The following is a 123,230-nucleotide window of genomic DNA, read 5'->3' as shown; positions in this document are numbered from 1 at the left end:
TTAGTTATTATTTCTAGGATTTCTAGGTAATTTCCTAGAGTTTACCTAGTAGCTTTTAGGTTCCTTCTTCCGTAAGGAGCCTTAATAAGTTAAGGGTAACTTCCTTAAGGGAAGTAAATATCGTTATAGGTACCTAGATTATCGACTATAGGGTATCCTATAATAAATACCTAGGGTAAAAGAATTAACTAACGTCCTTATTAGTTTCCCGCGGTATTTAAGTAGGAGTCGCGCTAATAAGGAATCGTAGTAAAGTTATATAGATTTCTAAGGTTAGTATATAGAATAACTTATCTTTTATCTAGAACGTAACCTAGTATAACTAATACTAAGGGCGCGAGGCGGCTAAGCTAAGAGTAAAATACTACTAAGACTAAGGGCGCTAGGTAGCTAAACTAAGGCAATAAATAAGTAAGGCTAAGGGCGTAGTATAGCTAAGCTAGGGAAAACTAATTATAACTAAGGGCGCTTTATAGCTAAGCTAGTAATAAAATAAATAAGGCCGGGGATATAATAAGGCTAACTTAGTAACTAACTATCTTATATTATAGGGGTAAGGGTAGGGCGGGGGATCTCCTCCTTAGCTTCTTCCTTTATTAGTTCCTTAAGGAGTACTAGTATATTAGCTAGGGCATCCTATATATTAGAGGCTTTATAGATAAGCACGCTATAAGCGTTATTTAGGGCCGGTTCTACTAAGAGTATTATAGCTAGTCTATCGTAAGAGGCTAGAATTTAGTTATAGATTACTACTACTAGTACCTATATAGTTAGGCCTAGGTTCTAGAATCCGCCTAGGTACGCGTTAGTAAACTTCTAGTTTAATAAGTTAAAATAGGCTATTATATTAGCTATATAAGGGCGGGCCGCGGCTAGCGTATATAAGGGGCTAACGCGGGCGGCTCTTTAGTATACTATAGCGAGCTTAGGTAAGTTATCTAGGAGGTAGGCGGCGAAAGTAAACTAATAAATAAAGCTAGCGGGTACTATAATAAGGGCGGCGTATTAGCTAAGTAAGAGGTCGGCGTTAGCCTCCTTATAGATAGCGGCGAATAGATTTACTTAGATTACGGCTACGTTTAGGGCTCTATAAACTAGCGCTTCTAACCTAGAGTAGACGATACCTATATAGCCGTCTATATCGCCTAGGTTATAGTAGTATACTATAAAAGGTATAATAAGGAATAGTTTAGGCTTTTCTCGGCTTAAAACCTAGAAAGGGTTAAGCTTCTATTAAACTAGTATTAGGGCCTATTTCTTAGCGAATAAGTTAGCCCGCTTAGAGGGAGTAAAGGGCAGGGCTATAGCGGCGGCGAGTAAGTATCTAGTAAATAGGTTCCTTAATAGCTCGTCGAATATAAGGTCTACTATACTAGATCCTCTAGTCTTAGCCGGGGTACGCTTAAAGGTCTCTTTAAACTTATAAGTTCTTAGTATACTAAAGGCCTCGCGCTCCTTTATAGTAGCGGCCTTAAATATCTTTAGATAGGTAAGGAGGTATTTTATACTAGTAATAGTAGTAACGATCTTAAGTATCTTAGCGTCTATAAAGGCTACCTATTTAAATAGGAGCTTATTAACGACGTCGGCTAAGATAGTAGCGATTTACGCGGTTCTAAAGGCGCTAGTTATTATCTTAGTTTTATTAAGGAAGATAGCTCTATTTAAGTTATATAGCGATAGGGGAAGAAGCTTATCTTTATTAGATAACGGGGTAAACTACTTATACGCGTTTCGGGGGGTACTAAGGGTTTTCCTTATAATGCCTAAAACTAAAAGTAGTAAGTCGCTAAACGAATTACTAAAGCTTAATAGTAATAGGGTATAGTCGTCGAAGTAAATATATAACGGAGTACTAAGAATAAGGCAATAGGAAGCGCCGACTTACTATAGTTAAATAGTTAATATTGCGTTTCTATTAGTTTAGGTAGTTATAAGAGTTATTGTGGGTAGGCACCTGCGGCAGCTGCTGCAATGAGACGGTACTAGGGTTAACCTGATGTTGTATTCGTCTTGATTCTCTATCTAAGGAGGCAGAGGCCAGCGTGGAGAAAGGGGGCACGCTGCCCTCAGCCGCACACGTGACCGTACGGGTCACGTGCCAACCATGGTTGGTCACACCACTAGATAGATACATTCCTACACAGGCAACTCTTCTTTTGCTGTGAGAAGCACAGCAACACCTTGAACAGGTCTAAAGGATAGTAGCGTTAAGGCCGTGAAGGAATGTGCCGTGAGGGCGTGTGTCATTATTGCCAAAAGTGGGTCCGACGTCTTGTTCTTAGCTGTAGATATCTGGGAAGAAGTGAAGGGTCTTCCTGATAGGAGCAATCATTTGATCATAGGTATAAGGAGCGGTTAGGAACGTTGTACGTATCCTTCGACTCGAATTGTCAGACTATTGGTATCGATGAAGCGTTCCAGGGCTCGGTTTGGTGATGCTTTCGTCATTGCATCTGCTGGGTTGTCTGCGCCGTTGATCCAACGAATATCTGTTATCTCTCTTCTCGTATGACTGGCGAAGGGCCATGATATCAATCATCAATCGTTTTCCTTCGTCGTACCGAGCTTGACTAGGCATTCGTAGAGAGTACGAATCCGTACAGACGATGAGAGGGATAGGAGGAAGGTTGAGTCGTTCCGTAATTATCTTCATAGTCATCGCAAGGGAGATGCCTATGTCGAATCCGTTGGCCATACCGTAGATCTCTGATGCTAGGACGCTACGGGTAACACGTTTGCACTTTGTTGAACTCCAGTGTACGATGTTACCACTAATCTCGAACTGTTTTTCTTTGTGGTTTGTCTCGTTAACGAGGGTAATGACGAATCCTAGTTGGGAGGATAAGTCCTTGTTGTTTGCGAAAGAACCATCGGTGAAAACCATCAGCTTTGCAGTAGCTAGATCAATTGGTTTGTACGTGAGGCCACGTAGTTGGTGATCCATTTGCCATTGCAGTCGCTTGTTCAAAATTGCGTAATCTTTATCCTCAGGGGTCTGTACTTGGGCGGCGACTGAAACATCGAAAAAGCTTCCGGTTGAGCAATTGAAGCAATGTATGAGGCTCGCGCTCGTTCCTCAACGTAGCGCTGGTGACGATCAATTGCTTTAGGGTCAATGGTGGTCATTTTGCTGCTTGTCCCTTCTGTTGAAGTAAAGGATCCTTTCTTAAGGGGTTATTATTCAGCAACGTCAGTCTTGCACCATTAAAGTCAACCGTTGTTCCGTATGTGATGTCAGTCTTGGGCTTGGAACGAAATTCTGCCTTTGTAGCTCTTCTTCTTCACGGGTAGAAAAGTTGTTCGTTCCAAGGATGAGGGTGTCATCAGTTTGCATTCAACAATACCGAGCGTGTCAGGGCCAGTATTCGAAATCAGTAGGCAGGAGTCATAGGTGGAGGTAGACATATCCAGCTTTTCGAGGTGATGCTGCTGATATGTGCGGAACCAATGGACTCCGGCTTCTGCGATACCGTACAGGGCTTAATAACACGAATAATTGTTCCGTTAGGGTATTTGCCTTGTAGTTCCGTGGGCAAATACGTAAGAATGGTCGGAAAGCTTGGTCTGGGATTGCGGGTATGCCTGAGTGATATCACGGAGAGAGGGTTATGCCGTAGTTTTGAAGAAGTCCGGGGCAATAGCGAGGATGAGTCTCTGGCTAACGCGTTGAATTGTCGGAGATTGCGTCAGGAGGGTGGTCTTCTCAAAGTCGTTATGTCCTTGAATAACAAGTCGAGACTTTTCGTAGGGCTTAGTGTTGATTCCTTTGACTTCACGAACCATTCGAGGCGAAAGATTCTATAGTTTCCATGAGTCATTTGATCGTATCGTTCAAATTGGAATACACCGCGGCCAACGAGGTCAGTAATCTCTTTGTTATCGGATTCTTCGAAGGGTCACCAGGAGAGGTGATTATGCCATCAGACCGTAGCTTGGGAAAGAGCTTGTGCATCTTCCTCCTTTTGGGTCAAGCTCTGGTCTACGGCAGGCCATCATGATCAAATCCTTTGGCTTGTTCTTTGATCCTGGTGGGCGTCCTCTCTTGCGGGGCGGGGTTCGGGTCGGGCAGGCAGGTCCGTTAGGGTCTTAACGGGGTCTTGAGCCGGTTGTTCATTAAGATCTGAACGAATGCCTGAGGGTCTGTGTCGTGTGTAGGGTCGGAAAGAGTGGTATCATCACGCAGATACGGTTGTACAAGGGTCGATCGAAAGACTTGGGGCCGTTGACTGTGTCAATGGTGATGTTATGGCTATCAATCGATGCAATCTTGAAGGGTCCTTGCCAACCGTCTTTCTCTCCAAACGCGAACTTCACTTTGCAGCGGGAGGATAGCACTTCTGTCGTGCTCGGGCCGTTGCGTGCATGGAGGGCATCCTTAACTCGTCTTTCTGCCGAGAGTTGGCGGAGCATTTTCATCGCTTTCTGCATAGCTTCCGATCTTTTGAGGGTGGAAGCGGAAGGGGCGAGTCTGTAGATACGCGGTATGCGCCGAAAACAAGCAACGTAGGCACAAGACCGTCAGGTCCTGCCGTATCATTGATTGCTTTAACAGCCATTTGAAGGACTGTTTCGGCGGAAGTGGTGTGGCCAATCTCAGCATGGAGGATGTTAAAGGCGCGTCGGAGGGTGCGTGATAGCGTTCAATCTTTCCAATGGACCAATGCGTCTCAACAGGTACTTGAGAGCATTTGATTCCCATAATCTTTGCTTCGTTCCGGAATTCGAGAGAAGCAAAGTTAGTTCCTGCATCATGACGGAGGGTATCAGGAGGTCCAAGATACGTGTCGATCCAGAGGGCTCGGAGGGTCTCCCATGTATCTTTAGCTGACATTGACGGTAAAAATCTGGCTCCTTGGAAAGCAGTAGCTGAGTCCACAACGTGTAGAACAGGGCGTTGTGGTGTTCCTAGGTGCATCACATCAACGATGATTTCGTAGTTGAACTCTTGATCATCGTTAAGGGTGAACTTGAAGCGGCGTGGGGCTTGTGAGTGCATTTGACAGTGGTGACAGAACTTAGAGATAGTCTCTAATGTGTCTATCGAGACGTCACTGTGCCCGGCTTGCTTCAAGAGGTGATGGAGCCTAGGGACTGCTGGGTGTCCAAAGCGTCGGTGAAGTGTACGAATCTCTGTTTCCGTAAGAAACGAGATGGACTCTTCATCTTTCGTAAGGAAGAACCAGGGATGTCCCCATTTGCGTACGACTGGAATGCTTGTAGGGCGATTAGTACAATGATTAGTACAATTGATGGTATCTGTGATGTTGTTGAAATAGATACCAAGCCGGTCCATATCAGCAAGGCAGAGCAAAAGGGAGTTGGGGTTTGAAGGACGTGGAACGTGATCCTTCCGAGGGTGTGTTAAGGGCGACTGTGCCGAGGAGTGGATGGCGTCGCTGTTGCCGAATTTGATGGAGGCCTGGCCGGATGTGGAGCTGTCGAGAGCTACAGAAGGGTCTTCTCGTTGTAGGGCGATGTACTGAGAGTATCCTGCTGTGGAAAATGTTGCTGCACCTGTGTCGATCATGATACCTTGGAATCTATCCCTTGAATAGCGATCTTCAATAATAAATTGCGAGGCTGGAACAACGGTTTGATCCGTCTGATAGACGTCTTCTCCTGTGATCAAATGATTGAATGCCTGTTGACAGAGCATTTGGCTTGCTTGCCATTGTTCCGGGTGATCGTTGGTGCTATTGTCATGTTCTTCCCATGTATCTTCAGTGTCATCAAAGCTGCTCATCTCATGACCTTCGTAGTCTAGAATATAGCCTCCGATGTCCGTGAGTTGTACACCTATGAAGTGGCATTGAGTGATATGTTGGTCCTTGGCCTTTTGTCGTTCATCCGTAGAGTGTTTAGTTGACCAACAGCCTTCTTGTCCACAAACAAAACACTTCTTTGTCCAGTTGCGGTTATTGTAGCTAGGATTGTAGTTACTACGGCTTTGAGGCCGGTAGTTTCCACGGTTGTAGCTTTGTCCGTATCCGCGGCTGGGTCGTTGACCTGAATATCCGTATCTGCCTCGAGAGCGGTTGTTATTGTATCGACGGTCGAGGTAGTACTGATGGCGTGGATCGTTATGATCGAATGATCCAGCAAAGTCAAGGAAATTGAGAAGTTGTTATGAGGGCAAGATGGGTTTCAACGGATGCACGAAGATCTGCAGAAGGTGCTCGACGTTATCGGCGGGTTTGAAAGAGCGTATTGGAGTTCGGGTACTCCACGGCATGCTTTCATAAGCGTTGTACGCAGTAGAAGGTCTCCTGCGTACTCCCTGCCAAGGGCTCGTTGGCAGAGCTGAAGCTTATCAAAGAGGGTTTGAAGCACTTCGTGGGGGGTCTTCGAAGCATCTTGGGCACGGATGGAGTTAAAGGTTATTGTTGTCCAGTCAGTATGGTAGTGGACATGGTTGACTTCCGTGTCAAAGTGTTGTTTGAAGATATCATACGCTTGTCGGAACGTCGTAGCCCATGTGATCTTATCAAGATAGAATCTTTGGGCTCTTCCATCAAGGATCCGGGGAAAGAGTGCGTGAAATTGTGACGGTTTCACTTGGATATGAGCAGTTGCTTAAGAAGAGGCGGAGCTTATCATCAAGGAGATCGTACGGCTCTCCTGTGTAGTTCCGATCTTTGTTCCAGGTCTTCATAAACTTCTGCTGGATGTCGCTATCGACGATAGCGTTCGGGATGTTATCCGGGGGGAGTTTCATGTATTCTCCAAAGGTTGCAGGGCCGGATAAGTGTTCGGGGATGGGGTTGGTGACGGGTTGGACGAGATCGGGGTTCTGGAAGCGGTAGGAAGTCGGATGAATAGTAAGAGAGGTCGGAGCAGGTTTATCTTGGATAGTCGGAGCAGGAGTAGGTGCGTTAGGAGGGCTCGTTAGGGTCTTAATAGGTTGTGGTTCGTTAAGACCTTGATGAGGTGCTGCTAAGGGCGTAACTGATGGTGAAGGAGGTTGAGACGGATGGGGATTAGTGGAAGCATTTGATCCTAGTAATGCTGTCTGCCTCCTGAAGGCAGCAGTCCTCTCATCAAACACCATCTCCGTAAACTCCTGCTCTGGCCAGGTTTGTGGGTTCTCGATAGTTTGTAATATGAGAAATTGTGTTGCGAATTTCCCCTTTGTGAACCTGTGTAGATACCTCTTTTCCTTAGTAGTTTCCTGAGGGCTCTCTTGTATTCATTCGGGGCGCGGTCCCATGTGTCTTCGGTCCATTCTTCAAAATGCTGTTGGAAGTAACCAAGGAGGTCGTATCCTTGATCACTGCCAGATTGAACGATGAATATGAACTTTGCCACATATGTCGTTACTGCGATCTTGTCCTTTTCGTCGTGTGTGATATCGTTGTCCCAAAGGTCGATATTAATTTGTCGGAATGCGGATGCTTGGATGTCTAGTGCCTGCATCTGGTCGCATATTTCTTCGAGCTGGGCTTCTGGGGACATAGCTCGGGCGGTCAGGGCTATCGTGATCAAATGAATGAGACGATGTGGGGTTCGTATTGGTCTCTTCGTATACGAGTTGTCGCTAATAGGAGGTCGAGCGTCGCGTACTAAGTAGGTCGTTCGCGGCCAGACTGAACTGACGGGGATCTTGCTACTTAACGTCAAGGGTCGAACGTTCTTACTAGTTGTTTGCGATGTGGTCGCCTGTCGATTCCGGTGCTCACGGCTAGGCAAACTAGCGGGCGATCGTAATCAACAGTTGGAAGGACTCTCGCGCGGCTGGGCAAACCAGCGGGAGATTCCTTGTTCTTAGCACAAATAACCTTCTTCTGAGCGCTACTCAGGGCCACAGTAAAGTGACGCGGACTATAGCACCTTCGAAGGTTGAGAATTTGTCTCTTCTACTTAGCTGTCTGTGACGGGCGTGGGCCGGTCACTGATCAGTGTGGGTAGGCACCTGCGGCAGCTGCTGCAATGAGACGGTACTAGGGTTAACCTGATGTTGTATTCGTCTTGATTCTCTATCTAAGGAGGCAGAGGCCAGCGTGGAGAAAGGGGGCACGCTGCCCTCAGCCGCACACGTGACCGTACGGGTCACGTGCCAACCATGGTTGGTCACACCACTAGATAGATACATTCCTACAGTTATAGTAATAATATAATAAGTAGCGATACTATAAGGTATAAAGAAGTATAGCTAGTTACGTTCGTATAAATTATAGGCTTTAGCTAGGGGAAGAGATAAAGAGGCATAGTATATACTATTTTCTATTAAGCCCGCGTTAAGATTATACCCTTCTTTAGTAAGGAGGTCGCGGTAGTTAGTATATATACTATAATTATCCCGTTTCTACTTAGTAAATATAGCTATATTAGACTTAAGGTTATAAAGGAGCTCTGCCTTATTCCTATATAATTAAACTACTTAGCGGAATCCCTTAAGGCTTAAGCGCGGCGGTCGGCGGTAGATTTAGTTAAAGAAATACTACTAAAATACTAGGTCCTTACTACGATACTTATAGCCTTAGATAGTAAGAACTATAAATATAGGTATAAGAGGAGCGCGGTTTAATATAGAAAAGGGAGCGTAAAAGGATAGGGAAATTAAGTTCTTAAAATAAAAATAAATATAGGTACTAAAATATAAAATTAAGTTACTATTCGCCGCGGGCGGCCTATTAATACTTATTAGCTAGTTAACCTATCCTTAGACTTTTAAGAGAACGAATAGTAATAGTATATACTATATACCGTTATTTCTCCCTTAGCTATAGTAGCTTATACTATTATATAATACGCGCGTAGAGCTTTTAAGTATAGGTAATACAACCTTATAATACTCCTTAATATATAGTAAACTCTTTAATAAGGTCTTTAGCGACGATATCCTTAGTAGCTACCTAGGAATTATAGCTACTTAGCTAGCCTTTTTAACTAATAAGGTATTCTATATAAGCGGTCCCTTAGCTATATCTATAAGTTCTAAAGTTAAGGATTCTTTCGACTTCCTAGTAGTTAGTATTAAGTTCTAAGCTAGGTTAAGCGTTTAGTCGTTTAGCTAGCTATAGCTATATAACGGAAATAACGTCGTAGATATTTAAGGATCTAGCTAAGTTAAGACGGTAGGCTAGATAGCCGATCCGTTTAAGGACTTTAAACGGTCTTATATAGCGTTCCTTTAACTTTACTACCTATTTATTAGCTACGCTATATCCTTTCCTTAGCTAGAGCTATACTTAGTCTCTAGGCTTAAACTCTAGTACTTAGTACTTTACGTTATACTGCTTTTTTATTCCTACTTAGGCTAGAGCGATCGAGATCTAAGCTTAGTCCTAGAGTATCTCCCTATCTATTTATAAGGGGCTTTTTCTAAGGTATCGCTTACTATTATTTATCTATATCCTAGTTAGTAGCTCGCTTAAAGAGGTACTAATTACTAAGGAGTAAGAGTTATTAAGGGTAAATTAAAGTAGTAGTAACGCGTTAACCTATCGACGGGATAGGAAGTTAGTCGTAAAGAACTAAAGCGTAGTTTTAACTACTTAATTATATCGTTCCGATAAGCCGTTAGTTTAAGGATACTAAGCTATAGATACTAATAACTTAGACTTATACGCTATCTATAGTCCTTTTTAAAACGCTAAAAAGAACTTAGGGTCTTAGTTAGAGATAATCTAAGCGGGAATCCTTTAATTATAGTATATTAACTTAGTAAATAATACCTTAGCTTAGTCTTTTATAATAAACTAATTATAGCCTAAGATAAGGAGCTTTATTTTCGAGAACTTATTAGTTACCGTTAGTAGTATATTATAGTAGACCCTAATAAGTAGTATTTATAAAGTTCGGTCTATAAGGACGTTTAAGAGTCTTATAATAAAATCTATAACGATTATATAAAAAGGTAAGGCTAGGGAAGTAATTAAAACTAACTTACTAAGGGCTTTTAACCGGTCGGTTTAGTTCCTATAGTAAGCGTTATACTTATCAATAAAGCTATTAATAAGTTTCTTAAGGCTAGTAATAGCGAACGTAGAAGATAACTCCTTTTATATCCTTTACTATTTAAGGTAAAATTTACGCGCGTAGTTATTAGCGATAATATCCTTAGTATAAATAATAAGGATATAAAGCTAATAATAACCTTTAGACTTAACTAAGTAAAGTAACCTATTCCGTTAAATAAATAAGAGACCGACCTAGGACTTATTGTTTCTAAGCTACTTTAATATACCGGCCTACCTAGGTTCTTCTACGTATACGTCTTAGATCTTTTAGCGTAGGTTAGGTTAGATAAAGGATTTTATAACTATATATATATATTTAACTAGCGCTTTATCTTCCTAAACGCGGTCTAATTCCCTAGGTTTATATTTCCTAGGTATTATAAATAGTAGTCGAGATAGTATATTAGTAAGGATATTTATAGTTCTAGGAATATAGTAGACCTCTAAGAGAAACTAGCTAAGGTACTATAAAGCGAGTATAAGCTAATTATTAGTCTTTATACTAATAGTAAATAGTAATATTTACTTTAAGATTACGTTTATAGTAGCGTAGTTAATTAATATAACGACCTTTAGTAGTAAGGTAGAGATAATATATAACTAAAGCTTCCGATATACCTAGGAAAGATAAGCGACTTTAAGTTTAGTAGGCTAATATCTAGGCTCTTTATTAGTTAAGCGTTTACTAAGGTAAAAGATTAGCTAGATATTTATCTAAGGTAGGGTCCTTCTTAGGTTTTAGTCTACCCTTAGTATAAGGTAGAAGGCTACTACTATAAAGCCTAGCTCGCGGCTAGCGTCGATTTATAAGAATAATAGCTATTATAGGTCGAAATAATATAGCCGCGTTAGTTCTATAAAAGCGTTTATAATATCTTAGAAGGCCTATTCCTTTACTAAGGAAGGTTAGTATATTACCTTAAAGGTATATTTATTCCTTAACGATTCTTTAAGTAGCGCTTAACTATCTTATACTTCCTTAAGTATCGCTATTTTCTAAACCTAGAGCGCCTTTACCCTCTAAGAGAAGTAGGCTACTAAGTACTATAGCTAGTTAACTAAGCCAAGCTACTTTTTTAGTACTTATAAGGTATTTAGAAACTCTATATCCTATAATACCTATACTTATTCTTTAGTATTTATTAGGCTAATACTATTAACTTAAAATCTTAATAGTTTTATAAATAGGTAGCCTAAGAATAATTTTAATCTAGCTAAGGCTAGGTTATAGTCTATAAAGAGTTAAAAGATAGCCTAGAGGTAATAAATATAGTCGTCTTTTATATCTAAGTATATTACGATATTATTAATATACCTAGAGGAATATTCTATATATTCTTAAAGGATTTAGTCTATAAATCTTTAGATATATATAAGTAAGTTCTTATATCCTATTAGGGCTACCGTTAGTCGTTCTAAGCCTTTATAGCTAATTACTATAAACCTTTCCCGATACTCCTTATAGATAAGGAACTAATAGAAGAAAGACTAAGCGTCTATAGCGGAAATAAAGCGTTTCCCTTATAGCTTCTAGATTATATCTCCTTAAAGTAGTATTAGGTAAGCGTCTAAGATAGCTATACTATTAAGAGTATATAGGTCTATTACTATTCGGCCTTTTTAGTTACTATATATAGTTTTCTAGACTATAAATATAAGGTAAGTAAACGGGGTTACCTTTATAACTTATTTTATACGCCCCTTTTAGTATAGGTCCTTATAAGTTTAGTCGATTAGTACCTTATCCTTCTAGCTAAGTAGGTAAGCCCTAAACGCTAGTTTATATAAGTACTAATTTTCTATTAGCGGAATATATATATAGTAGTCTAAGTAGACCTTAATAGTACCTTAGTCCTTCTATAAAGTTAGGAAGGAGGCGATTATATATTAGATCTTTTTTATAAATATAGGGTCTTAATTATAGATTTTAACGTCCTTTAAAGTAGTTATTTCTAAGAGGCTATAGTCTTATAAAATCTTAATCTTATAGTTTAGAGTCTATCTATATATCTATAAAGGGAGTTCCCCTTTAATAGACTTAGGGCTCCCTTCTTTTAGGGTTTCTACTAATAGGTTAGTAACTTAGTATAGGTCGCTATATTCTATAGTCTTTTATATAGCTAGCTCTTTAGTTAGAGTTACCCTAGCTAGGGTTTCCTTAGGTAAGTCGATCTATAAAAACTATATTTTATCGCTAAGGTCTACTAGTATTCCTAAGTATTATCCTTTCTTAAATCTAACGCGGCGAGCGGTAGTATTAACCGCCGTAACTAGAGTTATACCTTAGATTAAGTTATAGGCTAATAATAAGTCTCTTAGAAAAAATACTAAGTTACGATCCCTTAGTACGTCCTTAATCTACGCTAGTAAGTATTCTATCCTATATATAAGAACGTTAACGTCGGCTTAGTATATAACCTAATAATAGATCGCGTAGCCCTATTAAGTCGAGCGAGCTATAACTATTAAGTTGCCGTATAAGCTAATAGATATTATTCCCTTAGAATTTAAGATATTAACTTTATTTAGTACTAAGAAATCTTATTTAAGTAATAATCCTATAGATAGGGTTTAGACTACCTAGGCGCTAATAGTAAATTATCTAACCTTAAATCCTATTTCTTTTTTCCCTAGGATATTAATTATTAAGGTCGCTTAACCCTTAGTTTAGCTTTTCCTTATACTAAATAGTAAGACCTACTAAGTTATATCGAGGGTTATATTATTAAAGTAGTTAAGCTAGTCTTCCTTAATTATAAAGTAGGCTATACTAAAGTCTATATATACGTTTAATAGCTAGTTTAAGCCTTTAGTTCTAAAGATAGATATCTAAGCGTATATAAACTAGGACGGCTTTAATAGATCTAATATTTCGGTTTATAGCGCCGCTCTTATAGTTAGCTAGTTCCTTAGTATTCTAAGTAAACGGCTCGGTCTTATAGGTTCTACTTTTATTATATTAGGAATAAATAGGATCTTATCTTTTATTTCTTTAGTTTCTTCTCTTATATCGGCGGTAATATTACTATCTTCTAGCCCTTTATCCTAGGTAAATAGGATCTAGTTTTATATTTCCTAGGAAAGATAGATCCCGCCCTAGTCGTTAGTTAGTACCGCTTAAAGCTAATAAGTAAGGTTAATAATAATTAGGTTTTCTTAAAAGCCCTCCTTTAGTTTCGAATTATAAGGCTATAGTCCGGTTTAAGGACTAGTTAACTAGTTTATTACTAGGCCTATATCTACCTAGTATAGATTATTCTATCTTAATATAGTTATTATATTTCCTTTCTATTAAAATAATCCTTATTCCTAGGGTTTCTAACTAGTTAGTTTAGCTATAGATAGGGTAGAGTTTACTATAGTCTTATTCTTAGTTTCGTATAACCCGCCTTATATACGTCCTTTTACTATATTACTTATCTTTCCTTATAACCCTACTATTAGCTTAGTTTTTAACTATAAGATAAGTTACTTATAGTTATTAATCTAAGTGTCGAATAATTCTAAACTAATAGGTCGGCGGAATAATTCTTATAGTAATACGTTTAGTTATTAATAGACTAGTATAGTAAGGTGCTCTTTTAAGTATAGTACTACTTTTACTTTTTAGCGGAGCTTTAATATCTATTTATAAAAGTTAGCTCTATTTATAATATTTAAGGTAGTAAATTATTTTATTTATAACGATCTTAAAGCTACTTTTAGCTAGATAGCGAAGCGTTTTTATAGTTTAGTATACTAGGCGGTATATCCTTAGTCTAAGGTATAAAGTATAGCTTAGTCGGATTCGCTAAGATCGCTAGAATACTATTCGATAGCGGTTCCGCGGAGTAAGCTAGGGATTAGTATCGCTAGTTTATTAGCGTATTCTAGTCCGCGGATAGCTACCTATTTTAAGGAATCGATAAATCGATTAACGCTTCTATATATAATCGTTTTCTTAGTTTCTTTAAGGACGTTAAACGTTATATTAAAGGGGCTAGCGGGGTTAAACTTCCTTATATCTTTTAGTTTAATATATACTAAGGGTGCTTAAGGAGGGTTTATAGTAGTATTATCCTTAGTTTCTCTTACTATAGCTTTTACTAGTAGTCTTATAAGAGCTTCTTCTATAATTAGACTTACTAGCTAGTTTACTAAGGTTATTATTACGAACGTACTGCTAAGGGTAGTATTATTTAAAGGTTCTTTCTTATTTTATTCGTTATAGTTTAACGAACTTCTTAGCGAACTTCTAGGGCTTTATTCTTTTAATAAAGGTAGTTAAGGTAAGGTAAGGGAAGCTATACTATACCGATTTCTATACGGCTCTATTACTTATAGCTAATATTACCTTATTATTAAAACGTATTCTAGGTTATTAATTCGTTCTTATAGGCCTTAACGATTAGCTAGGTAGGCTAATAAGTTATATTATAAAAGTTCCGCTCTTAATTCCTCTAAGCGTTATTCTTACTACTAAGGTAAGCGATCTAGCTATCTTTTATTTTTATAGGTACTTAATAGGAAATATCCTAGAAATAAGTATCTTTCTAACCGCTAATAAAAGCTCTATAATACTTAAGCTTTAATATATTAAAGTTCTACCTCTATCTAAAGTTCCCTAAGTATTTCTTTTATAAAAAGAAATTAAGAAGCTAGTATTTATTAGTACGCGAGTAGGAGCTTTCTTCTTAAAAAGATATTAGGGTTTATAGGTCGAGGTTAACTTATTCCTTTCCTTATTCTTTATCTTCTATTTTACTAGATATAGACTTTAGGAGAATAAATAGTTAAGGGAATTAGAATTACTACTATTTATTATATACTAGTCCCTTAGTATAAGGCTAGTATATTAACCTTACTATTTACCTAGATCTAGTATAAGTCTAATAAGTAATTAAATAGACTAGCTACTATATATAATTAAACGTATTATATAGACTAGCTACTATACGTTATTACGCGCGTTAAATATAGACTAGCTACTAGTCTTATAAGTTAAAGTAAGAGTAATAATAACTATCTATATTCTTCTTTACCCGCCTAAGATCTAGCGGGTTCTTTATCCTTTATATATACTATAGCGAGCGTAAGACCTTACTTAAGGCTTAAACTAAGTAATATCTTAACCTTATAATTATATAATAGTAGTATAGCGTATTAACGGTATTTCTTAGTATTTTCCCTAAGTAAGTATAAGTATTTCTCTATAATTTCCCTACTATATTCTTATAGTAACTTCTTAAGGAAATATTAGTATAGTCCTTAAGGAACTATTATTACTTAGGAAATTATAGTATATTCCTTATATAATATATCCTTAAGGGAAATCTCCGTAAAATATCTATATAATCCGCTTAGTTATTATTTCTAAGATTTCTAGGTAATTTCCTAGAGTTTACCCGGTAGCTTCTAGGTTCCTTCTTCCGCGGGGAGCCTTAATAAGTTAGGGGTAACTTCCTTAAGGGAAGTAGATATCGTTATAGGTACCTAGATTATCGACTATAGGGTGTCCCGTAATACTCTTACTATTATACCCTTTAAAATAAGCTACCTTTACCTACTAAAGTAAATAAGTTCTATTTTTAAGGGGTTAAAGTAGACTCCTTAGTCCTTAGCTTATTTAAATAGGTTAGTAGCTATCGCTTCTAGCTACTAAACGTTCTTCTTAGCCGAGGTTAACGTTAAAGAGATACTAAAGTTATCTATATAGGATAGCTAGTACCCCTTAGCCGCTAGTATCCCCCTTATATATAAGAGGAATAAAATAAAGCTAATAAAAGACCCTTAAGGCACCCTTATTACTAGGTCTATAAAGGCCTAGATTTACCCCTTAAAGGCTAGCTAGATCTTCTATTATAGGATAAAAATTACGTACTATATTACGTAATATATTACGTAATATCTTTCCCTTAGGTAGATTATCTAGCTAAGAGAAGGAGAGATTCTCTTCTTTTCTCCCTCTTAATCTAACTATAGTCGCTCTTTAGCTACGTTTTCCTTATATCTCGTACCGTCTCCCTTTATATCTCTCTTTCTTCTACCTCGAGCCCCTTACCTAGGCCGACTTATTCCGCCCTACCTAGCTATTATATAATATCTTCCTTTTAGTAAGAAGTAGTCTACCTAGCTTATAAGGGCCTTAGGGAGGTTTAAGTCCCTTAGGACCCTTATAAGCTATTCCTTCGATATAAAATTAAAGGCGCCCTTTATATTTAATAAGAGGGTATTAATAATAGCTTTCTTATTAAACTCTTACTTCTTTTAAATATAGTATAGAAGGAGGAAGGCTATATCTATAGCTAACCGCTATTTTTATCCCCTTAGCTATATAGGGTTTAAAAGCCCGGCTTTATTAGCTAAATAGCTTAGCTAGTTTAATAGTAGCTACGGTATACACCTAAAGACATACCTACGCTAACGGTAATAGCAGCAGCTAGATACCGAAGGACGAGGGGGTCTAAGGGGAACGAAGGAAAAGAGAAAGCACTAAGTAGGGCAAGGCAAAGGCAAAGAGGGCTAAAAAAAGGGTATATTAGCAAAAGAGGATATAAAAGAAGATAAAAGGAAGAAGATAATAAAAGAAGATAATGCTAATAATATCTACTAGCTAAGGAGGAAAAAAGACCTCTTTTATAGACCGAATTTTCCCTCCTTCTTCCTTAGATAAATAAGGGCTAAGGGATTATCTAATTAAGAAGAGGGCTAGCTAGAGACTCTACTAAGGATCCTACTAAGGACCCTACTAAGGACTCTACTACGCGGGCTATATATATTCCTTAGGGTATAGATGCCCCCGTTAAACTAGGTAGCGTATAGCTTTTTAAGGAGCTTTCCTAAGTAGTTAAGTAGACTTATTACCCTATAAGCCTTAAGGATAGTATATTCTTACTTATTTTACTTAGGAAGTATAATTTCTATAGCTTCCTTCTACGCCTTAAGGTAGTATCCTTAGTTAAATAGGGCTTTATAGGCTTTATTAAAGACTATAAGGATAGCTTTATATATATATTAGATAGGGAGGAAGCTAAGGGAGTCCGGGCTAAGGGCTTTCCTATTAAAAGAGCTAAAAATAGCCTTCTTAATCTTAGGGTTCTTTAGCTTTAGCTAGTCCTACTTAGCCGTGCCCTTACTACTTATATAGCCTAGAGGCTCTTCTTTTTCTAGGCTCTAAAGGGGGCTAGGGGGGGGCTAGGGCTAGGGTCTAGGGTTAGAAAAAAGGTCGTTAGGAAGGCCTTATATATTTCTATAAAAGTATTAACTTTTACCTCTATCCTTTCTTTTTTATATAAGATACTAAGAAGGGTAGGGTTAGCTTTAGCTTTAGTATAAGAAAAGGCTATAAAGATATTCTTTCCTACTACTTCTATTAAGAAGCTCTCTTAGTATTGCTTTTTAGTAGCCTTAATAGTATACTTAAAGCTATTTTAGGCCTTTATAAAGCTCTTTTAGCTCTCCTTATCCTAGGCTAGCCTATAAGCCCATTAGGCTAAGCTTAGGGCTTTCTAAAAGAAGGTTAGCTCGTCGGTCTACTAGGGCTTAGATCCTTTATAAGGCCTCTTTTTTAGTATCGCTACGTTTAAGGCCTCTATAAGGGTTCTTATTAAAAGGGAAGCTATCCCTTTTAAGTCGTTTCTTTTTATAGCCCTCTCTATAGATATAAGGAGGCCCTATTCCTTCTTAGCTAAGTATTCTAAAAAGACCTTTTAGTTTACTTTCCTATAGTTATAGGTAGTAGGCCTAGCTAGTTATAAGGAACGGTGTTTTCCTATTATAAAAAAAGTAGCTATAATATACTCTCCTAATTATATAAGCTAATAAGTAGTATATTAATTATAGGTAAAATCTTATTTTATAAAGTAAGAATCGCTTATTCTTTTTTATATTATTATATATTAAACGGGTTACCTATTATTATATAATTAGGAATTAAAGGAATAGAGCTAGCTTAAAATACTAGCTAAGACCTCTAAAAAATACCTATATAACTAACCTCCTTTAAACACGAATATTAATAGAACTAAGACACCTTTAGCTATACTCGAGGTATTACTAAATTCCTTAGTCTTAGGGCTATACGGCAGCCTAAATCTAGTTCTGAAAGGTTCTTTTATTTAGCTATAATTATCTATATAAGGCAGTATATCTACTAGTAGATAGAGATAGAATTATTAAAAACTTTGATACCTCTTCTATATACTAATATACTACTAATAAATCCCGTTAAAAATCCTACCCTATATTCCTTCTTCCCTTCTATTATATAGTCCTACGTAATTCCTTAATTTCCTAAAATTCCGCTATTACTTATATACCTTTAGACTAGTAAGAGCCTATTAAGGCCCCTTAAGCTAGCTTTAAAAGCTATAAGCTTATAGTCTAAGCTTATAGCCTCTAGGAAGTAAAAGTTAGCTTAGGTTAGCTACTTAAAGGGGCTATAAAAAGTAAGGTCTATAACTAAGGCCCTTTTTAAGCCTCTCCTTTAATAGGTGCCTTCTATAGCTACCTTAAGGTCTATTAGTAAGGAAGCTTTATAGTAGTCGAGCTAGCTAATAAAAGCTTCTACTTTATAAGCCTTAAAGGGTTCTATAAAAGGGTTCTAATAAGGGTAGTATAAGTTAAAGTCCTTTATTAGTAAGAAGGGCTACTATAGGAGTTAAGCTATTAGTAGTAGCCTTTTTATTATAAGGGGCCCTTACTAGCCTTAGCTAGCTAAGGCCCCTTTAATATCTTTTTTATTATATAGGTTAATAAAGGTAAACGGCTCGGTACCTTTTACCCTTATAGCCTATATATTAGGGTTATAAAAGAGGTCGAAGCTAAGGCTAGCTTCTATCTAAGCTTCCTTCCTCTTATAAGCTATAACCCTAGGCCTCCTAGTAAGCTTAGGAAAGTTAGTAGAAAGGATAAAGGTTATAATATTATAGGCTAGATACTATATAAGGATATAGCTATTATCGATCTTATAGAGGTAGGGCTCTTATAATAAGATAAGGTCCGCTCTTATTTCTAAGGCTTACTTTAAGATCGATAGGTTTACTATTTCTTACTTATTAGTATTATACTATATAATATTATTAAGGTTATAGTTAGGCCTAGGGGGCCTAAGGGGCCTCGGGGGCCTTATAAGTATAAGGGGGCTAAGGCTATTAAGTATTAGTTATTCCCTTATAGACTCCGTATTATACTTTATTAGTTATAAGGTACTCTCCCTTATAATTATAGTATTAGACCTTAAAGTAAGACCCGCTATAGCTAGCCTTATAGCTAGGGTAGTTATAGTCCTTAGTTAAGTACTTTTCTAGGTAAAAGGCATACCTAATAAGCTGCCGGTAGGTCCGGGGGTTATAGCTAAAGGAAAGGCACCTATAGTACTATATACGTATAGTATATTCCTTATAAGCCTTAACTTAAATTTATAGACCTACTATATAAAGGCTTTTTATTTTAGTATTCGGCCCCTATAGCCTCCGAAGGGCCTATAAAGACGACGGATCCTACCTTCTACGTTAGGCCTAGGGTGCCTAGCTACCTAAGCTGCCCTAGGATATCGATCCTACTAAAAGTCTTAGCTTCTACGGCGAAGATATTAAGGATAGGGGTCTCTAAGAGGTTAGGGACGCTCCGGGCTACTAGCTTAGTCTAGCTAGTAGGAAGGTCGGCTAATTTAATAGGTAGCCTCTTAAGGTATAGGGACTACTTATCACGCTACTTTAGAAGCTTCTTTACTATATAAGAGGCCTTTATTATTATAACTATATAACCTCTATTTAAAGTTAATAGAGCTAATATAGCTAGTTTCCCTATGTTACGGCCAGGCACATACGAGCCTTGACGGCTATAAAGATGTATTGGCACTATGAACAAAGACTCAAAGCTAAGGAGCAAGAAAGGAAGACTAGACTACACGACCGAGCGGGCCCTTATATAGACACGAGGTCGCGCGTGGGCACGTGATGCTGCTTGGGCACGTGACACTGGTGAGGTTCTGCGCTGGCGGCTCTACGCTGGCGCCCAGGGTCGTGACACCCTATAGCCTTATTAAGCTCGTTGCGAAGAGTAATAGGGCTAATAGTCGGCGTTAGCAATCCCTTCTTTAGCTTTAGGATAAGTTAGAAGTCCTCCTTTACGTTCCTCTTAGCTAGGGCCTTAGCCGGGGCCTTAGCCGGAGCCTTAGCCGGGGCCTTAGCCGGGGCCTTAGGCGCCTTCTTTACGGCAACCTTAGCCCACGAGCTCGCTTCGAGGCTTCCTTAGGTGGCCTTAGGCTGCTGGGCGGCCTTAGGCTGGTGTAGGGGCTGTTGCGGGGGCTGTTGGCGGTCCGGGGTCCTTATAGCTGCGAGCGGCCAAGGCTAACCACGAGTGCTCGCTCCGGGTTGAGATTCGAGACTTCAAAACAACGCCACGTCCAGACCATGCTCTGCAGTCACCGGCACATGGCCGTCTGAGCATCTCCGTCCCTTTCTTAACAGCCACCACCGTCCCTCGGGCTCGCATCTGCGCGCCTGTCGGCGGCCTCATGTTCTCGCCGCAGAGACCTCCCACCATAACCGTCGATCCCGCTGTCAGTCTATCCAGCGACCGTGAGCGCCGACAAGTACCATCTCACACATGCCGCAGGACGGCTCCCAGGGTACTCCTGACGCCGAGAACAATGTTGCCCAACCTTTGACAGAGCACAACTCCCCGCAAGAGCGTGCCTGCGTGTCCCCGGCAGCTTTCGTCCAAGACCCTGCCGGCGCCGCCGTATTCTCGCCGTCCTCCTACGGCGGCTCGACGGCCACCGGCATGACGCCAGACGCCTCCACTGTCGAGAGATCCCGCGCGGCATCCCTGAACACCACGCTGTCGAGCATCCCCAGCCATGAGAACCTAGCCGGCGCCCGGCAGGACGACATGTCCAGCGGATTTCCGTTCTTGCCCGAGATCCTAGCGGACATGGTTAGCTCCAAGAGCATGGCCGATCTGGAAGCTGTGGGCGGGCCTGCCGGCCTATCTCGCGGCCTACGGACGGATCTTGATGCCGGCTTGGGCTCGGGCGAGTCGCGGCCCAACGACGTTATCGGCTCGGCGCCGCAGGCTAACGACGTGTGCGATGTGCTCAAGGCCAGAAAGGCCGTGTTCGGGACGAACCGGATCCCGGACAAGAAACTGAGGGGCATATTCGATCTCATGATCCTGGCGCTAAGCGACAGGGTGCTAATACTGCTTTCCGTTGTTGCCGCCATCTCGCTGTCCGTGGGTATGTACCAGTCCTTTGGCCAGCCGCATGCACCGGGGCAGCCGCGCGTCGAGTGGGTAGATGGAGTCACCATCATGGCGGCCGTCATGATTGTCGTCGTCACCGGTGCCGCGAACGACTACCAGAAAGAACGGCAGTTTGCTCGGCTAAACAAGAAGGTAGGGCAGCATTCAGTTTACGACTCGGTTGTTGCTTATATCTAACTTACATCGTGAAGCAAAGTGCTAACCTACTTTAGAAAGAGCAGCGGGCGGTAGTAGCGATTCGCTCCGGCAAGCCTACTGAGATTTCGGTATTTGACATCCTCGCAGGGGACGTTCTCCAGCTGAACCCTGGCGACCTCGTTCCGGCGGACGGGATCCTGATAGCGGGACACGCCATTCACGCCGACGAATCTTCCATGACCGGCGAATCCGAGCAGATCAAGAAGACGCCGGCGGCAAAGGCCCTGACGGACCTAAGGAAGGGCAGGGACGCCAACGGTCTCGACCCGTTTATCATCTCGGGGAGCAAGATCTTAGAAGGGACCGGCACTTACCTGGTAACCGCCGTTGGCATAAACAGCACCCGTGGCAGGCTTCATCTAAGTTTATCGGAGCGGCCAGATGCCACACCGTTGCAAGAGAAGCTAAGCGGCGTGGCAGACAAGATCGCGATAAGCGGAGTGGCTGTTGCCACAGTTTTGTTCCTGGTCCTCACTATCAAGCTTATTTTCACCATTCCAACAAGCGATAGCTCGCCTTTCGAGCTATTGCAGACGTTTCTCCGCATCTTCATCGTCTCAATCACCATTGTCGTCATCGCGGTCCCTGAAGGGTTGCCGCTGGCTGTCACGCTGGCGCTGTCCATTGCGGTCACGCGAATGCTCAAGGACAATAACCTCGTGAGGATTCTTGCAGCGTGTGAGACCATGGGGAACGCTACGACTGTGTGCTGCGACAAGACGGGGACGCTCACGATGAACAAGATGAGGGTCACGCGGGGGGTTCTCGGCGTGAACAGCCGGTTCTCTGACGAGGGGGATCAAGGACCGAGCGGCCGGCCGCTACAGAACACGGCCGCTTCCGAACACGACGCCCTCCTGGGCGGAGCGCTGCCGGTCGCTGCTTCGGATGGCGAAGTCTCGTCGGCTGCGAAGTTGTGTTCGTCACTTGCGCCAGATGTGCGCGACGCCATGCTGAAATCCATCGCCATCAATTCCACCGCCTTCGAAGGGGACGAAGACGGGAGCATCGCTTTCATCGGCTCTAAGACGGAGGCCAGTCTGCTTCTGTTTGCCAAGGACTGGCTTGGCATGCAGCCACTTCAGCAGGAGCGCGCAAACGCTGAGGTGGTGGAGGTTTACCCGTTCGATTCCACCAGAAAATGCATGGCCACTGTGACGAGGCTCCCGGACAGCAAGTACCGCATATACGTGAAGGGAGCGCCGGAAGTGCTCCTGGAGTATTGCAGTCGGGTCATACCCCAGGCTGCATCTCCGCTGGGGCAAGGCGTCAGCTTGACCGAGGAGCGGCGCGATGTACTGCTAGGAACCATCGGAGAGTACGCCTCCCATTCGTTACGAGTCCTCGGGTTCGCATACAAAGACACATCTTGTTGGCCGCCCTTTGGATATCCACCAGACGGCGTCCCAGTCGAGCAGATCCTGGCCGACATGACGTTGCTGGGGGTGCTGGGCATTCAGGATTCGCTGAGACCAGGGGTCGCAGATGCCGTTGCCAGATGCCAGGGCGCCGGCGTGTTCGTGAGGATGGTGACGGGCGACAATGTTCGGACGGCCCGGGCAATTGCGAGTCAATGTGGAATTCTGACCGACCATGGCATCGTTCTTGAAGGCCCAGCGTTCAGACAACTCTCGGACACAGAGATGGATCGAATCCTGTCGCGTCTTCAAGTGCTAGCCAGATCAAGCCCGGAAGACAAACAGTTGCTGGTGAAGCGTTTGAAGGAACTCGGCGAAACCGTGGCCGTGACTGGCGATGGCACCAACGATGGGCCGGCCTTGAGGGCTGCCGACGTCGGGTTTTCGATGGGACTCTCCGGGACTGATATTGCTAAAGAGGCCTCATCGATAGTCTTGATGGATGACAACTTCTCCTCCATTGTCAAGGTGATCGAATGGGGACGCACTGTCAATGATGCGGTCAAGAAGTTTCTGAACGCAAGTCTGCTTTGTGCGGGACATGACAAAACCGAAACTAACGAAACGAAACTTGTAGTTCCAACTCACCGTGAACATCACAGCAGTCACAGTTACCTTTGTGTCTGCCATCATCAGTGATAAAGAGGAGTCCATCTTAACACCAGTTCAATTGCTGTGGGTTAATCTTATCATGGATACTTTCGCTGCTCTGGCTCTGGCGACAGACCTACCAAGCGCAACCGTTCTCGAAAGAAAGCCCGAAAGAAAATCCGCACCATTAATATCTACAACCGGATGGAAGTTGATTATCGGCCAATCGGTATATCAGCTTGTCGTTATTCTGTTCTTGAACCTCGGAGGTGCTCGGAGTCTTGGGTTGATACGGCCAGAGGAGATGGAAACGCTGGAAACACTGATCTTCAACGCTTACGTCTGGATGCAGTTTTTTAATCTCTACAAGTAGGTTGCTGGATATCTCATCTACAGATCAGTACAAGTTGACTCTTGAACAGCAATCGCCGCCTCGACAATAAGTTCAACGTCTTCCAAGGTATTACGATGAACCCGTATTTTATCGCCATTATTGTGGCTATTGCTGCGGGTCAGTTTCTCATCATAACCTTTGGCGGAAGTGCTCTCTCGGCAACACAGCTTTCCGCCAAGGAATGGGCCATATCGCTTATCCTTGGCGTCCTTTGCATGCCTGTGGCGATGGTTCTGCGCTTAATTCCGGATGAGTCGATCAAACGCCTCTTTGACCGCAAGCGACATGGAAGAAGTGATACGCCGCAGGGAGATCGAACGGCTGCACCTACAGACGAGATCCAATGGCCGATGGCTCTGAGGCGTGTTCGCTGTGAACTTCTTACAATCAGGCAACCTCGTAGCTCGAGACTACAGCGCCTGCGATCCGAGATTGGCGACCGGGCAATCTCGGGGGTATGCGGAGGGCTGCGCCGGGATGGTGCAGAGGCGGACGAGAGAGCCCCCCTACTACAAAGGCACACGGGGGGTCAGCATCGATCTCGGCAGAGCTCCGTGTGTGGGCCGGCTGTCATTATGGCAGGACTGGTAGCGGGTGGTGTGGCGGGCTGGCCAGATGAGGATGCCGGTATGTTGCCGACTGGTGTGAGTTTGTTAGACGGCGACGAACAATCTCAATGTTGAGAGCGGCGTGATTGGACCCAAGCAAATGTGTATCGGCTACATTCGCAACTACCCGTGCCGCATCCGTCTTGTATTTGCAACTCGCGAGCTCACACCACTGAAAGGTGATGCTCATCACCAACATCACCACACCATGGCGATGACCAGAATTTCGACCCCCCGATTCAGCATCCCTACTTCTCAACCCATCCCACAATGCCGTGGCTGGCTGAAATAGGAGCACGTATTCAAGACGCTCTTAGACACATTGACGATTTTCCTGTTGCCATAGTGGGTGGCTACGGTGGCGCGAGATTCGGTCTAACACGTGGTCGACTGTGACACCGTCTTTCTCGCAGGGGCTGAAAATGAAAGGCAAGAGTAACCATGTTCATTCTCGTCTGTCTAAAACGACAGTAAAAAGTTTTTCTTCTTACAGTCCTGTGGCTGCCTTGATGCTAAAAAGTCGTTGTATAACGCCATCTACGAGATTGAATTCACAGGGTGCATTAGTATTATAGCGCGCCAGCTTCCCTTTAGTGGCTTATATCTAGATAAAATGCGAAAGTGACGTTTTGCTTCCTTATAACTTGTTACTCACCGCATGTCCCGAGGGAATAAAAATGCAGCACATTCAACAAACGTAAATCTCGATCGCTGAAAGTCGTAACGGATAACTTAAACGCCGTGTGCAAGGAGATGCTCAGAAAATACAGCGTGGGGATAACATCACGGGAGGCGGCATGCGATATCACGATCCAAGGTCAAGCGATCCCCCGAGGGAGGGCCATCAAGGTGGCAACATTCGGCACCAGCGTAGACGCTATGCTCCGGGGTGACGATGCCGGCGAGTTCAAGCCCGAGCGCTGGCTGGTAGCCGAAAAGGAGTGTCCTGCAGATACGGAAAAGCGGGCGAGCGGCGGTGCTACCAGCATCTACGCCTCTATACCCTTCATGCACAGGCCGCAGAGTTGCATGGCAGTTCGCTTCGCGCAGGCTGAGCTTGCGTGTCTGCTGGCGACGTGGTTTGGCCGTCTGGAGTTTACGCTACATGACAAGAGTTTGATGGATGAGAGGAATCTGCCGAGAACTGCGCTGCAGACAAGCTTTGAAGTGTGCGTTAAAGTAATGGAGGGGTGGTAAAGTTGAGCTGTGAGGCAGTGGCTCTCTTCCACTACTTGAAGTTATCTTATATTAGAGACGTCAAGGCAATTTCTAGTATCGTATCCTGCTTTCCTTGTTGTGACGATTGGTCAGAGACACAGCTCCAGGGACTTCATGTAGACCCGCTTAGAGGTTAATCCTTGAATCGTCATCCCATAGATCCCGGTTTTGCTTCATGGGTTGCACTCAATGTATTCCTTCATAACAGCGGCTACTCTCTTCTTCGGTGCAATAGTCGATGTGATGTGCAATGCGCCGCAGTGTACGGATTAGTCCGCCCGCTGAGCTCATGCACAGGAACCAACTTGTGGCGACCTATAGATGCCGTGGGGGTTTCTGAAGGATATTTTGAGCCTTGTCCACGGCTCTAACAGGTAACATGATATCGGCTTCAGAAGTTTCTGGCCTGCCATTTATATGAAATGTATATATATTCGCCCCGAGAGGAAGAGTCTCGAAGCGGTCCCGTTTCCACGTTCGAGCTATTCATTTCGCCATACGGATAACTTGGTAGTTTGCTTTACCTGATTAACGAGATCCGCCCCTTACCCCAGTCTCCCCTGAATATCTAACTGAGGCTGTCTAGGCAGCAGGGCGCCCCATAAAGAAGTGGGCTTTGACATGATATAGTCCTTGTACGTAGTTTGCTTTATCCCAACGGACGCCCAGGCCGTTGTCACAGGCCGACTTGATTTTTTGAGATAAATACTACGGTAGTGTCACAATCAACAGAGGGCATGTCTCGTATGGATCACAAAAAAGGACGCGGTGTGGAGAATGGTGGGCGGACAGTTACAGTATCTCTTCCTTTACAAATGTACAGTACGCATTAGATGTGTGCGGAATTTGCTTGTTCATCAGTTGTTCAGACGGTTCTATTTTCCTGGGTCAGGTTATCTATACGAAAGAGAAAGCGTCAGTCTCATCATGTCCCTCCCTACTTGTCCTGGGGACAAAGTTGCGTCTCGGCTTGCGCCTCCTCGCCCTCACACTCACCGCGGTTGGCTCCTCGATAAGAGCAAAGTTCTTGCGCAACCGTCCGTCCGTCCTGCTTTACTCAATCCCTTCCACATTGTCCAACTTGAGAGTAAGACCACGGCAACAATCCAAGACGGCATCATCGTTGACGGGCTGACACCACCATTGACCCATCCATACATACACACATAGAGCATCGGGCGTCAAGACCTCACCTTCCAGCAACCAATGTCCCACGACTCCCAGCCACGGCCTCGCCCTACGCTCTCTCGCTTCCTCGACAAGCGCGTGGCGAGATCACCCCCCGGACCTCCCTCCTCGATGGCAGTAGGCTACGCCTTTCCCCCACAGCCCGACGTATTGAGCTTGAAAAAGGTGCCACAACCCCCAGGGCACCGCCCGCCACACTTGAACTCGTTGGTGACGGTCGGCACAGGTGTTGGGCATCCTCGCCGACAGCTGAGCGTCGAGACGATCACGCACATAGGCCGGACGCACGTCGAGCACGCGCTCGTCGACGTCACTGTCGGACACGCATTCACCGGCTTCGTCGGTGGCACCGTCACGTACGACGTCGACGCGCAACCCGCGGGGCATCGCTTCTCGCCACACGCGTACGCTGTTGTCGACGTCGCCGCCGGCCACGGGCAGTTGTCGCGCGACGAAATGGTCTCGTACGCCAGACACTCCTTGACCGCGCACGTCGAGCACACTTCGGCCGTCGACTTCACTGTCGGGCAGGGCGGATGGCCGCCACCCTCGGCTGCCTGCGCTACCAAGGAGCTTCTGCCATCCTCGGCTCGTCAGCAACGAGAACGCATCAAGGGTCTCCAACGGCCAAGGGCGATTGATGGAGAAAAGGGGCGCAGGAATCCAGAGTCCTTACCCAACGAGAGCCGACAGGAGAGCCGTGGCGAGGACGCGCATCCTGGCCAGTGAAGTGGGCAAGGGTCGAGCTCGATTGTCAACACCCTATTCGGCGTATCGCGAGGACACGTCGCTGTATTTCAGACGGAGGGAAACGAGTGGGAGGACGTGGACTCCTTTTAAGACAAACGCTTCCGGCGGTGTGGGAAATCTGATGCGCCCTAAATGTCTGGAGCGAGACAGCCCCTTTCTTCTCTCCGACCTCTCACCTGCTTCAGCTCTCTTACCAACAAGCACATTCCGAGCCAGGAGCATGATTCAGACAGCCCATAGGCAATACGTCAGAGGCGGCGCATGCAGGGCTACCATCTTCAGGGCCGGTTGATCGACTGCATCGTCCACGGCCTTGGTCACCGCCGAGCGAGCAACTTCAGCCGCATCCATCGACTCGCCCCACCGTGAGTCGGCTCAGCTTGCAACCGCGCTCTGGCTTGGGGCAATAAATAGTTCGCTGATATTGACAAGGTGCCAAGCCGCGCTCTGGATAGCGGACGCCCACACTTTCACCGTGCGTTATTGGCGGCTTGCGCCAAGACCACGTCAAGGCGCCGTGTAATCTTTGAGCCGTCGAACTCCCACCTGGAACTCACCTCACAGATTGGTGTAGGCTTGGTAGGTTGCCACGTTGATGTGGCACATAACTTGCTGCAGCTGTGCTTCATCGTTTGTTGATACAGCTTGCCGACGTATCGGTCTACCTCACATGCTCTTCTGCTAATGAAACCCTAAAGAATGTCGTGGGGAGGGAACTCTAACGCTATAGAAGTCATCTACTTTCTAAATATTTACTGTAAATACTCGGTCGAGAAGTATACGGGCCAAAAATGAAGCATGTCATCAAACAACAAGTCATAAACCTTATAAAAATGAATGTCTGTCTGAGAACCTAATATAAGCTAAGGCCAGTATAAATACTAGGGAGTCACTTATCGGTTTTCTCTTTGCTCCTAGCCTTTAATATGCATAAGTATACCTCTATAGTTGGAAGATCTCTTCCTCCCTCTGGGCTTCCACGGAGTAGCAGCTGGACATCCTTATAGCAAATTGTCTTGAAATTAGCTTCTTTTAAGTAATTTTTTATATATAATCTATCTGTGGGAATTGTAGTAATCCATTGTACCCATCTAGATAGGTCACGTGCGCTCTCACGTGTGCAGTTGAGGATAGCGGAGGACACATAGCTAGCTCCGTGCCCTTTGCCCCCTCTTCCCCCTTTCTAGAACAGACATCAACGATTACACATACCATTGCGATTTGCACGCAGGCCTGTAGAGACCTACCGACACTGATCAGTGGTCGACTTGGTCGATCACAGACAGCTAGGAAGAAGAGACAAATCGCTAACCTTCAAGATCGGCTGCAAGGCATCGGTTGAGGAAGGTTATTTGTGCTAAGTGGCTATCTCAGGCTGCCAGGCATCTGGGAGAACCTACCAAGCTATTAATCGGCTGCAAGGCATCGATTAGTAGTGCGACCACATCGCCTAGCGACTTCTATTATCGGCTGCAAGGCATCGATCAACAGTTGTTACTAGACCCGACAAAGACGTATTTCGACAGCCAGATACGACTCCATCGTCTCATTCACTTGATCAACGATGACCCCGACCGACCGAGCTACGACTCCGAACGAGAGCGCTCAGCTCGAACAATTGAGCGAACGGATGCAAGGACTAGCTATCCAGACATCCGTATTCGATAAAGTTGATGTTACCCTTTGGGGACAAGACATCAAACCTGACGAGGAAGATGAGATCGCAGTTACGACGTACGCCGCTAGGTTCATGTCCAATGCCCAATTCGAACGCCTAGAAGGAGACGACATCCTTGACCACTTCCAACAACACTTCGAAGGCTGGAACCAAGACATATGGAACCGGGTACATATGGACTACAAGAGAGCCCTTAGATTACTTCTAAGGAGACGTGGCATCTATACAGGACGGAAAAATGGCCCTTTTGCACCCCAATTCATCATGTTGCAAACTGTGGAGGACCGACCTGCATGGCCAGAACGAGAGTACATGGAGATGGATTTTGACATTGGGACGACCGCTTATAAGTTACGAGCAACAGGATCAAATGCCTAACTTCTCCCCGAGAACCCCAATCGCCACCGGTAGCAACACCCCGTTACAGTCTTAACGAACAACAGCCCATTAAGACCTTAACGAAGCCACCTGCCCAGGAACCCATCACTGAGGCACTACCGATAACAACATCACCTCCCACGACTTCCGCTCTGACCCAAGATGCACCTAACTTGAACTCTCGTACAGCCCATCCGACAACCCACCGCTTCAAGCACCCCGAACTCGTCCAATCCGCCCAAAACCCCCCACCTAAACCTCCGTCCGAGCATATGCATCTCGACGCATATACAAAACTTCCCCCGGATGATACCCCGAATGCCACTGTTGACGCAGATACCCAATATATGTTCATGAAGCTCTGGGATAAGGACCAGAACTACACAGGAGAGCCGTACGACCTCCTCGATGAGAAACTCCGAATCTTCATGAGTATCTGCTACAACATCCAAGTGAAACCGTCACAATTTCACGCCCTTTTCCCCCGAATCCTCGCTGGAAGAGCACAAACGTTCTACATTAACAAGATCGAATGGACTACCACGTTTAGGAAGGCATACGACAGCATCAAACAACACTTTGACACGGAAGTTAACCATGTCCATTACTATACAGATTGGACCACAACCACTTTCAACTCGATTCGTGCCCAAGATGCTTCCAAATCCTCCACGAAGTCCTTCAACTACTCTTCGATAAGCTACAACTCTGTCAGAGAGCCCTTGGCCCTGACTACGCAGGAAACATTCCACTGCGTACTACGCTTATCATCGCATGCCGTGGTGTACCCGAACTTGAACACGCCCTCTTCAAACCTGCAGCAAAGATCGAGACCTCTTTGCAGATCTACGATCTTCCGTTGAGACCCACCTTGCCCGACAGACAAACCCTCAGTACTTGCAAAGCCCTGACGGATCATTTGGACCAACGAATCCGAACAATCAGTACTACCTCGATCGCCGATACCATAACAACCGCGTACGAGGAAGATACGGATACTCAGGACAACGACCCAATCGCGGATATGGACAAGGCTACAACCGTGGAAGCTACAGGCCCTCAAGCCATAGCAACTACACCCCTAGCCACACCAATCGCAATTGGACCAAAAAGTGCTTTGTTTGTGGACAAGAAGGTTGCTGGTCAACCAAACACTCTGCAGAAGAACGACAAGAGGCCAAGGACCAATATGTCGCACATTGTCAATTCACAGGCATACAACCTCCAAACTTCATAGCCTATCTTATAGACTACGAAGGTCATGAGCTTGATGAACTCACTACCGACGACATATGGGAAGAACCTGACAATGGCACCAACAATCACCCTAGACAATGGAGAAGTCTACCGGACGGATCAAACCATTGTTCCCGCCTAGCAATTCGTCATTGAAGATCAATATTCAGTGGACAATTTCCCAGGCATCATGATTGACACAGGTGCAGCAAAAGTCTCTACAGCCGGTCACTCTCAGTACATTGCTCTACAACGAGAAGACCCTCTGTAGCCCTAGACAGCTCAACCTCCGGCCAGGCTACCATCACATTTGGACACGGCGAAGCCACTCACGATTGGTTCCATCGCCCTCAAAACACCAGTCGGAAGGATCACGTTCCACATCCTTCAGACCCCTACCCAGGAAGAAGAAGAACCCCAGACCGGCATGAAACCCCGCACCCCACAGAGAGGACGCCTGCCCGGATCAAAGAACAAGCCCCAGCCTGCAGCACACGGAGCCTCGAGGACCGGCCGGCACACAAGAGCAAATAACAATATGTGCCTGTAGTCCCTAGAGGAGCCATATGCCCACAAAGAAGAAAAGCTCGAGGAAGCACAATTTCGAGCCAAGCCAAAGACCTCGATGACCACAAGTACAACGGTTGACTCAACGCATTTGATTAGCACCAGCGCTACGTTCAAGCATCAGCGCTACGTTCAAGGTATACACAATCAAACAGTTCCTGTCACCGACAAGTCTTCCAAATCTTCTTCGACTGTTCACCTCTTTGACCCCAATACACTCTTTTCCCTCTTTTCATTATGGCCCCACTTTTTGGGCCTGTTGACATTTTGCCACCACTGCAGCTGGTCTCTCCCTCTCTTTCCCTGCTCGTTACAGCGATTGCAACCACAAAAGAAAAGTTGCCAGTGTGGGAATTGTAGTAATCCATTGTACCCATCTAGATAGGTCACGTGCGCTCTCACGTGTGCAGTTGAGGATAGCGGAGGACACATAGCTAGCTCCGTGCCCTTTGCCCCCTCTTCCCCCTTTCTAGAACAGACATCAACGATTACACATACCATTGCGATTTGCACGCAGGCCTGTGTAGAGACCTACCGACACTATCTAAACTACTTTAATTTCACAATCAAGGCAATACTTATCAGTAGCTTTCTTATTAAGTCGCTTGCATGCAAGTACTTCAGGATAGATAGCTATGTATCCTTGAAGTAAAATCAAGAAGGCTAGCTATAAATGATCAGGCCCTGGAGTAATCATCTCGAGAGGGTTCCTAATAGGGTATGGCAAGTTTTCGAATCGGGGGGCTTGCCCTTAGCAAAAGTAATTACATCTAGCAAGGAAGCTAGATACACCATACAGACTTTTGAAATTCCACTTTGTTACAGCACGAGTATGCCATTCACGGCCACGGGCCCTCCCTAACCTGACCCCATAAGCACACAACGTCCATCGCTGCTGCACTGTAGCACGATAAGACCTCGAACAAAACGTTTCGAAATACAAGGCGCTGCCGGCTCGCGAGATGGGAAGTATTGTGACGGATACCGACCCTTCTGCTGCCCTTTTCGACTGGGCGCGGTTCCTGTGAGAGATGCGGTGGCGGCGCTCGTCTTGGGCGGCGGCGACCGAGGCCATTATCGGCTCAGTCGCTCGGGGCAATGGATGTGCGAGCGCCCATACCTACTGTACTCGTCTCGGTATGTCCTGTACATACGACAATAACCAGGGGATAGATGTCTATGAAGGCGGAACGCATTGTATATTAAGCTGCCCAAACCCCCTTTCACCTTTCTACCACTCTGGCAACCATGGTCCCTTATAGGCCGCTGCACTCGTCCGGGTCCTCGTCGTCATCTAGGGACTGGCCTCGAAGTCTTTCCGCCTTAATTTCGTCCAATGTATTGAAAATAGTTCGGTTATTAAAGCCACTAAGGTCCAGAAGAATTTTTACTTTCTCGTTCAGAAATAAGCCCTTAAAGGAGGTAAATGCGTGGAGGAGGTCCTATTATATCGGTTAGATGAGTGTGTGCATCCTAGAATGCTCTCAAGTGTAGCTTACCCATCTTGTGGCCACTCTACCACCAGTGGTACATCGCAGGATGATATCAGCCCGTTGTGTCTCTGCAGCAGCATCTAGCATTGGATTAATGCCTCCTGAATATGCCTTTGGTCTCCAGCCAAGGTGCGTTGGAAGCTTCTCGTGCACGAAAACCGACTCGATGTATTTGAGTTCTGCGCCATTCTCATCACCTAAAGCAAGCATAATTCTGGCGGCCTCTATGGCACCGTGAGTGGCAGCGGACTCGTCGTAGGGGAGTCCTACGTCCCTGACTCGGGCGGCCCTTGCTCTCCCGAAGCAGTTGGCGTCTATTATTTCCCTCTTCCCCTTCTTACACTTTTCCATTGCGTCAAGCGCGACGTCCCAGGGTCGTTGCTGGAAGAGGGAGGTAGAAGGAGGCGGCGCAAAAGGGAAGGGTGGCGATATGATGTCCTCGCGTGACAAACTTCGGGTATGCTGGATTTGCCATGTACTTCTGTCGACGTCATGCAATAAAAATCTAGAGGCTGCTGGGAGATCGGCACTCCGTAGGCCATTCAAGACAATAAAGGCGCATATTTCGGGGGACAATCCAAAGCCGCGGAAGCATGCTATTACTGCACTTCTTGCAGTAATCCCTATTCCAGAACTCGGTAGATATCCCTCATTTGCAAGCGTGTTTAGCCCCGGGCACGCGCTGCGCGCTGCGTATATACTTGGTCAGTATTTACTCGCTGTTGGGGGAGAAAACCTTACAGACAACAAATCTCTTGGCAGGCTGTTCATCGTGGTTGCCGCTATTAGGGAGAGAATCCGATTTAGCAGAGACTGGTAAGAAAAAGGCAAAAAACCAAAGCAAAAATGCAGAAGTAGTTTGAGATTTCATCTTGGAACTTTAATAGCAAGACTTGACAAGTTTATTAAACTTCAATCCTAGCTTGCTTGCTCTATTACAGCCAAGCTATTAGGTGGTCTGGACCAGCAGATATTTATATATTTATATCAACAGACTAAGATGGAACACGCTCTGTACTTGTCATATGACAGCGTTGTGCACCATACGTGCATACTTGGTGTCTCGAGCCCCAGGCAGTACCTATCTCCGAAAACGCGAATACCGAACGGCGGCTGGACTATTTACCATTTCGGGGGGGCGAGTGGTTCAATGATAAATCTTCTCTAGTATAGAACTTTAGATTCCTGCTACTAGCTTCAACCCAGCAGAATAGAGGAGCTAGCACGGAATCACCCACCCCCCTGTTGCTCAGTCAAACAAATGACACTAACATCACTAAAAGCCTGAATTTTGAACCACTCAGATTCCAATGAAAAATAAATATAAAGGCATAAAATCTGGTGGTGTGCTGAAGCGGCTTAGGTATCTTCACTTCAATCGCCAAAGCTGTCTCCGTCTCTGATTCCACCTCCTCTGTCAAAATTGTATCCACCACAATAGTCTTCTTTAGACTCCCAATTTCAGGGACAACTCCAGTGGCCGCCAGAGCTTCGGCAAGACTTATTAAAGTGTCTATTGGGGTTAAGGATGGCTCTTCTCTTTCGTCCACTCCTTAGCCTATCTACTTCTTCCTCCAGCCTGGCAATTTTACTGCCATTCTCTGCCAGCGACTATTCTCAGGTAACCTAGCCTTGTGCTAATTTGGCGTGTTGCCTCTGAGTTGCAGGTGTTTTGTTCTTGCCAAGGTCACGAATACGGCTGGAGGCCATGAGAACAGTAAGATGGAAGATATCAACAACACATCGCAAGTGTACTAGAGTGATTAAAGAAAGAAGCTAGTTAATCGAGACAATTGTTGGCCAATCCGAGCAACCGAGGCTGCAGGGTTCCATGCAGCGCCGTGGTTTCAATGTCTAAGGATACGGAGGGAGGGTGTTTCATCACGCCCCCAAGCGCGACTACCGCAGAAACTCACAAAATCCGACCTGTCTCGGCAGCCTATAGGCGGGGGCCCCACATATAGGGCCACCTTCAGCTGCCTACTGAAAGTAGAGCAGTCTAGTCCTGCCTAACACTCCTAGTAGGCTTGCCTGATATAAACCCGAGCAGGGCTTGCTAGGGCGATTCTAGACAGTCAAGTAGTCAGTACATGCTCTGTGGCAGGGCTGTCCGTGAGCCCTGCACCTCCCCAGACCGTCAAGACAGGTCGGGTTTCGTGATGTTGATAGATGACCGGTCCCGACGGATACGTCGTAATGCCATACCAATACCTTCTCGTCATGAAGAGACACGTCATATCGCATCGTATGACAAAGCCCCTTCTCCACTAATCATATATGCTACCAGTTTAGGCTGGCTGCATATCTATGCAAAGATCGTCCATCGTGTTGCGTGACACGCTCTCGCGTCTCGATACCCTGCATAACGGCCCAGCACCATGACATAGCAAGAGATTCCCTTCTCAGGTGTGCACCTGGGGCCTCTCCCCAACCCACCCAACCTCTGCTACAGTCTACATCTCTTGACCCGAAGACCGGAACTGGGGCCATCTCAAACGCCGAAGAGTGGACCACGTACGACGACATGACCGACGCCAGTTGGGCGGCAGCGGGAAACACAGCTTGTCTGTTCCAGATACTCAGTGCAGACTTGCCAGAGGCCCATACAAGGCAATGCGTCGCTGTTCCGGTTTATGATCGTGCCGTCACCGAGCTTTGCCTGGAGCAAGGAGTTAGTCCCGTGCAGCCGCTGCAAGTAACATGGGGTGTAGTGCTTCCATCCTATATTGGCACTGGCAAGCCGTGGTTTCTATACTAAGATGACGACGCTTCTTCAATGCTACGTATTGTTGACTCTATACTTCTCTTAACTTGTTAGAGGACTTTCTTAATATTTTGACCCTAGGCAAAGGAGTTACTGGCTTGATTAGCCTTTTAATTAATAACTCGAGTCGTCGATTAAATACAGATAAAGTATGATAATATTCGTCTGGAATCCCAAGTGCCAATTGCTTTATAGACTCTTTACAGTTTAGTATAAAAATTGAGGTATATGGACTCAGTAATGATTTGGGTTTCTTGCTGCAATGAAAAACATCCGTTCTCTCGGATAATCAAGCAATTAGCCTAGGGCGGGCACCTTGTCTTACACATCTCATCCTAAATCATCAGGGGCCTATCCTTTTTAGGTTCATAATCCTATCTTCTTATTCTATTACTGACTAGTTGACGGCATAGAGTCAAAAGACTTTAGAGACAGTTAATCACTGCATTTATATTCTAGTTGAGCGTAATAGTTGACCTAACCCTTTAATCACCCTTCATCAGAGCCCTCGCATCCTCAAATTCCTTACACATGCCTATCATCAGCCTTTGTCTAAGCCCGCCAATACCCGCTAGCTCGTCTTGTACTTGAAGGCTCAGCTGGAATGTTTCGCATCCAACACAAGGGTTATAGATGTTCTGGAACTATATCATGTATGACACACTCTAAGGGAAGTGGCATCATATGTGCCACATTGCCTCGCAGGGCTGACGCAATGACTTTGTGCGTTTGGGATATTTGCCAAGCTTAATCGAGCTAGCCCAGGTGGAGGAAGCTTTATATCGGAAGAAAGCGGTTCCTTTTTTCCTTTCAACTCATATCAATACCCATCTTTGAGTTTCTCCCTCAAGATGTGGCCTATACCCTGTCCGCATAGAATGAACGGATTAGACCATGAATTAGTTAAATTAAGAGCCAGCTCAGTCCAACACCCCTAACCATTGTCCACAGCGACGTATGTTTCATCGCGGCTCCTACCGGGCTCTACGTGACATGCATAACCGATGGTGCATTTTATAACGGCATATTGTTGATCATCATGGACCTTTCGAGCGTGGTGATTGGGGCTGTCTGTGCAAAGAACACCCGCTGTGCTACACCCCCTGCTTGCATAGGTCTGTTGATGCTACTAGACATTTCGTCTCTGTCTAGCCCAGGGTTTGCCCTCCTCTTCTATTCAAAGCTCTTGTATGTCTTTAGTCCGCGGACCACTAGCCAGAAGATAGGCTGCTCGGCGATCCCGTTGATTATCCATGTCGTCGTCCAGGCGGGTACGCCCGAATTGAGCCTGCGGGACCTCTGACGACTAGAAGAGACGACCATGGCCTCTTTGATGACGCCTTATGATGCTGTTTGCGTAGTGCCTTGGCTCCTCAGTCGCTATTCACCAGTTGACGAAACAAACATCTTCCCGTTCTGTAGTTGCCAGGGCCTTTGATCAAGATTATCGAGTAAGTAGTGGCCGGAAACGTTCATACACGAGAACCAAACCATCGGGTAATGTGGTCTCTTGGAGTGTTGGGGGCCGTTTACAACAAAACTATCCCGAATGTTCCCCCTCGGAAATGGCGTAGACAGCCACACTTCCCCCTTTGTACTTTTAGAGACCTCATCAACGTTATGGAGGTGGGAATCTAGGCCCCAGATGCCTGCTTCGACTTTTCCAGGTTGCCAAGCGCTCTCACGACTAGAGGCCAAAGCTTGAGATCCGTCGCCTTGCTGTCTATAAACTCGTTGACCTTTGTGATCTTCTCTCCCGTCTCGTCCATGGTTAGCATAAAGACGAACTCTCCGACGTAGTCCCACTGCTCTTTGGTGACCTCCTCATAGTCCTTTAGCTCCTCTCGAAACTGTGGCCGGCCCGTGGTCCATACGACGACCACTAGACATAAAAGTAAGCGAGGACTCTTGTTGAAGAACGACCACAGAAGAGAATGTCGCACAGGGCCCCCGCCGCATTCGATAATCCTGGTCGGGATCAGATACTTACTGTTGGAACTCTCGCTTTCGATATACTTGATTACATTTAGAGGGTACCCCGTCATTACCCTCTTCATATTCTCCTTGAACTCGATAAATCCTGCTTTATCGAACGCCTGCAGCTTATCAATCGACCGTGAAGGCGATATTTCGAAAACCAAGCTGTCTGCAAGCAGAGAGTGCAGCATCTCATTGTCGTGCGTGGCGTAATGCTCCACGAACTTCCTCGCACTTTGCATACGCTTCGAGTCCATCGTGAAAGTTCTGTCTTGGAGTGTGAAGCGGTAAGCTTGCAACTTTTAGCAGAATAACGTTTTTCAATGTTTGAGTCGAGCCTAAAAGAAATGTGAAGAGCCTCCCGGATTTGACGTGCCACGTATTGTAAATGTGGTCAAGCTTGAGGCTCTGCTGTCTTCGAAGTGTGCAGGCGAGGGGCTACATAAGAGCCCTGAGTGGGATTGATCTGGCATATTAATCGTTAATCAGAGGAGACCTTAAATTTGAGCAAATTAAATCCCAACTAGCCCTCCTTCCATTTGGAGCTCGGCGTCGCAGGGGGGATGTTTAAATGATTAAATCGTAACTTGGTATCAGGCATGTAGATTATACCTCTGGTCATCCGGTCAGCCAACGCCTATATCAGCTTTATGATATTCATCAGGTTGGCATATAAGAAAGGAGAGGGAAGACCTCTGGCTAAGATCTCCAAGGGCGTCTTCTCCATCCCTTAGACGGCTACTAGGATATTTGTCCTTTCTACCCTTCCATCAGCCGGCTACCCTGACTTCGATTACCAATTTCTCATCTTGCCTCTAACAGCAGTTGATGTTGGGGATGCTTTACGTTCCTCCTACTGTGCTGCAAGCAACGCATGGGCCAGAATCTCCTGCCTGCTCCGAGCTGCTTTTTGTTGGCCTGACATTCGTACTGTGCAGCTGTACCTCCCTGCATGCGCTCCGATTAACTGCAGGAGTGTACTGTAGGACCGCATGAGCCATGTCAAAGAACGTCGCTACTATCAGCTGCATCTCCTCGGAGTGCGTTAGCTGCATGTTGGGTGTCGGCGCACCTCCCAATCATGCCAGCAAGCGAGTCCTAGGGTGTGCCCGGTGTGACGCATGCTTATCCCCCCTGCTTCGCCACGGCCCCCGTGCCTCGTACTCTTGTACGTACATAGTTCCAACGCTTGTCTCTGGGGCCGAAGACGAATCGACAGACCTTGTGGATCCTCACTGTTGGGTAGGCCAACTTGCAAACGGTCCTACTCCGGGAACCTGCATTGTCCCACCGGCGAGGTAATACTACGTACAACAGGATGGGGGTGCATCTGCATCGAGTTTCCCCGTGCTGACCTTCCCAGCTGAGCTTCCTTTGGATGGGTTTCCGAACAGAAGCTCCAGGAAAAAGGGCACGGCGCGTCATTTCCCTCGCATTTTCGCAGAGGGGCGACCTGGGTGTACCTGCGTTCTATTCTTAGCCTTTGGGAGCCATGGTGAGGTCGTGGGAGCTGGAAAGCCTTTGTCTTTCCCTTGTGAGACTGGCCGCACGAGAGGGCCCTTACAGGGCCTTTGGAAGGATTATCATGGGTCTCACTATGACAACCATCCCCCTTGCCCAGTGTTTTGAGTCCAACCTCTCAAATCTAGCTACGAAGGTCCAAGACTTTCGTTAAGGTGAAAATATCAGCTGCGATCTACAAGGGTGTCTCCGTCATGATAAAACGTCGTCTTCTCCAAAACTGATCAAGCTTACCTGTTCCTACTCTTGCCGTTTAAATCTTGTAGAAACAATTGCCAGCTTATTTTATTTTTCTGATCGGGGAGGTGAGATGATGCTGGTAAAGTTCCTGGTCCTTCTCGTGGCGGGAGGTTTAGCAGCGTGAGCATTTCTCTTTACCATTCGTTTCAGGCGTATGTATATATGAAGAAGCTAACAAACTAGCGAAAGTGAGAATGGCACAGCCTCGGTGCTTCAAAGAGCTTGCAAAGCGGCGCAAGACTCCCTTGGAGCTGATCAAGTGGACACATCGCCTTTGAACCAAACCATTGTCGAAGACAATTGGCAAGCCAGCCTCCCCTGTATCCCTGTTGAGAATCCAAGACAGACTCAGGCTAACATGGAGCAGGTCGTTGTCATGTTTGGCTGAGCCGTACTGTATCATTCTCCCTCGCAATGCAAGGGCCATTTCGACCGCTATCCAAATCATCGCCTACTTCAATGCCTCTTTTGCCGTCCGCGCCGGGGGCCACTCGCCCAATCCGGGCTGGTCAAGCGTTGACAAGGGAGGGATCTTGGTCGACCTGCAGTACATGAACAAAGTCTCCCTCACAAGCGACAGTAACGTAGCCAGTGTCGGTCCTGGGGCACGATGGGGCGACGTAATGAAGGTAGTGAACAAGCGGAACGTATCCGTTGTCGGAACACGTGCCCCTGACGTGGGTGTTGGAGGATCTCTTCTAGGAGGTACGGCTGAAGATACTCTAAAGAGCTCCGCTTGGGAGATTCGGGAGGCTCCCTTAAGCTAATCGACGAATCCAACATAGGGGGATATTTTTACCTGTCCGGATACGGTCTCGCGACAGATAACGTGAAAAGCTTCGAGGTACGAGAACGAAAACCTTTATATCAATGCCAACTGACCTGACTGATAGATCGTCCTGTCGAGTGGGAAAATAGCAAATGCTAATGCACATGAAAATGACGATCTTTTCTGGGCCCTTAAAGGAGGAGGGCCGAATTTTGGGATCGTGACGCGATATGACCTCAACACCATTCCCGTCAACAAGATATGGTACAAAGTATTGTCCTATCCGACTGATCAGGCCATGAACGTTCTCGATGCCGTTGCGAAGTGGCAGCTTGAGGGGGGCTCTTCCGACCCCAAAGGGAATATAATTTTCTACATCGGATTGGATTCGATTTTGCTTGGTCTTGTCTACGCAGAGCCACTGGCTGGGCAGCCAAGCTGTTTTGCTTCGTTCAACAAGCTGGCGCCAGTCACAGTTGCTGTTCCGGCTACCAATGGGACCTTTACTTCCCTCAATGTCATCGCTGAGTCGAGCGTATCGAATGCAACCATACGGTAGGTTCTCCCGTCGTCAGGCTTCCAGTCCCCGGCCATGTCTAACGAATTCTTCCGCAGCCATGACTACAGGGGTGTCAGCTCGCTCGTCGACGCGCAGCTATACAAAGACGTCTACAAGTTCTGGCTAGAGAAGGCCAAAGCAGTCTACAACACCACGGGGTCCAAGCAAACTTTCGCGATACAGCACGTCCCCAGCAGTATCGCCGAGCACGGGGCTAGACAAGGTGGCAACCCGATGGGTATCCCGCAGCAGACACATCAATGTAAGTTGTGCCCGCTGGTGGAAATGGCTCCGAGTTCGTCTGGCCCTGTTCTAGTGCAGTTATTAATTGTTAATGCCATGTCGCCAGGGTGGACGACGCTCGTCGACTGGACTGACGAATCAGCGGATGGTCTTGTTCGATCCGTTGCCATCGAGACCACGGCGTACTGGCAACGGCTCTCGCAGGAGCGAGGGCTTGACGTCTCCTACATCTATATGAATGATGCTGCGCGAGATCAAGACCCGATCGCTACATACGGAGGCGCGAACGTCCAGACACTGAAGGAAATTGCAGCAAAGTACGACCCGGGCCAAGTTTTCCAGCGATTGCAGAACGATGGGTTTCTACTATACAAAGTCCGGACTTGAATACTCAGCGACTGGCTATGACCTGCAGGCAGTATTATATAAAGGAGGGCAAGGTCCTAGGGCACCTACTGTACACTCTTGTATGGCCAGGGCGGCGGTTCGGATGTCATGCTTCCCACGAATCCATCGAAGTTGGCCATCTTTCATCTACAAGGTGGTTGGCCATCTTTCATCTACAAGGTGTCGGGCCAACTCATCATCGATAATCACCTCCACTAGAGTAGAGTGCATTTGCCGACACAGGCCTTATATAAATTTGCCCATATTCACTGCCCGTCTCACGATGCATATTTAGTCGTGTGAAAAGCATCCGTCTCGGAGTGATCCGCCAGCATCTCTGCGTGCGAGTGGCACAACATGCCAGCGGTACCGTGCCTCACAGACTCAAGTTGAGCATGTACAGTAAGTTACTTCGTACAGTGCTGCATCACCCGAAGTGGAGATGCGAGCTGTCAGACAGTTTAACGCCAGGACACTCTTGCCATCATCACACTGCATGACCCAATCATATGCCGGTGGGAGTGCGTTGTAGATCGCACGCAAAGGTAGAGACAAATGACAATGCGTTGGCCCCCCCGGAGTGCAACATGGGGGCCCAGCCACAATTTAGTCGCGTCATACTCGGCCCATGTCTTGCCGTTTCACGGCCAACAGATTCAGCGTCAGCTCATGTGTTGGCTGGGCATGAGCGAGCAGAGACTTCCTCTCGAGAAACTGCAAAGGACCAAGACACCGCTTGAGCAATAGAACAGGCTTCGAACTCACCAACTCTCCCCCCTCTCAACCCCCTGGGTGCATACATAATGGCGACGGAATTTGACGTCACGCCTGAGAAGCAGTCAAGCATGCTCCATTTCTGGCATGAACAGATCACCTTCAAGCCTGTGGAAGTACGCGATGTCAGTCTGCAAGGAAAGACGGCTATCGTGACCGGTGCAAATACCGGAGTCGGATTCCAGACTTGCCGGCAGCTCCTTGACCTGGGACTCAGCAAGCTTGTTCTTGGCGTGCGAAACGAGCAAAAGGGCAGGGACGCCGCCGCCAAGCTGTCTCTGGGCCGGGATCTTGCCAAGGACGCCATCGAGGTTTGGCTACTGGACCACTCTTCGTACGAGTCGGTCATCGCCTTTGCCGAACGAACTAGGAGCCTTGAGCGCTTGGATTTGATGAATCTCAACGTCGGTTTCGCTCCCACAAAGCGCGTCTTTAACGAGAACACGGGCCACGATGAGGTCATTCAGGTCAACTACCTATCAAATGCATTACTGGCGATCCTACTGCTCCCGGTCGCCAAGGAGAAGCGGGCAAACCAATCACAGCCGAGTCGCATTACCTTGACGTCCTCCGAGGTCTCGGGTTGGACGAAGTTTAAGGAGAGAACCACACCGGGGCCTTTGCTCGCTACCCTCGACAAGAAAGAGGGCGAAGTGAGCATGGCGGACCGCATGTTTGTGTCAAAACTACTCGGCCAGTTCTTTCTCGCCAAGCTCGCAGCCGAGGTTGCACCCTCCGTCGCTATCATCAATGGGGCTTCGCCAGGAGCTTGCCATGACACCGAATTTAATCGTGACTTCGACAAGACGTTTCTAGGCGCAATCTATAAGACGTTTCTGAAGCGCGCTGCCAATTCGTCTGCTATCGGTGCCCGTATGATGACGGATGCCATTGTGCACCATGGCGAGGAAACCCATGGACAATTCCTCTCATTTCAAAAAATCGTGCCGTAAGTGTCTCAACATCTCCCGTTTGTTGTTCTGGACGTTCGAGAGTGATGGCTAATCAGAAACTTTACAGAATGTCCCCCTTCCTCTATACAGAGGAAGGGAAGAAAATCTCGGAGCAGCTGTGGAAGGAGACGATGGCTGAGCTCTCCTTTGCCAGGGTTGAGGATATTCTGAAGACGCTGAAAGAGTGAGAACTGGAACGAGGCGGCACTGCTTGTGCTTGCAGCCTGTACGTCTAAACGAGTGTGGAATAATGCGCCAGGTCCGATCATGATAGAGAAAACTGGCTGTTTCCCCATCATGTAGCAATCTGCCATGGATGTCAACAAGCTAGGCTGTCTTTGAACGATCTGCGAATCGCCTCTGAAAGATACATGATTCCATTTCCTCACAAGCCAACTCCCAGTCGGTTGAAAATTTGTGATAGAAAGGCTGATATCCAAGTAAGCCTCCCAGCCACCTGCCTATGACGATGCCCGCGAGCTGGGATAGTGTGCGGCCAAAGGGTAGCCATGCTGGTGGTGCGAGATACGTCCCCCCTGCATCAAATGTCTGCAATGGTGAGCTGTCATCTGCACACGGCGTTTTGAGGGACTCACACTCAGGATTTGTACGAGATCGAATTTCCCATTGTTCAGTAGCACCTCCTCCTGGTACTTGTACCAGTTCTCAAAGAACAAGGTGTTGAGCTTGAATGCTTGCTGAGAGACTCTATCGGCCGAGAGCAGAAATCTGACGACGTGGCCGTCTTGCTCCGGTTCGAGAGGGTAGGTAGAGTGGTTTTCCCATGCCTTTACGGTGAAAGGGGGACTGTCCTTGGTGAGTGTATATTGGCGTCCTCCGCACTCGACGATTGCTTTCCCCTCGATGACCTGAATATATTCATCTTGGCTCACATGAAAGTGAGACGGAGGCTTTCGATTGAAAAACTTTTCACCCTTGACAAGATCGAGGGTGACTTGGAAAGCAAACTCTCGCTCCGGGTGATGGATCACCCTAGTGCTGACAGCCCCATTCAGACTTGGTGAAGTCAGCTGCTGCCAAGCCCGCAGAATGCTCCTGTGGCAGATGCAGAGAAATGACTGACAAGGTGATGATCTGGTCGTAATCCGAGAACTCCATGTTTGTGGCCACCGCTGTTGTAGCAACCACGGGCCGATCCCAATCGACTGTTGTGGCGTTTGCTGTCAGGCGAAACCCTGCCAGTGCTGATAGATGGCTGGACCGAGAGGGAGCTGCTTGTTCACATACACAGCGACAAGGTCGAGGCTTCGATTCTGGTAAAACATGCGTTGGCAAGCGGGGCTCGGCTGCAAGTAGGACTTTAATAGCCGTGATTGGGACCAGACATCCTGTGAGAAACACAGCCTGGACGGTCCTCCTCTGACCCTCATGCATTAGTGGAAGCGTAACGTGGTACTTGTATTCCCACCTGCAATGCGGAAAAAGCAGTCTCTGCCTTGGGCATAGCAAGCGGCGACGGATCCGGGATAACTGTGATGAAAGCAACTTATTCATTAACTTGATATAGCCGATTCACGCCACGAGAGCTTAATCCTGCATCATGTATTCCGATACTAGGCCACATGCAATCGACAGACCAACGTACCAAAACCCGATTGAGAACCACCACCAGCAGCTCGCTCCATTCTGAAGCTCGACCTTGGCAATCATGGTGCCGAGGGAGAACAGGGAGCCGGCAACCGCGATGGAATAAAACAAGACTCCCATCTCCGCCAACCTTGCGTACGAAACAAGAGCAGCGCTCATCAGAAACAGAAGAAACCAGAGCACGAGTTTGGCCCGGACTTGAGTCTTGAGCAGCACAGCGATGGACTTGACTCCAACTCGTACGTCATCTTTGAGGTCCTGATATGCATAGATCGTGTCGTAGATGATTGTCCACAAGACCGAGGCGACGACCAGACAAAGAGTAGCTGCGTCCGTCCACGGCCTCTCGAGACCTGCTGCTGCGCTGCCAACTATGATCCCCCACGCAAGACAAAAGCCGAGGACCAACTGGGGAAAGTAGGTGTGTAGTTTTGCCCAGGGGTAGTACACAGTCCCTATGATGGTCGGAATCGTCGCAATTCCGGTCTCAGGTCTGAGGACCAGGAGGAAGGTGGCAGCCCCGGCTGCCTGCGAAATAGTGAAAAGAAATGCAGCTCTGCGCGAAATGGCACCTCTCGCGATGGGCCGGTTTTTCGACCGAACCACTTGCTTGTCGATAGGCGCATCGATAAGGTCGTTCCAGGAGTGGGCAGCGTTGGAGAAGAAGAAGCTGCCGCCGAAAAGCAGGGCTCCTGTGCGCACGAGGTCGGAAACCAAGGTCCCTTGGGGCAGCCTGTGTGCCGCGTGCAGGACACCAAACAAGTGAGGGAAGTAGATCAGGAAGAGTGCGGCCGGCGGGCTGAGACGTGCGAGCTGAATGAAAGGAATCCATGATGTAGGGAGACGCTCGATCCAGCCATGAATGTGAGAACCCCCATATTGCTTGGAAAGGGCATCATCGGCCTTGCTGCTGCCAGTGGATGTCATGGGAGAAGATGCCTTCGTCGATATTTCGACTGGGTCGAAACAAAACCTTGACGTCTACCCGGTGTAAATATAAAAGAAACTGACTGCAGTCAACAACATGAAAATGAATGGCGCCATAATTAGATTATGTTCTTCTGTAGTGATCAGGCATAACCGAATCGGACAGACTCGGGGTGAGTTATCGAGGTCGATGCCTGGCTGGAGAGACCCTTGAACGTAAGACTCGATCTAGCCTGACGGCGCCGTGTATCTAACGATTTTCTTCCTACAAAAAGTCCTTGGAATACCTACCTAGGTGTGCTGGGTAAGCAGGGGCTTCGGAACGAATGACGAAGCACCAATTCCACGTCTCATGGCACAGTACGACTCATATGTTGCAGGGTATTTATATAATGGGCAAGGTAATAAGACGTCAATGAAAACTCGCATTAGGCTACAAGTACCCTAAATATTGTCATCTTACCAGAAGGGGGTACACAGAGTTTTATACCTACTGGGTGTTCGCCGCAAGAATGCCTTGGAACAAGTCGATTTCTTTAGGCTTGTGAGCAGTATTAATGTATGATGGGAAGCTTGAACTGTCAAAGAGTATGAGAAACGCGAATTTTAGAAACACTACAAATTCAAGCAAAAATAAGTGCGATTAGAGGTAGGGGTTTCTTGCTTGCCTTCGGCGTCTTCTCCCCTTGCCGCATCTGCCGTGCTTACTTTCTACGGTCTCGTATTTCAGTTCCCGTTATTGACCTAAACAGGGTGATCCCAAGCATTATAGTAGTCCGTTGACTGTTCCACACACATCCAGGCAGACTCCTTTACTACTCCGTTCTCCAGAAACGGCTGCTGTACCAAGCTGTGGCCGCGACGGACTAGAGGATAATCCCACAATCCCTTTATCGGACTACGTCATGGTAGGCTGCCTGTTCAGTTCCTGATGTCGACGGTTGCCTGCGGTATGGTGGCATTTGATAAGATGCGCCTTGTCCCCCACTATCCTTGTGCCCACTGATTTTTGAGGACGAACCAAGTAGTTGGAAGAAGCGCCTCCATAACGGATGGAGGGCGGGCATAGATCCAAATACGATGATGAACATGGTCTCAATGCCGTCTAATCCAAGCCTTTCAAGTCAGCTATCCAGGCGACCAAATGGAGACAAGAGATTGAGGTGAGACGGGGCACGTGGACTTGTGCGAATGGGTGGACGAAACCTCTCACGAGGGTAAGCCTGCCTTTGCCGGTTTGCTGGGGAAAGAAAGGGAAGCGCGGGTTTGGGCACGTACACCAAATGAGGCTATCATAGATGCCCCCAGTAATGTCATTCATATCCAGGAGGCTGACGTGAACCATTTTCACGGTTCCTGCCACGCCGGTGATGATGGTTAGCCCCAGCAGAACGATGACCATGATCCTCCTCCGCAAGGGCATTCGTAAACCCCATATGACGGCCATGGGGAGAACGGAGAGGAAGTAATCGGCAAAGACCAGAATGGCGTTGGTGCCGTCGTTGAAAGGGTTAGTCTTGGATCGGGGCAGGCAAGTAGCCGTTGCAGCGAGTTCGTAGTCCCATTGTGCGCGCGGATTACCGCACCGGAAGAGGCTGAGGAAGATGTCGGTAACGGAGAAGAGGGTCATGAGGCCCAGGAGGACCAATATCGCATATCGCTTCCATGGGGATGTATTGCCTATGATGCGTAGGATGGTTATGCCTATGGCGACTTTCCCAAGCCAGGTGGTGGCGATGGCAATGGCGAGAAAGATGACCACCAGTTGGAGCTGATATTGCTGGGTTTCTATACTCAAATCCTGAAAATGCAGAGTCATGCCATCCTGGGCGCCGAGCTGAACTGCACAACCCAGTCAGATGGAACAGAGGGACTTGTTGGAAACACCAGACAAACATACTGATGACACCACTAGCAAGGAATAAAACCTAGTGTGAAAAGAGTCAACTCGATGCCGCAGGGAAATGCCCGTGAACACGCACCCAGGACGTCAGCATCAGGCCGTCGTCGAGACCGATGCCCCGCGGGTAGAAGCGGGCCCAGAAACGCAGAACGACGAAGACAAAGGCAATCACAATCTGGGTCCATATTGCGGCTTCCAGTGCAGGCCCCCGATCGACTGGCGCGGAAGAAGACATTTCTGGAAGAAAAGGACGTTACAGGCAGGCGGCCCGGGCTTGCCCAAGACGCAGTAATGCGCCTGACCGGGCGGGAGCAGGCGTCGGGAGGCCGCAAATGATTATTCAGTCTGATAGTTTGTGTTGATAACTTGATATAAGGTCGCAAGGAACGTTGGATGGCAGGCGGAGTTCGACGCTCCAGATTACCGCCGTTTCGACGACCGTGTAATTAGCCGTGCCCCAGATGCACTCTCACCTTTAACCACCCAAATGACCCCCATGTTACAGTGGCTCGAGAGGATGACTGCATGCATCGGACCGAGAGGCGTACGTCGTACGTGTCTGTAGTGCCATCACTGCTGAGGCTATGCATACACACATGATGGATGCTGAGAGACAGTTACACAGTGTGAGCCAAACCGACATGAAGGCTGCACAGGTATCCTCATTGATCCAATGAGACATGTTCGTTCATACCTTACTGTACCCCGTACCTCTCTTCCGTTTCTTCTCGGAGTGTCTTAGCCATGCAGAGGTGCTTGTTCAGGGCTAGTTTGCCTTGGCAGGGCGAATCCTTCCGTCCCAGCTCAGGCCGCTGGAGCATCCGGGACGGAGAGGCCCGTCGTCAGATCTCAGGCTCCGTATTCCAAAAATATGAACCAGTGGACTTAAATGAAGAAATAGGGCCCCTATGGTCAGACCGGGTGCGGCGGTGCTTCCTCGACCAATAGCCCTCGGCCCAAGTTGTCTCTGTTTTCCGCCCTCTTCTTACGGCCATGGTTGGACTAGGCTTGCGTGCAGCTGTATGGAGCTCCCTGTTGCTCAACGTCTGGCCCAGTTTCATCCTCAGCAGTGACACTGCCGCTCTGAATGCGACCATCCAAGCTACATGTCAGCAGCTGCGGAGTGATCTCGGTGCTGGCATCATCACCCTGCCCTCCGATGCCAATTACACCCGTCTGGTGCGTGAGCCCTGGTCAGCAACTACCCGTTGATCTTGGTGTGGGGCCACAGCAGCCCAACTAAGTGTCTTCGCCACTTAGTTGGCCCAAAAAATCCGGCACAGCCCAAAAAATCCGGCACAGCAGGGTCCTCAATTTGGGGTGCAAAATCAAGGAAATTCTACGCTTCGCTTCATGGTGCCGTCAATGCGACTTCAAATAGCTAAAATATACATGTGATCAATAGCTGCGGATCACCTAAAGACGCAAGTAACAACGAAAAGTGAAAAAATCACGTCTTTGGGCCTATTTAGGAGCTGCCGCCTTCCAGTCGAAGAGATAGGAAGACCGCGTTTGTGAGTCCAAATAGACGTATTATGTAGTAATTTCGCCTGTTGTGCGTCTCTGAGAGCTATTTTATCCATACCTGTGTTCCTGGAGCGTCTGCTGTATCTTGTTGGACGATCGGGTGCGCGGTCGAGGGCATGGTGTATCGACTACCGCTTCAACCGCTGCTAACGGCGGCGATGAGGGTATATTCTCTTGCGTGTCGAGTAAATTGTCCTCGTCTTCATCGTCGGCGCCATCCTCACTATGTTTGTCAAGATCGAGGCCTGTGAAATAGACGGTATCGTCACTGCCGGGCAACGACGACATATCTGTAAGTGGGCGAGGTCGGGTCGCTGCGCGCCCTGACATCTCTGGCGGAGTTATTTCTCTTCGTGGTATCATAGAAAAGGATTCCTTGGATGGCTCTTTGAGCTCCCGCATGAGGGTATCGCAACTTTGCTCCAGAGTGTAGAACTCAACGTCTCGTCCCGTAAACTCTAGCCAGGGCTTAAAGTTCAATGTCTTGACTCTGCCATTGACTAACTGCTTCTTCCCGACTTTATAGTCTTCGGATCTTCTGCATCTCTCCACGAACTCGTTTAAGATGCATCCTTATCTCCTGGCGCGTTTGAAGCCGGGTTTGCTTTGCCTGGAGCTCCTCATACTCCCGGGTGATGTCGGCCATGCTGGAGCTCGTGATAAACTCTCCGCGCGGCCTGACAATCTTGCCTCTCTTCATTCGATTCGCATACGCCTGGGTTCGGCTATTCTTATCGCTGACTATGCCCTGGGAATGTGACGCCATCGCGATAGACTCGGTGTTCACTTTCGCAAGAACCCGCAAGTTTTCTCGTGATGGCGAGCTCATGAGGGGCCCATACCGTTGCCGGATATCATTGAGGGCATCCGCGGCGACTTGGAAACGCGTCTCCGAGGGTAGGAGCGAGGCGTATGCAGGATTGATCGGCTGCTGTTGTCGTAGCTGCTCGTGGAGGATCTTGGTGATCACCGGCGCTGGGTCGACAGGAAAGAGGCCTGTTTTTCAAATGCCGCCATAATGTTATGGCGCGTGAAGCCAGCCTCATATACGTCCTGAAAAGCTGTGAGGAAGTTGACCCGCGAAAATGATATGTTGCCTTCTGCGAGCGACTTCGAAGCGCTTTCTGATGTGCTGACTTTAGTGGCTGGAATACCCCAACATCAAGCGGCTGCATGAGGTGGGTGGAATGTGGAGGAAAATAGCAATGATGATATCAAACTTGATACAATACTCAGCAAAGTCAAGGGTGGTATGCCCTGTAAAGCCATCCACAACAAGCAATCGGTAGATCTTCTCGTCGTCAGGCCGTTGGTTTGGCGGCGCCTCCACGCGACTCATCCCCATGTTGGGGCGCCGAAGATGCTCGTCACAGCCGAACCACTCTTCCAGCGAATTTCCTGACTGTTTTGCTTGCGCTGACGATGCCCAAGACCAGCAGTTGAAATGCCTTGCCCACTCAAGGTGTATCTCTGCGTTGGAAAAGCCAGTTGGCGACTGGGCAAACCGTACGCCTGTCATGATGTCGATGCCGGCCCAGTTGGTGGTAGGGTAATGTTGGAAAACAAGCCAGGGTGGAAGAGAGTCCCCCACTGCGTTAACTGAGGCAATTACCGTGCAGGATTCTCGGTTTGCTGGGTCTAAAACTCGGGGCCGGGTGCTCTTGACTCTAGTGGTGCGCGTGATGAGAACTTGGATGCGTTCTCGCAGGCACCCAATGCGTATTCCGGCCTCGTCTTCATTCCAGATCTCTGAACTGCCAATACGGTAGCTGGTGATGATTTCTCGAAGCTTTGAGTAGAAAAATTCGACTTCTTCTACCCCGTGGGCTTCAAAGGACTTCCGGGCTCGTTCAACTGCTTTGAGATACGTCTTCGCGATCGCAGGATGACTTCCACGCCAATTGTCAAGCCAACTTGACGAGACCGGGCGGGCATTGGGATCTCGACGCATTCTTATTGCATTTGCAACAGCTTCAAGTTGCTCTCGTGGCGGGCATGCCGGTGCGTTCCATCCACTGTACATACGCAACAAGGGCGTCGTCTTCGTCCTCCGTCAGCGCCAATGGACGCCCTGGAGCACGGAAAAGGGGTTTCTTATGAAATTAATGGCTCTCTTTACGGATGAGCTCTTCACATTGTAACGGATGGCCGCATCTCGCACGGAAAGAGGCGTTCTTTTGGTGTTGTTGAGCGACGAACATCGGCTCTGGGGTCGCGACGAGACGCCAGAACGGCTTTTGCTGCCTCCAGGGTAGCCATGTTATCTGTCATAATGTATTCCGGCAAAAAGATACGTAAATAAAGTCAAGTTGCGCGAGAAAACGCGGTTGAGATGCATAGGGTTGACGTTTTGGAGGTGGGCTGCTGTGCCGGATTTTTTGGGCTGTGCCGGATTTTTTGGGCCAACTAAGTGGCGAAGACACTTAGTTGGGCTGCTGTGGCCCCACACCAAGATCAACGGGTACCTGGAAAGACGCTTTCTGTGTAGCAACACCGCAGAGCACCTCGGACACGCAGAAGCTCGTTAGTGTTTTAGTTGCAAACGATGTTCCCTTTGCCGTCCGCTCAGGAGGCCATTCTCCTAATCCATACGATGCGAACATCAACATTGGAGTTGTTATTGCAACGGACAACCTCAGCCACGTCAAGTACGACACAGCTACAGGCCTTGCTACATTTGGTCCGGGGCTCCGATGGGATGCAGTCTACTCCGCTCTGGACCCGTACAACGTGAGCCTTGTCGGCGGCCGTGTCATGGAAGTCGGCGTAGGTGGTCTCATGCTCGGGGGTGGTCTCTCCTACTTGTCCGACTTGTATGGACTAGCGTGCGACAACGTAGTCAGCTTTGCGGTGAGATTTCGATGTTCCCTGCGACAATACTCGAGCTTCAAGCGCTAAGATATCATCCTGCATAGGTGGTCTTGGCGAACGGGAGCGCTGTTCAAGCTACATACAGTCAACACCCTGAACTATTCTGGGCTCTCAAAGGCGGCTCAAACAATTTCGGTAGGCAGTACCGGTGCCCAACATCCGTCATGATAAGAGGCTGATTCAAAGCACTTCAAGGCATCGTCACCGAGTTCACAGCCAAGACATTTCCCATCTCCCAGGCTTGGGGCGGTATGCAAGTGTTTTCCCTCGACCACGCATCGGATGTGCTTGGGGCTCTGTATGAGTACCAAGAAGCCGAAAACAAGGACCTCTATGCCAACTGCATCATCAACGTCCTGCCGATCAATTCCACTCTCTTTCTGACTTTGATCTACCTGAAGCCCGTGGAGAAGCCCAAAGCCTTCGCGCCATTCTACGATTTGACGCCCTTGCTTGACAAAACGGGATTCTACACTTTGCACGAGCTTATGGCCATGTTTCCCGTCGGCAACGTTCCCAGGTGGACATGGTACGAAAACAGCTTGGAACCGAACAAGGGCCTCTACAAGGACATCGGCCGTGCCTTGACGGCCACCAACGATTCTGATATAAAACGGATAGCAGGATTCCCGTCTGGGACACTGGTCGCCGCTTTGCAGCCCATTGACAAGAACGTCGCCTTGGCCGGTGAGGAGCGAGGCGGTAATCCCCTGGGAATAGAAGCCAAAAACCAGTTATGGTTCTCGGTGAATGTAGGCTGGGACGGCCAAGAACACGACGCTGCGGCGTCCGCCGCTATTGAGTCCCTCAATTTCAAGATGGAGAGCTTGATTAAGGAAGCTGACGCTGGTGTGGACTATGTGTTCATGAATGACGCTAATTCCAAGCAAGCAGTGATCAAGTCATACGGCGGAAAGAACGTGCAACGTCTGCGGGATATACAGAGGGTTTATGATCCGGATCAGGTCTTCCAGAAGTTGGTTCGAGGAGGTCAGAAAATACCTTTCTCCAAGAATTCAGGGAGAGGAAAGGGGTTGGAGCCGAGGCGTACACGAACAGCGAGCATATACCTGTAACATAATGATACTGTCAAGTTGAAAAAAATACCGCTACACTAGAAGAAAAAGGGGCACACCCTGTGGACGAGTTATTAACGCGTATTACCAGACTCTTTCCGTTGTGACAGCTACATGTACGGCCGAATAAAGCTCCATGGCTTCCAGTGCCTTCATGAAGTCTCGCCGAGTGCAGTCGCCACCTAATGTACGCAGGGCGATGGAGAACGACTTCCCCTCTGTTGAATAAAACAATCATTCCATTCCACGTTAAGGCACAGGCGAGGAGGCCTTTCCCAATAGGCACAACGGCACGAAGGTCAGTATTTTCTCAACGTACTAAACACCCGTACCAATGCCTGGTAAAGGGGAGAAGAGAAATATGGCATTCACTTAGTGGTGGATATAAATGTGAAAGACGGAATTTTGGTGCCCGACAGGGGTCTGAATGAGGAAATCTTCCAAGGCATTAACGGAATATTCTCATCGCCCGAGGAGCTTTGGTCCCGTGCTTGCATCGCGGCGGTGTGGAAGACTGGGAATTTTTCGTGCAATGAACCGGAACGCGGAGCAAGTCCATCATACGCGTTAATGCGCTGAACAAGGCTGCTGCTTTACGTATCTTAAACCTAGCACGCATGCCCATGGTGCTTCTGAATAATCTCTCTCTTCTCAGAAAAGGCTATGTCCGAACTCAAGGCCAGTACCATCGCTCGACGGAATCGCCGTCCTAGTGACGAGGGCCTTTAGTCCTTGCCAACCCCTTTTATCAAGAGCACACGGCAGACACCTAGTCATGAATTGCGACGGCTGCTTTCTCCGCTAGCTCGACTTATAGCTGAGCCGTCTTTATAGCTCCAGTTCACTCGCGGCGTCTGCGCAGCCCATTGTATCTGGTCTCATTCTGAGCATCTCGCACGACCTCAGCAAAACGCACTTCTCGTCTCCGGGCCCCGCATATCGGTCGTGTTCCAGCCAAGAGTGGTCCCACCTTCAATCCTCACAATATGTGCCGGGGGAGACTTGAGGGTCTGCGAAAGCCATCTGTAAGGCGGCATGCCAGGTTAAACGAAGTAGGTTTTGCGCAGCCCGCAGAGCTTCGCTCAGTTTTTCAGGAAAGAACTCACGGGGCCGGTGGAATCTAGATCTGTGTACGAGGCGTTGAGCCTTGGCGGTACGACCATGTCGGTGTTTGGCCTATTGGAAGGCATAGTAAGGAGGGAATCCATAAGAGGCATTGTTCGATATGCCGGTAGATACGATGGGACTCGGGTCGCGGAATAATGCATCATAAAGAGGGGAAGAGGCTGTTTAATAATATGTAACCTTGGGTCGTTAATGTTGGGAGACAGTACGTCCATGCATTGTTCCATCTTTGGATCGCGCAGACGAGGCTTCTGAATTCGAATGCTACCAGACAAGATCCTTTTGGTCGTTAGTAGGGAACGACAGACCTTACGTTTCCGAGAATCAGTTGCACAACTCAGCAACAACAATGCTGCCCAGGCCATGCACAGTAAGCGGGACGGCATTGAGCGCACATTGAGCAAAGACTGTGAAATGCCCTGAAACAACAGCCACAGCGTCTTAAAGAAAATTGGCTCCGTGGTCAGACTGGAGATCTGGTAAAGCTGGTATGACTATAGTTAAAGACCATGCTGAATTAAATGCCTGCAGCATTCGGTTCTAGAAGCGCCCCTTAACTGGGCTTTGCATTCAGCTTTGATTTTCAGGCTGCCAGCTAGTAACGTCTTTGCTTGACGGAGACAGCCCAAGATGATGCTGGCGAAGCGTTTCTTGGTCTGTTTATGTCCCTGTTTGCTTCACGCTGAGACTCAGTCTTGGCATCTTTGTATCCATTTCCACACGTCATGGCGATAAGGACGCGAACTCCCCCAAGAACGTAAACGTCGCCAACCGAGGGCACTTTAAAAAGGTCGGATCCCTTAAAAGACATTGCCCATGGAGCACAAGAGCGTGTCGACATCGTTGTTTCCACCGCGGGAGAGGCCCTCCGCTGCTTGCACGTCACCCACGATGAGGATCAACGCTATCCCAACATTGGCCATCGTGTCCTTGTATTAAAGTGGCTCGCCGATGACGAGAGCAGTCCACCAATTTAAGCGGCCTGAGCCCTGGGGCTGAATCTACCGGGCCAGTACTACCAGCGGTCTTGAAGGTTTAGAATACAACTTTAGTTAGCTACGTTGAGGAACTAGATTTTACAGATAACTGCGTTTCAGAAGCTACAACCCGGAAGAGAAGCCAGTGGTCATAAACAGCGGCCGTTGAGCCAGGACGCTAACGTCGCGCCGGGGCGCTAATGTGACCCAAACACTTGACATATCCATCGTCCTGAACCGTCATCAAGTCATCCAGCTTGATGGATGCGTCCTTGGCAAACGGATCCTTGTCGTTCCTGCAGACGCACCATAGCTTAGAGTGATCGCCCGAGCCCTCGGGGTTGAAGAAGCAGCCATGACAATCCTTTTGGAATTGTCCCCTGTGCGTCGTGGATCAGCTTTACGAGCCCCAGGGGGAGGGGGAGGAAAGCGTACTTGTCCGCGGGAATCAAGGCTCCGTTATCGTAACGCAGACAAAGATCCAAAGCCTCCTGGGTCCTCTTCTCGTTGCCGGCCTTGTCCTTGCAGGTACCGACGAGGAGGCGATCTTCCTTGATTTCCCACTATGCTGCTGTCAGCAATCGACTAGAACAAGAGAGTTGGGCGGGCGTGCACAACATACATCTTTGCACCGTTGGGTGTAGTTGGCACCGCCATGGCCACTTGTGACAAAGTCTCTGTTGTTGGCCATGGCGGCAAAGAGGAGCGTCTTGTGCTCAGCATAGGCCGTGCCCTTGGGATGAAATGACCGTAATAAGTTGAAGGGCGCGCCCATGGCAGTCACGGGGTCTTCTTGAGCCTTGCGGACCGCGAGCTGCAGGTCTTGCAAGCTCGGGAACTTGCTGGCGCCCTCCCATTCCCACGGGGGCGACGACTCCAATGCCTGGGCGGTGCTGTGATTTTTGCCGGGGAAGACAAAGTCGAGGAGCTGCTGGGCGGGGCTCGCGTTGCCGGACGAGTAAGCATTGTGAGGGTCGCCAGGGCCTTCCGAGGGCGTGTTGACGTGGGCATACGAGGACCAGAACCACGTGTCGTAGTCGACCATTTCCTGGTTAGTGTGGCCCGGCTCGCAGTAACGATGGCCTTTGTACGCGTCCTCGAGGCCGTCAACAAAGATGACGCCCATTGGCTCCAGCTCCTTGGCGGCGGCCTTGATGAGTTCGTTGACCTTTGTGGTCAGGCCATTAAGCTGCCGTCGGAGCTGCGTGGTGAGCTTGGGTTCGCTCCAGGACCAGTAGTTCCACGATATCTCGTCGCATTCCGGGTTGACGTCGTTGAAAAAGGTGACGTAGCTCAGGACGTAGACTTGGAAGCCCTCTCGCGGGTTGGCGCCTCCGGCCTGTCGTCCCGCGTGGGCCACCTCGTACAAGGCGTAGTTGATCTTGTCGCGAAGAGAGCCGTCGTCAATGTCCTTTTGGAGGGCCCCCAGCGTGGTTTGACAGTCCTTTGGAAACCAGCCTCGGTAGATGCAAGCGTTCAAGATGCTATGTTTGGGCGCCAACGTTAACAATCGGCCTACAAGACAAGATGGCACGGGGTAAAGGGGATGGGGAGAGACGCACTCGGACAGCATGGCATCGTTGCCTCCAATGGTGACGAAGGCAACCTGGGGCTTCCCAAAAGGCTGGCCACGGGGCAGTTCCTGGTTATTCTCCTTGTAATCCCCCTGCTTCAGCTGCTCGCTGACGAGCTGGACTGAGGTATCACCAGTGTAGGCCGGGAAGCTGAAGCGCGGGAGCGCCTCGTCGCCGTTGATAAAGGCCCAACTGTCCTTGTCGGTGGACATTTGCATCGGGTAGGATCGCTTACCCCGGACGGCGTCCCCGGCCAAGATTTCGTTGTTGCCGTTGCATCCGGTGCCGGCCGTATAGGAGTCACCGACGGCAATGAACTCTTCGACCCGCTGGGCTGGCCGCGAGTAGGGGGCAAAGCTGGGCGAGCTCAGCTCGGCAGAGATGGAGCGGGCTGCTGCGCCAAAGTCGAAGCCAGGAGAAATGTCCGGACTCGACCTGGAGGCGACGGCGGCAAGGCCTATCAGGAGTAATAAGACTCTGAGCAACATGCTGGGGTAAAACGAATGATTTGATATTAACAATGGAAGCTCAGTGAGTGAAAGCTGGTTATGACGAGACGACTGGAGTAAACAGGCACAAAGACGGAGACTTTAAATGACAACTCGCCCGTCTTTACCAGGAGGTTGAGCTGCATCCGCCGTCTTCCTCTTCATCTCCGAGGCTGGGGGCTCTGTGTTTCCGACGCATCGTTGGACACCATGTGAGGATGGCGACGGCCTAGGTGGACCCGGAGCCATGCAGTTGGGCTGACGACCGTGAGTAAGTTGCAGACGCGCTTCCCCTTAATATCAGTCAACCTGAGTGTGGCTTACTCGGATCCTAGAGGAGGGAAGGATGGCGAGGGCTCGTGGGGGCGGGATGAGCCCCCTCTCCCCACCCGCACCCGTGATTCTGTTCTAAGTTTTCATCTCGACCTGGGGTTCGTCGCCAACTCCTCATTTGATCCTCAACGCACCCACGCTATCTCTCTTCAAGGAAATTCATTCATGATGAGACCCCTTGTCTTGCAGATACTGACTCTAGCCGCCCCCCTAGCCGAATCCCGTTCCATCGTCCAACTACAGCAACCTCTAGCAATCATGGCCGAGCCGGTCAAGGTTCCGGGGCATAACAATGCCACCTACGGCCCGGTGCCCAAGAAAGACCAGCTGCTCCACGTCGAGTTCGTCGAGATGGCCCCGTCGCCCGTCCCCGTGTACGATCCACCACCCCTTGGACAGCATAAGCCGACGGCTGGGCTAACATGGTCGTCAGCGATCAAATCTTCTTCCTTTACCTGCGCGGCGTCATGCCTCCATCCGACAAGGACCTCGGCACGGCAAAGTTGAGCATCACCCTCTCCGTCGTCTTGCCGGACGGCCAGCACGAGGACCCCAAGACGTACACGGTGCCCCTTTGCACTACCGCCTTTGGCGACGCCGCCCACCTTTCCATCCGCAATGCCACGGGCGCATACGTGGACCATCTTGGCGGCGGGACCAACGACATCCTCGTCGATTGCGCCATCCCGAGCGTCTTCCTGCAGACAGGCACCTGGACCTTTGAGACCGTGGCGAGCCTAGACGATGGAACGTGTTTGTTTGCAATGTCGCTTACGCAATGGTTGGAGGGGCGGCTCAATCATTGAACCGTGACTTCGAAGTTCAGGGGTCTGGACTAGTCGTAGCAGGCTGAAGGGGAGAGAGGTCTTGAGGGTTTCGGTCACGCATTGTGGTGCGCTCGAGGGAGAGCGAGTTGCAAGCCCGGGAGAGGAGGACACCACACAACTGCCTTGATAGTTGATATGAGACGACGAGACTGCAGTCGCATAAGATCTGGCGAGAGAATCAAGCAAATGGCTGAGCGATGGAGAGGCAGGGAGCCAGTGGGACAGGCCAGAGCAAAGTTTATGCGCTGGGCGATACATCGTTGCAGTATAATTCCAAATTCTACCCATGGCGATATTTACGGGCGGTGGAAGAAAGGTCAGCCACGATGGTGGAGAGATTATGATTATTCATTGCTATAATAGTCTACTTACTTGGCCCAACACCCTTTGCTATAAAGGTTATAAGTATATATAAAAAAGGGGAATAAAATTAACTAAGCGATAGCGTTATTAATTATCTATATATAAAAAGGTTTAGTTGAGTAACTAAATAACTAACTAAGGGCTAGCCCTTTATGGGCAGTAAGGCAAAATGCGGCAGTAGGATAAGGAAAGCTACGTCAAGAGAGTATAAGAGGTAGCAAGAAGCAAAACGCCATAGCAAGATATAGGTAAAGGTAGGTAAAGGTAAGTACTAAATAGAGTCGCTCTTTTTTCCTGCCGCTATTTTCTCTTTTCTACCATTTTGCCTACCTCTCTGCCTACCCATCTGCCTGCCTCTTATCTCCTGCATCTATATATGCGATTTGCCCTAAATTGGGTGTTAGGCTATTGGCCATTTGCCTAAATTGAGTTTTGGCCCTTTTTGCTTGCCTTGTCTAATGTGCCGCTATAGTCCCCCCTTGAAACAGTTAAATTGCAGGCATATAATGCTCACCCTTCGGGTTGGCTATTTAGCTATTAGGCCCTTGCTTTAACAAACTTAACCGGTGTTCGAAGTATTTCAGACCTTTCGCTCCTTAAGTCAAGGCAAGGCAAAGCATAACTAATTCTAACTGATTATATAAGGTTTTTAATAGACTATTTAGAGGCTAGGATTTGCCGTCAGAAACTCTTGTAAGAGGCACGTAATATAATTATTTTAGATCAAGTTCCTCAAGGCATTGCAGTCTATCTTTCGGTCTTGTGATTCTCTTCTCTTCCATTCACTCTAACGTCTTCCCTTGTGTCCTTTTTCTGATGCGGCACGGAAGCGGATGCGCAAGACCCCTGACGCCCAACCCATCCCTTTCCTTGTTGAACGACAGGGAGTTACTATAAAACTCGACGTCAAACTCGTTGGCCAGAAGAGCCCAGGTAAATATCATAAGAGACTTTGCAAAGACTCTGCCTGGACAGATGATGCGACCACCTGCAGAGAAGCGGGTTAGCGACGTAATATTACGAAGACTCATGTCGACTCCCACCTCCATATGGAAACCACGATCCTTCGAGACCGCGCGTCGAAATGAACGGCTTCCCGTCCTTGGACCTCACGGGATCCGGCAGGTTCATCGACTTTCTGCACTCGGAGCGAATGGGCCCGCTCGAGCTATCACCTGGGTCGACACAAAACCGCTCGGCCCAAAAGGTCTCGACGGGGTAGTTCCCATTCTTGGTATTCCAGAACTCGGTGTCCATGTGCGAGAGACCCGAGTTCAACACGCCAAGGGAGTTTTTAGGGAGAAGCCAGCGGCCTAGAGAAGCGTCCTCGTGGGGTGAAGTCACCGTAGCGTACACAATGATATATAGGCGCAGCGTCTCGGCGTACACCGAGGAAAGAAGCGGCTCCTTGGTCAGCTCCTTGATGTCCAATTCGGCAAACGAGCGAGACCCGAGGTGCTTGTCGACGGCATTGCGGATGCGAACGAGCAGCTCGGGGTCCTTGAAGATGTGGAAGGCCGACAAAGTAGCCGAAGGTATCGCATTCGCAACGGCACTGTCGTCGATTACTTGTCAGGACTGAAGTTGACACAAAACAACGGAAAGACTTACGCCCAAGCCAACCCGAGATCTAGCCTCGCCATAGCATCGTCGTCCTGCTTCTCCACCTGAAGTATGGTTTTCTGTCGGTCTCTCATCATGGCCGATCCCCAGACGGAGTCCCCGTCGGCGTCTTGTTCCAGCTTCGACTCGTCAGAATGCTGCCGGGCGTATTGGTACCAGCTCATGATCTGCTCGACCAGCCGCTGCCGATTCCTGTGTGCTCCGGGCATGACCCAGGACGGTAATCCTCTTGCAAACTTTGGCAATTTGGAGTCGAACCCCCACAGGCTATCGACGAAGCCTGGGTTGAGATCAAGCATCTTAGGTCCAAAGATTGCCTCGATGACGGACTCTCCGCCGAGACTCTTGAGGAGCTTGGCGAAGTCGTCCATCTCGGTCCAATCCTCTGTCACCTGCAGGTCGTGTATGCGCCGGGACACGCCCTTCATGTAGCTGTCCATAAGGGCATCCAACCCCGGGCCGCTTAGGCCGCGAGCCAGGCTGTCGTGTATGATGTAGTGAAGGCGATTGTGGGAGGCAATCTTGCTGTCAGGGTGAGGCTGTGGAAACGGGCCCGAGTCATCGATCCGCAGGGCCGACATTAACTGCTCTCGCGCCCCAAAGAGGAACTTCATGCTATACATGTACAAGAATATCGAGCTGGACAGGGACGGCTGTTTCCACAGCCTCTCGACTGTCTGGCGGTCTTGGAACACGTACGCGGTATATCCCATGATTGATACCCTCGCCGATGTCAGACTACCTGCGTACAATCTATTGGGGCGACTCACACGTTAGAATCTCAACAGCCTTGGCAAATCTCACCAAATGAAGAGCTTCGCGAACGTGGGCCAGCGCAACTTACGCTACCCGGCGGAGAGTACCGTGAGTATCCCACAATAGCGGCATTGCAGCTCCCACGAAAGGGAGGAGAGAAGGGTACTGCGGCGGCAGCTGTGCCTGCCCATGTTTGCAGTCTCTATGAACCTGGTGGTAGCGAAGCCAGGCAAATAAATAATGGCCCAGGACGAGCACTGCGACAACAAGTCCAGCAGCCGAGAGAGGCCGCGCCTGTGTGACGTGGGTGAAATAGGGGACCCATGCTGCGTCCTCTGGAAAGCTGGTCAAGACATCCATCGGGCCCAGGCTCATACGTGCCGAAGTTCTGCCACATATCAAGCCCAGGGCGACCTCAAAGCTGGAGATTCTGCAGGTGACAGGCTACTTATGTATATCTCTCGAGCTTTTCACCCCTTCGTGTGCTTACGGGCTACATGACCTGTTTCCTTGGCGATACTGCCTTCCTCTTTCGACCATTTCCTGGCAGATGTCATGAAAGGAGCGGCATCGCTTCCTTACTCGGTTGATAAGGAACAACGAGATGTTGCCGGGGATTGCATGCGTTCAGTGCTTACCACAGTAGTGTTGCGGCGGGGAGGTGGTCGGTAGGCACTATCAGCACCCTCACGGTCCCTCTAATGAGGAGGACGAGACCAGGGGGAAGACAAGGAACAGGCCCCACGATGGAGAATCACACACACCAAATGGCCCCATCCCGACAGGCGGCATAAGATCCAACATATGCACAACCAGGTCAAGCAGGCACAAAAGGCCTAGCAACTAATATTGGCAAGGATCTCGGACTGAGAAACACTGGAGCCCGTCGTTATCCTCTCCACCTGGCGGCTCCCAGCGACCTCATAAGTTCATGTCATCCAATCTGCGTGACCCGCCTGCTTGATACGGCGACATCGTCGCGGTCCGAGGACGAGGAGATGGATTCAAGCTCTCGAGAGTCGGCCTTGGGCGACTGGCTTCATGGGAGACAGGCCCGGAAGCGATTGTTAGTGGGTGTCTCGCTGCGCGACCTCGACGTATACGGGTTCGTCTCGTCGACGACACGGCAGGCGACAGTTCTCTCATACGCACTTGCGCTGCCGAGACTCGTCGTGAAGCTCTTCTCTCGCTCGAAGGGGCGAGTGCAAATTCTACGCGGCATCGATGGCGTGGTGAACAGCGGCGAGATGCTCCTCGTGCTGGGTCGGCCCGGCAGCGGATGCACTTCGCTCCTCAAGGCCCTTGCCGGGGACACCCACGGGATCTCGATCGGCCCCGGGAGCATCGTCAACTACCATGGTGAGGTGTCTCGACGCCGGAAACGATTCGGCCGGTCTCAGGGTCGACTGACCGCGTCACAGGCATCTCGCACCGACAAATGCACGCCGACTTCAAGGGGGAAAGCATCTATCTGGCCGAGCTCGACGTCCACTTGCCCGAGCTGACAGTCGAGCAAACGCTCATCTTTGCTGCCTTGACTCGAGAACAGGGCGCTGATCGGCAGTCCGTCTCTCGCATAACAGGGCGTCGTGTGGCCCAGATGCTGGATCTAGGCAACACCCTCGACACGCGGGTAGGCAGCACAACGACACGCGGAGTCAGCGGAGGCGAGAAGCGAAGGACCAGCATCGCCGAGGCCATTGTCGGCGGCGCATCGCTGCAGTGCTGGGACAACAGCACGCGCGGGCTCGACAGCGCCACGGCCCAGCGCGTTGTCGGGCTGCTGCGAGAGTCTACGACTGTTTTGAAGACGACGGTGGCCATGAGCGTCTACCAGGCGTCCGAGATCATGTATAAGGTGAGCATGTTCCCCGGGTAGAGGCCCGATCTGATACAGCCGCGCTTATGCCTCGGTTTCTGGATAGAGCTTCGACAAGGTCACGGTCCTGTATCAGGGGCGGCAAATCTACTTTGGCCCTGTGCAGTCGGCGCCCGACTACTTCTGCTCTCTCGGCTTCGTGAGACCTGATCGCGCAACGACGCCCGACTTCTTGACCTCTCTGACGAATCCCTCGGAGCGGATCGCGCGACCGGGCTTCGAGCATCGAGTGCCGAGATCGCCGGACGACTTTGCGACTGCTTGGAAGCGGAGCGCGCAGGCCAAAGCGCTCCATGCCGAGATTGATGCGTTTGAGGCGGCTTATCCAATACTGGAGACAGATGAGAAGCTCAGGTCCGTCAATAGCCCGTGTCATTGGCGGTAACGGCAAGACTGTCAACACTAACATGACGGGCTTCAGCCGTCGAACCTCGACCTACGCCATCTCACTGCACCTTCAGGTCCTGGTCTGTCTCGGGAGAGGCTTCCAGAGGCTTCGCAATGACCCAGCTGCCGCCATCTCGCTCGCTGCAGCCAACGCCGTCCTCGCCCTGCTTCTGGGCAGTGTCTTCTACAAGCTGCCCGTCACCGCCGACAGCATGGACAGACGGTCCGTCATCATCTTCTTCTCTCTCATGCTGACGGCATTCACCCCGGCATTTGAGGTAAGTGGCCTCGTCCCTCAGGCGCGGAAGCACCAGCCTGACCCTCTGGCCGCAAGGTCCTTGCCATCTGGGCGCAACGACCAATCGTGGAAAAGCATAGTCGTTACGCCCTCTATCATCCCTCGGCAGACGCGGTTGCTTCCATGATCTGCGACTTGCCGAGCAAGCTTGCGACGGCGGCGCTGTTCCAAACCACAATCTACTTTATAACCAACCTCCGACAGACACCTGCTGCGTTCTTCACCTGGCTCCTCTTCAACTTTGTCCTTATGCTGGCCATGTCTGTGTGGTTTCGCTTGCTAGGATCTATTGCCAGGAAAAGGGAGCACACCATGGCTCCGTCCGGCATCATCATCCTGCTCTGTGTGATCTACATTGGCTTCGTTGTTCCCGTGCCCTACATGGTCGGTTGGCTGGCTTGGTTCCGACGCGTGAACCCCATCGCCTACGCCTACGAGAGCTTGATGATCAACGAAGTACTGCGTCTGCTCTCGACTTCGAGATTCCCGCTGACAAGGGCAGTTTCGCAATCGCCAGTTTCCCTGCTCGTCCACGATTCCCACCGGCCCGGCCTACACGGCTGAGGGTCTAGACGGCAAAGTTTGCCCACACATTGGGGCCGTGGCCAGGCAGGATTTCATTGAGGGCTCGGCGTACCTGTTGGACAAGTACCGTTATGAGCCGGGTCATCTATGGAGGTAAGATCTCTGAGCGACCAGTCCTGTTGGCCCCCTATCTCCTGGCTAAGCGGTAGCTCAGGAACCTCGGGATCCTTCTTGGCATGGTCGGCATTGTATGTGCTTTACACTTGGCTGCAGCCGAGTACATCCCGGCGCAGAGATCCAAAGGTGACCTGCTCCGCTTCCGGAGCGGACAGGTCCGGGAAAAGAAGGGTTCGGACCTGGAAACCAACTCGGCGGTCACATTTGCGCAGGACCTTGGAAGTGGAATAGGTCAGGATTCGCGGGGGGAGGGCAATGCTTCAGACAAGGCCATCCGGAAGCCTTTATCTGTCTTCCACTGGACCAACCTGTGCTACGACGTCAAGATACCTCAAGGCACGAAGAGGATCCTCAACGGCATAGACGGATGGGTGAAGCCGGGAACCTTGACGGCCCTGATGGTACGTCCTGATCACTGATCACAGCCTGCTGCTCCACTCTCTTGCTGACATGGTTTCAGGGCGTGACAGGCGCCGGCAAGACCACCTTGCTCGATGTGCTGGCGCATCGAGGCGCGTCTGGAGCGGCGAGCGGCCAAGTCTACATCGACAGCCACTTGCGAGACGCGAGCTTCCAGCGAAAAATAGGCTACGTCCAGCAGGAAGACATCCACGTCCCTACCTCGACGGTGCGCGAGGCACTGGAGTTTAGCGCCCTGCTGCGGCAGACGGGCAGTTGTGCGGCGAAGAAGCGCGAGTACGTGGACAGAGTCATTGACGTCCTGGACATGGCCGCGTATGCCGACGCTGTTGTCGGAGTTGCCGGTGACGGTCGATGCCCCCATTCACTATGTTGGCTGTTTCTCGAGGATAGGAAGCTGACTTTGCTGTAGGTCTCAACATCGAGCAGCGTAAACGGTTGACGATTGGTGTCGAGCTGGTGGCCAAGCCCGAGCTACTCCTATTCTTGGGTGAGGACTACGGCTCATATCTGCCGTCAACTTGGGCATGCTAACGGGTGGTTTGACAGATGAGCCAACGTCCGGCATGGACAGTCAGACGGCGTGGTCCATATGTACGCTCCTTCGTAAGCTCGCAGACAGCGGGCAATCTGTTCTCTGCACCATCCACCAGCCGTCGGCGCAACTCTTCTGCATGTTTGATCGGCTGCTTCTCTTGGACAGTCGAGGAGAAACCATCTACTTTGGTGACATTGGGCTGGATGCCTCGTCGGTGCTTGGCTACTTTGAGAGCCACGGTGCGCCCAAGTGTCCGCCGGACGCCAACCCGGCTGAGTGGGTGCTGGAAGTCACCGGCAGCGACGAGCCAGGCAAGGGGAAGGAGAGTTGGTCTCAAAAGTGGCAGTCGAGCCCACAGAAACTAGAAGTTGTCCAACATCTTTCAGGGCTACGAGCTGTGGCAAATACATCAGAGGTTGCGAGGACCCATGCAGACGAGTACGCCGCCTCCTGGTTCCGGCAACTGGCCGCTGTGTCGACGAGGCTGTTCCAGGAATACTGGAGAGACCCGGCGTACTTGTCTACCAAGGTGGCTCTCTGTGCAGGCATGGTGGGTGCCGTTGCTCGACGCAACGCCACGACGACTCAGCTAACCCGCGTTGCAGGCCCTTCTCAACGGCCTCTCGTTCCAGAACACGCGCCTCGACATCCAAGGGCTCACCAACGTGCTCTTCTCCATATTCCTGGTCTCGCAGCTCTTCGCCACGCTGAACCAACAGATCATCCTCCGCTTCGCTGACGGCATGGCACTGTACGAGGCGCGAGAGAGGCGCTCCAAGTCGTACTCGTGGAGCGTCTTCGTCGCCGCCAACCTCGCGGTCGAGATCGTCTGGCAGACCGTGGCCGCCGTGCTGGTGTTTACCGCCTGGTACTATCCGACGGGCCTCTGGCGGAACGGCGACACGGCTTTCGGCACAGCTGACCGGGGGGCTCTGTCTTTTGTCCTGGTCTGGCTGTTTTGTCTCTGGGTCACGACTCTTTCGCAGGCTCTTGCCTCGGGGATCAAGCATCCGGAGGTGGCTATCCAGATATCGACGCTCTGCTACTGGTTTTCCCTTGTCTTCTGCGGGTAAGCTGTGTTCCAACTACGCTGCTTGGCTGGTTATTCGTTCCGTCATCCCAGTCCAGAGCAGCAGCAGACTGACGCGGTCTCACAGCGTCCTGGCTACGCCGTCCAGCCTCCCCGGCTTCTGGCTATTCATGAACCGCGCCTCGCCGCTCACTTACTTTGTCGACGGCCTCGCCATCGCCGGTTTGGCCAACGCCCAAGTCACCTGCTCGGCGGTCGAGATGCTACACATTGAGCTCCCCTCTTCCTCCAAGCTCAGCGGCACCTGCGGGGATTACCTGGGCCCATATATTCGAGCAGCCGGTGGCTACCTGTCCGACCCGGGGGCGACGCGGGACTGCCAGTACTGTCGGATCAACGACGCCAACTCGTTTCTGCGGGCTCTCGATATCGAAACGGACGGCAACCCGTGGCGGAATGCTGGCTTCTTGGCCGTCTATGTTGTGTTTGACGCGGTGGCCGTGTTTGCGCTGTATTGGCTGGTTAGGGTGTTGCCGCGCTAGAGGAGCTGATGTTGGTGATGCTTGCGCTTGAAGTCGGCAACGAGGCAGTCGAGGCCTCTGATTGGCGTCTTAATCACGGGTAACGAGCTCAAACCCATGTACCCTGAGAGGAGTGTGTATGTGCGGAGAACTTGCACTGGCGATGAGACAAGGTTTAACAATAGCACAGCATTGTGATTCGTAACTCGACCTGTCCATTCCACACCTATTTGGACGCTGCTCGTCTGTGTCAAGCCGGACAAACTCCTGCTACGGCAGGCATTGGAGACTAAAGCGCCCAAACCTTGCAACCCCTGCATGTGTGCATCGGCGGCCAGTCAGTTTCTGGCAAGATCGGTCTCGGCTGCAGCCGGTGCCAGTTTTGGTCCTGCATTTACTTTAATTAGCTACTTGCTGGACCACATGGTGGCCCGGGAAGCTGACAGCAGCCGGATGATGTACCCGGACGTGTCAGCAGAACACACCATCTTATGACAAGGTCAAGGAGGCTGACCAGTCAAGCAATAGACAAAAGCGGAGTGCGACCGGCCATAACTCTCATATGCTCTTACGGGTATAGCATGATAGCAAACGGTCCCGGCTTGCTGTAGTTTGCTTACGGGGAGGCCAAGCATCACTACCCAACGCCTCCCGTGGTTCTAGAGCCGCTGCGATGCAACCAACCGATGGCATGCAAATATTGGGGGCGGCCTATGGACTGTTACTGTTGCTGTTGCTGTTGTGTTCGGCTGAAGAGACTTGTCACGATCAAGTCTTGATCACAGCCGGTCGAAACCGACGCTCTCTAAACACATTTACTCCCCTTCTTCCCCTCCTCTCTTCTCATCTTCCATGGCCCGTCATGACAGGGTCGAATCATGAAAAGTCACCCGGCACCATCCTTCTAACAGGCGCCAATGGCAGCCTTGGCAGCGCCATCGTGTCCAGCATCGTCTCGACGCCCGAGCTCGCTGCCCATCATGGCCTCTACACGGTGCGCGACGCCGAAGCCGCCCCGGCGCTGCGCTCAGCCCTCGGTGCCGCCCCCCGGCATTGCCATGACGTAAAGTCTCTGGACCTTGCCGACCTTGCCGCCGTGCGCCGGACCGCCGCCGCCATCAACGCCCGGGTGGCCTCGGGCGATATTCCGCGCATCCGCGCCCTCATCCTCAACGCGGGCTATCTCGAGTTCACCACGCAGGCCTGGACCGACGATGGCTTCGACATGAGTTTCGCCTCAAATTACCTCGGCCACTGGCTTCTCACGCTGCTGCTGTTGCAGAGCATGGACGCCGAAGCTGGGCGGGTGGTTGTTATTGGAAGCGAATCTCACGAGTGAGGGCACCCCCAGCTTATATCTTTTCTCAGACTCCTTGAGTCTTAAACAGGAACTTCCTACTAACCTCTTCTTGCCCTGAGCTAGTCCCTACAATGCCAAGAGCAAGGCGGCCTTCAGCCACGACAGGTGGACCTTGTTCATGCACGACACCACCGAGCACATTGCCAAGGGCACCTGGAGTTGCACCAGTGAGGATCCGACACACCACTGCGGCTTCCGGCGCTACGGCGCATCAAAGTTCTGCCAAGTCATGATGATGTTTGTTCCGCCGCGACCGACTCTTCCCCCTTTTCTGCCGTCTCGAGCGAATGCTGACGGGAACTCATTGCAGAGGCGAGCTCCAGCGCCGGCTTGACGCCGATGCCGCCCTCGGCAACATTTGTGTCCTCGGCGTAGACCCAGGTTCCATGCCCGGGAACCTAACGCGCCGAGGCCCCTGGATCATCCGCGTCCTCCTCTTCCAGCTCATCATGCCCTGGATGGCGCCCCTGTTGGCGTGGCTGCGGCCCAACGGCCCGCTCCGCACAGTCAAGCGGGCGGCGCCGGATATCCTCGCGGCCGCCTTTGCCTCGGTTCCTCCGCTGGGTGAGCGACCCAAGGGACTGTATCTGTACGGCTCCCGGCTTGAGGAGACGACGGCCGAGGCCAAGGACCTGGGGAAGCGGGAGGTGCTCTGGCGGGATACGGTGGGCTATACGCAGCTACAAGAGGGCGAAACGGCTCTGCGAAACTGGCAGTGATGAGCGCCCGGAATGACTTGAGCGAGCTCGCCGACTTTTGAATGGACGTCTTGACATGCATCTACTTCTCGTCTTCAGATGTACTACAGGTGAAAAGAGTACCCGACGCCAGTATAAAGCCTGGCTATGTCGTAATGGCTCGGTTAATCATGCTTTACGACTGTGCTGACTCGGGTTCTTATACCTACCACGGCAATATTGGCCATGAAGACCAATTCTACTCTTCCTACGATCCAGTAAAGCCACAAATGATCCATATTAATAGACGAAGAGATCTCGACTGTTTCAAGCTTTTTTTTTTTTTACTTTCCTCGAGACCCAAGCGAGAAATAAAGGGACAGATCATGAGACAATCTAGTTGTGTTTAAGTGAAGAAAGAATGCAAGAGGGCACAATACAAAGCAGCCCCCCCCCCACCTTCCCCCCCTTCATACCGAACTACTGTCAGATTGAGGGCGTGACTTTTGCGTCACCTCTGTGCTCCGCAGGATGCCAAACTTGCCGACCTGGGACTCGGGGAATCCATCTCCATGACCTCTGGAGCACACGGTAGTCTGCGACTTGACGAGGGCCGTCTCGCTAAGCTCATAGTACAGGCGCTGACGCGGGGGGGACCCAATCGTCGCCAACTCCTTTTTGGGAGACGACGCCTTGGAGTTGCTGGGCGAGAACCCGCTGTTGCCGTTGGGGCGCAGCTTGGAGCGCAGAGAGCGGAAGAGAACCAAGTCGGAGACGTGGATCCGGAGGAAGCTGGCAAACGCTGGCATTGCACCGACGACGATGGCCACGTTATTCTCGATGAGTCTGGGCAGTCGATGGTCAGTGACGCCGTACTTAATATCCCTTATAGTCGAAAGGGTCGACAAGCCTGTTGGTTCTCTGGTGGCAGACAGCACTTACACGGCAATCGAGGTACACGCCTGGTTCCAAGTCGTGTCGTCAATGCGGAGGAGTTTGGTACGGTAGACGAGGGCCACGACGCTGGCAATGACGGCACTATACAGCGGACAGAGCACTGTTAGCTAGAATAGTACAAGGAAGTTGCTATTCTCCTTCGTATATATGGAAAACATCAAAACAGAGCGGCTTAACTTGCATCAAGGCGGTGCCAAAGAGACTAATGAGCTGGAGCCGCTTCGATCGGCTCATTTTCAACTTCACAAGAATAGGCAGGGGGAGGATAAAGATGTAAATATCCATGCAGATGGCAATGGAGCCCTGGACGACGCCGTACACTGACTCGCGCAGTGGAAGCTCGCTGGCAAACAACGACTCCCAGGTGTGGCCGGGCCGCGGGGCCCCAAAGTAGGCGGCAATGGCCACAGAGGTCAGGTATGTGCCGGCCGCGATGAAGAGGCCGACGTAGACGGCGAAGCGCATGGGCCGGTGGATGGAAAAGAACTGTAGATACATGAGGAAGATGGCGGCTTTGGCGAAGAAGACGGCGGGGCCGAAAATGGTCATCTGGGCGAAGAGGAACTGCGTGGACGAACCGGCTTAGGCTCGACTTCTCTCTTTTGGCAGAGCAAAGAACGACGCGTCTTACCTTCATGTACTCGGCGTTGAACCAGCAGGCGGGCACATCCCACTGGTGGCGCTGATATCTTCCAACTGAATGCCCCCACGGCCGGTTAACGAGCGAAACGAGGAACAGCAAGGGATTGCCTTACACGCCACAGTCAAGACGGTGAAGCCAATTATTAGGACGGTTCCGACCACGGCAAAGTCTGTAGATGATTCTCGTTGGCATCGACACACGTATCCAGTCTCCGTCCCACATCTAAGAGGGCAGGCGACTCACAATCGGCCGCGTGTAGCTTTCGAAAGTTGACAAAGACGCGGATCGTCGTGAATAGCAGCGACAGGGCCGTCATGGCGACGCCCACGGCGGTGACGGCCGACTGCAGCGACTCCGGGTCGAGAAAGTTTGCCGAATGGCCGTCGGGAGGCGTCTGCGCGGGGACCTTGCAGAGGTCCAGTCCGCCGAGGCCGTCCATCTTCCTGGTCTTTGTTTCGGTCTTGGCTGTCAACAAGCTGATGAGAAGATTCGAGGTCAGAAAGCGCCAAGAGCGCATCAAATTATCAGAACGGCTACGAGCTCTTGGAGTCAGAAATGTGAGACCGGCATCAAGAACCGACGACGTTCAAGGCCCTATTCGATGGCCAGAGGGGTGCCGTATCCCCACGCTTTCCGTACGGGGAAGCACGCCTCGTGCCATAGTTGATCCATTGGCGTACATTTGGGTTGCAGTATCCGTACTCCGTATGCAGCTTACTTGCAGGACACGACCAGGTATGTTGTCGGGCCCCCAAGGTCCACTGGCCGATCCCCTGCTGGACGAGGCCTTTCCGTGATGAAGTGTGTACGAGTCAAATAAAAAACCCCGGGGTCCGTCGAGTGCTGTCGTCTGTGGGGACGATGCCAGGCCTGTCAGTAAGCTTGTAGATGCCTCGGAGCCGAAAGACGGCCCGGTTGGCATAACGGGCCTTGAAATGTAACCTGAGCCCGTCGCCAGTGGCGTGACGTTGTCAACGACGTCTCCCCGAAACTTCAGAGGCCTTGCACATTGAGATCCAATCTCTCACGCCCATTGCCCTCGTATTCCTTTTTCCGCCTCATCGCCACTGGCTTCAGCGACAATGTCAGCAGAAGCTGTCGCCGGAAACGTCGACTTGGCGCTTAGGGCGTTTCTCCTGGTGTCCCGAGAGCACGTCATTCTAGTCCGAGCAATCGCGGTCCTTTTCGTCCCCTGGATCTGTTGGCGATGCTGGATGTTCATCGTCTATCCGCTTCTCCATCCACAAAACCCCAGACAGCTACCATATTGGATTCCAAGTCAGTCGACATCCATACCATTTGAATTTGACGCCTCTGACCCTTGGACGTCTTCACAGTCGTTGGTGAGTCCATCCTTGACGCCAAAGCTGTCTGATTGCTGAACCTGACACGTGCCTCACGCCTCAGGGCATGGGTTTGCCTTTTTCAAGAATTCTCCTGCGGTTCTTGGCAGAGCTGAGTAGGATGATTCTTTCTACCCAAATCGACGCGCAGGCCGAATGAGCTAAGCGGTGAACAGTGAGCACTTTGGAGGTAGTAAGGAGCTATATTCTCTCTGCCTCTTTGGAGAGACTATATATGTCGTCACGGACCCAAGACATACCGTCGAGGTAGGCAGTCCTGCATCTCTTTGTAGTGCATTCGCCCGTGCAAAAGTCGTTGCGCTCAAGGAGAGGAGACCCGGGAGCACTTGACTCAGCATCTGTCTCGACCGCATCATCAACAGGCACGCCTCAAAAATTCTTCACAAACTCGTACTGACTGGTCTCCTAAAGGTGTATAAAAACACAAAGAACTTGACGTTTGAAGAATTCGTCATCGGCATCCTCAAGCAAACAGGCATGAGTAAGGCGGGAATTCAAAGCGTATACAACCCTCTCCCAGAGACCAAGCCCGGCTTCCCGAACCCCAACGGAGACCCCCTCTCTGTCCTGGTCCGGCAGATTCACATGCACCAGGCGTACCCAGGCGAGAATCTGGACATTCTGGACAGTCACTTCGTCGCCTGGTTCGATGGGCACTTTCGCTTCCCGGCCATCCAGAAGACGTGTGCGACCTATGCTTTCCCCAGGGGCGAGAGCGAACTCCAGGTGCCGCTCTGGAAGTTTTGCTCCGAGATCCAGGTCCAAGCAGCCGGAGAGTGTTACTTTGGGGACACGCTCAGTAAAGTTCAGCCAGACTTTGCCGGGACCTTTCTGGAATTCGACGACCTTTGTTGGCAGATTCTATACCAATATCCCAGCTTTCTCACGGGAAAGCTGAACGCGGCACTAAAGAAGATGCAGCGAGCACTCCAGAAATACTTTGAAATTCCTCAAAGTCAGCGACGTGGCCAGCTCTGGCAGGTTAATACCATGGAAGACGAACTCCGGGCTATAGGAGTCTTGGAGAAAGACATTGGCATCCTGTTCTTCAACATCTTCTGGGGGTTAGTGTTGAGCTTTACCAACTTCTCCCTATTCTCTTCTCGTCGGACATTGACAACAATGCCCCTTAAAGCCAGCTAACGACGTTTCCCTACAGCATCAACACAAATTCGCGCAAGACGGCGTTTTGGATCCTCAGCTACCTGCTCCACCATCCATCCGAGATGGATGCTGTGCGGGAGGAGACGGCCAACGCCTTTCGGGGGGACCAGCTCGTCCATCTCGAGTACCTGTACGAACAGTGCCCCCGGCTCAACAACATCTGGCACGAGACACTGCGTGTGTATTCACACGCCGTCTCGGCCCGGTCCATCAAGAAGGACACGGTTATTGGCGGAAAGCTGCTACGCGAGGGCCGCCGCGTCATGATTCCCTTCCGTATGCTCCACATGGATGAGTCCGTCTGGGGTGACGACGTGGGCGCCTTCCGCCCCGCCCGGTTCGCCGGCAAGACGGCAGAGCTGACCAAGAGCCCGAGCTGGAGGCCGTTTGGCGGCGGCAAGTCGTTGTGCTCCGGGCGCTACGTGGCCAAGCACCTGACCTTCATGTTTACGGCCATGGCGCTGCGCCGGTTTGACATGGCCCGAGTAGGAGATGGGCCCTTTCCCGAGGGGGATATTGGCAAGCCTGCACTAGGGATGATGTCCATTAAGAAAGACCAAGACTACACCATTAGGCTCTCGGCAAGACAAGACGAAGCAGTGCATTAGACAACCTTATGCACAGCCTCACAGGCATGCTCACGGGACCCCTATCGTCCTCCGCAGTTAGGGTGGTGAAACACGGTTGGGCTGCATTCTCTCCGATATGACGGCCAGGTACGCGACACAGGCTTGCATGTGCGTAAAAGGCTTGGTCACACTCGGTGCTAATACCTCAGCGCCGATATAAGACATGCGCGCGTTGACTTCAGGCGAGACTGTACTCTATCCATAAGCCAGCTACCAGCAGCAGATCTTCGCTCGTCCCAGATTGATTGGACTTTGCCGCCCTCAGGCATAAGGTAGATGCAATGTTTTCTTATACGAGATCAGCTCTCTTTTCTGTTCGAAGCTTATTGGTTAAGGGAACAGGTTGATAATCAAAATCATGGCTTAGAAGCGAATTTACAGACATGCATTCCCCTTCTGCATCGTGAAGTCCCGAGTGGAAGCTGCGGCAGGAGACCTACTCCAGAGTCTAGACAGAGACAGTTCTTTTGCTAGTCTGACAACGTAACCCCATCGTAGAAAGACAAAGGGCCTCCGGAGTATATTTGTATGCATTACCACGGTGCAAGTTCCGAACAGTTCTCATGCATTTGTTGACGGAGGTGTATCACTCTGAAGTACGTCGTCCGGATACGGAAGCGATAGCAAGCCACACTCTATGCACACCGGAGACAGTAGGGATCATAAAGCTGCTTAGTGCCTAGGTTACCTATCGAGATGTGCCACGTCTTTATGGCGCATTCAGAGATGAGCGGGGTGTAAAGCCCAGCTAATGTCTTACCCAGCTGCATCGCATACAGGGGGTCAGGGGCGCTGCGGTGAGAGTTATAGGACTAGTACCAACGCAGGCGTGGCATTACAGTTTGGCAAGTATAAAATATTGACAGCGACATGCAATCGCGTAAAAAGTTGAACAGTCTAATTATAACCCAACAGTTCTTCTCAATTTTGCAACCACCCATCATACTAAAAGTCATGTTACCGTCGCTGGCTCTCTGCATCAGCTCCCTTTGCCTGCTTGTATTCGCCAGCGAGCATTGCCATTATGACAGCAACTGCTCAGTCGGGTACGTCTGTAACAAAAACACGTGCGAAAATGGATGCTACGATGATTCGGGGTGTCGCTCCGGCCAAATTTGCCAAAGTAGCCGCTGCATTGTAGGGTGTCGCGCAAACAGAGATTGCGAGTCTGGGGAAGCATGCAGTCGAAATAAGTGCCTACTATCTTGCTCACCTGGCCTGAGTTGGAAGTTTTATAAGCTCGCAAAATGTACCAGCGATATTATCGGCCCCGGTTGTATCCCCGAAAAAAAGAAGGATACCGTGGGCTACGATTTGACGTACGACTTGCTGGTCTCGGTACGGGGGCAGCGGCCTACAAGGGAGGGCAATACGAACCTTCTCGGCTTCAAATTTCCCGGTGGCAACGGCGACCTATACGGCACGGGAAAAACTAATGTCGAATATAGTGTCATAACAAACTATGGTTACTTTCACCCTAAAGTCACGGGCAGCTATACGTTCTTATTCCAGCATGTCGACGAAGAAGCCTATTTCTGGATTGGGGAGAAGGCGAAGGCCGGATATACTAAGGCAAATGCTGACGTCCGGGCCCTAAACAAGGGAGCCGATAATTCTATTAACCGGCACTTCACATTTGCAGCCGAAGCGGGTTCCTATTACCCATTCAGGCTGTATTTTTTTAATGGTCCAGCCTGGGCTACCATGCAAGTGCAGTTCACAGATCCATATGGGCAAAAAATCGCTTTCTATGACGAACATGATGATAAAAGGGTGCCGATTACCGACGACCATTTTTGTCAAGGCGCCTTTACCTCGTTCAGTGCGCAGAGCCCCGGTCTCGACCCGTCTGTTGAAGGGGCTGGGCAAGGTGGGTACTTTCCCACTGGGGAGCTCTAGAGCTCCCCAAGCTCTCCTTCCATGTTATGTCTGGTGGTTTCCCTTATCTGCCTGTCTTGGACAGCATGTGGTTGTATGGATCTTGTTAATGTCAAGTCGCTCGCTCATACAGAAAGTCAACATTATCGCTGCCTAGCAAGCAGCAGCATCTCCATCATGTATTTAACTCAGCTCAATCCCGCTCCTTTATATAGAAAATCAAGAACCGCCCATTGCCTGATTCATTAGGGATCTTCGGCCCGATCATTGCCGGCCGTGGTTGGTCAAAGCCTACGGCCCGACTCGTTACCAAGGCGGCCCCACATGACGTGGTCCTTTCAAGCCGCAACACCGCCCTTCACATCATAGTTTCTTTCTCTCCTCTTCAGCGTGGCAATAAACAACATTGCCCCTCGCAACCTTCGAAGTGCCTGTGAGTGCAGCCAAGTGGAGGCGTTATTGGTATAGTTTACAAGTCTTCGTCCTGCTTGCACTTATGAACCAAGCCCCACGATTTATCGGCGGCCACCACAGACAATGTTCCCTTCCAACAGTAGACTTCTGGTTCATCAACCCAAATTCATCTGTCAGAAGATTTCAGGCCTAAAGAGCCTCATGCTAGGCGCCGTAATCTAATTACAAGCCCCCTTCACTGTTATGGCCGCCTCTTCACCCATATCGGCTATAACAGTAACAACTATAAAAGAGAATCATTAGCCCGTTTATAACTAAAGCCTCTAGGAGGACCAGGATTCACATACCGAGTTCCTTGCCTTTATTAAACTGTGATTGGACAGACTCGCCCAACTCACCCGTAGGGAGCTTAACATCGTCCTTGGTGTTGCCGGCATCATCCATCGGGCTGATAAAACCTCCGTCTATACCAATCTTCAATTATGCTAGTGAGAAACTAATATATACCCTGTCAGTGTTACCTACCAACTAGAATTCTATGCGTTTAACGATAGGGACTTCCATGTTATGGATCGAGGGACTTATATCCCCGTACTTCTTGCCTATAAAGTCGGTCGTTGTAAATTCCCCGCCGCCCTGCACCGCCTTCCGCTTTTAGGCAAACCCCTTCCCTATTTAGCCCTTGCTATATACGGGGTTGCTATAAGAACACCTATACTCCCTCCCTCCTTCCGCTCGATTCTCCTTTTCTTCCTCTCTTACTCTCTTACCGTTATCCCTATCGGCTGGCAATATCTAATATATAGCCCCCTCCTTTATCTAACTCTACTCCGCTTATACGACCCCCTTGACTCTTACTATATAGTGCGCAGCGTATTATTACGTCTTCTCGGCTAACTTTTCGAAACTAAGCCTAAAACATAAAAAAAGTATACGCCTAGAACCCTCGAGAATAGTATATTACGCCCCCCTAAGTGCAGCCTCGCGTAGCTACTAGCGGGTGCGTAATATACTACCGAAGTTTATAAATTAAGCGAGGTTTTCCCCTATATAAGTAGAAAACTCTTCCCCGTCCTCGCTAACTAAGGGTATATACCCCCGCTAACGGGACCTAGCCTAGACCCGACCTAGGACCCTAGCCTAGGCCTAAGGAGGGCCCCTTTAACCCCCCCCCCCCCAACCTAAGGGCCGAAATAAGTACCTTAGAGGCTAGGGCTTACTTAGAAGAAGATTTAGAAGGCTAACGCCTTTTAAAGACCTTAAAAGAAAGGCCTAAGACCTAAGACTAGGACTTAGAGGATATTAAGATAGAAGATAATACCTAGCTTATATTAAAAACTAGCCTCTTTAAGCCTAGTCTAGCCTTACTTTAAGCTAGCAGTTATAAGAGTCTAAGCGTTACTTAGATAGTTAATAAGTATAGTTAATTAATAAGCTAGGTAGCTTAGTTAATTCGCTACCTTTTATTATATATATATAATATATTATATATAGTAAAGGTAGGTAGTATTATAACTATAGTATAAGGGAATATATATTATAGTACGATTAGTTAGGTAGTAGAGATAGCTAGAGGTAAGTAATAAGATAATTATAATAAGATATCCTTTTACTCTAAAAACTTTAACTTTAAATTTCGTAACTTTATAATCTATAAGTATACTATATCTAGAAACGCTAGCTATTAAGAGGGATTTTTTAATCTTACTACTAGCGATATAAAAAAATTTAGGGTAAATATTAATAAGATTACTAATAAACTTAGAGATATACTTACTAAAAGCTAAGATAACCTTATATTACGACCACGGCTAGCGGGCCGTAGGAGAGCCGGCCACGTTTACGTAATAAGGCGGCTCGGAATAATAGTTAGGACGAGAAGTTACTTAGGCTTAGCTTACCTAGAGCGTACGTAAGCTAAGTAAGCCTTATATAGATAGATTACTACTTAGGAGCATAGCTTATAAGTAAGCTATAGTAAGCTACGAAGGGGATCACGGCTAGAACCATAATCTAAGGACAGTCTCTATAGGTATATATAGCTACCTACTTTTACTCCTTTAAATAGATAGCTCTCTAGCTTTTAATATATTATAGATCTTTATTACGATTTTATCTTTAATTCTAATTACCTAGTTATAGTCTATAGTTTACGACCTCTAACTTATTACTAACGTAATATACTTATTATTACTTAGACCACGCCCTATTATATCTACTAATATAAACCCCTTAATAGGTTTATCCCTTAGGAATAATACCGGTCGTTATACCTTATAAGAAGACTCTACTAACTATGACTCTTACTTATTAGTAAATTTAACGGTAAAAACGTAACTAAATTCCTTAAGAAGTTTAAATAAGAAATATATATTAACTATATCTATAATAAAGATAAAATAAACTAGCTTAAAGTTTATATCTCCTTTATATAAGCCCTTACTATTAAAATTCTTATAGACGGACTTACTTAAGAAGATATAAAGAAGAGACTCTTTTAATACTACTACGTATATAATATTAAATAACTAGAAACTACTAACGACCGCTTAAACTATTATAATACTAAAAAGCCTAAGACTATTATAGAAGTTATAAAATAGCTTAGTCTCTACTTATACCTATAGTATAAGGTATAACCTAACGGCTAAGAAGAATCTATAGTCTAGTTATACTTTATTTATTATATAATACTAAAGGAACTTATTATTAATATTATAAAGAGAAATAAGAAGATATTTAAAGTTATCTTAAAACTCTTATATAAAAGCCTTATCTATATAATTAATAACTACTTAGTACCTTACTAAGACGTTAAGCGATAAGATATAGTATCTAAAGTCTATAATTAAAAGCTTAAGAACCTAAAGAAAGACTAGCTTTTTAGGGAAATTAATAAAGTAAAAGAGGAAGCTAAATCTAATAAGGGTAAAGAAAAACTTCCTAAAGAGTTAAAGAAAATAGATAAGAAACCTAGATAGCCTATAAAGGAGATCTTAGACCTAATAAAAGCCTTTAAAGATATAAAGATTAACCTTACTCGCTAGTAAGAGTAGATATTTAACTAGCTTAATAAGGAATAAAAACGCGTTAGTAATAAAGGCTACTCTTTAAGTTATAGATAAGAAGGTAGTATAAATACTATTAGATTTTACTACCTATTTAATTAATATATATAGTTTTAGGTTAATACTTTTAACCGGCCTAAGAGATACTTTTATTATAGTAAAGAAGGATACTACCTTAATAAGTATAAGGTATACTCTTAGGATTATAAGATTGGATTTATAATATATAAAGTAGTAAATAAGACTCTTTACGTTAAAAGAAAAGATAATAAAAGCGTAATTCCCTTAGTACTTACTAATAAGTTTTCTTAAATAAGTATATATATTTAAAGGCTTATTATATACTAAGTAAATATATAGCTAAACTCCATTATATTACTACTTATAAAATAAGTTAAAGCTATAGTTATACTATCTTACTTAAATTAAGCTATTAGTAAAAGAAAATCTAGTTTCCTAGACTAGTTTTAAAGATATAAAAGCTTATATAAATAAAAGCTAAGGAATTTAAAAGTAAGCGATATAAGAAAAGAAGTAAATTATAATTATAGATAATATATAATAAAGCGATATATATAATTAGATAATCTATATAACTATAATAGGGATTAATACTTATAAAGGGAAAAGATAAAGAGTTAAAGAGGATATAAAGGAAATTAAGATAATAAGAATAGTAAAAACTAGCTTAAAGATTATCCCTATATACTATAAGTATAGAGTAGATCTAGATAAGAAGTTTAATAGACTTATAGATAAAATCGTTAGAGAAATTATATATAAAAGAATACTAATCCTGTGGGAATGTAGCATATAGCTATAGTAGGATTGTAAGGGAGGTGCGCACACACGCACACGTGACCCTTAGCGTCACGTGTATGGACCTCGGGGATCCGTGTATAAAGGGCACGTAGTGTGCCCCCTCATTCCCTTTCCTCCCTGATCAGTGATCGATTTGGTCGATCACAGATTGGCAAGGAAGAAGAGATAGAACGCAACCTTCGAAAGCCCAACTACCATATTCCTAGCGATATTGCCCTGGTTGGACCTAGAGGAGGTTTCTATGCTAAGATCAAGGACTCTACGATTACCCGGACCCGGCAACCAACTAGCTCCCGGTAGGCCATTGATAGATCCTTCCAACTTCACTTAACGGTTACATTAAGTGTAAGTGCGTCCACAACGCCGATTCGACAACTACGTGACAGCCCTCACGATTCGACAACTACGTGACAACCCTCACAATGACAAGCACGACCCCAACCCCGAACCCCGCCTCTACGAGGAACGACGCCTTCCTCGACCAAGTAAGGGAATTGGTCCAAAATCTCACGATCCCAAAGACCCAATATCAGGATATCGATCCGACCCGATGGGAGGATGAGATCACGCCACAAGAGGAAGATAGAATAGCTGTTATGACATATACCGCACGATTTATGTCAGAATGCGAGGAGAACGTACACCTTCATGGCACTAATATCCTTGAATTCTTCCAGGATCACTTCCAACAGTGGACCGAGGCAACGTGGAGAAAGATGCCAAAGGAATTTCGAAGGAGCTACGTTACCTTTTAAAGAGACGTGGTATCTATACAGGAGAAAAGGGTGACCACATCATCCCACAGCTCGTCTTCCTACAGACGATCGATAACCCACCAGCCTGGCCCGACAACGAATTCATGGTAACCCAATTCGATAAAGGAACGGAGGCCTATACAAGAAAAGAGAGACGACTAACGCAGAACCCTCCCACCTCCAACACGGCGGAGCCATCCACGCCGTTAGCCCCTATTCCGACGCTCCCTGCTCCTCCCGCTACGACAATTGCGGAACCGCCCACAACGACTGCTACGCTTCCCCAACGAACAATACATCCTACAAGCTATCAGTTCCAGCAACAGAGCATCGTTCTAGCAGAACCCTCTTCTCCACATCCCTCGAAGCGTACACAACGCTTCCCGGCCGACATCCCGAACGACATCGTCGATGCCGACACACAACAGAAATTCACCAAGATCTGGGACAAAGAGAAGAACTATACGGGGGAACCCTATGACCTTCTCGATGATAAGCTACGCATCTTTATGAGTATCTGTTATAACATTCAGGTCAAGCCGGACCAATTCCACGCTCTTTTCCCTCGAATCCTTACTGGCCGAGCCCAAACGTACTACATTGACCACGTTAACTGGACCTCAACGTTCCGCAAGGCATACGATAGCATCAAGCAACATTTCGATACGGAAGTTAACCACGTTCACTACTATACTGAATGGACGACTATTTCCTTTAACAAGCTCCGTGCCGATAATGCTACGAAATCCCTACACGAGGTTCTTCAGCTACTCCTTGATAAGCTACAGTTATGCCAACGAGCTCTTGGCAACGCGTATGCAGGAAACGTTCCACTGCGTACAACGCTTATTAATGCATGCCGCGGTGTTCCTGAACTTGAATACGCTTTATTCAAGCCCGCCGAAGGAATCGAGCCCTTTGCAGATCTTCGCTCTTCCGTTGAGACCCATCTTGCACGCGGAATAGCGCCTCGTTATCTTCAAGGAGGCCCTCAATACCATCAAGACCTCGAGGAACCATCTGATCATATGGATCCCAATGACCACTACTATCTCGATCGAAGATACAACAACAATCGCGGAAGATTTGGTCAGAAGGGGTATAGAAGGTATAGAGGCAACGCTCAACGAGGCAGCTACAACGCTCCACGGGGAATCTTCAATAGTCAACGCTTTAACCGCCCACAAGGCCGTTACGGCCACAACCACCCGTGGAATAAGAAGTGCTTCGTCTGCAATAAGGAAGGATGTTGGTCTACAAAGCACACTGCCGAGGAACGTCAAAGATCCCGAGACCAATACGTCGCCCACTGTCACTTCATAGGGATTACCCCTCCCCAGGACCTTACAGCCTACGTTCTTGACTTTGAAGGTCACGAGATGGATGCCCACGATGATGCTAACGACCCCTGGGACGAGGACGACAATGAAGATAATGACAACAACCCAGAACAGTGGCACACAAGCCAAATGCTCTGCCAGCAAGCCTTCAACCATCTGATCACAGGGGAAGACGTGTATAGCACCTCTCAAAACAACGCTACACCTGCTTCCCAATTCATGATAGAGGAGCGCTACTCAAGACTCCGATTCCAGGGCATCATAATTGACACAGGCGCCGCGAAGGTTTCCACAGCTGGCTACGACCAATGCATCGCTCTACAACGAGCAGACCCTGCTATAACGCTCGATAAGACTACAGCAGGCCAAGCTTCTATCAAATTCGGCAACGGCGAAGCCATTCTATCCCTCGGCTCTATCGCCCTTAAAACACCTCTCGGAAGGATCACATTCCATATCCTCAAGACCCTACTCCTTCCTCCTCTCTCTCGCTGATATGGATCGCCTAGGCATCTATTTCAACAACCTTACAGACACTATTGTCGGACGAACAACCCTCCCGGTTATCCGCAAATGGGGACATCCTTGGTTCCTCCTACCTAAGACCAACGAGGCCGCTATCGCATTCCTCACGGAGAGCGAGATCCGCACTCTTCATCGTCGATTCGGGCACCCAGCGGTCCCAAGACTTCACAACCTCCTACGGCAAGCTGGCCACAACGATGTGACGATAGATATCCTAGAGAACATCTCGAGATTCTGTCATCACTGTCAAATGCACTCTCAAGCTCCAAGACGCTTCAAATTCACCTAAAGGATGACCAGGAATTCAACTACGAAATCGTCGCTGATGTGCTCTACCTTGGAACCCCTCAACGCCCCGTCTTGCACGTGGTAGATACAGCAACAGCGTTCCAAGCAGCCAGGTTCCTCCTATCGATGTCAGCAAAGGATACGTGGGAAGCCCTCCGAGCCCTCTGGATAGACACATATCTCGGACCCCCTGATACTATCAAGCACGACGCAGGGACCAATTTTGCCTCCCTAGAGTTCCGTAACGAGGCAAAGCTTATGGGGATAACCTGCAAGCAAGTCCTGTGGAAGCACATTGGTCCGTTGGAAAGGTTGAAAGATATCATGCCCCTCTCCGCCGTGCGTTTGAGATCCTCCACGCAGAAATCGGGACCTTCACATCCCCGAATCGATCCTTCAAATGGCTATCAAAGCCATCAACGACACAACAGGGCCAAATGGCATTGTCCCTACGCTCCTAGTCTTTGGCGCCTACCCTCGAATGGCGTTAGATTCGCCCCTTCTGCTACGACCCTGAAAGGGCTGCCGCAGCCCAGAAAGCGATGAAAATGCTTCGTCAGCTCTCAGCAGAGCGGCAAGTGCAGGGCGCCTTACACAAAGAACGGACCATCATCAACAGGCGTTATACTATCGCTCCCACTGCAAAGCGAGGTCCGAGTGTGGAGAGAAAAGCTCGGCTGGCAAGGCCCTTTTAAGATTAGTGCAATTGATGGCTCCAATGTCACAATTGATACTATCAACGGACCCCAGACCTTCCGTTCCACCCTTGTGCAGCCTTATTTCCGCGACGAGACGACGATCCCTGCCCCCGCTGCTGCTGCTGCGGATGATTCTGACATTCCTGTTTCTGATCCTGCGAGCGATTCTGTTCCTGTTTCTGCCCCTGCCCAGCTCGTGGTCCAAGGGCACAACGACCAAGAGAAAACCACCCTATTGACGCAATCCCCGACAATTCAACGCGTCAGTCAACGGCTTATTTCTGCTATCTCCCCAGACCTCCTTTCTCACGGCATGACCCTCTCTTCGTGACATCACACAAGCGTATCCCCAGGCGCAGACCGAACTATTCCGCACCATTCTCACGCATCTTCCCGCCGAATTAGAAGGAAGATACCGGAAGGAACAATCATTCGCGTTATTAAGCCCCTATACGGAATTGCGGAGGCCGGAGTCCATTGGTTTCGAACCTATCACGGGCATCATGTCGATAACCTCGACATGTCCACATCAACCTACGACCTATGCTTCCTAATTACGAATAAGGGACCTGATAACTTTGGGATTGTGGGAATGCAGACTGACGATACCCTTATGCTTGGCACACAACGTTTTTCCGCGCTAGAGGAAGCGGAACTCGTAAAGGCACAATTTCGGGCAAAGCCGAAGACAACGATGACCCCGGGTACTAGCATTGACTTCAACGGTGCAAAGATAACCCTCCAAGACACCACTTTCCACAACGCTCTACTGCTTCAACAAAAGGGTCAAGCAGCCAAGATCGAACCCATCGACATCAAGGCATACGATCGAGCCCAACAGTACGTGGAACAGCGTGCCCGTGGCGCGTATGTGGCTTCAATCTGTCAACCAGAGGCCTCATTCGACATCTCTATTGCTGCCCAGGTCCAAACCCCTACGGAAGAGGATTGCACGACCCTCAACAAGCGGCTTCAATGGCAGAAAGACCACCAGCAGCGAGGCCTAACGTATATCCTATTGACCTCGCCAATGCCAAGCTTATCGTCTTTACCGACGGTTCCTTTGCGAACAATAAGGACCTATCGTCACAGCTAGGCTTCGTCATTGCCTAGTCAATGAGACCGAGACCGCACGTACCAAAGACCAATTCGGGATCAAGGGCAATGTCCTCCATTGGAGCTCAACGAAGTGTAAGAGGGTCACCCGAAGCGTGCTAGCATCAGAGATCTACGGCATGGTCAACGGATTCGATATTGGGATATCACTAGCAACGACGATACGGAAGATCACAGACCGCCTCAATCTTCCCCCTCTCCCCCTAATCGTTTGCGCCGACTCGTTTCTCGCTCTTCGAGTGCCTCGTTAATCTAGGCACAACGAAGGAGAAGCGATTGATGATAGATATCATGGCCTACGTCAATCCTACGAAAGGCGTGAGATCACAGAAATCCGCTGGATTAACGGCGCAGACAACCCAGCAGATGCTATGACAAAGGCATCGCCTAACCGCGCCCTCGAACGCCTCGTCGATACGAATAGCCTTACGATTAGGATAGAAGGATCAGTCGAACGCCCTCCCGCTAGCTGCCGCTCGAACCGTCACTCTTTTCGCACCCTTGCGGTTGCTGCTACGCTCCCGCACCTGCTGCTACTGCTGCGATTGCAGCGATAAAAGAAGATTTGCCAGTGTGGGAATGTAGCATATAGCTATAGTAGGATTGTAAGGGAGGTGCGCACACGCACACGTGACCCTTAGCGTCACGTGTATGGACCTCGGGGATCCGTGTATAAAGGGCACGTAGTGTGCCCCCTCATTCCCTTTCCTCCCTTCCTAGCAAGACATCTTGAATACAACCCATTGCGTTACTGCAGTACAGACCTCCCGACAAATCCCTTTAAATTACTTAATTAACTTTATTCCCTAACTAAGTAAGAGACTTAGTATAAGATATATAAATATAGCCTAAGGTATAGAAAATACTAAATTCTAGACCTTAAAGAAAGTAAAGAGTAATATAAGACCTTATAAAGCTATAATAACGGTTATAAAAGTAGCTAAAGATAATATAAAGAGTAGTTTCCTCCTCCTTAAATATTTATAAGGAAAACTTATAGTAGCTTTAGTATAAGTTAAAGAATAAGATAAAGAATACTAAGTTAAACCGATTAAGCTTACTTACCTTACTTATAAAGAATTAGATTATAAGTGCCTTAAAGTCTAATAAGCACTAAAGGAAGTTAGTTTTATAACTAATATAATTAGCGTAATATAACTAGCTTAAGGACTATTTAATTAATAAACTTTAAAGGTAAGAAGACTAAGGAAAGATAAATTTATTATATAGGAAGTAGTACTCTTAATAAGATACTAAGAGATAACTTTAAAGGACCTTATAGCGATTCTTATAATATATATAAATACGGTCCTTATACCCTTCTACTCGCTTAAGTATATATAAGACCTACCTTATATTTAAGTATAGCTTAGTAGCTAGAAAGCTAAAGTTCTAAGCGCCTTAATCGATACTAAGTTTAAAGGAAACCTTATTACTAAAAGATATATAAACGTATATAGGCTTAAAATCCTATTAATAAGAGTATTAATAACGGTATATACTAGGTCCCTTATAAATATAGTTAAGGAGGTAAAGACTAATCTTTATCTAAGTATAGCCTAGATATTAATCTATCTTTATATTACGCTAGATAGAGTCTTAGTCCCTTTTATCCTAAGTATACTATTTATTAAAGCCGCGCGTATATTATTTAATTATTTCCTAAGAAATAGTAAGATATAAGTTAAATATTAGATCGGTACTATCTAGGTAGTTACGCTAGTAGTAAGAGCTATTAAATAAGAGCTTCTAGATAAGGTTAATATAATAAAATCCTTTTAGACTATAACCTTAATAGTTAATAAAGATATATATAAAAGACTAAAGCTTAAGGAGACTATATAGGAAATAGCTACCTAGCTCCTAAGAAATAATTTTTAGGCTTTAGTAATAAAAGTTAAAGAAGATAATCTAAGAGCTACCTAATAATTATAAAGAGAACCCCTTATAGATACCTTAATAGCTAAGATTATCCTATTAAAAGGTAAGATCCTTAGTTATAAAGGGGGCGCTAACTAAGTCCTTAACCTAGCCTACGTTAGTATAAATAAGCCCTTAATAGTACTAGTATAATAGTAATTAATTATAGATAAAGGAGAGAAAGCGATTCTAGCTATTAGATCTAAAATAATAAAAGAGATTATTAAAGTTATAGTTATAAAGGCTATAAGAGAATTTAAGAAAAATATTATTAAAGCTAGAAAGAAGTTTAGAAAGATTTAAAAGGTTAAAGTTAAGATAGGGAGGAAATAACCTATTAGATTATATAATCTAAGAGTTAATAATCTCTTTAAAAGAAAAGCAAATAAGATTAACCCTATTAATAATACTTTATTAGACGGCTTAACGCTAAAAGAGGACCCTAACTAAAAGAAGACTAAATAGAATACCGTTAAAGATAAGATATAGCTTAGATACTACCTAGAATACTTAATAGGAAAATTCTTAAGTATATAGAAAGGAAAGCGGCTAATATAAAAGAGACTTAAAGTAGTTTATAAATAATTTAAGGGCTTTCTTATAAAAGTAAAAATCTAGATCTTCGATAGTATTCTATTTAATAAAGGAAGTAGCGTTATCCTAAGACTTTATAGAAAAAGGTAAAGTCGACCTAGCTATAGCCCCCCTATAAGTTATTAGGATAATAGAATATAAAGTATAGTAAGTAGCCTTAATCTTAATCTTAAAAGTAATAAAGTAGAAAGTTATTGATATCCTTAAAATTAAACTAAAAATAAGAGTCCTTATAGAAGGGTATAGGCCCTATAAAAACCCCTTTTTTCTAGTAGTAAAGAAAGATAAAGGACTATGCTTAATTAATTCCGCTATATATATAAATACTATTATAATAAGAGATATAAACCTACTACTAAATATAAATAAGTTTAGCGACTACTTTTTAATATATAAGATCCTTTCCCTCTTAGACCTTTTTTAAGCTATAATTAAATCCCTCTTAATATAAAAAGCTATAACTTAACGATATTCGCGATACCTATTAGCCTCTTATATATATATATACTCCCTTAAGGGGCTATAAGCTTAGTCGGCTAATTTATAAGGATAATATAAAGAATCTTATAAGACCTTATACTAAATATTTATAGGAATTTCCTCGATAATATAAGTATTAAGGGGCCCGATATAACGTATAATAATAAAGAGGTAGCGCTAAGAGTATAGAGATTTATCTTTAAATACCTTATTAACCTTAATAAAGTCCTAGTTAATATTAAACTCTTTAATTATATAATTATAAGGGCTAAATCGAAATTCTAATAGTAAGTAATTAAAGTTATTAGTTATATTTATAAAATAAATAAAAAGTGCCTTATAAAAGCTAAAGTTATTAAAATTAAGGAATAGATAAGATACTATTAAATCTAGATTAGATAGTTTACTATTTTAGTAAAACCCCTTATAGACCTACTAAAGAAAGAAGTCTATTAGGAATAAAGAGACGAATAAGTAAAAGTAATAGCTACCCTTAATAAAGCTATTATTAATCTAGTCTTTTTAGTATCCCTTAACGTTAGCTTAAGAAGAGGAGATATTATTTTAATATATAATACTAGTTTACTTAGCTAGGGGGCAGTCTTAATATAAATCGTCGATAGAAAGAGGCGCCTTATAAGGTTTAAAAGTAAAATATAATTACTAGTAGAAACTAAATATAATATAATAAAGAGGGAGTATAGGGCTATATTAAGTACGCTTAGGAGACTAAGAATATACCTATATAGTATATATTTTATCTTAGAAACTAACGTATAGGTCTTAGTCGATTAACTAAAAGGTACCTTTAAAGACGTTCTTAGAGCTATAGTAACTTATTAGATAAGCTATATTTTCCTCTTTAACTTTACTATATAATATATTAAAGGTAAGAAGAATAGTATAGCTAACGGACTCTTAAGAATGCCTAAAGGACCTTTTAATATATTAAATAGGGAAATAGAAAGCAATATTAAAGAATTTATAGACTTTTACTTAAACGTAGTATAAGGGACTAAGCTATAAGGGGACTACTTAAAGGAATCGAGGATAATTACGGACTTCCTTTAAATATTAAAACGGCTAGAGGGCCTTTTTAAATAAGACTATAGGAGGCTATATCTAAAGAGTTTAAATTTCTACGTTAAAGATTAAAAGCTTTAGCGACTCCCTAGGAAGGAAGAAAGGGGACCTATATTAGTTATAGACGACCTAAAAGAATAGAAAAGGATTATTATAAAGTACTATATATAAATAGGATATAAAGGATAATAAGTTATATATACGTTCGTAAAGAATAGGTATTAATAGGCTAGCCTTTAAAATAATATTTATAGTATAATTTCTTCCTATAAAGAATACTAATACTTTACTACTAAGAGACCCTAGGAAGTTATAACTATAACTACGCCTAGCTACCCTATAAGTAAGATTTACTTAAATAGCTAGTATATACTATTTAGTTATAGGTATTTATACCTTATAAAATTATAAGACGACCTTATAAATAGGTAAAAGTAACCTTAGTTAAAGAAATTATTATAAGAGCTATAACTAAATTTATACTCTTTATTATTTATAGGTATAGCGTAATACTATATACTATAATTAATAGAGGGCCTAAAATAAAAAAAGACTTTAAGTATATCTTAGAGGATATAGGCGTTAAAGTTATTTAAACTTTAGTATATAATCTAAAAGTAAACGCGGTAGTAAAATAAAGGTACTAAAGGTTAATAATAGTACTTATAAAAATAATAAAGAAAAAGGGTAAGTAGATTAAATACCTTGACTAAGTAATCCTTATAGACTAAATAGTAGTTAAAGAGTCTTATAGAATATTAGCTTTCTACTTACTATATAGATAGGAACTAGTACTACCTCTTAAAGTAGAATACTTAACTTAGCGACTAATCGACTAAAACGGAGTAAAGATAAGAGAAGAATTATTTAAAGTATAAGTATAAGTTTTAAAAAGGAAAGAAAAAGATATAAAAAAAGCTAAGAAAAGAGTAATAAGATATTAGAATCGATTAATAAAGAGGATAGATAAAGCTAATAAGTATATAATAAGGAAAGAAAGCCTATAACCTAGAGACCTTATCTTACTATTTAATATTAAACGATTAAATAATCTAAGGAGGTAAGTTAAGTATTAAATAAGGTAGAACGGTCCTTTTTAAGTAATATCGCGCTTAAAGTAGTTTAAGGCGTATAGGATTAAGACTTTAAATAAAATTATACTTAATAAGATAATCCTAGGAGAGTATTTAAAGAAGTTTAAAAAGGATAAGGAAGGTTAATAGTACTTTACTAAGGATAACTAGTTACTTTAAGATAAGATTACTCTTAATAAGAGGAGGAAGGAAGAAATAATAAATAAAGTAGATAATTTACTACTCTTATTAAGTAGAGAAGCCTTAGATTAGATAGTACTATAGTTATAACGACTCCTTAACGAACCTTAGAAGGATTAAAGCTAGGAAGAGGAAGAAGAGCGACTATAAATACCTAAGAAAGGCTTAAGGTATATAATCGAGGTTTAGCTACTATAACTATAAGAATATACCCTTATATTCCTATTTTACTATTATAAAGAAATAATAGGTATAGGGGGGCTCTATAAAATAAGCTAGTAAAAGGAGGCTCTATAATATAGTCTAAGGGAATAACCCTTAAAGATAAAGACCTCTACTAGATATCTATACCTTCCTTTAGGAAAAGCGGGTTAAGATAAGCCTATCCTAATAAAATGAAATATACATAAAATGCATAAGTTAATTATAAGCAGAACGGATACCCTATTGCCTATTTTGGCCTAGCGGTTCCGAAGATATCCGCGATATAAGAATAGGTAGGGTATAGAACATTCTAGTTAAATCTACTACTTATATTAGAACCTATAGTCTTACGTTAACTATTACGTTATAATTAGACTACCTACTAAGTTAGGAAGACATACTATAGATAGAGCTTTTTAAGCACTATAGAAAGTGCTAGAAAGCTAACTAATTAGTCTACTAGTAGGCGAGCAATGGTCTATAAAAGACAAAGGATTTCCCTAGGAGTAGTAGATAGAAAAAGCAAGTTTACAAGCATCCTTTGCAACGCTATTCTTTTAATAAATTATTCAGCCCCTTATATACTCGTTATAAACTCCGGACGAAATCCTACCCTATACTCCTTCGACCGATCTTTCCGCTTACGTTATTAATTACCCGATTCTACGCTTATTGCTTATACCTTCTTATAATAACTTAGTAAAGTAAAAAAGGATCTCTATATAGGAGCCTTAAAGACGCTAATTTAATAAGAAAAAAAGGAGGTAAAAAGGAGCTAGGAAGGAAAAGGTAGTAAAGATAAAAATCTATAACTATTATAAGATATACGCTAGAACCTAACTAGTAACTAAGGCACCGTTTAACTATTTAATCGAAGGATAACTATAATAGCTAAGATATTTATAAGCGCCTTACTTACTACCTTATTATTTTAAATTTTCTACTTAAAGCTCCTTAAGTAAATAAAGATAATATTTCCTACCCTTCCTTAATAATAACTTACCCTTTACTACCTTAAAGAAAATAAATAAAGATATAATTAAATAATAAAGTAAGAAAATAAATATTCTTACTACTTAACTCCTTTAAAAATAGGATATTTTACTTTATAGATAATAACGTTTATTTTTTATTATAAACGGGGAGATCTACTATAGCGAAAATAAATACGCTTATAAGATAAATTTTAATATATTTTTAATTTACTAGATTAAACGTATATAACCTTAAGAGAAATGTTTTTACCGCTAAAAATAGTAATTAAATAAAGCTACCTACTCCTAGTAAACCTACTATAGACTACTATAAAGAGAACTTAAAGACTATCTAATTATTACTTAAGAGAGAGCTTATTAAAACTATATAATCTCTTTCTAGGTAAAATAAGTATAAGGTTAATTTTCTCCCTTTCCTTTAAATCCTTAGTAGGACTAAAGGGATTAAGGATATTATAAAGAAAATAAAGGGCGGTCTCGTTACTAATATACTTATTATAAAATTTATTAATCGTAAGGTTAGTATAGAAACTATAACTATATATATAGTTAGCGAATCTATTAAGGTTATAAGTAGCCTTATAGTATTTAGGGAAGTACTATTATTTATAAACGGGCTCCTTAGTTAAACCTTAGATATAGTTAGTATAAAAGCTATTAATAGTACCTAGAAAAGAGATATACTTATAAAAAGGAAATATAATATACTTATAAGCGGAAGTTATAGTTATTTAATAAGTTTAAATATACCCTTAATAAAGGTAAGGGTTATAGGTTTTATATAAAGTAATTAAGACTACTTAAGAGTATTCTTACTACTTTAAACTAAGCTAAGAAAAGAAGTATTTATACGGATAAGCGATTTCTATAAAGATATAGGTTACTAGCTAACGTTTATAATAAAGGGTATAAAAAACGATTTAATTATACTATATAAAAGTCTTTAACTATTATAAGTTATAGGCTTAGGCTATAGCCTAAGCTATATAGTTATATATAAAAGGCTAGATCCTATATATATATATATAAGCTAACCGCGTATAAAAGAGCTTTATATAGCTTATTAATATTATCCTATAAATAGTACCTATATATACGCCTTTACTTATTTTATAATAGTATAAGCTATTAACTAATAGATCTAATAGATATCTCTTTAAAGAGGGTACTACCTCTTTAAGAAAGTACTCCGCCCTTCCTTAGATAAATAAAAAGTATTATAGCTATCTTAGAAGCGATTAAAAGCGCGATAGCTAGTAAGAAGGATAAGGTTCTTACTATACTAAGGGGGCCGGTTATAAGACTAGCTTTAACCCCTACGACCTCTATAACGCTAGTTATAGCGGCGATACTACTAATATAAAAGCCGCTCCCTTAGCTAACTTAAGATAGTAGGTTAAAGTCCTTTTACTTCTTCCTTAACTAGCTATAGATAAAGTTTATAATTAATAAGAAATAGGGCTTAAATAGCTATTGCGATATAGTATAGTATTTGCTCCTTTATACGCTACTAAAGCCCTAGATATAGTAGATCTCTAGATTCTAAGATAAGGGCGGCCTTAAAAGTAAACGCGACCTATAAGACTTCTTTTAATACCTTATATATACGTTCGGTAATATATAGGAGCGGGAGAAGGTATAAGATAGGCTATAGACCCTTAAGTAAAGAGATAGATAAACCTTTAGTAAATTCCTCTTTAATTTTAAAGAGACGTTCTTATAAGTAGTAAGGACTATAGTATAAAAAGATAGCGCGAAGCTTATATAGCTATAGAATTTAATTACGCTAGCCTTATAAGAGCTACTTATCCTTATAATTATACCTACTAACTATAGCGAGTATATAAGCTAGTTAATAAAGGTAGTATAGGGCTATAAGTAAACGCTATATTTCTAAAAGCTCTATAAGTATATACTATATAGTAGCGATAGGATTACCGCCCCTTTATAAGATAAATAACTAGCTATTAATATAGATAAGGATACCTTAATATCGGCTACCTATATAGACTAAGCTAAATATAGTAAGAAGATACTATTAACTACCCCTTATACCGCTTTATACTCTAAGTAGCGGGTAAAGTAAGTAATAAGTAAGGAAATTAAAAAGAGGAAGGCTAACGGCCACTACTTACGTTATAGCGCGTCTATATACTTTATACTAAAATGCCCTTTCCTTCTTAAGCGGCTTATAGTAGTTTAAGTAGTAAAGATAGAACTACTCCTTACTTTAGATAATAAGGAGGACTCCGCCCCCTTAGGCCTAAAAGAAAAAGAGTAGCTCTAGAGTAAAGATAGGCTTTAAAGCCCTAATTACTAGTACTAGTAAAAGAAAAGGAGGAATTATCCGCTTATATAAAAAAGGAGCTTACTTTAATATAGGTTATAATTAATAACTCCTTACTTATCGCCGCCCTTATAGATAAGGGCTACTAGTACTATACTATAGTTAATAAGGCGCTTATATAAGAGATATAAGTACTAGTAAAAAGGATCGCCTTAAGGTAAGTAAAGGGCGCCTTAAGCGCGATAAAAGGTATAGTAATTATTATATAATAGCTAGGTAGGGCGGATAGGTTAGCCTAGGTAAGGGGCTCGAGGTAAAAGAAAGAGAGATATAGAAAGAGATAGTATAAGATATAAGGAAAACATAGTTAAAGAGTAACTATAGTTAGATAAAGAGGGAGAAAAGAAGAAAATCTCTCTTTCTCTTAGCTAAACGATCTATATAAGGGAAAGATATTATATAATTTCTATCTTATAATAGTAATTAAGGGTATTATATAGCTAGCTATAGAGGTCGATAGCTATTATAAGCTTATTATAGCCTATATAATCCCTTAACTAAAGTTTCCCTTAATCCTTAAGAAACCCTAGTTATTATATATAGAGTTATACTTAGTTCTATACTAAAAGAAGCTATAGTTTAAGCCTATATAATAGTAGGTCCGCTATAATAATAGTTTTATAAGCATAGGACTAAATATATAAGCTTTATACTTAGCCTAAGAAGTCCTTACTTTTATCTTTATAAGAACTATATAATTAGTAAAGTAAGAGGAAGGCCGAGTAGCGGCTAATATAGCGGTCTATATAGTTAGCTTAGTAGATATTAATAAAGCCCTTTAAATAAAGAAGCTAAAGTTAACCGCTAAGCTATAGTAGTAGATACTAAAGCGCTTTTATAACCTCCTACTATTATTTAAGTCCTAGGAAGTAAATAAGCTTAACTTATATAAGCTAAGGGTAGACTATAAGATCGTACTCTATATTAATAAAAAGGGGTAAGAACTACCTATATTATTTAGACTACTATATAGTATATTATATATAGAGCTACTAGTATTAAAGAAGACGCTAAGGGACCTCTTAAATAAGGGTTTTATTTAAGCTAGTAGCTTTAAAGTAAGAGCGCTAGTCTTATTTATATATAAACTAAGAAGTAAGATATAGTTCTATTATAACTATAAGGCTTTAAACGTAATTATAAGGCTAGATAGCTATACCTTACCTTTAATCTTAGATACGCTCTATAACCTCTTAAAGGTAAAGTAGTTTATAAAGCTAGATATAAAATAAGCGTTTTATAAAGTATAGATCTTAAAGGGTAATAAGTAAAAGATAGCGTTTTATATATACTATAGCTTATTTAAGTATTATAACTATAGTCTAGCGAACCGCGGGGACTAATATATATTATAAGGTTACGTAATATAGGGAGTAAGGAATATTAAATAGACCGACGGGCTAATTAAGTTTAGAGCGACGGATCGCTTTAGCGCTTTAACGCTCTATAGCTAAGATCGTAGGATCGCTCTAGCACTCTAGCGCTCCTAAATAACGGGATTACCTAGTGCTCTCGGCGATCTAAGGAAGCTCTTAAGATATATAAGGAAGGAACGGAACACTCCTTTAGATAGATAGCTTAATAGCTTTTAATATATTATAATTATTACGATCTCTATTACGATCTTATTTATAATTCCGATTACTTAATTACCTAGTTATAGTCTATAGTCTACGACCTTTAACTTATTACTAATATAATATACTTATTATTACTTAGACTACGCCTTATTATATCTACTAATATAAACCCCTTAATAGGTTTATCCCTTAAGAATAATACCGGTCGTTATATATTAAAAGCTCTTATTTAATATAATACTATATTACTCTAAGTAATATCGTAACTATTAATATACCTATATAGTAAGCCGGATTAATTAACTCTAGAGCTACTATATCGCCTTAGGATATAATACGCGAAATTATCGCCTTTTAATATAAGGTATAGTTACTTAAGAATAAAGGAGGCAACGGATAAGTAAGGGACCTTAGAGAAGTAGTTAAACTAAAATAGCTAGGACTATTCGACGGTACTTATAGTATACTTTAAGACTTTCTTACCTAACTTAAGGCCTACTATTAGTTTTACCTTACTAAACTCTTAGACCTAGTCGAAAAGGTACTTTATATAAGAAATTATTTATCTAGAACGGCACTCGCTTAGTTTAGACCTATTATAAGGGATTTTCTTAATAACTAACTAGCGCGATAAGATAACGAGATAGATAAAGTCTTTGCTAGTTTTTAAGGATTTAAAGAAGCTATTACGAAGGTATTTAAAATAACCGACGAAGAATAAAAAGCTAAATAGAAACTTTAAGAACTTTAATAAAGGATCTTAGTATTAGATTATACTACGAAGTTCTATTAAGTTACCTTAAAGCTTAATTAGGACGACGAACCTCTTATATTACGATTCTACGACGGGCTTAAAGAAGAAGTTAAGGACGAACTTTATAAGGAAAATCGACCTAATAACCTCTCGGACTATATTACTATAGTAGTATAAATCGACGATAGATAGTATACGCGACGCTAAGAAAAGAAATAAGGAAGAGGAAACTAAAACCCTTCTTATAGGAATAACTTTAACCGACGCGCTAACTATAAAAAAAAGCGCGAAACTCTTATTGCCTACGCCTATATAACTAACCTAAGTAAGATAGATCTAGATATAATATAGAAAAGTAAAGGAAAGTATTTTAGGAAACTTAAATATTACTCTAAAGAATATAGATAACCTCGTAAGGAGAAGAAAACCTACTAAGTACTAGCCTTAAAAGGTTAAAAATACCTAAACGCTACTAATAAATAGGAACTAAAGTACGAACTCCTTAGTTAGACTATATACTATAATAACGAATATATAGTATACCTAAGCGATAAGAATAGTACTAGATAGTTCTTAAAGCTATTAAAGAAAACCCTTATAATAATATAACGAAAGGATCTTAAAATATAGAGATAAGTTAAATTTATAGAACTAGAATACCCTTATCTTAAAAGAGTCTCTTAAGACTAGATTAAGAAGAATAGTAAACGATTCTAAGAAGATATATACCCGTTGATCTTGGTGTGGGGCCACAGCAGCCCAACTAAGTGTCTTCGCCACTTAGTTGGCCCAAAAAATCCGGCACAGCCCAAAAAATCCGGCACAGCAGCCCACCTCCAAAACGTCAACCCTATGCATCTCAACCGCGTTTTCTCGCGCAACTTGACTTTATTTACGTATCTTTTTGCCGGAATACATTATGACAGATAACATGGCTACCCTGGAGGCAGCAAAAGCCGTTCTGGCGTCTCGTCGCGACCCCAGAGCCGATGTTCGTCGCTCAACAACACCAAAAAGAACGCCTCTTTCCGTGCGAGATGCGGCCATCCGTTACAATGTGAAGAGCTCATCCGTACAGAGAGCCATTAATTTCATAAGAAACCCCTTTTCCCGTGCTCCAGGGCGTCCATTGGCGCTGACGGAGGACGAAGACGACGCCCTGGTTGCGTATGTACAGTGGATGGAACGCACCGGCATGCCCGCCACGAGAGAGCAACTTGAAGCTGTTGCAAATGCAATAAGAATGCGTCGAGATCCCAATGCCCGCCCGGTCTCGTCAAGTTGGCTTGACAATTGGCGTGGAAGTCATCCTGCGATCGCGAAGACGTATCTCAAAGCAGTTGAACGAGCCGGAAGTCCTTTGAAGCCCACGGGGTAGAAGAAGTCGAATTTTTCTACTCAAAGCTTCGAGAAATCATCACCAGCTACCGTATTGGCAGTTCAGAGATCTGGAATGAAGACGAGGCCGGAATACGCATTGGGTGCCTGCGAGAACGCATCCAAGTTCTCATCACGCGCACCACTAGAGTCAAGAGCACCCGGCCCCGAGTTTTAGACCCAGCAAACCGAGAATCCTGCACGGTAATTGCCTCAGTTAACGCAGTGGGGGACTCTCTTCCACCCTGGCTTGTTTTCCAACATTACCCTACCACCAACTGGGCCGGCATCGACATCATGACAGGCGTACGGTTTGCCCAGTCGCCAACTGGCTTTTCCAACGCAGAGATACACCTTGAGTGGGCAAGGCATTTCAACTGCTGGTCTTGGGCATCGTCAGCGCAAGCAAAACAGTCAGGAAATTCGCTGGAAGAGTGGTTCGGCTGTGACGAGCATCTTCGGCGCCCCAACATGGGGATGAGTCGCGTGGAGGCGCCGCCAAACCAACGGCCTGACGACGAGAAGATCTACCGATTGCTTGTTGTGGATGGCTTTACAGGGCATACCACCCTTGACTTTGCTGAGTATTGTATCAAGTTTGATATCATCATTGCTATTTTCCCTCCACATTCCACCCACCTCATGCAGCCGCTTGATGTTGGGGTATTCCAGCCACTAAAGTCAGCACATCAGAAAGCGCTTCGAAGTCGCTCGCAGAAGGCAACATATCATTTTCGCGGGTCAACTTCCTCACAGCTTTTCAGGACGTATATGAGGCTGGCTTCACGCGGCATAACATTATGGCGGCATTTGAAAAAACAGGCCTCTTTCCTGTCGACCCAGCGCCGGTGATCACCAAGATCCTCCACGAGCAGCTACGACAACAGCAGCCGATCAATCCTGCATACGCCTCGCTCCTACCCTCGGAGACGCGTTTCCAAGTCGCCGCGGATGCCCTCAATGATATCCGGCAACGGTATGGGCCCCTCATGAGCTCGCCATCACGAGAAAACTTGCGGGTTCTTGCGAAAGTGAACACCGAGTCTATCGCGATGGCGTCACATTCCCAGGGCATAGTCAGCGATAAGAATAGCCGAACCCAGGCGTATGCGAATCGAATGAAGAGAGGCAAGATTGTCAGGCCGCGCGGAGAGTTTATCACGAGCTCCAGCATGGCCGACATCACCCGGGAGTATGAGGAGCTCCAGGCAAAGCAAACCCGGCTTCAAACGCGCCAGGAGATAAGGATGCATCTTAAACGAGTTCGTGGAGAGATGCAGAAGATCCGAGAAGACTATAAAGTCGGGAAGAAGCAGTTAGTCAATGGCAGAGTCAAGACATTGAACTTTAAGCCCTGGCTAGAGTTTACGGGACGAGACGTTGAGTTCTACACTCTGGAGCAAAGTTGCGATACCCTCATGCGGGAGCTCAAAGAGCCATCAAGGAATCCTTTTCTATGATACCACCGAGAAATAACTCCGCCAGAGATGTCAGGGCGCGCGCAGCGACCCGACCTCGCCCACTTACAGATATGTCGTCGTTGCCCGGCAGTGACGATACCGTCTATTTCACAGGCCTCGATCTTGACAAACATAGTGAGGATGGCGCCGACGATGAAGACGAGGACAATTTACTCGACACGCAAGAGAATATACCCTCATCGCCGCCGTTAGCAGCGGTTGAAGCGGTAGTCGATACACCATGCCCTCGACCGCGCACCCGATCGTCCAACAAGATACAGCAGACGCTCCAGGAACACAGGTATGGATAAAATAGCTCTCAGAGACGCACAACAGGCGAAATTACTACATAATACGTCTATTTGGACTCACAAACGCGGTCTTCCTATCTCTTCGACTGGAAGGCGGCAGCTCCTAAATAGGCCCAAAGACGTGATTTTTCACTTTTCGTTGTTACTTGCGTCTTTAGGTGATCCGCAGCTATTGATCACATGTATATTTTAGCTATTTGAAGTCGCATTGACGGCACCATGAAGCGAAGCGTAGAATTTCCCTTGATTTTGCACCCCAAATTGAGGACCCTGCTGTGCCGGATTTTTTGGGCTGTGCCGGATTTTTTGGGCCAACTAAGTGGCGAAGACACTTAGTTGGGCTGCTGTGGCCCCACACCAAGATCAACGGGTAAAATAAAAATCGATAATAATAATAAGTAGTTTATAAATAATATAATAAAGAAGATATAGATATAGCCCTTATACTTACGAAACTTAGATAATAACCTAAGGAGGAATAACGAAGTATCGACGATATAAGCTTTAAAGAATAAGAAATACCTAAAGAAACGGAAGATAAGAACGAACTTATACTACTACCCTTATTACTAAAGGAAAATACTATAATTAAAGAATACGCTCTATACTTTAAAGAATTTAAAGAAATAATTAAAATTAGAACCTAATAAATACCTTAAATTCTTATAGAAAACTAATAAGCTATATTAATTTAGTATTAACCGGTACTACGTAGAGGAGACTACGCTATAGCTATCGCTATAGTCGATACCTTTATAGCTCTATAATAAGAATAGTAACTATAAGGAGAATTTAAAGATAATCTATAAATACTACTTACTTATAAGTACTATAAGTATATTTTATAGATATTATACGTCTACCTAGATTATATAATATACTTTTAGATAAAGGTATAATATAATACTTTCCTAGTTAGGTTTAAGGGATAAGTACTTTCGAAACCCTACCTAAGTATAGAACTAGACTACTAGAAAATCGATTAACGCTACCTAAACGACTAAGTTATATTATTAGAACCCGATTATAGTATACTACTTAAATACCGTAATAATTATAGTTTATTAATAAGATATCTTTTAGAGATATATAAAATCTATAAATACGCTAAAATAGAAGAATAGTATAACGCTACTTACTTTAAGGTATTTAAACCCTTAATCTTTTAAAGACTTATATAACGAGTTAAATATAATAAAGAAGATTATAATAAATATATATACTTAAACTATAGAGTTTATAAATATAAGAAAGTATAAGTATAGTATAAACGATATAATAGTATACTAAAAGATTATTAGTAATATATATAAAGGCTATAAGCTATATTTAACTAAGGAAGAATTGATATAGAAATACTATATAAAAAATAGAAAGATATAGAATAAAAACTCGACCTTTAGTACGAAAATAAATAAAATTATAAAGTATAGTATATAATTAACTATAAAGTAGTATAATATAAACGATATAGCGTTAAGAAATAAGAAATCTTCGATTAGCTATAAGAAATTAGTCTCTTAAGCCTTAATATAATATTACGCGATAAAAATATAAAGAAACGATATTAATAATAAATTAAAGAAGAATACCTAAATAAAATAAATAAGGACTAAGTAAAAAACAAGGTACGCTATCTATAAAAGGGCTATAGACTAGTACGATATAATAAGATCTAAGGACTTTATATATAGTAATAGTAAGCTATAGCGACTAAATAGTATTAGATATTTAAATCGCGGGATATTACGTGCATATACTTTTAAACTATAGCGCGATAGGTAATTACGTTTTACCTAGAGTCGTTAATCGTTACTAACTTATATAAAGATATAAGAAAGATCTATATAAACTTATAAATATTAAAGGAGAGGCCTTTAACTATAATAATAGAATTATTAATATAGAGATTAATTACCTTAATATTAATATCTAGGGCTATAATAAATAAGTTAACTTCGATATTATAGATATTAAAGAATATAACCTTATATTAGGACTTCTATAGCTATAGGAGAGCAACCTACTAATTAACTAGAAAACTAGCTAGCTATATTAAAATAAAGATATAAGTTTCTAGGACTAGTAGATTTAAAAGAAAGTAAAATTTTACGATAATTTAGCTACTAAATAAGATAAAAGGGATAACCGTTTAAGTAAATTATTCTAGGCTTTAGCGATATAAACGAAAATAGTAACCGAACTAGCGGATATAATAAAATCGACTAATAAGACCTATATACTAACTAATATAGCTATATAACCTAGTATCTAATATAAATAGAATAAAGGATATAATACGAAGATTTAAAGAGTTATTACTACTCTAAGGAAAGACCTTAAATAAATTAATAAAGAGCTTAAGTTAAGAGAAACTAGCTCTTAAAAGAAAGAATAAAGCCTATAAGATAGAATAAAGAATATCCCCTAGGAATACTAGAAATATAATAAACTCTTTAAGGAAGAACTTAAGATAGGGTTACCTAAATATAGCTAATAAGACTATAAAATTTAGCTTAAAGATAGAATAACGCCGACGTTTTATAAGATCTATAACTTAAACGAAAAGCAACTATAAACGCTACGCGATTACCTTAATGAGAATCTATAAAAGGGATATATATAAATATTAATATCTAAAGTAAGCTACCTAGTTATATTTATTTTAAAGAAAAACGGTAAGCTATAACTAGTTATTAACTATAGACGCTTAAACGATATTATAATAAAGGACCGAATACTATTACCGCTTATATCGGAACTATAAGATCGACTATATAGTAAAAAATAGTTTATAGCCCTTAACCTTAAAGGCGCTTATAACTTAATACGTATAAAAAAAAGGGATATAAATAGATAATAGCCTTTAAAACGAAATTTAGACTATTTAAATATCTAGTAATACTATTTAGACTTATAAATATACTAGCTACCTTTTAACGGATAATTAATAATATCCTACGCTAATACTTAGATATCTTTATAATAATATACTTAGATAATATCCTAATATTCTTAGATACCCTAGAAGAATATACGGAATATATTTATAAGGTACTCCGCGTACTTTAGAATATAAAGTTACTAGTTAAACTAAAGAAAAGTAAGTTCTATATATAGGAAGTAGACTTCCTTAGATATACGATCTTACTAAAAGAGATATAAATATAATAAGATAAGATTAACTTAGTTAAAGAATAGCTAACGCTAAAGAACGTTAAGGATATATAAAGTTTCCTAGGATTTATAAATTACTACTAACGATTTATTAAAGATTTCGGAAAGATTATAGTACTATTATATAGCTTAATAAAGAAGGAAAAAGAATTTATATAGGATAATAAAGCTAATAAAGCTTTTAAATATATTAAAACTACGATTATATAAGAACTAGTCTTAACTACCTTTAATTTAAAACGATAAATCGAACTTAAAACTAATATATTAGACTTTACTTTAAGAGTATAAATCGGATAGAAAGATAATAAAGAAAGACTATAACTAATTATATTTTACTCGAAAAAGCTATATAGTATAGAACTTAATTACCTTATCTACGATAAAGAATTCCTTATAATTATTTAAGCTTTTAAGGAATTTTAATACTACCTTCTTAAAAGTAAATATAAAGTTAAGGTCTATATAGATTATAAGAATATCTTATATTTTATAATAATATAATAGTTAAACGGACGATAGATCCGATAGGCCGAATATTTATTAGAATTCGACTATAAAATAATCTATAGAAAAGGAATAGAAAACGGTCGAGCTAATACCCTTAGTCGACGAAGTAACTATAATATAGGAGTACTTATAGCGAAAGGATAGCTCTTAGAAATTAACGAAAATAGGAACTACTAGTAACGATAGCTAAATATAATATTTAAAGTATAACCTAACGACTCGACTTATTAAAAGATCCTAAAATAGATAAAAGAATATAAAGTACTAAATAGATACGATATAGGATATTTAGAAGTTTTAATATATAAAAATAAAATCTAGATACTACTAGAATTATAAGATAAAGTTATATAAGATATATATAAATATTTAATATATAGATACTAGGGAATCTAAAGAATAATAAAACGGATTAAACGATAATATAACTTCCTATAGCTTAAAGAAGTAGTACGATAAGTTATTAAAGAATATAAACTTTATATATAAAGTAAAGCTAAACGATATAAACTATATAGAGAATTATAACTACTACTAGTATTAGAGAAACTATAGGATTTAATAGCTTTTAACTATATTATAAAGCTACTACCGTTAAAAGAACTTATAACTAATATTAAGTACGATAATATATTCGTTATTACTAATAGATTAATAAAGCACGGATACTTTTTACTATATAAAGAAGTAAGTAATATAGAAGAGCTAGTATATATATTCCTATAAATAATTATTAGTAATTATAGACTACTAAATAAGATTATCTTTAATAGAGGAAGTATATTTATAGCTAAGTTTTAGTAAGCTCTTATAGTATAATTAAGAACGAAATATAAGCTTAGTATAGCTTATTACCTATAAATAGATAGATAAATAAAATAACTTAACTAAACGCTTAAATAATATTTATAATACTATATTAGCTATAAATAAAACAATTAAGTTAAATAGCTACTAATAGTATAACTAGCTTATAATAGCTTAGTTATAGAAATAACTAAGCTCTTACTAGTATACGCTAATTATAGATATAACCTAGAAGTATTTAAGGTTACTTAATAAGGACTATAAGCGGAACGAGCGATACTATAAGTAGATTAGCTATAAAAATTATATACAGAAATATAATAAGAACTTTAATTTATTAAAGAACGAATATCTACTTACTATAATCGGAAAAGATTATAGGGACTAATCTTTTAAGAGGGAGATATAGTCTACCTCGTACGATAAAATATTAAAATAAAATAACTAAGTAATAAATTAGATTTTAAGAAACCTAGACCGTTTAAGGTTAAGAAAACTATTTTAAAAGTTAACTATAAACTTTCGCTACTAATAATAATATAGATATACCCGATATTTTATATCTTATTATTAGAACTAGTACTACGAAACGCTAAACTATAAGATAAAATTAAAGTTAATAATAATTAGGAATATAAAGCTAAATAAATATTAAATATAAGAAAATAAGGTTAGTAATAGGAATACCTTATTAAGTAGAAGGGATATAGACTAGAGGAAAATGCCTAGGAACTACTTAAGCACTTAACCTACTATAGCTCTTTACTCCGATAGTTCTACTAAGCGAACCCTTAATTAAAAATATAGGGTTACTAAGAATAGTATCTTAGTCTAATACGTCTAAGGCACTAAATAATTAAACCTCGCTAATAGTAATAGTTTCCTTATTTAATAAATAAACCGATTTGTCTTAAGAAGAACGCGTTATACTATCTTCTTTATTAATAGCTTATATACCCCGCTAAAATAACTTACTACCTCGGTCCTTTAAGAAACGCTTCTATTTCTTAATCTAAGCTAAGCGAGCTATCGCTTTCTTTAACGCTTCTTTTACTTTCCGTTCGTCCGAATTAATCTTCTACTATTAATTTATAATACAACGAACTAGAAAAGAAGGAATATTAATAAAAAGAATAAGTTAGCACCCCTAGCTTCCGGCACCCCCTACTTCCGGCACCTCCCTATATTACTATCGCGTTAACTACCTACTATATCGTGACCGCGTTTTCTTGTGCATCTCTTATTTAATAATTATAAAATAAATATCATTCGAATTAGCGATGCCTCGTCTTTCTAAATATACCGAAAACCAGCTCTAAGAAGCGCTCGAAGCTATTAATAATAGCATACCTTAGCTCTAAGCTAGTCGTAAGTAGGGTATTCTAGAACAACCCTTTAGACAGCGTCTTAAGGAGCCCTACATAAAGGAGGCAAAGAGGCATCTTAAAGGCTTAGTCGAGTAGGAAAAACACCTCTATAAATAGGTTCTTGCCAGCGGCCTTAGGCTGCCTCAACACATTATCAACTTAGGAATTCGCCGGCCGCATTATCGTGGCTAGTGGAGACCCCGCCCGCTTAGAAAACACTAGGTTTCAGGCTTTTTGGCCCGAAACTAACTAGCGATCAAGGTAAATCTCTTAATTCTGCCCGTATCAACGGCGCCTATTAGCGGGATCAGGAATAGTTCTAATTGCTAAGCTGCGTATATGGCAATCCCGGAATCGCTTTACAATATAGACGAAACAGGCATCCTCGAGGGCCTTAGCTACAACGGGCTAGTGCTGAGGCTTAGAGAAGAAGGCTATCAAGAAGCGGCTTGGGTCGCGTTGTTGGACTATAATAGTAGAATGCGTCTCTGCAACGGGCCAGGCCTTGACCCCCCTTATGATCTTTAAGGGCCAGGACCTCTAACAGCAATAGTTCCCTAACGAACTCGATTTTCTAAAGGATTAGGACTTCGTTACTTCCCTAAAGGGCTAGATAAGCGATTCTATCGCCATTTAATGGCTTAAGCAGGTATTTATCCCCTAAACAAGGCGCCACCTATAGGGGAACGTTCTCCTTATCGTTGATGGCAGGAGCTATTAGACCGACGATTTTATATATAAATGCTTTAAGAATCGCATTTATCTTCTTTTTTACTAGCATACTCCTCCTACGTCCTCTAACCTCTTAATATCTCGGTTTTCTCGCCGATTAAGGCTGCCTACCGACGTTAACTCGAAAAAATCGTATCTTTCGACGATACAGCGCTAATTAGCAAGGCTACCTTCCTCTAAGCATATTATCAGGCCCGGCAGGCCGGTCTAACCGAAAAGAATATCAAGGGCGGGTGGCGTGGGTTAGGACTATGGCTAGTTAATATGGCAAAGCCCTTGCTAAGCCGGTTCGTCTTGCCGCAGCCGTCAACGCCGTCAACGCCGTTAAAAAGAAAGAATTCTAGTACCCTAGCTATTTATAATGCCCTTAAAACGCCTAAACGATTATAAGAAGTCCGTCGCCTTATTATAGGGCTAGAAAACCGCGGTTAAGTTAACCGTACGATCCGACTACTCTTTAGCAAGGTTGGCCGTAGCCTTAATAAGCAAAATTGGCATCTTGCAGCCTCCTAACTTCGAATATAGTAGCTAGAGTATTAATTATATCGTCTACGGCCTTAAAAACAGAAAAAGGTCCCTTAGGACCCTAATAGGCGGTTTATATAGATTAAATAAGTTATAAAGACGAAGAAATAGCTCGAGCGCACGCTTAAGCCGGCTGCCGCCGCTATAGCTAATTAGAACGCAGGATTTAAAGCTCTTTGCAATAGCTAGCAGCTAGAGTAGCCAGAAACACTAAATTTAATTATCGTGATGTTAAAATGCGGCTTTAATTGCGTTTAGAATGTGCCTGCCTTAGTGCTGCGAAGGGTGCCGGAAGTAGGGGGTGCCGGAAGCTAGGGGTGCTAACTTAATAGGGAAGGAAAGGGATAAAATAAACGGGCGGACGCTATATTATAACTATTATAAGAACGGCCTATAAAGGTATATTTAGAATACCGATTAGAACGCTCGCTAACTTTATAAGTTAGGCCTAACCGAAAATAACGGGAGCAAGGTATAATTTTAATACTATAGATCTTAGTCTAGGATGCTAGCTCTAATCGTTAACGCGATTTATTAGAATTATAGGAACGGGATTTTTAAATATAACTAGATATACTATTAGTAGTATATCTTAAAAGGATAAAAGAATAAAGAACGATATACTTACGCACGACGCGATAAGGGTATATTTATATATAGCGGCTAAAGTAGTAGGTCTTAGGGATAAGACTAAAAGGAGGGGAGGTATCCTATTACGACTATAGTCTAGCGAACTACGGGGACTAATATATATTACGAGGTTATATAATATAGGGAGCAAGGAATATTAGACGGACCGATAGGCTAATTAAGTTTAGAGCGATAGATTGCTTTAGCGCTTTAACGCTCTATAGCTAAGATCGTAGGATCGCTCTAGCGCTCTAGCGCTCTTAGACGACGGGATTACCTAGTACTCTCGGCGATCTAAGGAAGCTCTTAAGATATATAAGGAAGGAATAGAACACTCCTTTAAATAGATAGCTTAATAGCTTTTAATATATTATAATTATTACGATCTTTATTATAATCTTATCTTTAATTCTAATTACTTAATTACTTAGTTATAGTCTATAGTCTACGACCTTTAACTTATTACTAACGTAATATACTTATTATTACTTAGACTACGCCTTATTATTATCGCGAAGCGTGGCCTGATTTCGCAGTTCTCGGAGATATCCCTTGGCACGAGGGACCTAGGAAGCTGAAAAACAGGTTTTGAGGAAGGAGCTGAAAGGAGGTGCAGAAAGGAGGGTAGGGGCATAAGGGGAAGCAGAAGTAGCGATGGCTATGGAGGTGGCGAGAGATAAGACGGATATGCCGGCAACGGCTGGAAGGAGGAAACCGGAAAAGCTCGGTAGTTAAAGGGACATTAGTGGCTGGCAGGATCTTCTTTGTCAATTGAGATGCTAGACGGTATAAAGAGGGCGTTGGATAGAGGAAAGAAGGACAATCAAGGCAATACAACAATCACTCCCTACCTTTATTGCTGCCCCCGCAAGAATCAAATCCCTCTGCCCTGCCTGTCCGACCTTACTTCCAATTTCACCTTCGTACATTTTCATGCACTTCTCGCATCTCTGCGAGTTATAAGCCTAGGAGGAATAGAATTCCTATACCTTCCGGCTGCTGCAAAAGGCACCTTCTTGCATCCTTTTACCCCTCTTACTAGAAAAGCCGATTTTTAACCGACTTTTCTGCCCCCCCTCTTCCGCAACGATAACAAAAATCGACTCCTCTGCCGTCCCTCCGGTCCGTAGGACGATTCTTGCAGAGCCCCAAGATTGGGATAAGTAGGTAAAGGAGCTACGGGCTCGTGTAGACAGAACCATCTACAATTTGGTCTTCTCTGACAAGCAGGACCCTCTCGAGCCCCCTCTTCGTCCTAGGGCAACGGAATTTACAGAGGGAGCTTCCTTCTTCTCCGAGCTAACCTCTGCACAACAGAGAGCTTTTTCTGCTGCCTTAGGTGACTACGAGAGTCACCGTAAGGAATACCTTTACGAGACGAAGTTGCTAACTGCTGCACGCACGGCGATAACGGAATCCGTTAGTGCCGCAAAGCTAATCACTCTTCGAGAAGAAGAGACTCCTAGGCAGTGGCTTTTAAAGCTCGAGACCTCGATAGCTCCCTCGAGGGGCTATATAACTGACCGTATTAGGAAGACCTATACGGCCCACCTAGGAGCCTTTTCTGCTAGGAACCTACTAGCTTCTTCGTGGCTAGCTAAGTAGGAAGAAATCCTTAAGGAAGCTAACCAATACTTCCTCACAGAAGCTCTTTCCGGCTAGTAGCTACGGGATATATCTCTGCTAATAAAGCCTATTAGTGACGGTTACTCGACTATCTTTCGAGAGGCTAGCCGGGAACTAGACGAAGAGGCTGCTAGAGTACAACAGCAAGCAGTCTTGTTCCTTCGTGGCCAGCACTCGACCCAGACGGCTCGACCTGCTGCCTGCAGCTGCTGCAGCCCCTATTGCTGCGGCTCCGCTGCTGCTGCTGCGGCTGTTGCTCCTTCGGCTCCTCCTCTCGAGCATCAACACCGTTATCAACGGCTGCCCTAGGCCCGGCCCCGGCTCCGCCTCTTGCTCCGGCCCGGCGGTCCCGTCAGTCAGACCGGCCCGACTAGTCCCCAATGGACCTTTCAGTCCGTTAGTCGAAAAATCAGAACTAGTCGAAATCGAACCTCTTCGTTAAAATCAGCAACAAGGGGTAAAGGGGTTTTTAAGTAGACCTTCCGGATCGGGACGAGGATTCCTCGAAGAAACGAAAGACCAGACGAAACGGCTGCCTAGCCTGCAAATCCCTAGGCCATCGATTATCACAATGCTAGCAGGTCTTCGAGAAAACCGACCCGAAGGATTCAACCCTTCAAAGAGGCTATAAGAAACGATAGCAGTCTCTTAGGAGGACCCTCGTTGCAGAAGAAGATAGACGAGATTCGGGTTGCTGAAATAGCAACTAACGCCGCTGCCCTTATTCGAGCCGCAAATTCGAGGAAAAATCGTTGGTATAGCAAATCCGGCATTCGTCTTCCCACGGATCAGCAAGACCAACCGTTAGGACCTCCGACTATCCCTACGAAAATCAGCTATCCTTAACTCCGGTGCTTCCCTCGACATCTGCAATACACTCTCACGATTCCGGTCCTTTAAGAAGGCACGGAGGGAATACCTTATTGCCGGGGAATCAACCGTACGGATAGAGGGATACGGAAGGGTAAATTTTACGATAAAATTACCTAACGGATCTATACGAGTTCTTCGAAGAAAAAGGGTAGCTTTTTGCCCTCGATTTTCAACGAGCCTGATTTCCTTCCGCCTTCTTCGAAAGGAAGGAATCTTCTAGGATACGACGTCTAAGCCTACGAGGCTAGTCTAGAAGAATCAGACTATTAGGCTTATCGAGGAGAAATTCGGTCAATTTATTCTCGAATTCCGACCTATCCTTAGGAAGGAATCTCTCGAGAAGTCAGCTTTCCCTGCTCGAAGGAGGGTAGGTTCAAGGACCCTCTTCCGCAGCCAGAGACGGTCTTCTTTACACGCACGACTTGGTCACCCGGCCTTAGCTTTACATAAGCTAGGACAACAACAGGGCGTACGAATAAGGGGACCAAAGACCGTCGAATGCGAACACTGCGGCCAAGGAAAGACCAGGAGACGAATTTCCAGACGAACGCCTTTACGGCCGGACCAGCCGTGTGAGGAAATTTAGGTCGATTAGACCGACGTCTCTAGGGATTAGGAAAGCTTCGTCAGGGTAATGTTTTTTATAGACGCCTTTTTAGGGATAGTTTTCCCCTATTTCTTACGGACCTACCTAAGCAAGCATAACTGGTCTGCCCTCCGGGACTTCGTTAACTAGATAAAATCCTACTTTATCTACGAGGTAAAGAAGATACGGTCTAACGGAGAGCTATTTACGAAGGATATCTTAAATTAACTATTATATTAACCTATAAGGGCATTTACGTTAGCAAGGGAGACTATAGGTACTAGGCGCGCTATATACTATAGAGGCTAAGGAGAAGGATAGACCGCTAGAGCTAAATAAATAAAATAAGCTTTTAAGGAAACTAGTTTAGCTTATCTATAACTTTAGTATCGTAGGCTACCTAGGTTAGTAGGGTATAATAGTAGGCCTTATAAGGGATTTTTACTAGCCCCTCTTATAGTACTACGTTCGCCGCTTCCTTTATAACTATAATATCTATAGCTATACTAAGATTTAAAGGGCATAGCTTAAAGGGCTACTTAAGTAGCTTTTAGTACCTAACTAGTTTTATATATATATATAAATAGACTTTATAATAAACCTCTTACTTATAAAGGGGGGTAACCGCTATATATAAGTAATTAAGGACTAACTTAGTAAGTCTATAATATTAAAGCTAATACTATTTATAGATATAAAGTCTTATATAAAGCGCTTCTTATAGTACTAGGCCCGCTTATATAGCTAGCTAGCCTTTATTATAAGTAATAAGGGATTAAATTAAACTAACTACTTTTAGTAGTACCTATACTAGCTACTTTAAATTATATAGCTACTTAGTATAGTATACTACTTATAGACTAATAAAGGGCTTAAGAGGGTTAACTAAAAGGTATAGGCTTACTTATAAGCTATCGTAGCTTATAACTAAGTAAACTAAGACTAGTAGCTCCTTATAGCTTAACTTATATTAAATAGTAAACTATATACCTTTATTAAGATAGCCCTTTTCTTTATAATATATAGCTTTAAACTACCTTTATTAGTTCCCTTTACTATAGATATAGTAATAAAGTAGTATAGTAATTTATTATTAAAGGGCCGCGCCTTTATATTTATATAAAAGCTATAAGAGACTATAGATTATTACTAATCTATAATAGCCGCCGCGGTATAAGATTAAAAGTAGTATGCTAATAAGACTAAGGCTTTAATAGATAGGTTTATAGTAAGAGATAAAGTATAGCTAGACCTTTATAACTATAGGTTAGTATAGCTAAAAAATAAGCTTAACTAGCTATATATAAAGTTTATAGTATAAAGAGTTATTAGCCTATAGGTTATAGAGCTTAATAGTCTCTTAATAAGGGTCTATAATAAGATTAATATAAACCTTTTTTATAGAGCTTCTTTTAACCTACTACTTAAATAAGAAGTAGTAAACGCTTAACCGCTTATAATTAAACTAAAAGGAAAAAATAAGTTTAAGATTAAAAAGATATAAGCTACGCGCTAGAAAAGGGTTAATAAAGGAAAATACTAAGAGGTCTTTATTAAGTAGTATAAGTATCTTAACCTTATATAGGAACCTATATATAAGTTTATAAGAGCTATAGCCCTTAATAAGTTTAAGGCCTTATTTAAGATAGTAAATAAGAATAATAAACTAATAAACTATTAATAGTAGCTTAAGCTTAAACTATAAAGTAAGTAAAGTAGAGTAAGTAGTTATAATAACGTAAGGGTAATAATATAAATAGAGATAAAAATAGCGTTTATTTTAAGGTAAAGCCTTTAGACTACTTAGACTTACTCTTTATCCTTATTATTATTATTATCTTTATCCTTGTTATCCTCCTTTACTTTATTTATAGTTATAGCGCTCTCTAAGGCGCTTAGGTAGCCTTTTAAGCCCGCGAGCTAGTTAATAGTAGCGGCGGCTCTAAGGGCTCTAAGGGTAAGGGGGGCCTAGCTAGTAATAGTAGTAGGGGCAGCGGTAGGTATAGCTAAGGGGACTGCTAATAAAGCAATAGAGGTAGTATCCTTAGTACTAAGAGAGTTAATAGCGGAAGTAAAAGAGCTAAAGGAGAGGAACTTACTTAAGGATAAGGCCCTAGTATATAAGGGCGCGGAGATTATAGTAAGTAGCGGTAGCGGTAGTAAGGCGCTTCTTAGTAGCCCTTTATACCTACCTATACTTAAACTACTATAGGCTATTATATCTTCTCGGCTAACTTTTCGAAACTAAGCTTAAAATATAGAAAAAGTATATGCCTAGAACTATTATAAATAGTATATTATGCCCCCTTAAGTATAGCCTCGTATAGCTACTAGCGGGTATATAATATACTATTAAAGATTACGAATTAGGCGAGGTTCTCCTTTATATAAGTAGAAAACTCTTCCTTACCCTCGCTAACTAAGGGTATATACCCCCCCCTACTAATAAGACTAAGCCTAGACCTAACTTAGGACTCTAGCTTAGATATAAGGAGGGCCCCTAACTTCTTAACAGCAGGGTCGAAATAAGTACCTTAGAGGCTAGGGCCCGCTTAAAAGAAGCTCTAGAAGGCTAACGCCTTCTAAGGACCCCGAAAGAAAGGCCTAGGACCTAAGACTAGGACCTAGAGGATATTAAGATAAAAGATAATACCTAGCCTATACTAAAGACTAGCCTTTTTAGGCCTAGCCTAGCCCTACCTTAGGCTAGCTACTTCTTTAACTAGCTTAAAGTAGTAAAGGGAAGCGAAAGAGAGCTATAGTAGTAGCCATTAGCCCTATACTTATCCGACCTATATTTTAATACTTATAGTAGACCTAGCCGGCCTAGCACTTTCCTTAGGGACCGGGCCTGGGAGCTTCCTTTAACAAGCCCTCTAGGCCCTTGGGAAGCCTAAAAATCGAACCTTCTATAAGACCCATAAAGGGCTCGAGAAGGCAGCTATAAGGATACCGGACCGCTAACAGCTCCTATAATAGCCCCTATACTAGCCTAAGGCCGCTTAGTAGCCTAGGGCTACCTAAGGAAACCTTAAAGCAAGCTCGTAAGCTAAGGTTGCCGTAAAGAAGGCGCCTAAGGCCCTAGCTAAGGCCCCGGCTAAAGCTCCGGCGAAAGCCTTAGCTAAGACCCTAGCTAAGGCCCTAGCTAAGAAGAACGTAAAAGAGGACTTCTAACTTATCCTAAAGCTAAAGAAGGAATCTCTAACGCTGACTATTAACCTTATTACGCTTCGTAATAAGCTTAATAAGGCTATAAGGGAACTAGCTATATTAGCTCTATTAACCTTAAATAGAGGTAATATAGTTATAACGATAAAGGCCCTATATATAGTAAAGAAGCTTCTAAAGTAGCGGGAGAAGTAGTCCTTATACCTGAGGATACTATTAAATCGGCCGACCTTCCTACTAGCTAGACTAAGCTAGTAGCCCGGAGCGTCCCTAACCTCTTAGAGACCCCTATCTTTAATATCTTCGCCGTAGAAGCTAAAACCTTTAGCGGGATCGATATCCTAGGGCAACCTAAGTAGCTAGGCACCCTAGGCCTAATATAGAAGGTAGGATTAGTAGTCTTTATAGTCCCTTTAAAGGCTATAAGGGCCGAATACTAAAAAAAGGGCCTTTATATAATAGGTCTATAGATTTAAGTTAAGGCCTATAAGGAATATACTATATATATATAGTACTATAGGTACCTTTCTTTTAGCTATAACCCCTAGACCTACTAATAGCCTATTAAGTATACCTTTTACCTAGAAAAGCACCTAACTAAGGACTATAACTACCCTAGCTATAAGGCTAGCTAAGGCTGCTCTTACTTTAAGGTCTAATACTATAACTATAAGGAAGAGTACCTTATAACTAATAAAGTATAATATAGAGTTTATAAGGGAATAACTAATACTTAATAGCCTTAGCCCCCTTATACTTATAGGGCCCTTAAAGCCCCTTAGGCCCCCTAGGCCTAACTACGAGCTTATTAGTATTATATAGTATAATACTAATAAGTAGGAAATAGCTAACCTATCGATCTTAGAGTAAGCCTTAAAAATAAGAGCGGACCTTATCTTATTATAAGAGCCTTACTTTTATAAGATCGATAATAGCTATATCCCTATATAGTATCTAGCCTATAACGTTATAACCCTTATTCCCTTTACTAACTTTCCTAAGCTCGCTAGGAGGCCTAGGGTTATAGCTTATAAGAGGAAGGAAGCTTAGATAAAAGCTAGCCCTAGCTTCGACCTCTTTTACGATCCTAATATAAAAGCTATAAGGGTAAAAGGCGCCGAGCCGTTTACCTTTATTAACCTATATAACGAAAAAAAGGTTAAAGGGGCCCTAGCTAGCTAAGGCCGGTAAGGGCCCCTTTTAATAGAAAGGCTACTATTAATAGCCTAGCTCTTATAGCAGCCCTTCCTACTAGTAGGGGACTTTAACCTATACTACCCTTATTAGAACCCTTTTATAAAACCCTTTAAGGCCTATAAGGTAGAAGCCCTTATTAGCTAGCTCGACTACTATAAGGCCTCCTTACTAATAGACTTTAAGGTAGCTATAGAAGGCACCTATTAAAGGAAAGGCTTAAAAGGGGCCTTAGTTATAGACCTTGCTTTTTATAGCCCTTTTAAATAGCTAACCTAGGCTAACTTCCGCTTCTTAGAGGCTATAAGCTTAGATTATAAGCCTATAGCCTTTAAAGCTAGCTTAAGGGGCCTTAATAAGCTACTACTAGCTAGGCCTACTACTTATAATTATAGGAAAGTAAACTAAAAGGTATTTTTAGAATACCTAGCTAAGAAGGAATAGGACCTCCTTATAGCTATAGAGAGGGCTATAAAAAGAGACGACTTAGAAGGGATAGCTTCCCTTTTAATAAGAACCCTTATAAAGGCCTTAAACGTAGCGATACTAAAAAAGAGGCCTTATAAGGGATCTAAGCCCTAGTAAACCGACGAGCTAACCTACCTTTAGAAAGCCCTAAGCTTAGCCTAACGGGCTTATAGGCTAGCCTAGGATAAGGAGAGCTAGAAGGGATAGAGGTAAAAGCTAATACCTTTATAAAAAAATACGAGGCCTACTTAATAACCCTTTTTCCGACCCTAGACCCTAGCCCTAGCCCTCCCTTTAGCCCCCCTTAGAGCCTAGAAAAAGAAGAGCCCCCGGCTATAGGTAGTAAGGGCACGGTTAAGTAGGACTAGCTAGAGCTAAAGGACCCTAAGATTAAGAGGTATTTTTAGCTCTTTTAATAAGAAAGCCCTAGCTTAGACTCTCTTAGCTTCCTCCTATCTAATATATATATAAGGCTATCCTTATAGTCTTTAATAGGGCCTATAAAGCTCTATTTAACTAAGGATACTACCCTAAAGCATAGAAGGAAGCTATAAGAATTATACTTCCTAAGTAAAATAAGCTAGACTATACTATCCCTAAGGCCTATAGGGTTATAAGTCTACTTAACTACTTAGGAAAGGTCCTCGAAAAGCTATACGCTACCTAGCTAAGCTATTTAGCTAATATAGCTAGGCTTTTAAACCCTATATAGCTAGGGGGATAAAAATAGCGGTTAGCTATAAACACGGCCTTCCTCCTTCTATACTATATCTAAAAGAAGCGGGAGTTTAATAAGAAGGCTATTACTAGTACCCTCTTATTAAATATAAAGGGCACCTTCGATTTCGTATCGAAGGAATAGCTTATAAGGGTCCTAAGGGAATTAAACCTCCCTAAGGCCCTTAGAAGCTAGGTAGACTACTTCCTTACTAAAAGGAAGATCTAGCTAGCTTTTAAGGGGTAAGTTTAGCCCCTTATAGACCTAGTAATAGGGGTGCCTTAAGGGTCCCTTATTAGCCCTATTTTATTCCTCTTATACGTAAGGGGGATACTAGCGGCTAATAGATACTAGCTGTCTTATATAGATAACTTTAGTATCTCTATAACGTTAACCTCGGCTAAGAAGAACGTTTAGTAGCTAGAAGTAATAGCTACTAACCTATTTAAATAAGCTAAAGACTAAGGGGTCTACTTTAACCCCTTAAAAATAGAACTTATTTACTTTAGTAGGTAACGCTAGCCTATTTTAAAGGGTATAATAGTAAGAGGCTTATTTTTTAAGGTAAAGCCCTTAGTATAGTAGCTAGGGGTCTTCTTTAATTCTAAGCTCCTATTTAAATAATATATTAAGAAGAAGGTAGTATCTATATAAGCTGCTTTTAAAGGACTATCCCGCTTAACCTCTACGTAAAAAGGCCTATTATTTAGAGCCTTTAAATAGCTCTACTAGGCCTATATAACCTCTATAATAAACTATAGGGCCTAACTTTAATATAGGGGGCCTAAGACCCTTAAGAGCCTTATAAAGCCTTTTTAAAAGCTATAAAACTAAGCTCTTTTAAAGGTCTTAGGGGCCTTTAAAGGATCCCTTATTAAGGCTTTAGAAGCCGAAGTAGCTTTACCGCTATTAAAGGTACGATTTAAAAGGGCATGCCTCTCCTACGCCCTCCGGACCCTATACTTCTTACCTAGTTACCCTATAAGGCAAGCTTACGACCTAGCTATATAGGATAACCTCGCTAACTTAGGTTTTAACTTAGGGGACTTAAGCTATATTAGGCTATATATATACCTCTTCCGCCTCCTTAAAGGCCTAGTAGCCCTTATAAGACCTAATTATAACTTAGAAAGAAGGAAAGCTAGCTAGGAGCCCTTATAGGCCCTAGAGCCTAAGGCCTTTATTACGATAATAGAGGCCTAAGCCCAGCTAAAAGTAATGCCTCTTAGCTAGCCTAGCTAGCCTAGAAGACTTTAGGTTACGGCCCCTAGCCTTTTATACTAACGGCTTTAAGGGGTGCCCTAAGGGGTCCCTTATAGAGACTAACGCTTACTCCTTCTATAAAATAAGCCTAGAAAATAAGCCTATTAAAGCGTACTATAAGAACCTAGGGCCCTCGATCGAAGTAGCTAACGTAGAGCTATTCGCGATACTAAGGGTCTTAAAGGACCTAGCTAAGAGGCCTCGGCCCTTAAAGCTTAGCCTCTTAACCCCCTTATAGATACCTATATCTTTATAAATAGCTAAGCCGCTTAAAGAAGGTTATAGGCTTCTTAGACCTAGCTATATATATTAAAAGGCTCTTATTTAGCTTAGAAGCCTTTTATAACGTATAGCTATACTAGTGCCTTAGCTACCTAGGGATCTTTAGTAACGAGCTAGCCGACTAGCTAGCTAAAAAAGGCTTAGGGGCTACCTAAGGGACCCAGTCTTTATTAGCTACTTATAAAGAAAGGTCTAGTAAGCTACTAAGGACTATTAAAAGGGACTTTAGGCTACCGAGGCGGCTAAAGGCCCTAGGGCTAAGGGCCTAGGTAAGTACTATACGTTTATTTAAAAGACCCCCTGCCTAGCCCTTAGCCTAGAAAAGGACCTTATAGGGAGGCCTAGGCCGACCCTCTTAGCCTTTTACTAGCTCCTCTTTAAGGCTAGCTTCTTATTTTCCTTCTTAAAAAGGACTAATAAGGTAGACCGAGACGACTACCGCTACGGCTAAGGAAGGTATATAGCTAGGCACCTTATCTTAAGGTGCCCGAACTATAAGAAGGAAAGAGAGGTCCTTTACTAGACCTTTAAGAGATAGAAGGGGGCCCTTAGCCTACTTATTCTCTATAGCTCTAAGGAAGGAAGGGAAGCCCTTTTAACCTTCTTAGCTAAAATAGAGATAGGGATAGCTAAGTAGCTCGAAAAGGAGTAACCTAGGGCCCTAGGGCCCTTAGAGAAATTACCGCGTGGGAGGAACTAAACCTTTCCTTTATTTTTACTATAGCTACCCTTTCCTTAATTAGTTATAAGCCCCTAGGCTTTATAGCTAGCTAGGACTACTAATAGGGACCTAGGCCCCTACTAGCCTCGCTATAGCCCTAGAAGCTATATATAAGTAATAATATAAAAAATAATTCCTACTTATACGCGCTAGCCTTTTAAGCTAACGCTATAATAAGTAAGATAAGAAGCGCTACTTTATAAGCGCGGCTAGTATATATATACTAGTAATAACTACTATTATAGCGGCGCCTAACTTAGTTAGCGTAAGGGAGCTCCTATAATATATACTATATATAGGGGGCTATATAAGCGGCTCTAGCTTATACTTAGCGTTTATACTTTAAGAAGTTAGTAAAAAATAGCTACTATACTTACTAGGTAGTAGACTTATAAGGGTAGTAGAAGTAAAAGTAAGAGTAAAGGGGCCGGGCGTTATAAGTAGTAGTAAGGATAGCGTTATTACTTAAAAGGGCGATATAAGGGCGGCTAGCGTAGTAAAGGTAAAGGCGGCGGCGGTAAGCGTAGTTATAAGGGCATAGGTAAGAGTAGCGGTAGCGGCGGAGCTATTATTAGCTATACTTAGTATAGCATCGATAAATAACTCTATATACTTTAAGAAAGAGGAGGTAAAAGAAGGGGAGGTAGATATATTTATCGCGGAAGTTAGTATTATAGATTATAGCCTCTTACTTTATAGGGCGGGGAACTTATTAATTAAAGTTATTATTATTATTAGGGCTATTATTACTACTATAGCTATTACTATAAGTATATATTAATAGAGCGGCCTATATAGCTAAGAATAAACTAATACCTTAGGTAAAGTAAAACTTACTTATTACTACTATTATTATAGTTAAAGAAAAAGGAAAAAGAAGGGAAGGAGAAAGGGGGGGATACCGCCTTATATACCCTTAGGTAAAAGAAGCTACTTAAAGCTAAGGGGATAGGTAACCTAAGGCTTATATAGGTCTAGGCCGGCCGCTAGCTACCTAAGGGTATATATAATAAGTTACGCCCTTATTTAAATAGCTAGCTAGCTAATAAGTATAAAGCTAGGTTCTAGCTACCTAGGCTAGTAAGTATAGGGATAATAAGGCTAGAAGGGCTAGTATAATTAATAAGAAAGGGTAAGGTAAAGCTAGTAGTATAGGCTTTTTAAGGTATATAAGTAAAAGTAGAATTTTAGGAAATTAAGGAATAACGTAAGAGTATATAATAAAAAGGAAGAAGGAGTATAAGGTAGAATTTTTAATAGAATTTATTAATAGTATATTAGTATATAAAAGAGGTATTAAAGTTAAAAAAAATTCTCTATTTACTAGCGGATATACTATCTTATATAGATAATTATAGCTAAATAAAAGAACCTTTTAAGACTAGATTTAAGCTGCCGTATAGCCCTAAGACTAAGGAATTCCGTGATACCTATTTAAAAGTATCTTAGTTCTACTAATATTCTTATTTAAAGGAGGTTAGTTATACCGGTATTCTTAAGAGGTCTTAAGAGGTTTTAGCTAGTATTTTAAGCTAGCTCTATTCCTTTAATTCCCGATTATATAATAACTAGCAACCCGTTTAATATATAATAATATATAAAATAACGAGCGATTCTTACTCTATAAGATAGGAATTTATCTATAATTAATATACTACTTATTAGCTTATATAAACGAGAGAGTATATTATAGCTACTTTATTTATAGTAAGAATACTATTCCTTATAGCCTCCCTTAAAGAGTAGATTTATATACTCTTTACTAATTTATTTATAGTAGTATATATATAAGGTAAAAACCTAATTTAGGAAAACTATTCTTATACTTTAATAGGATATATAAAAACCTATTCTTTCTTAAGAAAGAAAAATCCTTAAGTATATACTAATAGAAAAACCTATAATAGGAAAAATCTATAGTTATAATAATTATTTAAAGGATAACCTTATATAAGGTAAAACCTATTATTACTAGGAAAATGTTAATAGATAAAAACCTAGTAAATATTTCTTTAGGAAACTTAAAAAGGAAAAACCTAGTAAGGGAAAGATATAAAAAGCATAAGAAATATCTAAAACCCCCTTTTAATTACTTAGGAACTTATATTAAGGATAGACTATCTTTAAATTTATAGAGTAATCTAGGTCTTAATTCCTTCGTAAAAATATTAGCTATATTATCTTTTAATTTAATATATTACACTCTAATTTCCCTTTCTTTTATACTAGTTTTAGTATAATAATAAGCTAATCTTATATACTTAGACCTTTTATAAAATTCCGGATTTTCTACTAATTTAATAGTAGTAGTATTATCTATTAAAATAAGAGGTATAGTATTAAGAATCTTAATAGATAGATCCTTAATAATATTTTTAAAAAGTATATTTAAATAAATAGCTTCTTTATTTACCTCCCTAAGGCTAATATACTTTACTTTATAAGTAGAAAGGGCAACGGCTTTCTACTTAAAGCAAGCCTAGGTTATTATATTATTATATATATAAAAATAGTAACCGGAAAAGGATTTTCTATCCGTTAAATCTAACGCCTAGCTAGGGTCGATAAAACCCTTTATATATAAATAGGTAAAAGGGATATTATAATAATATTTAATCTTTAGGCTAGGGAATTTATTTAAATATTTCTAAATTATATTTAAAGCCTTAAAATATATTTAGTCGGGCTTAGCCGCGAATCTAATAAAGGAAAGTATAGAATATAAGATATCTAGCCTAGTAAATAAAGCTAAATATAATAAAGATCTTATTTCTTTTTAAAATTATAATATATCTTCTTTAAAAGGTAATTCCTTTACTTTTATAAGCTTAAAGCCTACTATAGTAGGTAAATTTAAAGTTCTTAAACCTTCTTTATTAAATTCCTTTAATTTAATTAAGGTATAATTTTCTTAGGATATATATAGCTCTTTATTCTCTCGGTTTATTTTAATATTTAGACCTAAGACGTCTTTTATATCTCTTAAGATAGTAAAATCTAGGAATTTATATAATTCTTTAAATAATCTTTCTTTTATTATAGATTTAGAGGGCTCTACTATAAGAAAGTCGTCGATATAAATTACTAAGGCTATACTATAGTCCTTATTTATAAATACTCCTTTATTTAGTAAAGGAGGAAGAAATCTAAGTTTATTTAGTATAACTTTTAAATAATTATACTAGAGCTTAGGACTTTATTTTAGGCTATATAATGCTTTCTTTAGCTTTGCTTTAATTTAACCGGTTTTATATACGTCTAGGAATTTAGTTAATTTAATTCTTTTAGCTCTATAAGCTAATCTATATTTTAAATAATATTCTTTAAGAGCGTATTCTTTATAGCTTATAAGAAGATCGATATATACTTTACTATCTATATTAGTATATACGAAGGCATTTATTATATTTATTTATAAAGCTTTAAATTCGTATATTATAGCTAAAATAAGTAGAACTCTAATAGATTTAGGTCTTACTATAGTTAAGAAGGTATCTAGGAAATCTAAGCTATAGATCTACTTAAATCCCTATATTATAAAACGGGCTTTATATTTTATTATATTATTTTAACTATCCTTCTTAATAGTATAGACCTAGCGGCCTCCTATAGCCTCCCTATCCCTAGGGAGGTAGGAAAATTCCTAAGTTTTATATTTAATTAGGTAGATAGTTTCCTTAATTATAGCTTCTTTCTAAAATACTACTTTAGGGCTATTTATTGCCTATTTATAGGTCTTTAGAATTTTTAGATCTTAATTTTCTATACTAGCTAGAATTAACTCTATAAAATTATAGTTTAGAAATAAATTAACGTTAGGGTATTTAATATAGTTAGAATTAAACCCTTCTAGCTTCTTAGGTAATTCTACTACTATTTTACTAGTAGTAGGAATAGGATCGTTATTTAGAGACTATTCTTTTATAGAAGGCAAGGGACTTTTATTTCTAGGTTCTTTAGTAGCTTCCTCTATAGGGATATAGCTTTCTAGCTTATCTTTACTTAGAATAGAATTAAAATTAGAGGTATTATTACTACTAGAAATTTCTAGAGTTTTTATAAATTTATTTCCTAGTATAGTAATATCTCTAAAGATAGTAATCTTTCTCTTAGTAAAATCCTAGATTTAATATATATTTTCTAAATAGCTTACTATTATTCCCTTAAAAGCTTTATTATCTAGCTTATCTTTAAGGTCTTTATTCTTATAATATATAAGGCTTTTAAAGGTCTTAATATTATTTAAGGTCTCGAAAGGTAGTATTATATTATCCCTCTTTTTTATAGGACTTTTAAATCCTATCGTAGAATATAGTAATCTATTATATAAATAGGTAGCTATTAAAACAGCTTCTCCTTATAGATATTTAGGAAGCTTAGTAGTAAATAAAAGAGCTCGTACTTTTTCTAATATAGTATAATTTATTCTTTTTATTCTACCGTTAAATTCCGGCGTCTTAGGAGGACTAGAATTAAAGGTAATTCCTTCTTTTTTATAGTAGAGCTTTACTTTATATATAAATTCTTTAGTATTATTAGAAAATGCTTCTCTAATCTTAGTATTCTTAGGGTTATTTTCTACCCTATTTTTAAATTCTAGGAACCTATCTAAAGCTTCCCCCTTTTTTCGAAGAAGGTATATTTCTTAATATTAGGTTCCTACGTTTAGGAAAGAAATATAGTAGTAATATTTATTATAAGTAAGCACTTTAATTAGCCCTTAAATATCTAATACTATTTTTTCTAAATAAGTATAAGACTTATATAAAGGTTATTTATTAACCTTATTTATTACTTTAGCTTTAATATATATTTTATATTATCTTATTTTATTTTCCTCTTTTAGAAGTATTTTTATATCCTTATTATATCTTTTTAATATTTCTAAGACAGCCCTACTATTTATATACCTTAAGTATAAGTACTAAGTATAAAAATCTATATCCTTTGCCTTTAAAGATATAATAAGGATTAATTAGCTTTCTAATAAAGGTTCTATAGGAATATAATATAATTTATTTCTAAGAAATCCTTTAATAAGGACCTTAGCCTTATTATTTAATAAAAGGACTTTATTTCCTCCTATTAAGGCATAGGTATTATTAAAATAAGATTAGGATAGTATATTTACCCTTAATTTAGGTATATAAAAGTAGTCTTAAAGGATATACCTTTTACTACTATATAGGAACTTAAATACTAAGTCCCCCTTTCCTTTTACTAATATAAAGGAAGCTTTTCCCTAGTAAACTTTAGACTTAATTTCTTTATAGTTAATAAGGAAATTCTTATTTAATACTATATACTTAGTAGCTCCGGTATTATAAATAAAATTAAAGATCCTTTTATTTTTATAACTAGGAAATCCTCCTTCTCTTACCTTTAAAACTAATTCCTTTATTCTAGGAGTTAAGGCTTTTAAAGGTCTTAAAAGAGAGTCTTTATTAGCTTCTACTATAAGGGTATTTATAGAGGTTAAAATTACCTCTAAATTCTTAGACGTTTATATAGGGGTTAGAGCCCTAGAAAGGTCTATAAGGTTAATATCTAGGTCTATATTTTTATATAAAGCTATATTTAAGACCTTATTACTATTATTTAAATCGGACTCTAGCTCTATAATTTAAGCCTTCCTTCTTT

General features: G+C 44.0%; 14 protein-coding genes across 14 annotated transcripts; 8 read left to right on the top strand and 6 right to left on the bottom strand.

Moving 5' to 3' along the window:
- Window positions 1–20,460: 20,460 nt before the first annotated feature.
- On the top strand, window positions 20,461–24,401 carry HRG_00528 (haloacid dehalogenase-like hydrolase domain-containing protein; the record flags this gene model as incomplete). Its single annotated transcript, XM_044858999.1, has 11 exons — window positions 20,461–20,505; window positions 20,562–21,341; window positions 21,422–21,724; window positions 21,782–22,177; window positions 22,235–22,298; window positions 22,344–23,344; window positions 23,403–23,500; window positions 23,551–23,645; window positions 23,716–23,785; window positions 23,839–24,265; window positions 24,393–24,401. The coding sequence occupies 11 exons, from the start codon at window positions 20,461–20,463 to the stop codon at window positions 24,399–24,401; spliced, it is 3,288 nt and encodes a 1,095-aa protein (XP_044725399.1).
- A 12,923-nt stretch (window positions 24,402–37,324) lies between these two features.
- HRG_00527 (uncharacterized protein) lies at window positions 37,325–37,924 on the bottom strand (the record flags this gene model as incomplete). The annotated part of the gene is made up of 2 exons (XM_044858998.1): window positions 37,325–37,572; window positions 37,681–37,924. The coding sequence occupies 2 exons, from the start codon at window positions 37,922–37,924 to the stop codon at window positions 37,325–37,327; spliced, it is 492 nt and encodes a 163-aa protein (XP_044725398.1).
- A 1,574-nt stretch (window positions 37,925–39,498) lies between these two features.
- Window positions 39,499–41,386, top strand: HRG_00526 (FAD binding domain-containing protein; the record flags this gene model as incomplete). Its single annotated transcript, XM_044858997.1, has 7 exons — window positions 39,499–39,548; window positions 39,618–39,731; window positions 39,796–40,133; window positions 40,214–40,272; window positions 40,322–40,752; window positions 40,813–41,018; window positions 41,106–41,386. 7 exons carry the CDS (start codon window positions 39,499–39,501, stop codon window positions 41,384–41,386), a joined length of 1,479 nt encoding a protein of 492 aa, XP_044725397.1.
- An 845-nt stretch (window positions 41,387–42,231) lies between these two features.
- HRG_00525 (short chain dehydrogenase domain-containing protein) lies at window positions 42,232–43,301 on the top strand (the record flags this gene model as incomplete). Its single annotated transcript, XM_044858996.1, has 2 exons — window positions 42,232–43,109; window positions 43,181–43,301. 2 exons carry the CDS (start codon window positions 42,232–42,234, stop codon window positions 43,299–43,301), a joined length of 999 nt encoding a protein of 332 aa, XP_044725396.1.
- Window positions 43,302–43,432: 131 nt separating this feature from the next.
- Window positions 43,433–45,648, bottom strand: HRG_00524 (ubiA prenyltransferase family domain-containing protein; the record flags this gene model as incomplete). The annotated part of the gene is made up of 4 exons (XM_044858995.1): window positions 43,433–43,460; window positions 44,198–44,329; window positions 45,131–45,249; window positions 45,301–45,648. The coding sequence occupies 4 exons, from the start codon at window positions 45,646–45,648 to the stop codon at window positions 43,433–43,435; spliced, it is 627 nt and encodes a 208-aa protein (XP_044725395.1).
- An 898-nt stretch (window positions 45,649–46,546) lies between these two features.
- On the bottom strand, window positions 46,547–47,786 carry HRG_00523 (uncharacterized protein; the record flags this gene model as incomplete). Its single annotated transcript, XM_044858994.1, has 5 exons — window positions 46,547–46,593; window positions 46,670–46,753; window positions 46,927–47,490; window positions 47,549–47,576; window positions 47,631–47,786. The coding sequence occupies 5 exons, from the start codon at window positions 47,784–47,786 to the stop codon at window positions 46,547–46,549; spliced, it is 879 nt and encodes a 292-aa protein (XP_044725394.1).
- Window positions 47,787–51,671: 3,885 nt separating this feature from the next.
- On the top strand, window positions 51,672–53,132 carry HRG_00522 (FAD binding domain-containing protein; the record flags this gene model as incomplete). The annotated part of the gene is made up of 5 exons (XM_044858993.1): window positions 51,672–51,726; window positions 51,783–51,928; window positions 51,994–52,084; window positions 52,145–52,925; window positions 53,117–53,132. 5 exons carry the CDS (start codon window positions 51,672–51,674, stop codon window positions 53,130–53,132), a joined length of 1,089 nt encoding a protein of 362 aa, XP_044725393.1.
- A 2,173-nt stretch (window positions 53,133–55,305) lies between these two features.
- On the bottom strand, window positions 55,306–57,189 carry HRG_00521 (GDSL-like lipase/Acylhydrolase family domain-containing protein; the record flags this gene model as incomplete). The annotated part of the gene is made up of 4 exons (XM_044858992.1): window positions 55,306–55,507; window positions 55,563–55,690; window positions 55,750–56,611; window positions 56,690–57,189. The coding sequence occupies 4 exons, from the start codon at window positions 57,187–57,189 to the stop codon at window positions 55,306–55,308; spliced, it is 1,692 nt and encodes a 563-aa protein (XP_044725392.1).
- A 591-nt stretch (window positions 57,190–57,780) lies between these two features.
- HRG_00520 (uncharacterized protein) lies at window positions 57,781–58,328 on the top strand (the record flags this gene model as incomplete). Its single annotated transcript, XM_044858991.1, has 2 exons — window positions 57,781–57,896; window positions 57,956–58,328. The coding sequence occupies 2 exons, from the start codon at window positions 57,781–57,783 to the stop codon at window positions 58,326–58,328; spliced, it is 489 nt and encodes a 162-aa protein (XP_044725391.1).
- Window positions 58,329–59,369: 1,041 nt separating this feature from the next.
- On the bottom strand, window positions 59,370–61,223 carry HRG_00519 (cytochrome p450 domain-containing protein; the record flags this gene model as incomplete). Its single annotated transcript, XM_044858990.1, has 5 exons — window positions 59,370–59,380; window positions 59,605–59,700; window positions 59,756–60,267; window positions 60,324–61,088; window positions 61,180–61,223. The coding sequence occupies 5 exons, from the start codon at window positions 61,221–61,223 to the stop codon at window positions 59,370–59,372; spliced, it is 1,428 nt and encodes a 475-aa protein (XP_044725390.1).
- A 1,115-nt stretch (window positions 61,224–62,338) lies between these two features.
- On the top strand, window positions 62,339–66,887 carry HRG_00518 (ABC-2 type transporter domain-containing protein; the record flags this gene model as incomplete). Its single annotated transcript, XM_044858989.1, has 12 exons — window positions 62,339–62,450; window positions 62,513–62,949; window positions 63,017–63,324; window positions 63,392–63,635; window positions 63,692–64,111; window positions 64,158–64,333; window positions 64,395–64,758; window positions 64,818–65,127; window positions 65,190–65,267; window positions 65,327–65,865; window positions 65,921–66,384; window positions 66,473–66,887. The coding sequence occupies 12 exons, from the start codon at window positions 62,339–62,341 to the stop codon at window positions 66,885–66,887; spliced, it is 3,867 nt and encodes a 1,288-aa protein (XP_044725389.1).
- An 841-nt stretch (window positions 66,888–67,728) lies between these two features.
- On the top strand, window positions 67,729–68,945 carry HRG_00517 (short chain dehydrogenase domain-containing protein; the record flags this gene model as incomplete). Its single annotated transcript, XM_044858988.1, has 3 exons — window positions 67,729–68,201; window positions 68,290–68,463; window positions 68,537–68,945. 3 exons carry the CDS (start codon window positions 67,729–67,731, stop codon window positions 68,943–68,945), a joined length of 1,056 nt encoding a protein of 351 aa, XP_044725388.1.
- A 428-nt stretch (window positions 68,946–69,373) lies between these two features.
- Window positions 69,374–70,942, bottom strand: HRG_00516 (uncharacterized protein; the record flags this gene model as incomplete). The annotated part of the gene is made up of 6 exons (XM_044858987.1): window positions 69,374–69,749; window positions 69,846–69,941; window positions 70,042–70,424; window positions 70,492–70,556; window positions 70,616–70,672; window positions 70,747–70,942. 6 exons carry the CDS (start codon window positions 70,940–70,942, stop codon window positions 69,374–69,376), a joined length of 1,173 nt encoding a protein of 390 aa, XP_044725387.1.
- A 643-nt stretch (window positions 70,943–71,585) lies between these two features.
- On the top strand, window positions 71,586–73,639 carry HRG_00515 (cytochrome p450 domain-containing protein; the record flags this gene model as incomplete). The annotated part of the gene is made up of 7 exons (XM_044858986.1): window positions 71,586–71,781; window positions 71,841–71,846; window positions 71,911–71,962; window positions 72,023–72,113; window positions 72,279–72,671; window positions 72,726–72,931; window positions 73,027–73,639. 7 exons carry the CDS (start codon window positions 71,586–71,588, stop codon window positions 73,637–73,639), a joined length of 1,557 nt encoding a protein of 518 aa, XP_044725386.1.
- Between the last annotated feature and the right edge of the window lie 49,591 nt (window positions 73,640–123,230).

Source organism: Hirsutella rhossiliensis (genome assembly GCF_020360975.1).
Source record: "Hirsutella rhossiliensis strain HR02 chromosome Unknown scaffold00001, whole genome shotgun sequence".
In the NCBI taxonomy this organism is placed as follows: Eukaryota; Fungi; Ascomycota; class Sordariomycetes; order Hypocreales; family Ophiocordycipitaceae; genus Hirsutella; species Hirsutella rhossiliensis.
This window is presented reverse-complemented; position numbering and strand designations above follow the sequence as displayed.